This window comes from Juglans regia, chromosome 12, assembly GCF_001411555.2.
Source record: "Juglans regia cultivar Chandler chromosome 12, Walnut 2.0, whole genome shotgun sequence".
Taxonomy (NCBI): Eukaryota; Viridiplantae; Streptophyta; class Magnoliopsida; order Fagales; family Juglandaceae; genus Juglans; species Juglans regia.
This window is the reverse complement of record NC_049912.1, coordinates 31285818-31429180: the sequence shown is the minus strand read 5'-3', so window position 1 is coordinate 31429180 and position 143363 is coordinate 31285818. Positions and strand designations below refer to the sequence as shown.

At 35.5% G+C, this 143363-nt stretch overlaps 12 protein-coding genes and 2 pseudogenes across 18 annotated transcripts in view; 5 read left to right on the top strand and 9 right to left on the bottom strand.

The window, feature by feature from the left end:
* The window catches only part of LOC109005280 (autophagy-related protein 18c-like), a 5915-nt gene extending 5603 nt beyond the window's left edge, over positions 1-312 (bottom strand). For 2 of the 5 annotated variants that reach the window (XM_018984126.2, XM_035683537.1), the window contains exon 1: positions 198-300. The gene's annotated coding sequence lies outside the window, so the exon portion shown is untranslated. Of the gene's footprint in view, positions 1-197 lie in introns of all 5 variants that reach the window. The other 3 variants (XM_018984127.2, XM_035683538.1, XM_018984128.2) reach the window with 3 other exon arrangements.
* A 2069-nt stretch (positions 313-2381) lies between these two features.
* On the top strand, positions 2382-5870 carry LOC109005283 (annotated as a pseudogene).
* A 6077-nt stretch (positions 5871-11947) lies between these two features.
* Positions 11948-16069, bottom strand: LOC109005284 (methylesterase 17). Its single transcript, XM_018984135.2, has 4 exons — positions 15686-16069; positions 15403-15543; positions 12688-12822; positions 11948-12544 (listed from the first exon to the last, which is right to left on the bottom strand). Exons 1-4 carry the CDS (start codon positions 15941-15943, stop codon positions 12272-12274), a joined length of 807 nt encoding a protein of 268 aa, XP_018839680.1. The 5' UTR covers positions 15944-16069; the 3' UTR covers positions 11948-12271.
* A 22879-nt stretch (positions 16070-38948) lies between these two features.
* LOC109007664 (transcription elongation factor TFIIS-like) lies at positions 38949-44045 on the bottom strand. The gene is made up of 3 exons (XM_018987431.2): positions 43633-44045; positions 43274-43447; positions 38949-40145 (listed from the first exon to the last, which is right to left on the bottom strand). The coding sequence occupies exons 2-3, from the start codon at positions 43427-43429 to the stop codon at positions 39201-39203; spliced, it is 1101 nt and encodes a 366-aa protein (XP_018842976.1). The 5' UTR covers positions 43430-43447; positions 43633-44045; the 3' UTR covers positions 38949-39200.
* Positions 44046-54245: 10200 nt separating this feature from the next.
* Positions 54246-56645, bottom strand: LOC109007663 (WRKY transcription factor 55-like). Its single transcript, XM_018987430.2, has 3 exons — positions 56090-56645; positions 55352-55483; positions 54246-54719 (listed from the first exon to the last, which is right to left on the bottom strand). The coding sequence occupies exons 1-3, from the start codon at positions 56632-56634 to the stop codon at positions 54248-54250; spliced, it is 1149 nt and encodes a 382-aa protein (XP_018842975.1). The 5' UTR covers positions 56635-56645; the 3' UTR covers positions 54246-54247.
* A 1144-nt stretch (positions 56646-57789) lies between these two features.
* LOC109007661 (U-box domain-containing protein 62-like) lies at positions 57790-73626 on the top strand. Of its 2 annotated transcripts, none has more exons than XM_035683555.1 (8): positions 57790-58316; positions 58410-58743; positions 66919-67000; positions 70831-70888; positions 71536-71624; positions 71783-71878; positions 71978-72048; positions 73190-73626. In XM_035683555.1, the coding sequence occupies exons 1-8, from the start codon at positions 57845-57847 to the stop codon at positions 73311-73313; spliced, it is 1326 nt and encodes a 441-aa protein (XP_035539448.1). In that variant the 5' UTR covers positions 57790-57844; the 3' UTR covers positions 73314-73626. The 2 variants fall into 2 exon arrangements, with proteins under 2 accessions (XP_035539448.1, XP_018842974.1); XM_018987429.2 differs by having other exon boundaries at positions 58389-58743.
* Positions 73627-76385: 2759 nt separating this feature from the next.
* On the top strand, positions 76386-78093 carry LOC109007666 (probable chalcone--flavonone isomerase 3). The gene is made up of 5 exons (XM_018987434.2): positions 76386-76510; positions 76717-76800; positions 76956-77111; positions 77330-77559; positions 77705-78093. Coding segments are annotated over exons 1-5 (633 nt in total). The 5' UTR covers positions 76386-76509; the 3' UTR covers positions 77867-78093.
* Positions 78094-84431: 6338 nt separating this feature from the next.
* Positions 84432-86929, bottom strand: LOC108983341 (40S ribosomal protein S26-1-like). The gene is made up of 5 exons (XM_035683637.1): positions 86765-86929; positions 86577-86669; positions 86034-86118; positions 85819-85952; positions 84432-84732 (listed from the first exon to the last, which is right to left on the bottom strand). The coding sequence occupies exons 1-5, from the start codon at positions 86765-86767 to the stop codon at positions 84658-84660; spliced, it is 390 nt and encodes a 129-aa protein (XP_035539530.1). The 5' UTR covers positions 86768-86929; the 3' UTR covers positions 84432-84657.
* A 4392-nt stretch (positions 86930-91321) lies between these two features.
* On the top strand, positions 91322-96912 carry LOC108985382 (annotated as a pseudogene).
* A 1323-nt stretch (positions 96913-98235) lies between these two features.
* Positions 98236-103246, bottom strand: LOC108985386 (macro domain-containing protein VPA0103). 2 transcript variants are annotated; one of them, XR_001995178.2, is made up of 8 exons: positions 102811-103246; positions 101922-101970; positions 101738-101840; positions 99383-99478; positions 99221-99295; positions 99042-99105; positions 98747-98816; positions 98579-98594 (listed from the first exon to the last, which is right to left on the bottom strand). XR_001995178.2 is itself a non-coding variant. In XM_018957666.2 (7 exons), exons 1-7 carry the CDS (start codon positions 103141-103143, stop codon positions 98520-98522), a joined length of 801 nt encoding a protein of 266 aa, XP_018813211.2. In that variant the 5' UTR covers positions 103144-103246; the 3' UTR covers positions 98236-98519. The 2 variants fall into 2 exon arrangements, 1 of the variants encoding a protein (XP_018813211.2); XM_018957666.2 differs by lacking the exon at positions 99042-99105 and having other exon boundaries at positions 98236-98594.
* A 14-nt stretch (positions 103247-103260) lies between these two features.
* LOC108985385 lies at positions 103261-110180 on the top strand. Its single transcript, XM_018957664.2, has 13 exons — positions 103261-103507; positions 103628-103792; positions 104288-104386; positions 104486-104620; positions 104731-104799; positions 104871-104967; positions 105073-105184; positions 105909-106107; positions 107237-107350; positions 108560-108691; positions 109083-109163; positions 109438-109554; positions 109834-110180. Exons 1-13 carry the CDS (start codon positions 103397-103399, stop codon positions 109918-109920), a joined length of 1518 nt encoding a protein of 505 aa, XP_018813209.1. The 5' UTR covers positions 103261-103396; the 3' UTR covers positions 109921-110180.
* A 128-nt stretch (positions 110181-110308) lies between these two features.
* LOC108985381 (phosphoglucan phosphatase LSF2, chloroplastic) lies at positions 110309-113352 on the bottom strand. Its single transcript, XM_018957662.2, has 4 exons — positions 112966-113352; positions 111742-111947; positions 111243-111413; positions 110309-110969 (listed from the first exon to the last, which is right to left on the bottom strand). The coding sequence occupies exons 1-4, from the start codon at positions 113255-113257 to the stop codon at positions 110766-110768; spliced, it is 873 nt and encodes a 290-aa protein (XP_018813207.2). The 5' UTR covers positions 113258-113352; the 3' UTR covers positions 110309-110765.
* A 2284-nt stretch (positions 113353-115636) lies between these two features.
* Positions 115637-120545, bottom strand: LOC109004766 (uroporphyrinogen decarboxylase-like). The gene is made up of 6 exons (XM_018983442.2): positions 120219-120545; positions 118937-119058; positions 118148-118258; positions 117808-117996; positions 117094-117219; positions 115637-116237 (listed from the first exon to the last, which is right to left on the bottom strand). The coding sequence occupies exons 1-6, from the start codon at positions 120328-120330 to the stop codon at positions 115722-115724; spliced, it is 1176 nt and encodes a 391-aa protein (XP_018838987.2). The 5' UTR covers positions 120331-120545; the 3' UTR covers positions 115637-115721.
* Positions 120546-123453: 2908 nt separating this feature from the next.
* Positions 123454-134523, bottom strand: LOC109004763 (phosphoglycolate phosphatase-like). The gene is made up of 11 exons (XM_018983439.2): positions 134090-134523; positions 133886-134005; positions 133286-133354; positions 133034-133138; positions 132684-132738; positions 132307-132380; positions 132019-132102; positions 131797-131937; positions 124868-124933; positions 124231-124340; positions 123454-123809 (listed from the first exon to the last, which is right to left on the bottom strand). The coding sequence occupies exons 1-11, from the start codon at positions 134195-134197 to the stop codon at positions 123641-123643; spliced, it is 1101 nt and encodes a 366-aa protein (XP_018838984.1). The 5' UTR covers positions 134198-134523; the 3' UTR covers positions 123454-123640.
* Positions 134524-143363: the final 8840 nt, after the last annotated feature.

Sequence of the window (143363 nt, the reverse complement as noted above, 5' to 3'; positions counted from 1 at the left end):
ATTGGATTATGCGCCCCGCAAATTGATAGGTTATGAGGAAGATAATCAATAATTGATCTAAATATTACCAACAGGACCAGGATGAGATGTACCAATAGACGAAAAAGAAAACGAGAAGAGGCGGATACGGGGTTGTGTTGCTGAATTAGGAATGTGGAAATTGGGGAATAAGAATTGCTGTTAGGATTAGGGAGTACCTACTTACTTTCCGACCACCGATCGAAGAGAACCGACAACACACCAAGAAGCTCCCCCCGAGCCCGACTGCCAATCCATATATGTATGCAATTTCTTTTTTTTACTCCCCTTAATATTCAGTTCTCTTTCACAAAACGAAAGATGTTAAAAACAAAATAAAAAACGAAAGATAATTATATAAACAAAAACTCTATACTAATTATTTTGAATATTTCATTAATTTAATTGATTGTGTCTTTTTTTTAATATAAAATAATTATTTTAATCAATCATATTAATAAAACATATACTTATTTTAATATAAAACCAAAGAATTATTTAATAATTCTTATAATTAATCAATACATTAACATCTTTTTATTAAAAAATTTTAATTTTATATCTTAATAATTTTTTATAATTATATTATAATTATTATAATTAATCAGTACAATACAATCATGCACTTTATTAAAAAGAAAATGTTAAATGTACTTAAAAAAATTTTAAAAAAAATTATTTATTTATATATCAATTATTAATACGTTAAAAATTATGAAATTTAGAATTTAAAAAAAATAATAAAATAAATCTTATAAGTAAAAATATAAATAAAATTATAAATACATATAGTACTATTTTTATTAAAAATAAATTTTAATTTATAAAATTAACTTTTAAATTTTTATTATTTTTAAATTTGAAGAACATAGTATTATTTGTTTTTATTATCATTGTCACGCTGTCACCTTATTGTTATCATGATTCCTACCGTATAGGTAATCCCAATAGACCTAATTTAAAGGAGTTTATTTATTTTTTTCAGATATCAAATAATATATATTAAGAACAGAATAGATAGCCTTCAAGAAAATGAGTCCAATTAAAAATTATTGCTCTTTTGGAAAACGAATATTTAAACCTCTCTCAATTAGGTGTATACTTTGTAATCACCTCCGAAGTATTAATTTTTACAACTTTTGAACCATCATTTTTTACAACTTTTAATTACCTGTAAAATTTTAAGAAAAATCTAATAAATTCAAAAGGTATGTTTTTTAAAAAAGATTTAAAATATAAATATATTTTTAAAATTTATTTAAAATACTTTTTTATTTTTTGTATAAACAAATAATAAAAATTATTCTTTTTTAACGAATTAATTATCAAATTTTTGTTTTTCAATGTTTTTCACTTTTCTGAATTATTTTTAATTTTTTGTAGTTTTCAATCCAATTTAACATCTATATAAAAAAAATATTTTTAATAATAAATTTCGTTATTATTATTATTATTATCTTTTATTGAAAGATCGTTATTTTTTAAAAAGAGTGAGAGATTAACGAGTCTGCATCGAATAATTTGCATTACTCATAAATATTTCACAAGTCTGCATCGAATTAATTTTCTGCATCGAATTAATTTGCATTACTCATAAATATTTCACAAGTCTGCATCGAATTAATTTGCATAGGATGCAAGAGTAGGGATGTAACTGGTCCGGTCCAGTCTGGTTTTGAATAAAATCTAAGACCGAACCGGTATGTACCGATTTTGTATTTTTTAAAACCGATTACGCATTGGTTACCCTCCTAAACCGGTACTTCCGATTTTATCGGTTTCCGGTCCGGTCCGGTCTGATTTTTCGATTTTTTTAAAATGTAAATTTCACAATTTGTCATTAAAAATTTGTTTATAAAAAAAAAATTGATTTAAAAAAAATTGTTTTATACTTTTATTAATATATTAGACTATATAATAATATTAATATTAGACTATTGGTATAGTTATAAGTTATATATTAGTATTAGTTATAAACTTTTAGTAATTTAATATTAACATTTTATGTAATAATTTATAAATTATAATAAAAAATTATTTCACATATGAATATATATGTTATATATAAAATTTTAAATAAAAATTTATAATTATACATTATATATAAAACTTATATATATTAATATTTAATATATATAAAATATTTTGTATAAAATTTATATATAAAAATATTATTTTTTATTTTTTTTAATCAACTGATCCGATCCGGTTCGGTTCGATTCAAAAAATTTCAAAATCGAAACCGATCAATTTTTACATTTTAAAAATCGATTCCAGACCTGACCGATTCAAAATCGATAAAATCGATCCGATTCGATTTTTCGATTTGAATTTACACCGCTATGCAAGAGTAAGGAATGAGAGAGCGTCGTCGTCAGAAAGACAAGAAGCTCATTTCCTCTTCTTCCTCTCTTCTATATTTGGGGACATTTCTGAATTAATTTGCTGGGAGTTGAGTTTGTACGTTACGCAGAGGTTAGTAACGTAGAATACTAGTAGAATAGCAATGTCCAAATCCTCGTTAAGAGTGATCCGAGGGGGTCTTGTTCTTCATTACAATCATCTGTCAATATCAAATTGCTCTCCTTCGTCTTCTTCAAATCCAAATATTGTCTTTGCCTCTGCTATTCGAGCTCACTCTTCTCTTTCGCCCTCCAATTCAAGAAGTTCCTTGATCTCGCAATCCCATTCAAAACCCACTTTCTTAAATGCCCTCGATTTTCACTCATTCTCTTTTTCCCCCAGTAGCTTGTCTCTCTCGAAAAAACCAGCTCATAGCCCTATTTCTAATGCTGGGGTTGGGATTAGGTTCATCTCTATGAATCCCAACCTGGGCAAAGGGGTCTTCTGGGATAAGCCCGCCACAGCCCTGACTTCCACTTTCTCCCGCTATCGCGAGGCTATTGGGTTGCAAATTTAGGCCTTCTGTAAGCGGAACTCCGTGATTCTCATTGGGTCTGGAGGACTTTTAGTTTGTGCTTTTCTATGGAGGATTATGTTTGGTATAGCAAACACCTTTGTTGGCCTCTCCGAGGGCATGGCCAAAGTATGGCTTTCTCGCCCTCTCTTCTGCTATTGTTGCCTTTGCTGTAAGTTCTTTGTAATTCACATCCCCTAGTAATTACTGCTATCAATTTCCTCAATAGTCTTGCGGTTATAATTTTTTTAAACTCTCATTCCTAAAAAATTGGTTGATAGATTGATTGATGCACCATGTGTTTTCTGAAGACATGGCCAAGTTCTCAAAGACAGATGTGAGTAAGGAACGATGATAATAATTTTTTTATTTTTTCCGATTCGGGAATTTAACTGAGAAAAACACACTTTATATTTGCAAGATCTCTGGATACCTCTTCATAAAAATAGAAAAGGACGCACGTGTCTTTTGCACAGGCATATTATCTCTGAAAAAGTAGTACCTTGCCTTTCTTGCTCCGAATGCTTTGCTTCTTCTGCTACCTAAGGTTCTTCTTCTCAGTTGGCAACCTAGCTCCCTTACGCTTCGTGCAACAACTTCTCATCTTTCAGTTTTTTCTCTCAAATTTGATTTTTTTAGTGACGTAAGAGGCATCAATATCACGAATTGTTCTTTGAACTCACATAGTACTTATTGCTTATTAGGGGATTTTTTGCACTGTGCTTACTCTTTTTCACTAATTGAGGCATTGCAGTCGGTAGAAATTGCCATGTCAAAGAAAAGAAAGAGCCCCCTTCCTTGAGGTGAATGCACTTGTCCAAGTAAATATTTGCAAACTTCCAACTTCCAAGTGGTGTTGAATTAATTTTAATTAAAAGCTTGAAAAGTTAGTTATGGGCTTTGGTAGGAATTTTTGGTTTAGGAACACGAGTATTTTACTGGAACAATCATATTCATATTACTTTCTGCCCTATGGGTCGCAATTGCCGACAGATTAAAGAAAATATCTAAGTATGATGCGAATGCTAGCTGTTGCATCTGAGCTCAGGATGGGACGCCATCTTACTGATCCCATGATTCTACACTCTAAATAATGGACTTTCTGTTTTGCAATAATCCTACTTCGAATCGAAAATCTGCAACCACATTATCAGTAGGTCGTATTAATTCCGTCATATAGGTGTAATCTGCAAGGGCACCTTGATAGTCTACATGCATGCGCTATATGCATGGATCTATAGGACCTAAAATTTTGGATTTTTCTATGCCAATGTATGGGGATCAACTGTTATCAATCATAAGAAAACATGTGAATCAACTGTTGTTGATGCTGTATTGTTCTGAAGAGCAATGCCTTAAAGTAAAGATCTTGTGTTGTGTGTTTGGCGTTTTTGTTACTTAAAGAGTCTTTATCTCTGCTCAAGATTCACAATCAATCCTGATAAAGTTTATCGAATGGCCATGAGGACGCTTAATACATCTGCTGGGATCCTCGAGGTTATGGGTGCCCCTCTTACTGGAACAGATTTGAGAGCGTATGTGATGTCAGGAGGTGGCCTTACAGTAAAGAACTTCAAGCCAAGTTTTAGGAGCAAGCGCTGTTTTCTCATCTTTCCTATACAAGGTTCTGAGAGAAAGGGGCTCGTCAGCGTTGAAGTCAAGAATAAAAAAGGCCAGGTTTACTTCTTTGCTAGTCACTCTCCCTTTATTTCTCATATGATATGAGGCCATGGAGCTTTTTGTAGTTGTATAAGTCACATATGCTACTGCTTGTTGTTCTGCCTCAATGTCTTTCTGTAACATCAAATGGCATTGTTTCTTGAAGTTCAATAATTCCTATGTCCACAGATTTTTTTAAGTCCATTTTGTCGGCAAAATGTAAGTGTAACTGTAAGAACAGTTCCATGTTCTTGTCCTCATTAGTTCCTTTTCTCAGTCAATTTGGGTTTCATTAACCCATATGGCAATTTTGACTAGATTTTACTAGAAGAACCGGTGGAACATAACTATGGAAAGTAATGGGAGATAGGCTTCCCCATTCCTTTTAGCCCCACAATCCTAGTGAATGCGGTATTTAGTTCCAACTTCCAACCGTTTCGTATAATGCCAAGAGATTTACTAGTTGAACCAAATGAAGTTGCCATTTGGCCCTTGCTAATTCTAGTTTTGGTTCCTCTCAAGTGTAAAAATTGAATGCCTTTTCTCTACCCATAACTTGTGTCGTACTATACATAGTTTATTAGCAGTTGGATATTTGACAGCTCACCAAATTAATAGCCAAGCTAAGGCATGCACGAGAGTGACTGAGAGATGAGAGTTCATTAGATTCCACTTTACTGAATATATTAGTTAGAGCTTTATCTAATCTCTCTCCAGTGACACACTAAAACAATTTGTTTTGAAGGAAGAAAAGGGAAAAATGTATGTAGGGAAGCACTTGAATGGTCTGCTTATACTTAGGGAAGTATTGGGTGCCATCTTTTTTGCAGTATGATTTGAAGCTAGTGGCAGTTGACATCCCCATGGCATCAGGACCTGATCAATGATTATTCCTGATCGGGGGATGAAGAAGAGTACAATGTTGGTGGTGGTCTAATATCTGATCTAAGAGATCCTGTAGTGAAAGCAATGGTAGCAACCAAGGAGTTTGATGATCTTGACAAAATTGAAGAAGAGGAAAATGCTGAAAGAGAACTCCAGGAGGCAGAAAGGAAGCACCTATAAGATATTGAGAAGCTTGAAAAAGGTGGCTCATATTGATTGTTTCTTAGAATTTGTTCCTGCCTGTCCAATCAAATCTGTTTTGTTTCACCTCATGAGCTTTTTGAGAATTCTTGAGGGTATAGACAATCTCGGGTAAAGGGAACTGATATCAGGTGCCTTGCATCTGAACTGGAATCGAGTTTTGCAAGGTTTACATCACCTTGTGCTTCTATTTTCATCTTCGGAAACTTCATAATTGTTTGAGTCAAAATTGAGATGGACCGAGTTAAATAAAGCTTATAGTTGAGGCAACATGCCTGACAAACTGACATTGAAATTTAGTTTTTGCAATTTCTGACAGTCTTTTTTTGGAAAATATTTTTTTGGAACTTCTATCGTATTATTTCGTCTATCTTTTTCTGACTTTCTACTCTCCAAACTTATAGAAATGAACTTTACATATACTGGTACCTTGGTCTTTCAAGTGGTTTCCTCAGCCCTCTCTGGACGTCTTTAGGGGAGAAGGCGAGGTAATAATGTTGAATAGCCTGAAATTAATCATCTTGCATGAGGATCCTTCTTCTCTCAAGATACAGGGGATACTTAGATTTAAGGCTATTATTTTTATTTTTATTTTTAATTTATTATTGTTATTATTATTATGTTTTGAGAAGTAAAATTTGAGACTAGTATGTATAGTCTGGACGCTTTTCAAAGATGTTAACAGAAGCTTCTGAGAGTAGGTAAAACATGTTGAACTACTTATAGGAAGTAGTGGTTTCAGGTTCTGAATTGGTCTATAGCGTGAGGTGAAACATGTTGAATATTATTACCAGTTTTGTGAGTACTAAATCCTTTTGGTCATAGATTTCTTATTTCTATTTTATCTCGACCGTAAGGATGTCTTTCAATTTCATTAGATGGAAATGGGGAGAGGTAGAAAAAGGGAGTATTTCGATTTTTAATGCTATCGTCCTCTCACCATTATTGACTTGTATTAAATGATTGAAAATTAGTTATAATATTTCACGTATTTTTCAATAATTTTATGCTACGTTAAAGAATGTTGAGAGATGATGGGTCCTAATCATTGCATTTGAAAGCAGCCTATAAGAGCTGTAAACAAGTGAGATACGCACGTAGTAAAGAAGGGCTGGACCCCCTGCTCATGGAACTATTTGCAACTGGAATTTTTTTATAGGAAAATATTTTAGTCACAAAAGAATTACATAAAAATAAATTTATAAATTGACGTGATTTGATTAATACGTCAGATTTAAAATTATTTTTATTATAAAATAGATTTAACAAATCTTATGAAATTATATTAATTTATAAATTTATTTTTATGTAATCTATTTATCTCTATAACAATTCTCTTTTTCTTAATTTAAAATGGAAAACTCAAAACTTTGGGTTGGAAACTATTAAAGTAGGCAAAAACACAAGGATAATGCTTGTTTTCTCTTATCGTATTTTGTGCTTTTCTTTTAGATAAAATCTTCTCAATGGACAATTTTAAATTTTGGATAATGTTATTATACCTCTAATTTATATCACTCATTTTGTTTCTTTAATGTGATATCACAATATAGTGTCACGTGAATTATTAAAAAAATATAGAGTAATACTAGGTACAAGTAATTTTTTAAAATGTGGACTCCACTTTGAAAAAGTGAGTTTTTCAAACTTTTTCACGGTGGGGTTTACTTTTTTATGAAGTGCTTGCACGAGACTTATGCATTTGGAGAATATATATCATTTTTTAAAAATATATATTCAAAATAAAATGGCTCTAAAAAATAAAAAAGAGGATTAAAATTTTAGATTCTATCTACCATTTTATGTTTGTGTTTTAATTTTTTTAAAATTTTTTAATATGTCACATCAATGAAGTATAGTGAGTGGTTTAAATTAAGGAGTAAAGTAGCATTTTCCTTATATTTTGCTTGGTTTGCCAGCTATGCCTATCTTTTTCCCAATTAGACTTTAATCGAATCTCAACTTCAATCCTTTTACGTAGAAGTAAACACGGAATAGATTCCACAATTGGGATTCCATGTACTAGAATGTTAGTACAAGGAACAGCAAGAGATGCAAATTAGGAGTGCCCTGCATGCACAATTAGAGATTGCGGGGGCACTGCATGCACAAGTAGAGATGCACAATTAGCCACAATTGAAAGGTTGTCTTTTCCTCTTCTTTAGACTTTTCCTCTTGCCTTCGTTCTTTATTTCCTCCTTGAAGCACGAGGGATTTGGAGTTGTGGGTAGAGAGGCTATTGTTTGGTTACACAAATCATCTCAACTCATTTTATCTCATCTCATCTAACTATTATAAATTTCTCAAACTCTCATACAAAATACAATAAACAATTCATTTTTTTCAAATCTAAAAACAAAAAGAATATTAAAAAATTAAATTCTAACAAGATTTTATTCAGCTTTCATCTCATCTTATCTTTATAACTAAACGAGACCTTAGCTATCTCCAATAATTCTCATCTTATTACCCCTCTCTCTCTCTCTCTCATAGTTCATAAATCTAAGAGTAAGCATTATTTCAAAACTTATCAATAAGAAGGCTTGCGAATAGATTTTTTCGTTTTTCAGTTTATCAAAATTTATTTCAACCTAATTTTCATAAATTGCATCCTTTCGCTAATCCGAATGGAATATAAAGTATTGAAAATTTGAAATGAGATCACAGTATTGATCTAATGGACCTATTTTACGTTTATTTTTCTCTTATTGAATGTTTTCTTCCTTGAATCCTCTGAAACCTTGGCGTCATCCATGCATATTGTAGTCCTTTGGAATGAAGTATACAATTTAGCATTCGATACTTACAATTAGATCCTCAATCGGGAAATTTGTCAATTTAAGGGAGAAAAAAAGAAACAAGAGATAAGTTTTGTTCCTCAATCATAATCCGAAATTGTTACAATCCCACATTGACTAAGTATGAGATTGGTTGGGGGTTTATAAACTCCTAGACACATTTCCCTTGTAAGCCGGTTTTCAAAAGTGAGTTCTACCTAGTGGGTTCATGCAAGTGGTATCTAGAGACAGACTTTCCTTTGCAGCTGTTTCATCAATCCATGGAACTGAAAAAAATTCTCTCATCATTGCTCAAAATCAAGGAGCAGCTTGAACAATCACATCAACGTTTTGAAATTGTCCTACAGACATTCAAGGATGTCAAGAACGACTTTGAAGATTTCAGTAGCAACTTCGATACAAATTTAACCCACCTGGAACATCAACTTTGTGCATTGCAGGAAGATGAACTCGCAGAGACGATGAAAGAAAATGAGGAATTCAGTCTCAACAAGATTTTTTTTTCCTTTGTTCCAAAAAAGTCCTTGGTTCCTCCCCTTCCAACGATTGTACCGGGCCATAATCAAGCCATAGTAAAAAACAGAGTGGAACCAGCTATGGGAACCATTCTCGGCATCAATGGTAAGGATTTTGGCACCCTTATTTTCCTATGCACCAGACGAGAGTTTGACCCAGGTGGTGTTTCTTTTCCCTGTCTCTTCTCCTCATCTTCTTAAGCAATTCTTGGGCAAATGAGAAAGGAGATCCCTCAGATTTATTTCTTTTCCTGCACTTTCTCGAGAAACAAACACATATTTTCAAGGCCCTTAATTTCCTCCCTCATGGCATGTACATCGGTTTCCTCACATTTCTTCTTCTCTAACCTTTGTTCTGTCGATGTCACTTTAAATCCAAAAAGCCAACAACTCTTCTTCCACTCCTTGCTATATTTTTCTCGTTTATTTCCTCTATTTTCCATGTCTTTCTTCATTTCCATTTGATGTCAAGCAAACTTGATTGCTGAAAGATCATCAGTATGAGAGCTGCATGTAATGTGTTTGATAAAAGCTAAGGCACAACTCACAAGAGCTACGGAAGCGGGAATGAGATCTGGAATGGGTACCCTTATGATTTTCAAGATCAGAGGGAAACAACCAGACTGCATGATTTTCATGATGCATGAACCTAGCTTGCAGCGACCTCGTCAGTCTCAACGCCATAGCCTCTATTTCTCAACCTCCTTACTACTCACAAAAGCTCAAAACGTTCGACGGCCATGGCAATTTAGCTCCATATGCTACTTGGACCTGCAACGCAATTCTGGAAGGCAGTTTTGGAAGCTCATGTTCAGAGATCGTCTCGCTTGCCAATTCAGTGCTCATGTTCCTGTGCTACGAGTTTTCACTTCTCAGAATGAATAGCTTCATCGAGAGTATTGTGGACAAGTTCTTGAAGTACTATGAAAGCCTTGAATCCAGACCAGTTTTTTAGACTGTGGATGGGACGCTAAAGTGGACGGATTTGATCACGAAGTTTTTTTTTTATCAGGTTTTTGGAGAAAAAGCTTTTGAGAAATTTGGAAAACATTTCATCTCGATGCATTTCTCTGATCAACACCTAGGCACACACAAGAGGATGCTTTTGTTCAAGTTTGCCCTCCCATATGCGAATAATATGGCTGATATGACTTGGGTGGTGGCTCTTGTACCTTATTATATTGACTTGATCAGGCATTACAAACTTAGTTCTCAAGCTCGATCTAAAACAAAAGCAGCTAGATTAAAGGCTGCTCAAGAGGCATCTCACTTTGCGCCTCAATTGTTTGTGAAAATGACAATTAGGAGTGTCGTGGGTTTGATCTTTAGGTGTTTGTTGTTGGGTGTGTGGTGCTTTCGAAATCTAGCTCGTCAAGAGAAATTAGGAGAGATTATTGATGAACCAGTAAAGTTGGTTTTGATTGGAGATGAAATGAAGACTGCAATTAATATTGGCTTTGCCTATAGTTTGCTTAGACAGGGAATGAAGCAAATTGTTGGTGGAAGCTTAATAACTATCCCTGGACTTTTAGATATGAGTGATTCTACCGTGAATTCAATTGTCACAAACATGCTCCAGTGGCCCCACAGGATTGTTGTTCTAATTGGTGGTATACTTGTCGATACAAGTGAATTAGAGCTTAAACCACTAGAAAAGATTGTCTTGACAGTCGTGAAGGCAAATGATTTGAAGAACATGGAAATGATTGGAAAATCTGATCCTTATGTTGCTGTGTATATTCGGCCACTCTTCAAGGTCAAAACAAAAGTTTTTGAGAACAACCTCAATCCTGTTTGGAATCAGACATTTGAGTTGATTGCAGAAGACAAGGAGACACGGACCCCTGTACTCGAGGTCTTTAATATGGACATTGGGCAAGACAAGAGATTGGGGTTGGTAGAGCTACCCTTGATTGAGCTTGAAGCTGACATTAAGAGTTTGACTTGAGACTGCTATCATCACTTAACATGTTGAAAATAAAAGATAAGAAGGATAGAGGTACAATTACAATCAAGGTCTTGTATCATGAGTTGAACAAGGAAGAGTAGTTGATTGACGGAGCGACATCATTGGTTGGGTTTGGTGTTGGAATGGTGGGTACCGGTCTTGGTGCTTGGGTTGGACTTGTGGTAAATACAAAGAAAATTTTCATTTTTTACTCGGGTGGTAGTTCAATTGTGGGCAAGGATGCCGCACCTTGTGGACAAGGTGCTTCTATGGGGATAGTTTGTCACAGTTCCCGAATGAAGGACATAGGCTATGGGCCTTGGATCAGTTTAATTTCATTTACAATTTCAAATTCAACATGTATTTGGACTACAATATAGTTAGTGGGCCTTAGGCCTTAGTTTTATTTTTCTTATATGCTTTTAGTGTGTTAGCCTGGGCCTACGTAAGGATCATCTCCTTTATGTGCGAGCCAAGGGCTTTAGGGTTCATCTATCCAAAAAGTTAATTAAAATTTTTATTTCCTTTCCCTTATCTTCTTCTTCATTTCTTCTATACAGGTGCTCCCCTCGAAGTGAGCAATTTCAATATATTTTTCTTTAAGTAACTAGAGGTGTGGTACAAGTTGTTATGAACCCATTAGATAAAACTCATCCTTGAAAACCGGCTTGCAAGGGAATGGTGCTTAGAGGCTTATAAACCACCAACAAATCTTATACTTAGTCGATGTGGAATCGTAACAACCATCATGCTCCGCAGCCGACGTCCACGGCGGTCCCGCCGCTCACACGGGTTGGCTGTGAGCTAGGTCTTTCCTAGCCCCAGAAGAACACTGTCATGCCGGCATCACCCCCCGTGCCGTACAATTGCAACCGTGCCAACACGGACTGCAAACGTGGGGTGGCTCTGATACCACTTATAACACACCTCTAGTTACTTAAAGAAAAATATATTGAAATTGCTCACTTCTAGAGGAGCATCTCCATAGAAGAAATGAAGAAGAAGATAAGGGAAAGGAAATAGGAATTTTCATTAACTTTCTGGATAGATGAACCCTAGATACATTGGCTCATACATAAAGGAGATGACCCTTACATGGGCCCAGGCTAACACACTAAAAGCATACGAGAAAATAAAACTAAGGCCCACTAACTATATTATAGTCCAAATACATGTTGAATTTAAAATTGTAAATGAAATTAAACTGGACCAAGACCCATAGCCCATGTCCTTCATTCGAGGACTGAGACAGAAATTGTGTGGAGATAAATAGTAAGAGACCTAGGGCGATAAATAGAGAATATATATATATATATGTCGAACACTGAAATTAACCAAAAGAAGCTAAAGCCTTGAGAAGGAAGCCGAAGAGCAGAAATGGTGTGGAGAAGAAGGGGCTGTGATCGCTATCCAAAACATACACATGGGATGGTGGCCACTTTTTTATCATTGCATCTTGTTGTTCCGGTTTCACCACCCGATCGTGCGCAGTCTTGATGTAGATCCGCGGCACCATATCTATGTTATGATCTCCTGGAAAACGAGCAGTGTGTAATGCTTTGAATGGTCCTGGCTTCAAAAGCATCCCAGCTAGGGTTGAATCCTGAGGAAGATCCACATGGCATTTCGGTCATTAATATTTCCTGACTTTAAAATATGTGCGTCTCTATATATGCATGTGTATCTAGTATCTACTACGCACACGCACAAACACATTATTGAAGCAAGCAACTATGAAAAAATTACCTCTCGGGGGCTCAAATGGTAGATGATTTTTCGTTGAAATTCCTGCTTGACAAGGGCGCTTGTTGGATGTTGATTCGGACCCAATCCAAATCCTAATTCGTAAACATCCCCAAATTCAGATAGATCGGGTACTCCCTGTTACAGATAAAATTGAGGATTATTTACCTTACTTCTCATGTAAACAGACTAAACTGATCCCACATACATCATTAATCGCGGACTAAATATTCCAACCAATTTCTTACTCCTATATTTTTAAAAGACACATTGCATTAGCTTTTTTAATTTTATTGCCCTTTTTTGTTGATTAGTAATTAAGTTGCCTACTTGTCAGGGCCAAATGTGCAATTAGTTAGTTAGGGAAAAAAAGAAACTAGTGATCTTAATTTCGAGGCATCATGGAGATTGTCTCCCAGCAACGTTACTCTCATTTTTCATGCCATTGAAATGATATTCTTTATAACCTCTAGTTCTTTCCCACAAGTACTTCCCACCCCTCAACTCTATTTCTTACGTCTTCTATGGCTTTCATTTTCCTTTTTAAGCTTTTGGCATATGCAACTTTTCCATTTCTTCTCCTTAACCGATAAACATCAATTCTTTACCCTCCAGCCCAGGGTGAAGGTTCCATTTTCGTCGCCTCATGCACTAGTGATCTGGGGAAGGGAGGCAGTCCTCTGGCCATCTCCTCCACCCGCCACCCTTCCTTCCCCCTCTCCCCTCTTACTTCCTCATGTTATCTTTGTTTGTTTTTTCTCTCATTTTTTCAAATCTATGTTGTTCCGTCCACTTTAAACCCCGTGTCATCCCAAAAACATTGTCGCATCCAGCTCCTCTGCTACCTTTATTTTCTTGACCATCAAACCAAGCGCATGAGGCATCACCCTTCTCGATTACATTCCATGCTTAGACATGTTTCTTTTGCATTCTTGCAAACGCCTAGCTTTAACCTACAATTGGAACACTTGGATGATTATGGATTCCAGTTTCAGCATCGCATTACGCGGTCTCTACCTTTTGTCTTATTGTCAACTCTAGAGTATGGATATACTTATTTTGAGCCTTCGACTCTTGGTAGAAAAAAATGGTATTCGGCAATCAGCAACGAGGACAACTGAATTGTATTTGATTGTTCTTTATATCCTAGGAATCATTCTTATGCAGCTTAATTACTTCTTTTTCTGCTTACTAACATATATTGAATATTGTTGAGAAAGATAAATATTCTTTCGTACGAGTAGTATTTGACAACTTATGGCTACAAGGCACAAAGAAATTCTATAAAAATAAACTTATAAATTGATATCGTTTCATATGATATATTAGATCTACATTATAATAAAAATAGTTTTATAACCTAACATACCATATCAAGACACGTTAGTTTGTGAGCTTATTTTTATAAAATTTATTAGTAATTAAAATATTTCTCAAATTAAAAAGAAAAATTCATTGCATTAATTTTCTTATGGGGGAGGTGTAAACAGCGCAACGCTTCTAAAGTAGTAGAAAGAGTACTTGCTAGGCACCGAGGAGGATGAGTCAAAGTAATCATAAAGAGAAATGATATTTATAGTAGTATGTAGGGGTGATAAACAGTCCGGTCGGACCGACCGAACGGTCTGACCGGACCGGACCGAGATTTAAATGGTCAATCTCAGTTCACGTTTGAGAGGACCGAAAAGTTTCGGTCCGGTCCACGGTCCAGGATTTTTCGGGTCGGATCAGACAGAATGAAAAATAAAAATAAAAAAATATTTTATATATATTATTTATATAATAATTATACAATTAACAATATAAAATTTTAAATATGTTATTAATATACTTGTTAATATTCTATAAATTAACAATATTTTATATATATCTTCATCTAACCTATCACTATTAACAATATAAAATTTTAAATATGTTATTAACACTTGTTAATATTCTATGAATTAACTAATATATAAATATCAATTAGTTAATTATATAGTAATTATATAAATTAATAATATAATTTTCATCTAATTTATTATCATTGACCATATAAAATATTTTTTTTATTGAGTTTGTTACATAATCCACATTAATAATTCACTTAATTTAATTTAGTATTTTAAATAATTTTTTTATTAATTATTTAAAAAAATAAAAATAAAAAGGCCGGACCGAATAGACCGACCGGACCGATAGCTATCGGTTCCGATCCGGTCCGTATGGGTGTTCGGTCCAAAAAATGATGAAAAATATTCGGTACATCGCCGAACCGGACCAGACCGGACCATTTGCACCCCTAGTAATATGTGTGCAAGTCTTGCACATTTTTTTTTAAAATAGATAAATATGAGACCTAAATGAAAAAACTTATTTTTTTAATGATAGATCTCACTTTTTTTATATATAAAATATAAAATATTTATATACTCTAAAACTGTATCTAATATTAGACAGACAACAATTACCTCACAGTCATTTGACTTTAAAGACAGTTGGCAGCAATCTCTTCCCCCTCCCACGCCCTGCGAGCTACTCTCACCAGAGCGGGCCGGGATTCGGGAAGGCCGAGTTCATACGACCCCATACGATCGCTCAGACTAGTTTTTCTCACGCTAATGATTACATGATCTCCTATATTTATTGTTATAATATAATAAAGCTCAACCAGTTAATTAATTTAAGCAAGTGAGAGCCAAAAGTGAGGAACACAGGGTTAGGATAAAAGAGCTTTACAATTTTGACGTCTTCATCTGTAAGGAAGCCCGATTTGAGCATGGTTGCTGCCACATACACCGCTAGGAAGATTTTCTTTGCAAACTTATGTGTAGCCTGAGTTACACTCAGTCCTCCGGCACTATGTCCCACTAAGATAACCTGCGTGAAGGAAAAAGAAAATATCATTAATCTACCTAAAACACACACAAACATACACACGATATTATATACATGATCCGATTAGATTTTAATAACCATATCCAAATATGAAAAGGACAAACTAAGACCATATATATGCAACCTGTTCATCATCGGGCAAACTAGACATGAAGTCCATGAGTGGCTTATTGTAATCATCGAAAGAAAGAAGGGAATCAGGATCGGTTTGATCTATTCCGGCACTTTTAAGGTCAATACACGAAACCCTGAAACCGGAATGCTCCATGAGGGACCTGATTTTGTACCAGCACCAACCTCCCCCACTTATACCATGCACCAGCACAAAGTGTGGCTTCAAGGGTGGTGCTGCCTTCTCTGTCTTACGAAGCTCATCTCCCATGGCGTTCTTGGTCGATCTTTGGTTTTGTGCTCCCAGCAGGCCTCCAATCTTACTCCTGTATGGCTTCTTTCTCTTTTCCCCCGTTGGGGATGCTTTATCATGTGAAATTGGGAATAGTCATGGGGTATCATCATATGCGCTTTAAATTATAATTTAATCATATTGTTCCAATATTTTTCCATGAGTTTTCATTACATGCGCTCCGGTCCATTGTAAGAAAATTTGATTCTTTTACCGAGTGAACCTGCTTTTGCATTGATGTTATCTAAGTCATTGCTCACAAGTCACATGGCACCAAAATTGCAACAGTACCGAATGAATCATGATATACTCATGTTTGTGGAAAAAATAGAGGAATGAGATGATATAATAATTTTATAAATAGTAGTAAAATGGTTTGTGAATAGTAATAAGATATATAATTTGAGTTAAATATTTATAAAGTTAAAATATTGTTATAATATAATAATTTTTTAATACTATTTTTATTTTGAAATTTAAAAAAGTTGAATTATTTTTTATTTTATTTAGAAGTTTCAAAAAGTTGTAATGATTAATTTGAAAAAATTATAATGATTAGTTTGAAAGTGTTTATATTTAAATAATATTTAAGAAGAAAATAAAATAGGATGAGATGAATATTATTTCCAAACAAATACATGTTGTGAATAATTTAGGGGACATTTTTAGCAAAGACTACGGACGCATATTTGGAAATGGAGATTTGCCCTTCAATAGTACAGCGGCAAGAATTAATTTTGTATAAATACTTTTTTTTTTTTTTCTCTTGAAACAAAATTTGATTTTTACTCATGAAATGCATTGTGTGTAGTTATTCCCTTATTTTAATTGATTTTATTTATTTGCTCAATCGCATACTGGGGGCCAGCCATATATATCCTTTTTCCTTTTGTTGCTTACTGCGTGTTATTGGAATATATCAAGTCCAAGAAATTTTAAATAATGGTTTCCCTTATCTCTTCTCTGTGCGCGTTGGACACAAAATGTCGTAATCTCCATCAAACCTATGAGGAGTGGTCAAGAAACAAAAATATTGACTTCTGACCAAGTTATATATATATATATATATATGTATTAACAACTTGTAATTAAGCATGCAACTGGACAAATTAAATATCTGACCGGCCCGGTTAAATTTTTAATCAACTACGTACATACGAAATTTTATGGGCAAATTAAATATTTGCACGCCAATTAATTTGTGTATAGTGCCGCCCTTCAATTTATTGTTATCTCAATTCCAATCTTATGATGTTTAACATGTTGGATGGCAGGAAAATAGGATAGCACACAAATTGGCTAGGCATGCACGGGTGGTGGAGAGCACTCTTCAATGGTGGCACTACTCTCCAGATTTTATTAAAGCCAGTTTGAATGTTGATGCTGAACTTATCCTACAGGATTGATGTATTTATTTGTTAAGTCTGATTGTTAGTTTTGTGCTTTGTATTGCATTTACATTTTCTTCATAATAAATGAAGTTCTTCGGTTCTCAAAAAAAAAAAAATTTGCTATCTTGAACTCGTTATCCTCACGTGACGTCGTAGAGTTTCCATGCGAGGAAATTAGTGAAGCCTCCAGGAACATGGGATCGTGATTGAGATAAAATCATAAAAGAACCTCACCCCCCAACATCTCTAACAGTAAAAGGTTTTGTAATCTCGGATAATTTCGGTCATGAAAGTACGGAAGTAGTATTATTTTTATAATAGAAAAGGCTACAAGCAGCTTGCATTGGGAAATGAACCTACTTTTGATGACGCTAGCATCTGTAAAGATGAGTAACTTGTAGGGGACCCAAGTCAGTCTTGTCCTTGCAGTAGTTTTTTCCTTATCATTAACAGGCCAGCATCGAGTTTTATCACACATTCAACCTTTTTACTGCCTACTTCACCCAAAGAATCTTTTTCTTCCTCTCTCCCGACTACAGTGATTTCTTGATGGCACGGCTGATTGTCGATCTTTATCGGTCTGTACCTAAAACTGAGGGAAGGAAGGAGGTGGTTGATCTTCGTCACATTACATGACTGGGGGGAGAGGTGATGTGTTCAAAGATGTTCTATAATCTATTAGAGATATTTCCCATAACAGACAAGATTCTTAATTTGCTGTTCTATAATCTATTGACGTTGCGTCGAGAGTTCGAGATGAACCATTCTTTCTTTCTTTCTTTCTATAGTACAGTTAATGGAAGACTTTTAAGCTTTTGAAGCTTTTGAAGTCATCCCCTTCAAGAAAAGTAATGCTTGCAAATCGGTACGCATGATGCACCTCTATAATAATTGTTAATATGACAAGATTCCATTTAAAATTCTCTAACTTTATGGCAAATTAAACTGTGTTTACACACTCGGGACTGTACTCTCATCTCCCCAGCAAAGAAAGCCTTTTTCTCCCTCAAATTTATGTCTTTTTCATGTATTCTCACTATATGCAACCATTTCTTTCTTCCATTGTCGTTTATTTCGGTTCCTCCTCTCTATGAGTCACGTTCGTTTATAAAGAAGCTTCTTACAGCGATTCTAAGAAAATGATATCAATTAATAACTCATCCAAGCTTCCCCGGCCCTTTCCAACCATTTAGGTCTTATTTAGATTCATAACTCAATTCATTTTAATTCATTTCATCTCATATAATTATTATAATTTTTTTAAATTTTAAAATAAAATATAATAAATAATTTAACTTTTTGACAATGATTTAGCCTGGACACGCAGCAGCCACCAGCCTTCATCGTGCTTAATTTGATCCCTCACCAGTTCCCTTGTTGTTTTGTTATTTATTTATTATTTTTTTTTTTTGCAATATATCCGTTCCTCGTGGTAGATTTTCAACTATGAATGCAAGTAAATTCATGGTGATTTCCTAGTTAGCATGCATACCCTAATGTCTCGAATTGTATGAGTTTCAGCATCAATACTTCACCTCATTTTTTATGTAGACAATATTACCCCATGTTGCGTCACTCTTATCAAATCGGAAGAGTTAAGTGCATTTGAATAGTGAGTTGAGATGAGATAAATTAAAATAAAAGTTAAAAATTAAATAAAATATTGTTAGAATATTATTATTTTAAATATTCATATTGTTTTAAAATTTGAAAAAGTTGAATTGTTATTATATTTTATGTGAAAATTTTAAAAAAATTGTAATAATATGATGAGATGAGATGAAACACTTTCACTATCAAACTAGCCTTATAGTATTTACAAACTTGTTGGGTAATAAACTACTTACTGAAATCCATTATATTCATAAATAAATTAAAGTTCAACACGCTACAAGATACAGAGCCTTTTCTTGCATCAAAAATCATTGGGAATAACCCCTAAAATTGATGTAAATACTTATTCTCAGCGATTTTTACTGCGTCAGATGTTCGTCGTAATTGTATACTCAATTATAAGTTAATCCAATGAGTTCTGCCGAAAATCGTTGGGAAAAACTATTTGCAACGATTTTATGTCGTCGAAAATAAACAAAATAGCGCCGCAAATAGTATCTTTTTTTCCCAACGTGTTCAAAAGTCGTCGTAGTTAATACTTTTCCCGATGATTAAAATCGCCACAAATATATTTTCGGCGGTTTTAGTTCGCCAATAATAATATAGAATCCCTTATTAGTTATTTTGCGGTGATAATAGTTCACTGCAAAAGAATATAACTAGCGATTATATAATCACTGCAAAAAACATAAGGGCATACAAATTTTTCTCATCCAACTATATTTGTCGCAAAAAATTTTTTCTTTTATCCAACGCTTATTCTCGACGAACCATAAATCGCCGCAAAATGAACTTTTTAATTCCAACGCTAATTCTCGACGAACTATAAAGCGCCGCAAATGGCCTATTATTCTTGCTACCAGGCCAGCATACAAAATGCATCATTTTTTTGGGTACCTAATTTCCTGCTCCAACTCACTTACAATATTACCAAATACTACTATACATTGTATGATAAACCAAATAATACTTTAATCCAATACTTGTAACCATAATAGCATATATATATATATATATAAATTCAATCATCCATCCAATACAGCAGTAAATCAGCCCCTTTAAGGTTACTATACACTAGTGTACTAGCATCTGGTGCATTAATGGAAGGCAATTAAGTACTACAAATCAGAGCAGCTATATAATGTCTCTTACAAGCATAAACATCCACAATTAATGCTTGGAAACCCAGTTAATATTGCCATGAAACATTGGTGGGTGGAACATCCGCAACTTCACTGCAACCATGCGCACATCGTACAAGTGGATAACTTGGTGATCGAGTGGCAAAGATCCAGCTGCCCGGAGTTGGAAATCCAAGTATACATTCACTGGGCAAAAGAAAAATCCAAGTTGGAAATCTCCAAAGTGACAATTTTTCATAACATAAATTGCACACGAACAATAGTAAAAATTTTCATGGCAAATATTATTTAAAATATTTTTTTACATTAATCTTCCAGAATCTCAGCCCAAACCAAACTTGTGATTAAAAAATCATGGGTTTTCCTTACGCGAGTAAAGACGGCAATTTCGTGGGTTTTGCTTACACGAACGACAGCTTAGGGTGTCTAAAAAATCACACTTTGAACTGGTATAACCTTAGCTTATACAAGTGAAGACGATGATTTTGTGGGTTTTGCTTACGCGAAAATCTACTGGCTGGGGTGGAGTAGCTCCGTTGTCAGTGGTGGATTTCGGTGGAAGGGATAGTCATGTAGCAAATAAATTTTGAGTGGGTTTTGCTTAATGTACAGGTAGATAGAAATGGAGAAAAACAAGTTGGGGAAAAAGGTGACATCGGGATTTGGGAGTGTACAAGAGAAATGTTAACAGGTGATGGGGGAAAATTTGATTAATTTTCTTGCATTTTGGCGCCCTTGACATTAAAAAAGTAATTGCAGCGAAATTATCTGTCGCAACTCGGTTTTCACCTTTTGCAACGGTTTTTAATGCCACAATTGTGATTAAAAGCACAACAAAAGCTAAAACATTATTTTGGGCGATTTTTGTATGCCGCAAGTGTAGTTAAAATCGTTGCAAAAAGTAAAATTAAAAATATGCGATTTGAAAGCTGGGTCGACCAAGAAATCGTTGAGAATAATGATTTAATGCGGCGAAATTATTTCTAACAAACAGTAAATTGCCGCAATAGCCTGTATTTCTTGTAGTGACACTGGCTCGTTTGTTTTCGCATATAAGATGAGATGAGTTGATATTAAAGTTAAAAAATTAAATAAAATATTGTTAGAATATATTTTTTAATATTATTTTTGTTTTAAGGTTTGAAAATTTTGAATTGTTTATTTTATTTTATATTGGAAGTTGAAAAAATTATAATAATAAGATGAGATGAAATGAAATGAGATAATATGTTTTTTAAAAACAAACGAGACTTTAATTTATATATAAACTGACGTGTGGTAGGCTTGCACGCCAGGCATGTATTTGAGATGTCAATGAAGAACCTTACAAATATTATATATATATATATATATATATATATATATATATTTAGAACCAATCTCACCCAGTATAATATTTTCTTTTATTAATAAAAATTAACATTTGTGGAGAAAAGAAAAATTGACTAATCAAGGCTGGCATTCGATTAATTCCATGAAGGAGAGGAAATAATTGGTTTTAGGTGAGACGTAGCTTTCCGACTAGCTAGTAGCCAATTAGTCACGCAAAACCAACCCATTTGGACCGATATAGTCGTCAATCTTTATAATGAAGTTGTCAACCATTTAACCGGTGGAATAAAATATCGAGTTGTAACCCTTGATTAGTCATGACATCCGCAACACACTCAAAAAATTAAATTTTAAACAGAGGTTATTATAGCGTATATATAGATATATATATATATGTTGAATTTGTATCAAAATCTTGCGTTAGAAATGCCTGTTCTAATTGAGAAACTGACAACCACTACGTGCCATTTAATCATGTAAACTTTAATCACGGATTCAACTTGCATTTCTCGATCTCGCCCTTCACACCGGTATTGAAGATCAGGCCGATCTTTCCAGATCTGCCATCCTAGATTTTTTTTATTGTTTATGTAGAAAGTTTGAGAATATCTATATAATAACGGGGATTGCTAGGACATCCAGAGGTGGTTTCGAAAGTTTTTACAGAGTGAAAAATGTACTTTTTATTTTATGCGTTTTTAAAATATTTTTAAAAAAAATTAAAAATTCAATTAAAAGTACTTTTTTTATATTTAAATACGGTTTGGATAGTGAGTTAAGATGAGATAGTTTTAAGTTGTGTTTGGATGTTGAAGTGAGTTGAGTTGAGTTGAGTTGAGATGATAAAATATTGTTAGAATATTATTTTTTAATATTATTATTATTTTGAAATTTGAAAAAATTGAATTGTTTATTATATTTTATGTTGGGATTTGAAAAAATTGAATTGTTTATTAAATTATTTATTATATTTTATATAAAAAATTATAATAATAAAATAAAATAAGATGAATTGAGATTTTTTTTAATCTAAATTATATCTTGAAAAAAAAAAAAAAAAACAACAACGAGACGAGGAGGAGTAGTCGGAATGCATTTCGGTAGATATGCATCATTTTCCTGTTGCGTAGATTTTTTCTTTCTCTATAATAAATTCGTCCAGAATCACTGAACAGTTAACACATGTCATGTCAAAATTTTTGGAAGTCCAACTCCACCGTCGTGGCCAACTAGATCTCACTTTTGCCCGACGCACGGACAATATGCGCAGCCCCGCGCGCCTCGTCTTCAAATTCTTACTATTAACCTCCTGTGTTTATTGATTTGATTAAATACATTTTTAAAATTTAATTAATATTATATTTTTTATATTTGTATATTCTGTTTAAATTCAATTTATTTATTAAATTAGTTATTCACTCTCTATATAATAATAAAATATTATTAAATTAATAATTTTTTATTTAATTTATTTATATCACATTTTATAATTCTACTAATTTAATATTAATAATTATTATATTATAATTAAATTAATCTTAAAAAAATCATATTTTCAAAATTCATTTAATACTAATAACAAAAAATATTTGATTAAACTCATATAAAATTCTATCTAAATTCTTTAATTACAAACCAAATAGTATTTAATATTTAATATTTTAATGTTTGCTTGGAGTGAGAAATTAATATTTTAATGTTTGGTGATCAATTGTGATTCTCCATCTTTAGACAACTACTGTAACAGAAGTCCATCTTATTTTAGATTTAATCAATCAAATGTGGAGTGTTTTTCACATCAATTATGTAAATTCTAGCTAATTTTTCCATTTGGCCAAGCCAATGTGAATGCTCTAAGAGCATTCTCATTGAATTGGTCAAATGCATCTTCAAATTTTAGCTAATATCACATGAATTTACATTTGTCTATTCCATTTAAATTCAATCTCCACATTGGATTATTCATTTACTCTCTATATAATAATAAAATATTATTATTTTATTAATTAATTCATTTAATTTAATTTTATCACATTTTATAGTTCTACCAATTCAATGTTAATAATAATTATACTCTAATTAAATTAATATTAAAAAAGTATTATTAAATTTTAATAATAATTATACTCTAATTAAATTATTATTAAAAAAAGTATTATTAAATGTTAATAATAATTATATTCTAAATGTTAAATTAATTATATTCTAATTAATTTAATTTGTTTACTTGGAATGAGAAACTAATATTTTAATGTTTGATGAAGCAATTATAGTTAGCTATATTTGGTGAAACACTATAGTTGAAATCCAATTTGTTTTAAAGATACCTGATTCAATGTAGAGTCTTTTTGACACAGATTATCTAAATTTTACCCATCCTTCAACTTTGACCAAGCCAACGAGGATGCTCTAAGGGTTTTTCACTTTTCTTAAAAGTGAATAATTAAGAGAATAAGAAATGAAGATCTAATCTAAAATAAATAGATTCTTCGGCTTGGTTTATGAGTAGACTCTTTTGGAACGCAATCTCATGTAAAAGTATATTGCAGGGGATGTGATTCACTATCTTAGAGATCTCTCGAGCAGCTTCTAGCCCTTGAGTATTTGTCCACGCAAACAAGCGGGAAGTAAGGGGATCCTCGATCTTCTAACAAGGTGACATCGACAAACCACCAAGAATATCGGCAGAGTAAGGCAAATTGGAGAACCACGTCGCTTTAATGACACTATTACCCGAACTACTCAAGAAGCATGTTGCATTAAAGAACTTTGACGAAAGGAACAGTACAGAGAACATGTACTCCACGAGACAGGCACGATCTGTCCCCAAGCTTCCGGTATAAATAGTAATTTACAAATACGAGAAAATTCTTTGATTTCTAAACTCTCTCATTATTTATAAATTTTCAAAATACTCTATTAATTTTGATATCCAAAAGAGTACTCTACGGATCCCGAATTCGGGACCCAAAAAAATCCAGAATAGTATATTTTTTTTTATTTTTTATTTTTATATTTTTTTAATCATCATAAACATTTAAAAAAAATAAAAAATTCACAATATCATTAAAAAATATTTTCTTAATCATTCTATAAAAAAAATAAAAATCTCATTCAAAACATTTTTTAGGTCCCGAAATTTCTCTATCCAAAACTCTCAAGCCCAAAACCACCCTCTTCTAGTATCCTTTTCCTCAATTTTTACGAGTCCAATTCTGAAAACGTAAATCGGTGAAACCTGACCAAAAAAGGGACATGACGTTAAGTTGTTAACATCCAGTTTTGGGAGTTTCACCCTCCTTCAATTTGCAATGCGGCAAGAGTAGTTCAATAACAATCACATCGACACAATTTATTACAAAACGTCATTCTACGTGAACAAGCTACCACCGAATTGGCTTTAAAAATCTGTGGTAGTTGGGAATATAATTATTTTTAAATATTTTTTTTATAAATATTATTTAAATATAAAATATTTGTTAATTTTAAGATTTTAATTTTTTCATCTAATTAATATCTAATCATTATAATTTTTTCAAATTATCAAATAAAATGCAAAACCCTATGCAACTTTTCTAAAATTCCAAACAAAAATAATATTAAAAATTTATATTCAAATAATTTTTTAATTTATAATATTTTTATTCAATTTTTTCTTTCTCATTTTTCAAAATCTAATAAACCATCTTAACTAAAATTATTTTATTATTATTTATAAACTATTTAAGTATATTTATATATATTCTGAAATATTCTTATTTTTATTTTAGATACATATTTAGGTACTACTTATAAATATTCTGAAATTTAAGTATCCTGAAATTTAAGTACTATTTATAAATATTCTGAAATAAGTGTCCAAACGGCACTAATTTTTACTTTAGATAAAATACTTGAGATCAGATCAACTTAGAGCACTCCTAATAGATTCTTTATCTTATCTTTTAAAATACATCACTAAAATTTACTTTTTTTATTTTACATACTGACTTTTACAATATGTCATCCATCAACTTATCTATTTTTTGTCCATATCATTTAAGTATTTTTTTTATTCTTTTTAAATATGTCATTTCTACCAATAAATTTATAGTATCCATATATTTTTTTTATATTTACAATTTATTTTTATGTACAATGTAAAATAATTTCGTCCTATACACGTAAAACAAAAATATATAAGCCAAATAAAAATTAAAAATAAAATCAAATATGAAAAAATTGGTTTAAAAATAATTCCAAGATATTTTTAGAAGAAAATGAAATATATGTGTCTTAAATGATGAACAATAAAAATAATTTGCATATATGATAAAAATCAAAGTAAATAAAAATTAGGAGTAAATGAAATATTAACAATATAAAAATTTTTACAGGATGAACAGTATCCGCTACATGTAGCGGGGTATTGTAGTTAATTATATTTTACAATTCATTTTACATAATCAGATGGAGCTTCTTTTTAAAACAATTCTTCAAATTATTTATATTTTTTGTATAATACAAAAGTCATTAGGAGTGCTTTTATTAGTGTATTTTCTAATGAAAAAGGCTACTTTGCCTCTTTATTTTGTCCACTCCATTTGATCGCTGATCAAAATATATTTTTTTTTTACTTAGTGATTAAGAAAATGATTTTAAATGTATTGATATATTTTTTTATTTTTTAAAAATATTTAAATATATTAAAAAAATATGAAAAAAAATGATGGACGGTACGTCCAGTGATAAGAATAAGGCGATAGAGTAGCTCTATTCTTTTCTAATTTATGTTTTATCCCATGTCTTGTTCCCTAATGATTGAATTGGAGTTGTTGGACTCTATCCGTATTTATGACTTTTGATATATTTAATATATTATATATTATTTTCTGAAAAAAAAAAGATAAAAAAAAAAAAAGAGGTGGTTGATGACGAGACGGGTTGGCTGGGCATGTTAAATGGAAGCTAACGATTAGATAAGAGTTGGATGGACGCCCCCACTCACCACACGTTAAAAATTACACACTGATTAGATAATCACTTTAACGTAGCAACTTTGCATTTGTATGCTATCAGGAGCTTCAGAAAAAATTCTTCATAAAAAAACAAAAAAGGAGCTTCAGAAAAAAGTGCAGTTGTTTATGTTGGTGAGATTACCTGAGATTAAATGCGAATAGTATTGAGATAATTTATAAATAATAGTAAAATAATTTAAATTAAGACATTTATAAAGTTTTGAAATATGAGAAGAAAAAAATTAGTAAAAAAATTATAAAATTACTATATTCTTAGAATATAATTTTTATTTTAAAATTTGTAAAAGTTAAATTATTTTTTATATTTTATTAATAAGTTTTAAAAAATTATAATAATTAGATAAAAAGTTAAAATTAAAAAATATTTATAATTGAATGTTGAGATAAAATAATTGATCTTAAAAATCTATTTTTTTTCTTTTTTATTCACCATTTTATTTTGTTGTTATTATTTTGAAGTGTTTGTTAGGAACCCTATTCCTCTTTTTGTATCATTTTTTTCTAAATAAATATACTTGTTTAGGGGAAAAAAAAAAAAAAAACTTGTAAAACTATAAACGTGGCCCGAGTTACTGCACGAGGGCAGGGGCAGGGATGCTTGCTTCACAGCTCTCTGTGTGGGGCTCTGTCAACTGCGGGCCGTGGGAGACAATTTTGCTGAATTGAAGCGTCTTTCAAAGAAGTGAGAGAGTGGGAAGTCCACGTTTGATTGTCTCCATGAGTGCGTGACAGCAGCTTTTCTTTCTCTTTCTTTTTCCTCTAACGAGTGATGCGTGCCAGTACACTGCAGTTTGCACCCCATTCCACGCTTCCCCAAGTTCTACTAGTAACGCGTGACGACGTATGAAAAGCTGCTCTCTGCCGTGGAGGATGGTACGCTGTGAAATTATATTCGAATTTTTTATTATTAAGTTATAGTTTATATATCTATCAACAATTTTTGTAAATACATTAAATTATTTATATTATATCTCGTGACTTTATCAACAATTGTTTACAGATAAACTCGTAAACTTAAGAATTTTATATGCATCTTTATCTAGTTTATGCAATATGTACTAATAATTATATTGATAAAGATTCGAGTAACACGAATAATACTAAAAGTATAATTTTCTCTGACTTAGTAAATAGTAAATAACGACTTCTACCTTATTTAAATAATAAGATAATATGAGATTATTTTAAATAAAAATTAAATAAAATATTGTTAAAATATTATTTTTTAATATTATTATTATTTTGAGATTTGAAAATTTTGAATTCTTTATTATATTTTATACAGAAATTTGAAAATGTTGTAATAATAAAAGAGTTCTGCTATATACAATCAATTTTCCATACTCCTTGCACACTCCACTGATTCGATTGGTCAAAATAATTATTTTATATTAAAAAAAAGTGACGCAGCCAATCATATTAGTAGAGTATGCAAGGAGTACGTAAAAATGACTGTACATAGAGTTTTTAATAATAAAATGAGTTAAGATGAGATAAAACATTTTCACTATCCAAACAGAGCCTTATTCGACTGTGCTAATTAATATATAGTAGCTTGTCAAATACTTTTGTTTATTTACATACCTACAAATGGTCACTATATTTTGGATAAGAACATAAACGAATCAAATTCGAACAAAAAATAAGTGGTCAGGTTCTATTTATTTAATTTTAATCTGAGTATAAGTCAAGTTCCAGTTTATCACCAAGTTTTATTTTTTACTCAAGAAACAACTCGTTGGTTGTAGCCTGTCCTTCTGGTGGGACTTTAGAAAATGATTTTAGAAAACAAGACTGAAATTATTGAACTTTTAAAACTTTTTCATTTCCTTCCCAAGATATAAAAGATTTTACAGTTAAAATTTAAAACTTACATTTACAAATCTAGGAGAGAGAGTTTTGCAGCGGAAACCATTAAACTAAAATATAAGTTCTTTTACAAAATAAGATTTCATATATTACACACGAAAGGTCTAGGCTTCCGTCACTTTTTTCTTAGGCCATGTATGTCTTGATGCTCCGTCCTCATTTCATTTCTGGGTGGGGCACACATAAAAACAAAATGAGCCGAATGCTCAGTAAGCATTACTTCATATTTGTAAAAATATATTAACACAAGTTTCATTCATGCATTCTCACTCATATACATACTTTACATAAAACGTTTTCTTTTTTTTTTAAAACATTACAAGGTGTGGTTTTTCTTTTTAAAAAGATTTTCATTCCTCAAAACACTTCCCACCTTGTACTTTCCTTTGTAAAACTAAAACCTTTCATGCATACAATTAATTTTATCGCTTTTCATTTGGCCGGTACACACTGTTACACCCTGTGTGTTGGGGTTAACGATCTTTCGAACTCGATTCCGCTTGTGGCAGGTTGAGAATCCCTCAATCAAAGGGCAACACTAGGTGCACTACCAGTACTACTTACTCAGTATTGCAATCTGCTCAGTCCTTTGGTACCATCATTTATTCATCAGTCATGGTGTTTCATATATTAAAACATTCATTTATTTTCAGTAATTTTCTTTCATTTCATAAAACATCTTTTCATAATCATATAACATAAAACCTCAGCATTCATTTCATGGAACATACATACAATTTATACTACATATAACATCTATTCACATGCATACAACTATTATTGAGTGCTTAAAAATGGGCTGTCAAATAAGGTCATTACATACATATACTTAAACCTTAATACCTTAGCATAGATTCATAAAGCATTTTCATTCTAAGAAAACATTTAATTTTCTTTTCATTTCATAAAAGAACATTTTCTCATAAAAACATTTTATAAGACCTTCATTTTCATTTTCATATCTTTAAAAAATTTTAGAAGAGTATGACAGTAATACTTACCTGTACTCCATACTATGCACATTTCATCCAGTCTGTTCATGTCCATGTCATATGACAACCTACATGCATTCACAACATTTCGTCATTTCCTTTTCATTTACAAGAACACCAAACGTAGAACTTGCATAATTAAACTATCCCTAACTCTTAGTTCATTCTCTCCCTCATGGCTTTAACCTCCAATTGGTTTTTTACTTAGACTAGCCATTATCCAAATAACCTTCATTATTTATTTACTTGCATACTCATCCATAAGATTCCTAACTGTACAAACTTACACCCCTAGGTATTCAAAATATACATCTCATTTCACTTACACATGTCATCATTCAATCCTTGAAGTATAACCCTTGCCATACATCTTAAGCCTAACTACGAATCTAAAATATCGACTTCATTTTCAAACTAATAAGGTGAGCTCCCATACTTCTCTTCAATTTCCAACCATTATTCACGAGCCTACAACTTAATCCCACTTTATCATAAAGCCCAACTGCAGTCACAATACCAGTTCTTAAACAATACCCTTCCCCCGTACCTAATCTAATCCACATTAACCCAAATCCCAATTCATTTCTTCACATCCAAATGCATAATACAAGCAAACTAAGCATATCAATACAATCCACCAAATACACACTTGTGATCCACCAAACATAGTGTGTCATACTCCCTTTATGTTACGAGCACGAGCAAGCGAGCGAGTAACTGGAGGGTCTACTGGAAAAGACGCTGGATCCAACCAGCGTGCCTTACCTATGGTGAATAAGTAGAAGATAAATGTTGGTTTGTTTTGTGAGGGAACCCACCTCTGCAACTAATTGCTGTAATAATCCTTACCTTATTCCAATAATTCTTCCCAACTTATAGCAGTAACTTACAAGGAAATAAATTAACATTACTTATTCGAACGCAAGTACGTGAACAACGCACGCGAACGGCGCCAACTTAACAAATTTAAACTAACAAAATAAGGCAAGTCAATGCCTTAGTTCCCTTATTCGGAAAGCAGTAAAAGGAAAACTAAAATAAAGGAAAACTAAAATCTAGGAGCTGAATTTCCGTAACACTTTATCACCTAAGATCAACATATAATCTAATTAAAATTGACAATTGTCATCCATATGAAATACATTTGAGATATACAAATTTGTCCATTTAGAAACCAACATCATCACCATGCCTTTCAACTCACTACAACTCCATCGTTAAATTTTAACACTCCAAACAATCCATCTCAATACAAATGAAATTCAAGATTAACATTAAAATCTTACCAATTCTTCAACCTCATGGTCCCCATGTAATTCAAATCCATAAGACATTGCATTCAAGTAAAATCAAGCCAACTTTTCAACTAAACTAATATACACACATCACTTAAACTCATTATCCATTTAAACCCAATAAATAATAAACAACACAATCACATGGCTCCCTAATATCCCAACCTTCACAAACATTATTCTCAATCAATAAGCTTATTAACCATGAATACAACACATATCCAATCCATCTTCCATTTAAACTCAATATGCAACACACTCAAATAGCCATATAGGTTCACAAATTCTCAAACACATACAATTGACATGTTTTTCACAATTTTTCAACCTAAACCATCATCACACTACACTATACAATTATATAGCATCTCCCCACACCATTCACACACCAACCAAACACGACACAATCACAAAACTTTATAAGCTTTATATGCATTGATAACAATCCCAACACTTCATAAACCACACAACCAACATCTTCAACACAAACACACACTTGCTTCTAGCATTTCACACAATTCACAACTTCACAAACCATATCCCGCTTCTCCTCAGTCTACCACATCCAACTCATTCGATACATAATTTAAATATAAATTTTTCCGAGTACTCAACACAACACCAACATTCATACAAACTACATAAACATAATACTCCTCAAGACATAGGGATAGAATTTATATCACGAGGTAAGGGGCTGAACAACGACTTCAATGGTCTGAGGTGGGCTGAATAGTGGTGACACTGGGGTTTGGGCGCAAGAAGGAATTTGTAGTGGTTGCTGCTCATGGCGGTTGCGAGTAGTGGTGCTGCTTACGCTTATGGAGTAACAGTGGTGGTGTAGGCGACGAATGTACGGATGGACAGGGTGTGCAGCCTCCCTTGGTTACGGTGGTGGTACGACGGCAAATGTAAGGTATCAATATAAGATACCAGTACGTAGCTTGCTAGAAAAACCCAACACACACAAAACAAAGATAAAATCAAGAATCAACTTTTATTGATTCTTGAATAAGGTTTTCGAGGAACCTTGAACGTCCTTACAAGAAATGAAACAATCTTTAACTTAGACGATGAATGAATGAATCTGATGAATTACACTGTATTTATACACGGAAGAAGATGAACAAAACGACACCGTATTGAAATATAATTGTTGCCTTCAATCCGTTATTTCCGTTACACGTTCCCGCCTTCAGACTTCCTTAAATTGCTGCACACCATTTTATTAACGCCTTCTTCCTTTACTTGTTGCGCACCATTTCATTAATGTTCCCAATGCACCATTTTGATATTAAGTTCCTTATGACACCAACTTCTCAATTCCCACACTTAACTAATTTTTGCTGCTGCACATACATTCCTTTCAACACACACATTGCACTACTACACATCCTCATGAACCTTACAACAAAAGAGCTCGACGATGGCGTGGTAGTGCACGGTGGCATGAGGTTAGAGACATGGCAAAGTAGAGGCCAAGAAAACGATGTGGGGTTTGTTTTTCTGGACGGTGAGGGGTGGTGCTCGACATAAGAGGCTTGGTTGTGGTGTCGTGTGGTGGTGGTCTAGGTGTGGATGGCGTGCTCGTGGTGGACGATGGCGAGAGAGAGAGAGAGAGAGAGATCCTAGGGTAAGGAAAGGCTAAGAGGGGAAAGGGGTTCATCGCCTGCGAGACTCAACGACATCATGGATGGTGGGGTCGACGGCGGCGGCAGCGGCTTGCAGAGGCGAGGGAGAGGAGAGTCACGGGGAAGGGGGTGACTGCTAAAGGGAAGAGAGAAAGGGGAGGGAAAAAAATGAGGGAATTAGGGTTTTCTTGGGGGATTTAATCCTAACCCTTCATCTAGGGGTCCCTAATCTTAATATGAGGGTGTAGATTTAAACACTTAGAAGGGATGAAAATAAACTAAGTAAAATAGGTAGAAATATTAAATATGACTATGTTTAAAATCAAACTTTGTTTTACTACTCCCAAAATAATATTTTTCATCATAAAATAAAATAATGAAGTTTACTAAATATTTTTAAGACAAATAAATATAATTTTTTAACATAAAATAAAATAATGAATACTCAATAATACTCTTAAAGAACTAAAACCATTTAAATAAAATGATTTGCTAAAACTATATATTATTTTTAGGGCTCTAAAAATATAACGAGGCTTACTTTCAAAATTGGGCTTGGTTCAATAACACTAAAATACCCCATTTAAAATAATTTTAGATATTTAAAATATTTCAAAAACTTAAAAACATTGGGCTCTATTTAAAAATCATCTGCCAATTTTAAACATAATTTCAAGATTTAAAAAGTAAAAGCAAGACTCGTAACTAATCGAGAGAAAATGAGATGTTGGTCACATTAGTTTAAGTTTATTCTCGAGCTACTTAATTTGACAAAACATGTTCTTGGTATTACATTTTATAATCTCGACAAAAACTTTTTGTTTTTGTAAATATTTTTTTATGGTATGTATATTCATATATAAACTATTATATTCATAATTACTCAAACAACACGTATAGCTAGTAGCTGTTTGAGTACTCTATGTACTTGTAGTTATTATCTTATTAACTACGTAGAGTATTCTCATTATTAAATTAAGAGAAATAATACAATAAAGATAATAATTGCAAAGTTATTAGAATCTTGAGTTTATATGTAATTCAACTTAAATATATAAGCTGAGTTGAGTTTTTATATTAGTTATATGGTTTAATCATTGGTTATATATCTTTGTGTTTAGAAGAATCCTGCGAGAATAACAAGTACTCAATTTGAAAAAAAGTGGAGACAATTATTAAAACAATAATTTTTTCATGTAAAATTTAGATTTATCCACTTTTTTTAAGTGAATAATATATAGGAATTGCACACTTCAAGATTGTAAATATCATTTTTCTTTTTTAATAGTAGACCTTATTTTTGTTTAAATGAGTGCATAAGACTTGTATATTATATTTTAAGATTGTATTTAGCATTATTGATTTCTCAATGAGCATGGAATATGGAAAACCATATTTGGACTAGCTAGAGCCCTTATTAGGTTTAGAGTCATAATAGAAATGCACGCAAGGTTCATATAAAAAAATAAATAAAAATGCACGTAAGGTAGGTTGCATATATAGTATATATTGAAAATTGTTTTACGAGAGATTCACATTGGTAAAAATAAGTATTGTAGGATTTATCTTAGCGTTTCTCTTCAACTATAAACTCTAGAATTCAGACAAGAAAATTAGGAGATGTGATCAACGTATGTACTTAATATGAAAAAAAAATTTCATCAATTATTATTTACTATTTTACATGATCTTACACCTTTTAAAAAATATCTACACATTTTATGAAAAAAAATTATAAATATAAAATATAAAAATAAATAATGTGTACTGATGAATAGAATTCCTTAACCTAACAGCTGGCTAAGCAGTGGACGAAGTGTCATGTTTGAGTAGTTGGAGGCAACGACCCTTCGTAGCACGTGCCCATGTACGAGAACGAGAGCATGCATGGAATTTCAAACACTTTCCTCTGTTTCCATGTGGCCCTCCCTCACATTACTAATTAATGTGAGTATTATCCATTGATATCCACCACCAACTAAAGTTTTGCAATTCATATTGTAAGTCGAATTGAGTTTGTAGATGAACCAAATATTTTTTTTATTATTACTTTTGAAACACTCTCTCTCTCCTCTCAACATTTTCTATCACAAAACGAAAAGCCCCTTTATAGAAATTTGATTTGTAATATAGTTAATGAGAAATATAAAAATTTGATTTGTAATTAAGACGTTTATATTGAATTGTAAATGAATTTAATTAGACGTTTGTGATTATTAGCATTAAATGATCATTGAAAATATGATTTTTTAAACAATAATTTAATTTGAATATGATTAGTAATTAACATATAATTAGTAGATTGGTAAAATATAATAAAAATAAATTATTTAAAATATTATTTTATTATTATATAATGAATAAATGAATAATTCAATATGAAGATTGGATATGAATAGATTATAGAATAAGAAGGCACATTCATGTCATATTAGCTAAAACTTGACTTTGACTTTGACTATTTTAATAAGAGTGCTCTTACGTTGGTTAATTTTAACTCAAGTCATTTCACTTGATCTATTAATTTTGTTATGAATGTTTCGAGTTCATAGATTGTTCCAAAAATTGCTAATTCTACCACCAACGCCCCTCACCCCCCAAAGAAATTGTGTTCCTTCCACAGGCGAATATGAAAGTTTTTCACAATTTTTTCACCACACCAAAACACCCAACCTCTTCTCTTCTTCCCCAGTCTTCAAAAGTAAAATCAAACGCCTTTATCTGATTCAATGTGCAAGACCTATTGAACTTCCCTTGAAGACTGGCAAACAGGTATAGAATCGTGGTTTGGGTTTGGCAGCGAGGTGTGCAAGTTGGGTCTCAGCTCGATGATTGATTGGAAGCAGAGATAAACCAAGATAATAAAGAAGAGCTATGGCATATTGGCATCAATGGACTGGTTGATCCGCAATTGTGAAGAGAAGATAGTAGCAGAGCTGTTAGGAGTGTGAAGGAAAAGAATCGATTAACTACAACCAATGGGCTCAGATCTTTGACATTGACAACGTCACCAATAGATCCGAACTTAACATGTTTACTCGTCCGAACTCAAATAAAACCTAAATATCCACACTCGAACTTGGCTCGCTAACCATTACTATTGTTCAAACTCAACTAGAACTCAAGCCAAAATAAACAAACCAATCGAGATTGAATTCTTTTTTCTTTTATTTTTTATAGAAAAGTTTATTCATTTCTTTTGATTAACCTAAAAATTTTTAAATTTTACAATAAATTCTAAAAATTTAACTATTCAACCAAATAATTTTGATAATTATGATACAACATTTTACAATATAAATTAACTTACAGTTGTAAATTAAAAAACTAATATAAATGTGATAAGTTCAACCCTTTAATATACATATATAGATAACATAATAAGTCAAAAGTTCTAGTTCTATAATATATTATTATTAAATATAAATTATGAATATATTATAGCATGCATTGTTAGATATTATATTTAAAAGTGTATTACAAACATATGATATAATTATGTAGTTATAGTGTATAAGTTATTGTACATATATTACAATATAATAATATAATAATATACAACTATAAGTCATAAGTGATAGTTCTAAATTATAATATATATTATTATTTTTCTAATTTCATGAAAATCATACTGTGTGCAAAGTTAATGATATGATTCCTTAATTAAAGAAAAATACTATCAACTTACTTTATGCTATTTTTTATTTATAAAAAGTATAGTTAATTAGTTAAAGTTAATTTAGTAATTGTTTCAAACAAATGTGCAATCACTCCTTCATTTATAATTACATCAATAGGCTATAATCTATACATCAATTGGAAAATTAATTTGTAAACTGATCTAATGTTATATTATATAATACATAATTAACTAAATTTATAAAATAGCTTATATTACAAGCATAAAATAGCTTGGTATATTATACAACTTGTAATAAAATACACAACTAAATATAGATAACTAATTAAATAAAACATACGAAGCAAAGTGACTCGCCCTCTGGTCGAATTATATAAATAACGTCAGCAAAGTGTTCACTTCTTTTTGTTAGGCTTGATTTGATTTGTTGTGGATTGGATGATGGAAAAACCATCTATAAAAAAAACTATATAAAATATTTAATACACATTTTTGGAATGTAAATAAATATATTAAATAAGGTAAACCATAAATGAATTAATAGCAGATAATTAAATATATAAAATACAACTAATATGTAATAAATATAAAGCATACATATATAATGCGTATTATGAGCATCAAAATGAGCTCGAATGAGGCAAGTCAAGCTTATGCGAGCTTTGCTCACAAACTTTGAACTGAGTATATACAAGTTTTACTCATTTAATATTTAGACCATTACATCGTATTTATTAAAAGAAACAAAATTAAATTGGGTATATACAAGCCGAGTTTGAAACGCTCTGTTCATTTGCAATCATATTCATAATGTAATGGTAGGGGTGCTACCTGCATGGTGTGGGTCGGGGTGAACCCACACCCCGCCTCGGTTCACCCTGCCTCGCACCATACGGGGTGAGGGTTTCCAACCCTGCCCTGGTATCGGGGGGTGGGGTTGAAACTACACCCTACCCCGCCTCCTGCTCAAACCAAAGATCCATTGGGTTTATAAATTCTTTTTGGGTCTAAAATTTTTTTAAAACCCAAATTATAATATAATTAAAATTATAAATTAAAATTTATACATTCAAAAAGAATATAAACTCATTAGAGTTGTATTTTAGATTGCCTTGGTCTCCCAGTGTTGGGGTGCATGTAGAGACTGGTTTGTGAGCAGAAAATTGAGAAACGAAGAGTCACTCGATGTCGCTCGACATGGCGCTCGAGCAAAACTCAACCCGTGAGTTCGCTCGATTTGCTCTCGACATTGGGCTAGAGCGAAGATCAACCCGTGAGTTCGCTTGAGATGCGCTCGATAGTGGGCTAGAGCGAAGATCAACCCGTGAGTTTGCTTGAGATGCGCTCAACAGAGGGCTCGAGCGAGACACAAACTCTAGTGTTCGCTTAAACCAAGCTCAACACCCCGCTCGAGTCAATGTTCATATGACATGTCACTTGAGCGAATAACATAATTTTTGTCAGATTAGGGTTTCCAGTACGTTTACTATAAATATGTTATATTTAACTTATTTTGTACGACTTTCAGTACATTTTGAGAGAGAGCGAAAAAATCATAGAGAGTATGAGTTGAGATTGAGTGATTGTAATCTCCTCTGCTTAATAAGATTTCTCCAACTCTATGGACGTAGAAAATTTGTTGAACCACATATATTGTATGTCATATGCTTGATCGTGTTTGCTTTTACTTTAGTTTGTCATCGTTGGTGTGAGTGTTTTTGCACAACAACTGGTATCAAGAGCCAAGGTCGGATCTAAAGAGCCAAGCCTGGGAAAGTTCGCTGAGGTTGCCAAGATCGGTTCAAGACCGAATACTCCTAGTGCAATGGAAGTTGTGAGTTGTCCAGTAAATGTACTAACTAAGTCGAGCTTGACTTCAATGCATCTTCTAGCTTGAAGCGGGAGCTGTGAGCTGTGAGCTGTGAGCTGCAAAGATTATAGGATTTGGCTGGAAACGGTGGCTGGCATGTGGAGACCCAGTCTCCAAGTGGGAGATTGTTGGGGTGCATGTAAAGACTGGTCTGTGAGCAGAAAATTGAGAAACAGATAATTCACTCGACATGGCGCTCGAGCAAAGCTCAACCCGTGAGTTTGCTTGATATTCGTTTGACAGTGGGCTCGAGCGAGACCCAAACCTTAATGTTCGTTCGAGCCACGCTCGACATCCCACTTGAACCAATATTCATTGTCTGTTCGCTCGAGCGGCATGTCGCTCGAGGCGCCTCGACATGCCGCTCGAGCGAAGAACGTAATTTTTGCTAGATTAGGGTTTCATCACGTTTACTATAATTATGTTATATTTGACTTGTTTTGTATGAATTTCAGCATATTTTGAGAGAAAACAATTTTCAAATGAGTGCATATAGTGTAAGAGAGTAAAAAAGTCCTAAACAGTGTGAGTTGAAATTGAGTGATTGAAATCTCTTCTGATTAATAAGATTTCTACAGGTAGGCAATTTACCGAACCACGTATAGTGTGCCGTGTGCTTGATCGTGTTTGCTTTTACTTTAATTTGTCATCATTGGTGTGAATGTTTTTGCACAACACCTAGGTCAACCTTTATATAGGAGATCGATGTAATATAATAGTCATATTTAAGCAATGTGAAACTTACTGGCCTGGGAAGCCAAAGTAATCTATTAACTTGAATTCAACTTCAAGTTTTTAACAATATATACAATATATTTATATATCTATATACAATATATTTATATAAATTTTTTATATAAATATTAAAAATATAATTTTTTATATTAAATATAGGAGAGGTGCGAAATTATGAGTGGGGGGCAGGGCCCCACTGGGGTTAGCATGCCCCCCACCCTCACTAGGGGTCTTCCTTGCGGGGAGGGGGGACAGGGTAGTGGGCCCTTGCTGCCCACTCCTAAGTAATGGCAATCATGTGCGAAGGCTACATGCTTAACTTAGAAATGGAGAAATGGAGAGCAACTTGAAAAAATTACCTTAAAATCTTTACTCCGAATCACTAATAAAAGCTTCGACGAAAAGAGACAAGAAACCGCAGAGTTCTAGCATACAATTTTGTATCAACACATTGATTGACGTCCAAAGAAATAGCAAAACATGAAATAACGACCAAAATAAATATGTTGATCCAATAGTCCCATCAAATTAAACCCAAAAGTCCTACAAAGATATCGTTAAAATCTAATATTAAAGAGTTCCTACTCTGAAATTTCAGAATCTTGACTGCACTAGCGCTGAAGCACACGATCACACGAGCAGCTTCCTAATTCATCTCCCGACGGCAATAAATAAAAAATGGCTACATCTTGTAAGAGACACTAATACTAACAGAATTTCCAATGGTTATTGCAGTTTACACATGTTACATACGTTGTCATAGGCTCATCAGCACTTCGTGTCTGCATTTGGTAGTAGGTGCATTTGCGTTGCCCGCATCGACTGCACTTGAATTGATCAGTTGTCGCTTTGGGTTGCGCTCCACGCTCACAATCAAATAACGCTTTCTCTTCAATCTTCCTATTCTCATTTCGCCTCTTATCACTTGCCATTTCTGCTGTGCTCATGTTGACAAGCCATTCTGGTTCGACATGTCCAAGAAGTACCCTTCTCCGAAAATCTGGGTTGTTAGCATCCTTGAGGTTAAACATTACTGATCTATACTTGGCCTTTTGGGCCCCTTGAGAACTGCCCCAATTCTCAAACAGAACGGACTCTACAGAAACAGCAACTCGAATCGGATCACATGCATTCACTTCATCCTGAATATCCTCATCAGCCTCACCAGAAACTTTAGACAAAGCTTCGTGAAGAATTTCTCGCACTTTGTCCCGCATGGCATCATTAGATTTAATCATTGACATAAGCTTCGGTGGTGCACCAGGACCTACTGATGGTTTCTTCACTCCAGAACTCTGCTTCTTCTCTTTGGTTATCTTTTCAACTTCAGCATTTTCAGCTAAATCATTTTTCTCAGTCTTACCAACAACATTAACATTTTGAACTTTTCTCCCTGCCTTGACAGCATCTGACCTTGAGACTTTGTCAACCTCGACGCTTTCGACCTTTGGAACCTTCTGAACTTTCACAGAAGATGTCTTCACATTGTTATTAGTCTTGACAGAACCCTTATCATCATCCAAGCTTTCATTTTGTTTGTTTTTGTTTGTTTCCTTTATAACTATATCTTTCCAGATCCCAATCAGATCAGAAGCCAATGATTGGATTTTCTTCCTAGGGTGCTTTGTGAGATGTCGAAGACGCTTCCCGACCTGAATTTCATATTAACACAAAAAATCGTCAAGTTCAATTTTTCAAGCAAACAAATCGAAGGTGATAAAGCGCAGCAGCGTTAACAATCATAGACCAGGAAAAAATATTCTTCTCTAACAATCATTCAAATCTGAACATAAACCATGAATAAAATTTCCATCATCCATAGTGGGATCAAATGCAAGAATTGACAATAGCTTTAACGGGCAAGAAACAGGTTGATATGATGTTTGCTCAAGGATAACTGCAGCGATTTAAAAGAGTTCTAGGAAAATAAGTAGAAGCAAGAAACTGTTCAGTAAGGACATCGAGTATTTTTTCATCAGTGAAAATACTCAAAAGTAATAAGATTCCGAATCACTTCTTCATAATTTTTCCACGACAAATAAAAAAAAAAAAAGGAGAAGAAGAATAAGAAGAGAGAGAGAAAGAGAGAGAGAGAGAGATAATCCAAAATGAAGGTACTCAGCAATTGTTTGTTTTCCATCTTCTATTATTAGATGAAACTATTTTTATTTTTATTTTTTTTTAAGATAATCAAGAAATTTTATTCATAGGAAAAGGAGGCATAGCCCAAGTACAAGGGATGTATACATGAGAAGTACCTAACTAGGGTTTACAACCGAAAGTAGAAAATCATGGACATTAAATTAAGTCCATTAAAATCAATGACTCCCCGCCCATGTGAACAAGGCTTTAAAGAAGAAAACTTTCAGCTCATTCATTGTCCTCTCGTGATCCTCAAAGCTCCTATCATTTCTCTCCCAATGCACCAACATATACATATAGGGGTCATCTTCCATATTGCTACCACTTGTGGATTGCCTTGGAGTCCTTTCCAGCTCCCTAGAAAATCCACTAGCCTACAAGGCATGACCCATATAAACCTATTCCTGCAAAAAAACCATCCCACAAGGTCCTGGCCACCTCACAATGTAGAAGCAAGTGATCTATAGATTTCCCATTGTTCTTACACATACAACACCAGTCCAACACCATTACACAACGTTTCCTCAGATTGTTTGTAGTAAGAATCTTGTCTAAAGAAGCAGTCTAAACCACTGATTTAAATTTCGTACTGTACCGGCCGGTACGGCCAAAATTTTCCGTACCGACCACTGGGCCAATACAGGTACCCCATACGTTTCGTACTGGCTCAAAGTACCGGCCTCAATTTCGGCCTTCCATTTTTATTTTTTTTTTCATTTTTTCAAACTACAAGCTTATTTTTTGACCCTCAATTCAGACTAGGCTATTTATAATTTATATATATATATATGTATTTATATATAATTTATTCATATATAGGCTATTATTTTAGAATATAATTTATATATATATTTATATATATAATTTATTCATATATCTACTATCCCGAAACGGTACACGAAACGGTACTGGTACCGAAATATTTTGTTCCAGTGCCTTGACCGGTACGACTTCCTGTACGGTATTCAAAACATTGGTCTAAACAAAGAAAGTTGCTTTCGGAGGAGCTTTAGTCTTCCATATATTCCTCCATGGAAAAGTGGTCATGCCCTAACTTGTTAGAACTTGGTAAAACAATCTAACTGTGAATCTACCTTTCATAAAGGGGCTCCAACTGATCTTATCCATGGTGCCCTCAGTTACCCTGATGGAATATAGATCAACTACTGAAACATCTTTCGCCCATACAAACTCAGAAATGTCAGGAAATGTTTCTTTGAGGCTTTGTTCACAGCACCATTTGTCGTGCCAATATTTGACTTGAGAAAAATCACCTACCTCAAAACGTGCATAGCTTAGGAAAGTCTCCCATCCTCGTCCTTAAAAGGGTGCAAACTACAATTTTAGATGGTCTAAATGTTTTTTTTTTTTTTTTGTTGTATTAGTGTCTCTATGTTATTTTAATGATAGATTATTCTTGGCACATGATATATATTTTTTTATAGGTAATCATAGAAGTTTTATTAATAGAAAAAGGCAAAGCCCAGGTACACAGGTAGTATACATGAGACAACACCTAGCTAGGGTTTACAATCGAACAAAGAAAGTCATGAACATTAAGACCGTTGCAAGCAATGGTTCCCGCCGATAAAAGCAATGTCTTAAAGAAGAAAAGTTTTAGTTCCTCTGTTGTTCTCTCACAGTCTTCAAAGTTTCTTGCATTTCTTTCCCTCCAAATACACCAACACATACAAATAGGAATCATACGCCAAATGGCCACCACCTGCGAGTTACCCTGAATGCCTCGCCAACTTGCAAGGAAGTCCACCAATCTAAGAGGCATGACCCATGACAAACCGACTCTCGTGAAAAAATCATCCCACATTACTCTGGCCACCTCACAATGTACAAGCAAATGATCTACCGATTCTCCATACTTCTTACACATACAACACCAATCAAGCACAATTACCCGGCACTTCTTCAGATTATCTGTAGTCAGGATCTTGTCCAATGATGCTGTCCAAACAAAAAAAAAAGTCGCTTTTGAAGGAGTTTTCGTCTGCCATATACTCTTCTACAGGAACATGGTCAATCCAAGACTCGTTAGAGCTTGGTAAAATGATCTAACAGTGAAGTTACCTTTCTTAAAATGACTCCAATGCATCTTATCCCCGGAATCCCCTGACATTCTTACTGAATACAATGTCGCAAAGAACTCTAAGATAATCTCCACCTCTCAATCTTGTGCTGCCCTAATGAAGTCAATTTTCCATTGAGGGGGGCCATTTGAAAGGACGATCGGCAATCGCTGCATTCTTTTCTCTTGCGAGCTCAAAAATAGGTGTCTTTAAGGTCACCACACCATTTATCATACCAAAATCTGAAGTGAGAACCATTATATTAGACGTATTTCAGGTCTATTTTGAATTTTTCTATCGTATTTTTCTATATGGTAAAGTTTCCAGAAATAGAATACAAGAATTATCTTGTTACATTTTTAGCACGGTGCTCGGCCCCAGAAATAAATTTCTGGTTCCCCCACTGATTCCATTGCTTTTCTTAAAATTTTTTTGAAACAACCTGAGGATTATGGCGAGTAGGGTCGCGTATCCATGTTGCCCTGCCTTCAGGATCCATATAAAGAAAAAAAATTCAAACAATGCAACCAAAATATTTGAGGGGAAAAAAACAGCACCTGGGTGGAGACAAGAACATGATAAGTGACAGGGAAATTCTTGAGCTGGTGTAAGGCATCAAGGCATCGACTTTCCTCGACTCCACTGTCAGCGGAGGCCGCAGCGTCCGCAGCTTTCTTCGCTGCTTCAAACAATGCAACCAGCTCTCTCTCCATAACCCCCAAGATTTTTCGCTTATAATTGAAAAATAATAACTAAATAGTGAATAGAGTGAATATAAATCCAATAAAATGATACGAAGAATTGACCAAACTTAAAAAAAAAAAAAAAAAAAAAAAAAAAACCCTCGTTCGCAAACAAGAAGATTAACAAGAATACACCTAAAAAAGTGGGGTTGAGATACGTAGTAAAAATTCACCTAGATCAGCCGTCGGAAAGGCTAAGAATTTAGCCAAATGTTATTCTTTCTTGTTCACCGGTGATTCAAGAAACCAGAATCCTAGCCTCCGTGCGTGCCCCTGCCCGTGTCTCTGTGGATTTCAATTATAACGCACTCACCGAACAAGAGAGTTTTTTAAGGGCTTCCTGTCTCGTATACAAATGGAGGCGCAATCAAGAGAGCTGAGAGATCGACAGCTTTTGTAGACGCGGGACGCGGGCGTAAGAACGGATGCTTGCAGATTAGGGATTAAGATAGGCACGATAAAAAGTGTTGAGAGATCGACGGCCTCTGTTGACGCACGCGTAAGCACGGATACTTGCAGATTTGGGATCAAGATCTGTCTTCCAGATTCCACTTCTGGAACTGGTGATAGTGTCATACTCATCCTAGTCCCGCGTAGGATTTTGGGTTAGTCAGAATGATCCAGCAATTCAACGGCTGATTTCTACAGGCACATGCCTATTTTGATTTTAAATTTGGATAATTATATGCATCAGCCTACACACTTTACACACTATATATTTAATTTTTTTTTTTTTTAAACCTCAATATACTAAGTGTGTTGAGTGTGTGATGAATAGTAGGCTGATGTAAATATTTTTCTTTTAAATTTTATCTTTTTTAATCAAGATTTAGGTCCCGTGTAATTCTAAAATTATTTTATTTTATTTTATTTTATTATTATAATTTTTTTTAATTTTTATATAAAATAAAATAAATAATTTAATTTTTTTTAAATATCAATTTAATTTTTTTAAATTCTAAAATAATAATAATATTAAAAAATAATATTCTAATAATATATTTTAGATTTTATCTTTTATTTAAAATCATCTCATCTCATCTCAAAATTCAAACCAGCTTTCAATACTTAATAAATGATTTTATATATTTTTTTACTTAATAATGAATCATATCATTTCTATTTTCATTTACACTTTCTTTTATGTCACTTGCTTTTGTTACAATTTTACACGATCACGTGCAGTATGTTATTGAAAAATAAAATTTAATTATATATTAATATTTTTATAATTTGAGATACTAATTTATATGAGTAATGCCAAGTACATGTAACATACGATCCTAATTGAGAGTATGTATAAATAAATTTAAATCGTTTAATTATTATTATTATATTTATTTTATAATATTGAGTATTTATTTATTAAATATTATTATAAATGTTTAATCTAAAATCTGTATTAATTTTTTATCTTTAAACATTACTAACCGAGTCTCTAGTGAATTATCAAATCATTCCTAAAGTGCGGTTTAAATAATGAGATGATATAAGATGGTTTTAGATAAAAGTTGAAAATTGAATAAAATATTGTTATACTATTATTTTTTAATACTATTGTTATTTTGAGATTTTAAAAAGTTAAATTGTTTATTATATTTTGTGTATGAATTTAGAAAAATTGTAATGAGGAGATGAGATAAAATACTTTCACTATCCAAATGGGGTCTAAATGTGAAAAACTACATCAAATTTTACTACAAATAAACTACTTTTCACTTCACCCCACCCCCTTCGTTATCCCTCTATTTTCGGTGTGATGACCGAGTCTTTCTTCTGTAAATTTTCTGAAACACTTTGAATTAAACACATACAAGACGATTTCCACCTATTTATCCCTTCCCCATATGTGATTTCAATCACAGAAAATCCTCACGTAACAACACAATTACTTCCACAATTTGATCTGTCATCTATCTTACTCAGAACCAACATTCATCCATTTACCTTTGTACCTCATCCTGCTCGAAGCTACTGCCATTGTCAGCCTAGCCACTTAGAACTACCGTGCAAAACATTCTTTAGGTAAGCCACGATTGCCACATTCACCTTCCCCCTTCGCTCATTTGTTTTTCGGTGAGCACCATAGAAATTAATTCTCTCTCTCTTTTTTTTTTTTCTTCTCTCTCTTTATAATTCACCATGAATAGAGGCCTATGATAGTGCTCCGCCACCGTAGATCTTCACCCAAACCCACCATCCATCGCACATCCTCTCGACAAGCCTCCGTCACGAGATAACCCTTCCCTCCTCTGTTCCTTTCTCTATCTAACAACACCGAACACCCTATCTCACTTCACAGCTCCGTCATCACTCATAGAAGCTTCCGCCGCCGTCTATCTTCACCAGACCCACCATCGCACATTCCTTCTCTCGATGAGTGAATCCTTTCGCTCTCTCTCTATTTCTCTTTTGCTTCTTAGACTAACAACACCGACCTCCCTCTTACAGTACTCTGCTACCACATTTGCCACCATTGATCTCAACTTAGCCACCCACGTTGTCCCTGCCTTCTCCCACTGTGCGTCCTCTGCTTTTGTTGGGTAAGCCATGTCTTGTAGCCCTTTGGTTCTAGAATCAATGTTGCTGCTTAAGTTTGCTTTTAGGTCTTTCAGTTCTCAAAAAATACATACATATGTTATTGTAATTAAAATATTGCCACTAAAGCCTCTTGTTGCGTAGCCATCCATCTGGTAAGGGTTTTGAACCCTTTTAAGTGTTTTGACCAAAGTAATCCTGACCTTTCAAGATGGGCTTGATTGTGCTGGGTTTAATTTTATGATGGGCTTAGTTATTAAAGAAAATTGTATGTTACTTTTAGGGGTGCAAATTGGTTGGTCCGGTCCGGCGATGAATCGAACATTTTCGGTTCATCATTTTTTCGGACCGGATCGGACTGAACACCTATAGGGACCGGACCGGTAACTATCGGTCCGGTCGGTCCATTCGGTTAGGCCTAATTTTTTTTTTCTTTTTTTAAATCAATTAATAAAAAAAATTTATTTAAAATACTAGATTAAACTAAGTGACTTATTAATGTGGATTATCTAACAAATTCAATAAAAAAAATATTTTATATGGTCAACGATAATAAATTAGATGAAAATTATATTATTAATTTATATAATTACTATATAATTAACTAATTGATATTATATATTAGTTAATTCATAGAATATTAACAAGTGTTAATAACATATTTAAAATTTTATATTGTTAATAGTGATAGGTTAGATGAAGATATATATAGAATATTGTTAATTTATAAAATATTAACAAGTATTAATAACATATTTAAAATTTTATATTGTTAATTGTACAATTATTATATAAATAATATATATAAAATATTTATTTATTTATTTTTTCATTCGATATGATCCTGTCAGGTCCGGAAAAATCCTGGACCGTGGACTGGACCGAAGCTTTTTGGTCTTCTAAAACGTGGACCGAGACCGACCGGTCTTAATTTTGGTCTGGTCCCGATCCAGACCGAAACGGTCGGTCCGACCGTTTATCACCCCTAGTTACTTTAAGTTGGACTGGATTTAATATTTTAAGTTGGGCTTAGTTTTAATTAAATAATTATGTTAACCCATAAATCTATATTTTACAAAAAATATTAGGAAGTTAATTATAGTATTAAATATTAATTTTTATAATTAGATTTCATTAGTAAATAATAAATGGGTTAATTATATAATGAGTATATTTTATGAAATAAGTTTTCATTGTTATTTAATACATTTAAATACAATATGATGTCCTAACTAAATTATAAAATGATATTAGTATTAAATTATTGCTAGATTATAATAGTAGTTTAACCTAGATTTGAATTTTAAATATGTAAGTTTAATTAAAATAAATTTTGTTGTTATTTTGTCAGATTTGATAAATTATCATATTACAGTTATAACTAAAAAATAAAGAAATATGCTAAGAATATTTAAATTATATTAGTATTTATTAAATTTATTGTAAGATTGAATAATTATGTTAGTTATAAGAAAGTAAACCTATTTTAAGAATTGAGGTTTTCACGACTTATTTTAATAGAATTAGATATTGCCTAAGTATTATATTAAGTTAAAATCTGAAAGTGAAAATATGTATTTAGTATTTAAATAATCTAAGTTATGAGCACTCATTGATTTTATATTAAATAGAATATTTATTGATTATTTTCTACGGTATGAGTTTAATGAAATGGGATATTAGGAAATGGTTTCCTAGACAGAGTTAGTGACATTTAATACTTCTATAAGATTTACAATGAAATCTTGATCATTCCGGGGTTATTCTTGTGTCATTCTTTCCATGCATTCTTGTTAGTATCTGGATGGTGTTCTAGCTTGTGATTGCATAAGAGTAGCAGGTTCTTTACAGAGGTAATTAAAACCGGTTTTCTAACCCATGTTTTGAAATGATTAATTTGGGATATAGTTTAGGAGAAATGATAGTTGCAATCGTGAGTGTGTAAGTATCATACAATTACTTTGAAAAAAATTAAATAAATACAGAATCTATATAAAAAGAAAATTAATTTTTTAATAGGAGATTCTATTCTTTTTTAAAATAATTACACGATATTTATACACTTTACGATTATACATAACATTACTCATACTTTAGGAACAACATAGAAGAAAAAAGAGTAGGATTTGAGAGAGAGAACAAGATACCAAGACAACCATATCTAGTTTTGTTTTAAGAAGTGATTGGAGACTTGAGCCATTGTGCGACTGTGCCACTATTTTAAAATACAGTGGGAGGCTCCCATGTGTCAAACAACCTTTAACACTATTTGAAGTTTTTTGTTTGTTTATTTGTTTTTTTTTTTTAATAATCATATTTTAAATTGAATGGATTTTATAAAATAATGGCATTATTATAATTAATTATAAGTTATATTTTAAAAAAATATCATTAATTAAAAACATAATTATAAAAAGGAGTTGTATATTTATGATTTTTTGCTATTATTTTTCTTCAATCTTGTACACAAGGCAACCATTTGCGTCGTTCTCGAAATTAACCCCACGAGGTATGAGGAACAGCTCAATATAATTTGATGCCTAAGGTAAAATTTAAATGAGACACTTTTAAAATATTTAAATAAAAGCTTTTGAGTTTATATTTAATGCAATAACTTAAAATGAGGCTTTGTTGTAAATTTTGTGCCTCAATTGAGCAAGATTTTAGAAAAATTATTTAAAAATATAAATTATTCATTGTGTTAAATATTAAATTTAGTATCATAGTTCTTGCACACATTGAAAAATATAAGAATTATTTAAATTTTTATTTAATAAAATAATTTTATGTTTTTTTAAATAATTAAAATACCAAACATCTTCACTTTGGGAGCCTTGCATACGGTGAGGCCTTAAGCAATGGCCTTACTCTTGAGCCGACTCTAGGTGCCCCCACGAGTGGCTCTGTTTTTATAGTGTTATTAAAAAAATACTTATTAATAGTTGTTTTCAAAATCATGTTTAGTTTTAGTTTTTTAGTTTTTATATTTTCTATGTGAATTGGTTCAATAACTAAAAGCATCCTCTTTAGATGTATCTTGAGTTGTGGGCTCACATAGTTGTTTCTATTTTGAATTTTTATTCCTTTTGAGATAGTTCACACTTTGGTTCCTCTTCAAACAAGACCGGTGTAAAAGTGAAAATTTACACCAACCAACAAGACATTAACAAATCAACATCTCATTATTTCTCTTGTAATCTATTTCAGTGATTTTTTTCGTTCGTTAGTTCAATGTTTCTTACTTCTAATCTTTTCATACCATCTAAACAAATCTCTACCTTTAAACCCTTGAGATTTCTAGAAAACCCTAACAACTCAAGATTTCACTTTTCATTGAAATCTCATTTGATATTGCTCGATACCGACTATTCTTCCATACTCTAACTTTCCAGCCAAAAACTGAATGAATTTAGGAGACGTTTGGATTCGAAGATGACTTGAGATGACTTGAGATGAGTTGAGATAGATTGGGAATAGTAATGAGATGAGTTGTGAATAGTAGTGAGATTTGTGAGTTAAAATTGCTGAATAGTAATGAATAGTAGTGAGATGAGTTGAGATGAGCTGAGGTGAGTTGCGAATCCAAACGGCTCCTTAATGTAAACAAAAGCTACCAAAACTTTGAATGGATCTAGTATTGATACTATTATTAGTATTCTAGTAAGGATGGTGAGTTTGGTCCCTCTTTTATCATTCAAGACAATAGCACCAATACACATACATATTCAAATGGTTGCTCACAAGAGGAAAAAGGCTTTTATTACTTCCCTTACTCTCCCCGATGGTTCTCCCTCTGAGCATAAGATTATTCACTCAGTTGCTGTGGATTTCTTCAACAATCACTTAGTTGTTTCTCCGACTCACTCTTCCATCTCTTTGTCTGATTTAATTCCTAACTTGGTTGTTGATGATGATAATACTTTGATGCTCAAACCTCCTTCATTGGAAGAAGTAAAGTAAGCTGTCTATAGCATCTCTTTAGACTCATCTTCTGGTCCGGATGGCTTCTCTTCTTCTTTTTACACCTCTTGTTGGTCTATTATCCATCTAGACCTCTTTGAGGCAATTACATATCTTTTCAGAGGTGAGCCTTGCCTCCTTCCTTGAAACACACTTTCATTTCTTTAATCCCTAAGAAAGATGACCCTTCCACTTTCTTTGATTTTAGACCCATCAGTCTTATAAGATTTTTTTTTTTTTTTCTAAAATTCTGGCTTTTCGTCTTGCCACCTTCTTACCCAAGCTTATTTCGGCCCACCAAGGTGCTTTTGTCAAATGTAGAGTCATTACTGATAGTATTTCTTTAGCTCAAGAACTTACTCATAGTTTTTCTAGAAACATCAGAGGCAATAATGTTATGCTCAAAGTTGACATGGCTAAAGCCTTTGACAGGGTCAACTGGATTTACCTCTCCCATATACTTCTTTCCTTTGAATATAATGAATGCACTGTCTCTTTATTTCAGAAATATTTTTCTTACCCTACCTTCTCTATTTGCTTAAATGGTATTCACTCGGGTTATTTCACTTCTAGTAGAGGTATTAGACAAGGGGATCGATTATCCCCTCTCATTTTTATTCTTAGTGAAGAACCCCTAAGTAGAGGTCTTCACCATCTTATGACTGAAGGTCATGTCACCCCTTATGTTGTCCCTAGGGGTTGCACTCTCATTTCTCATATCTTTTTTGCAAATGACCTTTTGATTTTCACCAATGGTTCTAAAAACAGTCTTTCCACTCTCATGAAATTCCTTACTATTTACGAAGACTCTTCTGGTGAAAAGATCAACCATTCCAAAAGTGTCTTCCTAGTTCATAACAAAGTCACCATGTCCAGAAGACACATTATTGCTTCTATTACCAGTTTTAATGATAGAAACTTCCCTATCGCTTACCTTGCTGCTCTCCTTTCCTATGAGAAAATTCCTTCCTTTGGTTATGATTATACCCTTCTCAAGATTCGAAAAAAGATAGCTGGCTAGAAGGGTCGCTTACTTTCTACTCTATTCCTATTCATATCCTTTCAGTTCTCAACCCTCCCCAAAAAGTCATTGATTCCATTCACAAAGCCTTTGCTAATTTCTTCTAGGGTGACATTAATGGTAACAATAAGAAATATTGGATTCTTGGAATTAGATCTACCGTCCTTCATCGGAAGATGGTCTTGGTATTATAAATTTACATGACATTGTTAATGTTGTTCACTGTAAATTGGCTTGGAGATTCGTTAACTCGAACTCTCATTGGGCTACCTTTCTTTACCAAAAATATATGAATGATGGTCCATCCTTAGATCTTAATCACTCTTGCTCCTGGAAAGCCATTTGCAAATTTCTTCCCATCATTCACAATAAGAGTCAATGGAATATTCGTCATGGCTCTATTAATTTCTAGCATGACATTTGGGCAGACAATGGTTCCCTTATCCAAAAAGGTTTCATTATTTCTAACCCCTATTTACAAATCAAAGATGTTTATTCTCAAAATGGTTTGAACCTTAATTTGATCCACAACCTTAGTGGCCAGCCCCTTGCCAATGAGATCAATCTCTTCCCTATCAAAATTAAAAAAGGCATCGATATCCGTATTTGGAAGCACAACAAAGATGGCATATTCTCTTCCAAATCTGCCTAGAATTTTCTTAGGGAGCACTATGCTACATTTTCTTTAGCCCCTTCATTTGGAATAAAGCCCTCCCTATTAAGAGTTATGTTTTTCTTTGGAAGTTATGGTTTAATGGCATTCCTTTTGATGATATGATCCAAAATTGTGGGATCCATATAGCTTCTAAATGCAATAATTGCACGGATGAGTACGATGATACCTCTGATAATGTCTTCCTCAATTGTAAGCTTTCCAAAGACATTGGCAACATTTCTCAACTATCTTTGACTACAAAAACACAATCTATCATAGTTGAAAACTTAATGCCACTCATTGGTGGTTCTCCTTTAAAAGTTCATATCAACTCCATTTACTCGCTCACCTTCTTCTTCCCCTTATCTTTTGGGAACTTTGGCTTGCAAGAAATAAATCTCGTTTTGATGACTCTTATACCCATGACTATCATTCATAAAATCAATAAGTGGTTAAGAGACCTTAATTCTCTTATTAAGCATCATTCTCTTGTACCCTCTGCTAATATTTATGTCCTTCATCGTCTACACATTCCCCCAACCATCATCCCGATAAAAAAATCCATCCTTTTTCGTTGGTTATCCCCTCATTGAGGACCTCTCAAGCTCAACATTAATGGTGTCTTAAAAGGTGACCCAAGTTCTGCTGGTTTGGGGGGTTCTTCGGTCCCATGATTGCTCTTTTGTTGCTATTTTTTCTTGCTATCTTGATATGGGTACTAACACTTTTGTAGAGTTTTCTGCTTTAAAAACTGGGCTTACTTTGTGCTATCAATTGAGTGTTCATCACCTTCTTGTGGAAACTGATTCTCTACTTGTCGTGAATTGGCTTAATAAGAATTCTCATCCCCCTTGGAAATATGTTGATATTTGGGATGATATCTTACATTTCATTATTTATTTTCTTTTAGCATTATTCGTGTTTATAGAGAAGGGAACACTTCAGCAGCTAGTCTCTAATCATGGAGCTTTGGGCAACAATATAATTTTCTCTTCTATTTTTGAACTTTCCAAACATATGGTTGGACTTTTTGCTTTGGACCGCACAGTTATTCCAACTTCTGGCATTAATTCTGACATTCTTAGCTTATTCTTGTATCTTCATTTTTGTTTCGTTCTTTGTAATGGTTTTCTTTTTTCTTAGGAGTCTGGTTTTGGATTTTCAGATGTCGTAATTGCCTTGCTATTTTTGTATAAAATATTCATTCGCCATAAGTGAGGATTTATTAATAAAATCAGAGTCTCATCCTCTTCTTTAAAAAAAAAAAAAAAGAGTTCAAGCATTTGCAAGAACAGTACTAGTGGTTTTTTTGGGTATTGGAACTCGTCCTTTGTGTTAATATTTTGCTTTTTTTTTGCCTTCTTTACACCATTCTTTGATTTCTTAATTATTTTGGTTTTGGACATGCTAACCTCAATCTTACTAGCCACTAAAAATGAGAGAGAGAGAGAGAATGGAAGGGAAGCATCTTGACTCCAAATTCAAACAACATTGACCCGAACTTCATTGGGACTTGGAAAATCTTAAATCTTAAAACTCCCAAATGATAATGCAGGCAAGGATCGATGAGGTGGTTCTTTGACGGAAATGTTTTGTTAACACGTGTAGAAGTGTTGATCTTATAATACTTCTCGGTATAAGATTAAGATTTTCTCTTCACACTTGTGTGGATAGTGAAAGGGGGTGGCTGATGCTCTAACAAATATAGATGTTGCTAGCTAGGTATGATGGTTCATTCACTTAAAAAAGACAAAAGGAAGTTAGTTGGCTACGATGATTACATGATATATCCCTGAAATTTGGACATTGCAAGAAGTTAGTTGGTGTAGCCCGTACGTGTGCAGTAGGCTTGCATACAAAGCTTATTGTCTGCACCTTATCTCCTATATAATTAATATAAATTATGCCATCCGATATAGCACAATTGAAATTGGGAATTATTATTAATGGGTAATTCACAGTAATTATATTAATTTTCTTCCTCCTTTTTTTTTTTCTTTTCTATAAGAGCATTCTCATTGGATTAGCTAAAAGCTAAATCCAATGATAATTTAGCTATTAGGTCATAAAATCCCTCACATTGAATTAGCTATATTCAGTTACAGTAAAGTCTAAACTAATTTCTAAATTTGGAACACACTATTCATTCATCAAATCCTTTTTATATTATTTCTTTCTCTCTCCTTTTAATATCAATTATTTCTCTCTCCATTTTAAATGATAATTGAAAAAATATAATTAGAATACAATTACTAATTAATATATAATATTATGAATAATAAAATATGATAAAATAAAATAAATTCATAATTAAATTTTTTTTTAAAATTTTCAAAATTATTAATTACTCATTACTATATAATGAATAAAGAGATAATCCAATTTGGAGATTTGATGTGAATAGTTAAAGTTAAATTCATCTTATATTATTTTATTGTCATATAATGAAAAAATAGCTATTCCAATGTAGAAATTTATGTGAATGTAATAGTTAAATGCTAAATTCATCTTGTATTCATCAAAAATATACTTTAATTTAACTAATCCAATGAGAGTGCTCTAAGGTACAGTGAAAAAGAAAAATAAAAATCACCTAAGAACCAGTCCCGCCAGTCTATTTACCTTCTTTGTCTTCTGACTCCCATTTGTCACCTAACAACCAGTCCATGCTATTGCTACTACTGCTGCCAGAGTTAAACATTGCATCGGCCATATCTGCAACCGGGCATTCAACTTCTTTGCCACTTCGCGAGGTGGATGGACCCGCACCACCACCGACAACCATGCCACTGGTGCTGCTCACTGCTCCGGTTCTTAGGCTGAAGTGCTCCATTGAGAGCCATTTGCTTAGAGGAACTGAATTAGATTGAGGAGGTTGGGTGGTTATAGTTTGGGCCATCTCATGGGTAATTTCAGTTGCTGTAAGGGGTAATGGTGGAATTAATGATGGTGCGGTGGACGACATGTGGCATGTGTGATCAGCTCGGTAAGTCACTTCAAACGTGCTGGGATCATCATCGAGCCTCTGGACTTGCTTCTTGGCTGGACATTGGTATAACTTTTGGTGGGTGCACCTATAGTAACTCCTGATAAAGATGGTCTAAGAAATAAGATAATGGCATCGATGGCACATGCACTAATTAAATCGTGTGAAAATTACTCAAATACTCGAATTTCTACTCGGACCACAATATAATTAGAATACACAAATAAATTTTGTATCCCTTTTGTTGACACGCCACATATTAAATGATAGCTATTTAACATATCATGCATATATGTATAGTCAGCAAAACATCACCAGATTTTGAATTTTGAATTTTACTCATCATCTTCATATCACATACCATACATAATTTTTTATTTTATTTTTTATCTTTTTTTCTTATCAAATATGTGGTGGATAGATGCAGATCAGTAGAAAAACTTAATTAATTTAGAAAGAATAAAACTAAAAATAAATATAATGTGTAGTACTATATAAGGATGATGAGTAGTAAAGTTACAATATATATATATATATATAACCAGTAAATCTCAACAGTTTTCATCAGTACTCTACAGACCTTGTCAAACCTTTTGCCGCACTCGCTACGTACTATATATATATATATATATATATATATAGATTTAGGCATATGTATTCCTGAATCCGATTAAACCAGCTATTGCATGCAGCCAGTCGTGAAATTACGGTAGGCATGCATTTTAGACATACCTTGGGAATCTTGAGCCGAGAATCTCTTTCTGCCCGTATTTTCTCCAAGTGTATCCATCCTCGGGTGGAATCTCAGTATTTCCAATTCGAGGTGCAGCCATCTTCACTGTCCGTCTCTCCCCATCATCCTTCCTGCTTATTTAAAAAATAAAAATAAACATGATGTCTTATATATATATTGCTTCAAGTCATTACAACAAATTAATTTATAAACATGTCATGAAGTCTTAACCACTTGTTTTTTTTTTTTGTTTTTCCGAAGTACTAGGAAATCCTATAACCTCTTATTAGCCGTTCCAAAAATGATTCAATATCATTAGCTCGAACGTCGACCATAATTAGGATATTTGGCTGCTAGTCAGAATGTAATTACAAGTTCCACACTTTGGATGCACAGCTAGCAAATGCATGTAGATGATCAAGTACTACCGCTACTCTTCAAAGGCAAAAAAAAAAAACTTGTAAATATTATACTTTTTAAATTAATTCTTGACGTTTCCGAGATCCTTTGGGCAGTAATTTGCGCGTTTCTTAAAGCTCGTGAATCCACGTACGTATGATTTCTTAATTAAAACAGGTTTGGAGGAATGTTTCTGAGTAAAACAGGAGTCTCTCACTGATCACAAAGGTCAAAAGAAGATTATAACAGTGATCGATGACCTAAGTTAATCTCATCATGTTGTGTGAAACAAAAAAAATCGGTCAAATGCGTAGATTATCTAAGTGAGAATTTCTCACCTCCTTCGCTGTCTTTGCGAGGATGAACCGATGCCAGAATCTGAAGCGTCGAGGGGCCGAAGCTGATCTCCTCCCATGCTCCAAGATCGAGCAGAGCCTTCGACCTCTCCTCCACCCAATCCAGCAGCAAGGACGGCATTGGAACCCGACTCCTGCATATCGAAGGGGGGTCTCCTTTCAGCTTGAAGTTGCATTTGAAACATGTCGTCCATTGTTTGGGTGTAACTAGACCTTAGCCATCCCTGCAAACTTGCTTCAATCTTAGGTTGCTGTGATTCCTGCGGTTCACGGAGTAAGTACATGTGCCTGGGATCATGTGCCGTAGGGTCTTGAGTGTATAGCCGTTCCTTCGCGGTTCCGAAAGCCTTTATGATCTCGTCACAGGACTTGGAGAGCATGTTTGGGTTGTCGGCCAATTTTGGTAGGTTTGATTCAAGTTCTCTAGCTACCTTACACCCATGACGGATTAGAGATTCTATCTGGCCCTCCATGGTTTCTGATGAGGTTGTTCTCTGCTTTGTTTGGCTCGTTTTAGATCTGAACATAGCTAGCTAGCCTTAGGAAATCATCTCATTAATTGGGTTGATGTACGTAGTTTTTAATTGGTGGGCTTCGCCTTCTAATGGCTGGTCCTAGCTTCCAACATCAAATCAAATGTTCTTTTAACACGGTAGAAAGGGATTAGCTTTAGAAAAGATGACTTAGTCATGGTCGGGACTCGGCAGAGGTATTCAAATTTCAAACTTTTCCCCTCAAGTACTCCAAGAGGAAGACCTCGCCCCCTAGTATTGAATCCAAATAACTTTTTTGAAGCATGGGAGAACTTTCTGTGGTTGAAGCGATGACCATAATTAATTAAAAAAATAACCCATATGACGACTTCTACGTTCATTTGGTCTCCTCTCGACGACAGATACAACAAATATATGGTCAAGATTCCATGGGTCCTACGGCATGTAAAACGTCTTGCACACTTTAATTTGTAGCAGTTGCATATCGTGACTTTCGGAGAAATTAATGCATGCTAATGATAACTTGTTCCTTAATTGCTAGGTTTTTCTACAGATCGATCATGTAATTAAATTAATTGCATGTGAGTCAGCCATTTATTTGATACATTAATTAATTCTCTTTCAAAAATTTACTGATCTTTTGTTAATTTGGTAAAAACCAGCTTCAAATTAAAATCTTAATGGTCAATAAATAAATTTTTAGCAAGTCATGTTTTATCCTAATTAACTATTAATGAAATAACACAAGTATAATAATGTGGCATGTACGTGCATCATTTATATATGATAATTGAGTACTGAGTTTAAAAAATTCACAATTAAATTAATTAATGTTAAAAAGTGAAAATCTTTGAATTAATTGTGCTTTATAAGCTTTAATTTCATCGTACGTACGTTGTCTTGCAATAATGATCAGTATTTAACGGAATGTCCTCAGAATTAGTCAAAAAAATCCCAAAGATCAAAATTCCGAACCGAAAGATGTGATTAATTTCCTCTAATCCAACTAATAGATTTGGAGTTGGGGTGTGCGTACGTGGTGGGCTGCCGCAAATTCTCTTTAAGCTTTAGCTGATTGTGTTATTATTGGGCCGCAACTCCAGGACAAGAAAAGGCCAAGCCCAACTCAAATAAAAAAAAGAAAAAAACAAGAAAAGAAAACATATATATCAATCCATCCCAAAATCTTCACCTCTCAAAATCAAATCCCCAGTTTGCAATTCCAATTCCCCAACACCCAAAAATGTCCTCCGAAGAGGTAGGAATAGGTCACTCCCACTCCCACTCCCATCCCCACTCCAACCTGCTGTTCTTCCAAGACGAAGCTTTGCCCTTGCGCTTCAATTGCTCCGCCACCCAGCCCCGCGTCCCCGACCCAGGACCGCGGACTCGAGAGCTCACCGGCTTTATTGACGAGAAGCTCTTCTTTTCTCCCCCCCAAGGGCCCCACTTCCGCCGCAGCGACTGGAACGCCAATGACACCACTACCACGCCCAGCGCGGGTGAATCCGACGACGATGACGACGAAGACGAGGTCGAAGACGGTGACGGTGAAGTTGAAAGACTTGTTGGTCTTGATGAAAGCGGCACCAACAACACTGGCAATAAGATCGATAGACATATCAATGCCAATACTACCAATGGCTGTGGCAGTCTGCATGGTGGTACGGATAAATTGGGAAATGGGAAAGCCAAGCACCATCTTTCCACTTTTGGTAAGTATGTTTTGGTATATTATCGATCTTTTACTTTCCAAACTTGAAACTTTTTGTTTTTTGTTTTTTCAGATTGTAATTTGGGTTTCGTAGGAGGGCCGACTAGCCGTGGAGAGCAGTTGCTGAAGAATGGAAACGTGGGTCAGTCCGCGAATGACTCCACGAGCGAGAATCGTCAGCAGCAGGGAAGCCTCAGGCTTGGGGTTTACCACGATGCGGTAACGATTGCGGAACCTGATGGGGAGTTGTATTACTCTCAGTATTTGCAGGGCACGGAGGGGAATTCTGGTGTCGCTGCCTCCGCTTCTGGGCACAAGGACGCGGTAGTAGTTGTGGACAACAATTGCGGGTTTAGTGGGAGAAAGGATGTTTCCATTTCAAGCGAGTCAGGAGAGTCTCTGAGGGCGATACTCTCCGATCCCATAACGTAAGTTCGTTTGATTGACCGACCATGGTCTGCCTTTTAGGAGTGCTCTATGTTTTTTTTTATAGGTAATAAGAAATTTTATTCGAAGTAAACAGGCATAGCCAAGTACATTGGAAGTATACAAGTAATTATACCTAAATACAAGCTAAAGTAAAACTAAACTAAAACAAAACATTACCAGTATTCCCATCCCTTGCAAGGTTCTTCACCCAAAAACTTAAAGAGCTAAAGAAAAGATTCCTAAATTCCCCCATGGTACTTTCGCTATCATCGAAACACCTCCCGTTTCTCTCTAACCATAAACACCAAAACAAACGCAAGGGGATCATCCTCCGAAATTCTGCTCTGCCTCTACAACCCTTTGAACCATGCCAACTAGCCAAAAAATCCACCACTCGCAATGGCATAACCCAAACAATGCCAACTTGCATTGTTATACTATATTGCTTATATTCTTGAAGTTTAGTTTTAGCTGAGATGGGATTAGTTGTTATGAATGTGGTACTCCGATGGTATTCATGATACTTCAGTTAATGTATTATAATCTTAACAATAAGCTTTACACAGGAGAGAGGTTTGGGGGTGGGGTATGAGGCTCATGCATAAAGATGTTGGCTTTCCTTATGATCTGACTGTCAAGCTAGATTGTTTTCGTGTCGAAAAATATTTTTGTAAATATTATTGTGTTCATCCCCAGCCCCCAGCCTATAAGAAATTGCTTTATGCCTGATTTTAAACGAGTGGAGCTTGTTTGATGGTAGCTGGTGTATCAGTCATGTTCTATTGGGCACTTGAAACCAATCCCATGGATTAAATTACGGTATTTATCTACTATAGAAGTTGTTTTGTGAGCTCTTCTATAAGAGTATGTATGATTATCTCTTCAAGCATGTTTATAACGCACTTATCAAAAAGCATGTTTATAACGCTCCAAAACCAAAACAGACAGAACCCTGGCTAAAAACTAGCCTTTTCCCTTATTTACAAGTGCTTAAAGTCAATATCTCAATTTAACAAAATAAAACAAGCTTGTGAGAAGTTCAACCCAGTACTGTGTCAGAAGACTGCACAACTAATTCAAAAGATCCCAATACCAATGCCACTTGATGAAGGAATATAAAACGTTCTCGTTCCTAGAATGTATTTAGGTGCTCTTTTATATACTTCCTGTGTACACGGGCTATGCCTATTTCATTCGTATCAATGAAATTTACCTCTTACTTATCAAAAGGAAGAAAGGAATATAAAATGAAACTAGTTGATCAACAAACATAATTACAAAAAACTCCCATACTTGTACATCTCTAACAAACTCCAGCCGAATGCCTTCCACGTCACTAGCTGCAACGTTCAACTGTAGCAGATCCTTCTCTAATTCTAAAATGGAAGAAATTAAAAGAGTAAGCTCCAACTCATTTAGTAAGTAGTACAGTTGATGGGTTGGGGGAAATGACAATTGTAATAATAGATAAATAATCCAACACAAAACACTGTGAGCAATGAACATTCTTCAGCCAATATAAATATAAACACAAGACATCATCCAGGACTGCATGCTAAGGGAAATTGTCAATGGTCATATATGTCAAGATAGGTCGAAATATTGTGTGAAAATAGCCAAAAAGTATCCGGCCTTGTGGTTTCTCTCCAATATATAAACTGTACATCGGATTCTATACATGGAAATGATTCTATACATGGAAATAACGTTGTATATGCTAATTCTATCCCTATACAATTTGTCAATTATTAAGCTAATGATTCTAAAGAGTAAATCAAGGAAACAAATATGGACAGCAAAGCTGTCCATTGACATCCCCCCTCAAATTGATGCGGGTTGATCAACCAACATCAATTTGCTACTTAGGAAGCAATGTCGATGACGAGTAAGAGCCTTGGTAAAGATATCTGCAATTTGTAGCTCAGTGGAAATGTGCGGAAGAGTGATAACACGAGCTTCAAAGGCTTCACGGATAGAGTGACAATCTACTTCAATATGCTTGGTGCGCTCATGGTAGACAAGATTAGCCGTGATCTGAATAGCACTTGTATTATCAGCGTGTAAAGGTGTAGGATCAATCTCAGAGAAGTCTAACTCAGCAAGCAAACCTCGAAGCCAAATAATCTCGGAACAAGCAAGAGACATTGCTCGGTATTCAGACTCTGTAGATGACTTAGAAACTCTGTCTTGCTTCTTACTCTTCTAAGAGATCAACGCATCACCTAAGAACACACACCAACCAGTGATGGAACGACGTGTATCAGCACAACCAGCCCAATCAGCATCGCTATAAGCAGCAAGATGAGGAGAATTGCCTGCAGGAAAGAATAACCCACGGGCAGAAGTGCCCGGAACATAGCGTATAATCCTACGAACAGCAGCCAAATGAAGATGATGGGGAGTTTGAAGAAACTGGCTGACTTGCTGTACAGCAAAGGAAATATCTGGTTTAGTGATAGTGAGATAGACAAGGCTACCCACCAACTTCCGATATAAACTGGGATCGGTAAGTAAGTCACCCTCCTCTTTGCGAAGCTTGACATTTAATTCCATGGGAATATCGACAGAGGGAGCTTCCTGTAGTCCAGCTGTAGCCACCAAATCACTAGCATACTTATGCTGATTGAGGGAAATACCAGAGGAACTACGATGTACCTCAAGACCAAGAAAATATGTGAGAGACCCAAGATCTTTCATATGAAAAGATTCTGAGAGATGAGTCTTGAGCTGGACAAGTAAAGCAGAATCGGAACCAGTGATCACAATATCATCAACATAAACCAAAAGGACAACAATACCCATGTCTGATTTTCGAAGAAACAATGAAGTGTCATACTTGCTCTGCTTGAAGGAAAATTGTAATAAAGGGGTTCGAAACTTATCAAACCAGGCCCTTGGAGCTTGTTTGAGACCATAAAGAGAGCGACGAAGTTTACATACATTGGAGGTCGGAGAGGGAAACAATCCCGGGGGCGGCTTCATATAAATACACTCTTTAAGGTCCCCATGAAGAAAAGCATTCTTGACATCCATCTGATGTAGTGGCCAATCATGGGAAGCAGCAAGAGCTAGGATCGTATGAACAGTAGTCATCTTAGCCACAGGAGCAAAGGTCTCTTCATAATTGACACCATATTCTTGATTATTCCCAAGGGCAACAAGCCGAGCTTTATAACGATCCAAACTTCCATCAGAGCGAACCTTGACTGAGTAAACCCATTTGCAACCCAGAGGAACTATAATGGAAGGACAAGGTTCAATGTCCCAAGTATGATTGGCCTCTAGAGCGGCAATCTCTTCCTGCATAGCTTGTCGCCAACAGTCATGCTTGACAGCATGTGAGTAGCATGTGGGAATATCAAAATTGGACAATACAGCAGTAAGAGCGGAAATAGAATTGCCAGAAGAGAACCCGTACCTATCTGGGGGTATAGACACTCGAGGAGAGCGACGTACCAAAGGCTCTGGAGGCGCTGCAACTAACTGATTCTGATGCATGTGAGGATCAGATAGCGGGTGAGCCATCGGAAGAGACTGTGGGCTGGAGCGTCTCGTATACACCATACCTGGTTTAAAGCGAGAACTGACTTGATGAAGATCTGAGAGCTGCTGCTCAAAAGAGGGGAGGACCACAGTGGAAGAAGAGGGCATAGAAGACACAGGAAAGAAATGTTGATGTTCAAAGAAAATAACATTCCTAGAAATGCGTGTGCGATGTAAAGTAGGATCATAGCAAACAAATCCATTATGACACATTATATCCCAAGAATGCACATCTAACAGATTGAGCAGATAATTTATGTCGCTCATGAGGAGGTAAATGAACAAAACAGACACAACCAAAGATACGGAGATTATCGTAACTAGGTTGCTTAGCAAACAAACGAAAATAGGGAGATTCCATGTGTAAGACTTGGGAAGGTAAACGATTAATCAAGTGAGTAGCAGTTTTCAGAGCCTCGACCCAAAACATGGAGGGAACAGATGATTCTAACAAGAGAGTACGTACCACATCAAGAAGATGACGATTTTTGCGTTCAGCTACTCCATTTTGTTGGGGAGTAGCGGGACATGAACGTTGATGGATAATACCTTTAGAAGCCAAGAATGCCTGAAACTCAGTAGACAAATATTCACCACCAGAATCTGTGCGTAACGTCTTAATAGTCGCAGAAAATTGATTATCGACATACGCTAAAAACTCAGTGAAAGTACGAAAAACCTCAGATTTAGAGCGAAGAAAATAAACCCAAGTGAATCTGCTATGATCATCAATAAAAGTCACATAGTATTTAAATTTTTCATGTGAACTAACTGGGGAAGGTCCCCAAACATCACTATGGATAAGATCAAAGCAATGAGACGCTCTACTAGCATGCAAAGGAAAGGGAAGTGTTTTGCTTTTACCAAGTTTACAAGAATCACACTCAAAAGATAAAGAAGAAGAACGTTCTTTATTACCAAGAAAACCAGAGTGCAATACATGAGATAAGATCTGAGTATTGGGATGGCCTAAACGACGATGCCATACCATACTCAAATCAGGAACATTATTACAAGCAAAAGATTTAATAGAAGACACTGAAGAAAGTGTGGGAATAGGTAAAAATAGTGGAAACAAGCGCCCCACTTTAGGTCCCTTCGCGATCGGCTCCCCCGTGACCTGGTCCTGCACAACACAACCATCACCAGAAAAATTAACAGCACAATTGTTATCAACTAATTGACCAACAGAAATAAGATTCGTGGAAAGCTGAGGAGCAAGAAACACATCAGTAAATGTGGAAGAGGCATCTCCAACAGCATCTATAGGCAAAGAACTGCCATTAGCAGTCTGAATGGCAGATTGACCAGCATAGGGCCGAACATGACACAGGGTTGTGGAAGTATTCGTCATGTGATTAGAAGCGCCCGAGTCTACGTACTAGAGTTTAGTATTATTTTTACCTTGAAATCCCATCGCAGATAATGCCGAAATGAGCATTTGTTGCACCATTTCTGGTGTGCAGTAATTTGCGGCAGGAGGTGCAAAATCAGAGGAAGCACCTGAGGAGGAGCCATGTGCTACAGGAGTTGCTGCAGGAGGAACAATAACAGAAGTCTGGAATGCTTGAGCTTGACGATTCTGTGGACGGATGCGACATTCTTTGATAATATGACCCTTTTTCTTGCAATAAGAACAATATTTCTTGGGACAATTGGCAGCAATATGCCCATATTCCTTGCAACATAAACATTGCAAATTTTTAGAAGTCATAGGTGATCCTCGTCCTTGGGCAGCATAAGCCACAGTTGCCATCCCAGAATTACTATGAGATTGCTCCAGAATAGCTTGAGTACTGAGACGTTGTTCTTCACGAAGTAACTCACCAAAACAAATATCAAGAGAAGGAACAGGTGATCTATTCAGCAGAGAGGAGCGAATAGATTCATATTACGGGCGGAGTTTCATAAGAAACTGATCACGGCGGCTAGTCTCATGAAGAGTCTGAATAGTCGAAAGAGCGGCAACAGGAACATCCGCTGTAACCAAATCAGTATATTCATGCCAAAGAGTTAGAAATGCTGAGTAGTAATCTTGGATGGAAAGACTACCATGTTGAAACATGGCAATCGCATGTTCTAACTGAAAGCGACGAGCATCATTAGCTTGATGATAAACTTTCTTCAAGTAATTCCACATGGATTGAGCAGAACGATGAGCCCGTAAGTTGGTAACAATATGTGGTTCCACCGAACCAAGAAGCCAAGACATAATCCGAGCATCAAGCACAGCCCATGAAGGAGAAGCCTTGAGATCATGGGATGTGTCAGGATTAGATGTTTGGGCGATATTCGTGCCATCAATATGACCCCAAAGATCTTTTCCCTTGAGGAAAAGCTCAAACTGAAATGCCCAAGTAGAGTAATTTGTGCCCGTAAACTTGACACATACAGGTGCAGAGTCCATCGCAAATAAATGAAGCCAAGACAAAGCAAAAGAAACAGAAACAGCAAGGGAAACAGCAAGGGAAATCAACCGAGACCCAAAAAAAATATAGACCGAAAGTTCTCTAGGAAACAAAATCAAGACAGAAGCCGAAAGCCACAGAACATAAAAAGAAAACTGACCAAGCCGAGAGAAAGAAAATCCCACGTGAGAAGCTGCACCCAGACGAAGTTGAGAACCCAAACGGGAATAACCAGAACAAGCCACAGCCACCCAGACAAAGCCGAAAGTCACAACAACAAGAATCCCAGAGCCGAAAATTGCCAGAGAGTTGCGATGGCAACTACGAAGACACAGAGACACCGGAAACACTACCAGAGTGCTGTGCCGACAAGCAACTAACCACAGAAAGGGCCGAAAGGCTTAGAGAAGACTGCGTCGACAGCCACCCAACAACAGAAAGTGCCGAAACCACCAGACCCGAAACGGGATTGCCGAGAAATCGAAAAAAAATTGTCGAGGACAAGAAACTAGGAGACGGCTCTTGATACCATGTCAAGATAGGTCGAAATATTGTGTGAAAATAGCCAAAAAGTATCCGGCCTTGTGGTTTCTCTCCAATATATAAACTGTACATCGGATTCTATACATGGAAAGGATTCTATACATGGAAATAACGTTGTATATGCTAATTCTATCCATATACAATCTGTCAATTATTAAGCTAATGATTCTGAAGAGTAAATCAAGGAAACAAATATGGAAACAAATATAGACAGCAAAGCTGTCCATTGACAAGATAAACATTAATATACCACGAGTGGGATCAAGTTGTTCCACAGGCATTTAAGGGTCACACATAACTCAACATACTACGAAGGGTATCCACTGGCACAAAGGCATTGTTGATCATGCATGTCCCAACATATCTCATTTTTAAATTTCAAAGTTCCCCACAAGTAGTTCCAAAATAGCATTGAGAAGGTCAATGCAATTGGCAAGGTGTTATTTGCCGATAAAAAAATAGCATCGAGAAGGTGTACACTAGAAACTATCAAAAGTCATGCCATGTACAAAATTTGAGACAATTTTGTGTGCTCTGATCCAAACAGTTCATAATCAGGATATATGACTTTTATAGAATCTCATTAAAGAATGCTTGGCTTGTTTGCTAAACCAAAAGCAAAACTTCTCTTGAAATTATCAAACCCACTCCCAACCTAAATAAAGAATGAGCACAATGCATTAACATCTCGACTAAAATAGAGTTCCCATTAATTCTTTAAAACGCCACCACCCTTAACAGGAGAACCTTTATCCCTTACTAAGCCCTTAACAAGGTTTGCACTTATTTTGCCCCTTAAGAAAAATCTGGATGGCCTCTCAAGTAAGTTGAAATTTTTTCCCTAAGAACTGAGAAACTCAAATTTCCTGGTTTAGCAAAACAACATGCTGGACATTGCATAAGAAAGGGTTTAGTTTCCTAGTACTCCACATGACAAGGTTTAAGACTAGCCATTGAAAAGGCAATTGACATCTATGATCTGTCTACTTTGAACATGTGAACAATAGGCTCAGTTTGTCCTCGAATCAGATTAAGTTTTGATAAGATCACTTTAAAGGGTACAGTATGAGTTACTTCACTTGTGCTATTTAAATCTGGAATCTTTTTGGAAACAATGGAAATGTCATTCTCAAAACCTTGTTTGGTAATCTATGTTTTGATTACCAAAACCTTCTATAAGGCCAAAATTCAGTATAATTAGCTATATGCAACATGCAAGATGGTATCAATCAGACCTAAAAACAAATTAAAAGGAAATTGAAAGAAAGGGAGAAAAAATTGCTGGAGATGATGGAAATTTGGTTTGGTGGTGGCAGCATTAGGCCTGTACCAGCAGAATTTTATTGGCTAGGGTTCCAGGGAGGGAGGGAGGGAGGGAGGGAGGGAGGGAGCGGGTGGCATTTGTTCTCATACACAGGGTTGTGTTATTATGATGTTCAATTGGGCATTAAAAACCAATCATGGGGATTAAATTATAGTCTTTACGTGGTTTGAAAAAACAATTTTAGAGCTCCTGCATGACAATATGATGTGATTTTGTGTACATTAGGATTTAGTGGGGTGTGGGTGTGTGGGTTCACATGCTCCTTTTTTTCAATGTGTCTTCTGGCCGCTTTTGAATTGGCTTCTAAATGATTGTCATCATAGCTAATGCTTCCAACCAACTTTTTTCGTAATCAGGGGAGCTCTTATGGATGATGCAATGATATTGCCTTGCGGGCATTCCTTTGGTAGTGGTGGTATACAGCATGTTACTACAATGGTGAGTTCTTGGGAAATTCTTTGTTGGAATTGATCATTAATACAGCATTATTGGAAGTCATACATAACTACTGGTGTTGTTTCACCCCCGGAACAAACTTCTTGTTGAGTAAAATTCACCAGAATGGTTATTTTGGCTTAGAAATTTGCCACTAATGAGTGTGACTGCACACCATAAAGACATTTTATTATTCTGTTGATAATCATTATTTTCTTGCATAATCATTGAGTTGAGAGATTTACACTTGAACAAATGTATTGAAAAGACCTTACTTCCTCCTAATATACTATGTCAGTATTGAGACATTGGGAGTTCAGGATACCCAAATCGAGGCTGGCACTTTGGTAATATACACTCGAGTCTCTGAACACAATAACAAGGAGTTGGCGGTAGTAGATGGTATAAATATTGAATTCAAGGAATGGGACGAGCCTACCCCTTTGAGTTCAATCAACCTGCTGAAAGACCAGACGTTAGCTTGAGATTGGGTTCTACTTAAAGCCAAGGAGATTCAAATGTGCGTAGGACTCACATGCATTGGTTTTGAAGATCAGTTTTTGGCTCTACTTGCTGCGATCGAAGCTGGACGGTCCAATTTGGCCATGAAATGCCACTCAGACAAGAAGAGGGAAAGGGAATTGAAGCGACTCACTTGTTCGGTGAATTACGAAGGAAGTGCAAGTCTTGGTGGGACGAAGGGTAGGGAAAAATCAGAGGTTTTATGAAGCTCAATATAGTCTCGTGGAGTGTAAGGGGTTGAACGAGATAGAGAAGCGCACCAAAGTCAAAAACCAGCTTCGTGGCTGGAAAGCTGATGTGGTATGTTTGCAAGAGATAAAAATGAAACTCATCTCCCTTACCATAATACAGAGTTTGTGGAATTGTTGTCATGTGGGGTGGTCATATTTGCCGTCTAAGGGGGCTTCGAGAGGTATTTTGGTAATGTGGGATAAAAGGGTGGTGGAGGGAAAAGACGGATGAGTGTGTGGAAAAATATATGGTGGCTATTTCTTTCAAGAATGTCGAAGATGGTTATCAATGGTCTTTCGCTGGTGTTTATGGTCCTAATTCTAATACTGAGAGAAGAGGCTTGTGGGATGAATTGGTTGGACTTACTGGACTTTGTAGCCTATGGAGCTTTCCTTGTTGTATTGGGGGAGATTTTAGTATCACACGCTTCCCAAGCAAACAAGTAGGAGGTCCTAGCTCTAGTTCAGCAATGGCAGATTTTTCTGACTTTATCTATGAGTAAGGCCTTCTAGACATCCCCCTAGTTGGTGGCAATTTCACATGGTCCATCAATAGAGAATATTCAGCTTGGTCAAGACTTGATAGATTCCTCATTTCGCCCAAATGGGAAGCATATTTTCTGAAGCTAATTCAGAAATGGCTCCCAAGGTTGTGTTCGGATCACTTTCTGATTCTCATTGATTGTGGAGGCATTCAAGGAGGTAAAAGATATTTTAAGTTTGAAAACATGTGGCTGAAATCAGAAGGTTTTGTTGAGAGAGTTAGACAATGGTGGTCATCCGGCAACCCTAGTTATGTGCTGGCTTGCAAGCTAAAAGCTCTCAAGGAGGACTTGAAAAAGTGAAATGAACAGATTTTTGGAAATGTGGAACACTGGAAAAAGTTCCTCTTCGACGAATTACAAATTTTGGAGGACATGGAGGAGGAGAGGGGTCTCACAGAAGAAGAGAAGACTCACAAACAGCAGGTGACATCGGATATTGAAAGGATGACTTTAATGGAAGAGACTTCATGGCGACAAAAATCGAGAACTTTATCGCTAAAAGAAGGGCATAAATGCACCAAGTTCTCCCATCGCATAGCTAACTTGCATAGAAGGTACAATGTCATTGAGTCATTATTAGTAGATGGGAGGATTCCATCAAATCCGTCTGAGATGGCAGATCATATTACCAACTTCTATGAAGAACTACTTTCAGAACAATTCTCTTGGAGACCTTGTTTGGATGGTCTTATTTTTGAGTCGATCGATCACCATGAAGCAAGTGAGCTAGAGAGACCATTTGAAGAGGCGGAGGATTGCAAGGTAGTGTGAAGTATGGCAGGTGATAAAGCTCTAGGTCCGGATGGGTTCACTATGGCTTTCTTTAAGGCATGTTGGGAAGTAGTTAAAGAAGACATCATGAGCTTCTTCCTTGAGTTTCATGAATACTTTCCTTTTAGCTTGGTGAGTGGAATGTACAAAATTCTTTGGAAGTTTTTGGCTAATAGATTGAGTATGGTATTGGAGAAGATCATTTCCAAGCCTCATAATGCCTTCATACGAGGTCGGCAAATCCTTGAGTCTGTCCTCATTGCCAATGAATGTTTGGAGAGTCGCATCAAGTCTAGTGTTCCATGGTTATTATGCAAACTTGACATGGAGAAGGCGTATAATCGAGTAAACTGGAACTTTTTGTTACACATGCTTGAGAGGTGTCGACTTGGCATGAACTTTAATGGCATGAACTTTCCTTGTATCTTTAGACACTCATGCATAGGTGTTGTTCTTGTATACGTCTCGTGTATTTGGTTTCGCCTATTTTAATAAAATTCTTATTTACTGATAAAAAAAAGTGCGCAAGATTGGCTCATTTTATTATCCAATACAAGTCGGGCTGGGCTTCGACTCTGACGGAGTCGGAATTGTGAACTCCGACCTTCGACTTGGGTCAGAGGTCATTTTGAGTCTCGACTTTGAATAGGAGCAGATTTCGACTCCAATCTAAGTTGCCAGAGTTGGAGCCACAAAGACACATAACACAAACATAACATAATGTTAGGAAAACACATAGAAAACAAACAACTTGTCCTGTTTGGTCCCCAAGAAATCGCAAGAGCAAATAGAAACCAATCAGGAAATCATAAGAATTTTCTGAGAGAGAGAGAGAGAGAGAGGAACCCATGACTAGCGTCATCACCTGAGACCTGAGTGTGGATCACTTGGATTTCGAACCCACGGCGTGTGATTGGGGCTAGGACTTTCTCAAGAAAGCGAGAGGGAGAATGGAAGGCATGAATCAAGACATGCCAAGCCGAAAAAACCAGATGGGAAATTCAGCAGTAAATGGACTGGAACCAGCCAAACAGGGGAGAAGCATCATTTCGATTGATTAGGAGCAGTGGGTTTCATGGGCTCTAGAGGGAGAGGAATATAGTGGTTTTATACTGGTGAGAAACCCAGGACAGAAATGAACATGACAGAGGACTGAAGCCATTTGAAACACTCTAGTTTCGGGAATCAGTCATCCCGGCAAAGGAGACACCAAGTGCCGTGTGAGGCAGAGAATGGAAGGCATGATATGGAAGGATAGTTAGGGTTTGAACAAAAGCTTTTCTCGCGAAGATGTATTGGGACTGACAGGACTTTACCAACTTGCAACTTGGACTTTTGAACAAAAGATTATAAAAAGTAAAATATAAGTGAGTGGAGAATATAAAATCTCTTATTTTGTCCCACCTTGCAGAGCTAGTCTCATTCCTATTTTGACCTATTTTGCCCACCCCTAAATACAGGCACTTCATTTACCAAATTTGTGGCATCTTGATCATTTTGAGCCATGTTTTCTGGGTACTTTTTCTCAGTGTTACAATATCAAGTAACAAATTGCTTCATCATCATTAATTATCAAAAATAAATAAATTGCTTCGTGCTCAAGCATCTGTGTTTGCTTTCTGTTTCATATTTAAAGTTTGTGGTTAATTAATCTTGGGCGTCTAGTTTCCTGATTTGGAATGTTTTTTTCAGCATAGTACTAGCCATCTCTTCTAATTATGGTTTTCAAATAGTATTTTGATTAGACCTTATGCTGCATCTTCAGAAAGCTTGCTACATTTGCTCTCTGTCAATTTCAGAAGACTCAATCGCTCCAAATCTCTGTAAGTCTAAAGCCTGTCTTAGAAGATTAGCATAATGTACTTCTTACAGTTTTTAGTGATCTTTAGCTATTTTTTCTTTTGCCATAAATTGAATCAATGTTACAAACCCTCAAACACCCATATTATGTCTGACTTAATTGCAAGGGAAATACCTGTTTCATGCTCCCAAGGTTGCCTGCCGGACACCTTTTATCGGACCAACAACTATCTGTCGTGGTACGACATGAAAAGTTTCTTGTCAGTCACTTTATATGTCTGGATATGCTGGTAGAAGCTCCAGAGGAGGTACTTGATGTTCCTGGAGGAATTTATAATACAATATAATATATGAAGATGATATGTGATGAATTAGAAAGGAAGGAAAAGAGGAGCCCATGCTCTAGAAGCGAGCATTGAAGTCTCTTTTTTCCTTTTTTCTCGGGGAGCCATGATTATTATCATTTTTTGAACAGTAGGTCGCTATTTCCTAATGATTACGATGGCCTTACAGTGTCATTGGGTTACAAGATTTGGGATTTGGATCAGTAACAGTGACAGCTCAAACCAAGGATATAAAAAGAAGTATATTTAAGTCGAGTTTAGAGTGTTGGTATCTTTCTTCTTCTGATCATTTTATTCTTTTGTTTCTGTTGGCTTTACATGTTCAGCTCTGCGAGCTGCTGTGCAGGCATTCCGTCGGGAAGAAGAATTACAGTTTTATCGCTCATCCAAGAGAAGAAGAGAAAGGTTTGACCAGGTTAGTATTTTTATGCCTCAAACTTCGTAACATACTAAATTTTTTAAAGACATTAGAGATAGTGCGCCTGTGATTATGTGAGAGAGAGAGAGAGAGACTATTGCCTGATCACTCGCAATTTGACATTTCCTTTCAAGTGTCTTTTTTATTTCATGTAGGACAAGGGTGGTTATGGTGATTCAACTCTCATGGATTCTCCTAGGGGTAGAGGTGTTCAGTTTCCATTTGCAGTGACAGACAGGGTCATCATAAAGGTTATTTCTTATGAAAATAAAACGTTGAAGCTTTTTTTTTTAATATAATTCTTGTTCAGTATGTTATTGAAACTAATAATTGGAGGGAAAATGGATCAGGGGAACAAGAGGACACCGCAGCGGTTTGTTGGACGTGAAGCTATTGTAACTACTCAATGTTTGAATGGATGGTTAGACCTTTTTCTTCTTCTGTTTCCCTTCCCTTTGTTGCATACTCGTTTTGGGTGAGACCCTTTGTTGCATGTTCTAGGGCTTAAAGTATGTATTTTTCTAAATTTCAATGCTAAGGATTTTTCAGAGGGTACAGCTCTATACGAAGCTGAAGTGACCTAGGGGTGCTACCCGCACCATATGGTGCGGGATAGCCCCCTCCCCGCCCCCCACTCACTTCAATAATGGACTACATTCCACTAGGCCCAAAAATTATTCCTAGGTCCAAAAGTGATCAAAAACACATTTAGGGACTCAAATTGTAAATTTAAATTTGTAAATATGACTATAATTTAAAAATTATGTAGTTTTTAAATTTGCTAGTACATATCTTGTGTAAGTTGTAGTGTAATACAAGAGTATCAAATGTGAGACTTTTTTTTTCAAAGCAATCTATAAAAGGGTCATCCTACTACTCCACAACTTACATAAAGTATTAAGTAAAAGTTCTACTTAATACATATTATTAGATTTATATATAGTAAAAATAATAAATATTTATATATTTATATTAAAAGAAAAAAAAAGGTGCGGGGCGGTGTTGGGCCCTACCTGCCCCCGCTAGGGGGCCAGATACGGGGGCGGGGCAGCACGGTGCGGGGCCCCGCTGCCCACCCCTAAGCTGCTGAACTACAAGAAAGAAATATATTTCGACTCCAAGTAGTTGGGTTTGATACATTGAGTTGCGAGTGAGTCATCATTATGTACTTGATTGGTCACATTAGATGATAGCTACTTTAATATGACATTCTTGGTTATTACAGCAGTTCTAGTTAGAACTTGTGACCGTTGTGCTGGCATTTATTTTGATGTCGAAGATAATTTGGTTCAGATAAATGCTCTTCCTGATATGATATCTTTCATTACATTGGATATCCTTCTTTTTCATCTGTCAATAAAGTTAATACTCATCATCGAACGTTCGGTAGCTTAGTGACAAAGAAGAATTGTTTAAAGTCGGTTGATGGATACATTCCAAATTAAATGGTGACAAAAGCAGGACACAGTAATTACTATAATACTGCTTGTGTTGAATTCTGTCCCGAGTTTTTTATTTTTACTAGAGCTTGCTTTTATTGCTGACGCATTACTCATGCATAGGTATGTTGTGAAGACATTGGACAACGCAGAGAGCGTAAAATTGCAGTATCGTTCTCTGGCCAAGGTTTCAGATGACCCATCCTCGAAGTCAATGTCAAGCAAGATGCCACCGAACTGGCTCTAGAGTTGCAGCATACCAAATGGCCAAAACTTGGAGTGGGAAACATAAATACTTATATGCCACTTTTGGATTATTTTATATGATTCTATTGTGGAGTAGGGCTCTTGTTTGTACTTTTTGTGTTGTATTCCTTAAAAGAGCGACTCATGATATTCAGGGTATGGGAAATCCTGAAGAGAGTTGAGGTGGGAAAACAATATATTTTAGTCATCTTGGCTTTTAGTTTTGTGATGAGCTGTCGTTGTATTTAATATTTAAGTAAGGCCTGTGTATAGAAGGGAAATGAAGTTTATGCAATCAATTTTTGGTTTTATGATATCCAGGGACCAGTGCTGTTTCAGTTCCTTGGTCTGCAGACTTCAATAATATTTTTTTTATCTCTTTTTCATTCAGCTAATGCTGCTTTTTTACCCTGGTGGGGAGTTACTATTCGGTCCAAAGACCTTCCTGACGGGAGATGATAAGTTCGGCAGCAATAAATAAATAAATGATAAATTTACAAAGTATTAATAATGCGTTTGATGTAGCAATAAATAAATTTACAAACAGATAAACAATTGACGCATTCCTCTCAAGTTTCTCTACGGTTTCTTCGAGGAGGAAATTTCGTGCCTTTACTCTTGAGTGGGAGGCGTTTCTTCTTGTCTTTGGCAAGGCTGTTCTAGTGGATTGTTGTCGTCTTCCCTCTTTCTGGTTAATTGTTTTCATTGGTTAACGTTATGGCTGAAGAAATTACGAAGTTGTGGAACATATTGTGTCTTACTGATATAGTGAAGGATGGTGTAATAGTGGTTGAGAATGATGTTGAACCTACTCTCTCCAAAGGCAAGTTTTGCCTTGTGGGAAAGATCATGGCTGATAAAAAGATCAATAGAGAGGCATTTAAAGTAACTATAAAAAGATGGGTTCGATGTAAAGCTCTAGTTTCTAATCAAACACTGAAAGAGAAACTCACATAGCTAGAGGCTATTCAAACTAATTTGACAGCATCATCTGTTGAAGAAGTTAAGGAACTCTAAAGAGATATTAGCAGTATTTAGGAGGGCTAAAGTACATTGGCTACAAAATGGGGATAGGAATATAAAGTTCTTCCATCTGTGTGCAAGTCAAAGTCAAAAGAGAAATAAGATAATACAGGTGGCTGATAAACGTGGAGTCATGCACACTACTTCTACTAGGACAAGCATTGCTTTTACAGAGTTCTATCAGCCCTTATTTACCTCTACACAACCTTCTCAAATTAATGATTGTTTAAAACATCTGACTCTAAAGGTAATTATAGAAATGAATGAAGCTCTACTTCAAGAGTTTACTGAGGAAGAAGTCAAAGTTGCAGTTTCCAAATGGGACCCTACTAAGCACCTAGTCTAGATGGATATGGGGCTTGCTTCTATCAAGATCATTGGGCGTAGTTGGCAATGAGGTTTGTCATGTTGTTCTATCCTTTTTTAACTCCAATGCTAACATTGAAACCATCAACTTCACATATTTGGTTTTGATTCCAAAATCCAAAAATCCAAGATGTATATGAATATACACCAATTAGTTATATATTAATTATTTATAAATTTTTTAAAATTTTATAATTCAATAGAGGTTCTACTTGTTAGTTGTATAAATTCAATATGAGATCTTTTATTTATTTTTTATTTCATTTATTAATTATTGAATCTTATTCAAAAAATAAAAAAATAAACAATTCAAACTCTATTCAAACTCATTTGTGGGACGAGCTCGAGTTGAGAGTCTAGCTTTTCGAGGCGAGCTCAAACAAATAATTAAAAAAATCTCGAACTTGAGTATTTTGAGTCGAGCCGAGCTCGGCAAGTTAAAGACTTGCTCGGCTCGACTCGATTACAACCCTACGGGCTGCGATGGCTTGAGGAGAGAGGGCGAGAGGGAGAGAGATTATATGGGACTAGCTTAGGCCTGTTATGTTGGGTTTGGATAGACAATTCAGATGAGATGAGATGAATAGTAATTGAATAAAATACTATTAGAATATAATTTTTAAGTATTATTATAATAATAAAATATTATTAGAATTTTTTAATATTATTTTTATTTTATTTATTATATTTTTATATAAAAATTTAAAAAAATTATAATAATAAAATAAAATAAAATAAAAATAATTGTCTATCCAAATCACCGTTAATCTTTCTAGTTTTTACAATGGTGAGTCGGTGACTTATCATCCTGCCATTGCCTCTTGACACTACATTCTATAAGGAATTATGAAGTCATTCGAGGGAGGTAGGTAAACTTAAGTGGTGGTTATGCAAACTCGCCACGTGGGTACTGGGCAGCCATAAGGCCTCATATATAATCTTGAGCCCGGAAGAAATGTATTATGTACGGGGCCATACTTCAATATTAAATTATTAATCCCAGGAAATCCAACCCAAATAATGCGTTTTCTTACCTAATTTTTTTAAAATATATATATATTTAGAATTTTAAAGGTATAAGTCTCATTTCATTAAAAATAAATAAATAAATTTGAGATTTATATAAAAAAAAATTTAACAATAAATTTTATTTTATTTTTTAAATAAAATATACAAAATTTATGCACTCTAAAATTGTATTTAATATTATAAAATGTATTTAATATTATATTATTTTTTGGAATATCTATTTCAGTACAACAAAATGTATAAAAATTGTATCTAATATTATATTATTTTTTGGAATATCTATTTCAGTACAACAAAATGTATAAAAATTGTATCTAGTATTATATTATTTTTTGGAATATCTATTTCAGTACAACAAAATGATATCTTGGACCAAAGAGCGATTGGGATTGGGAAAGATGGGCCAAAGAGCGTGAAAGAAGTAATTGGGCGATGGTTGAAAAGTCAAAGTAAGGAGCAGGAAAATAAAATGAATCACGAGCTCAGCAACTTGATCAAACAAACCAACCCGCCCTCGATAGGCCGAAAGACTGGAAGACACAAATAAAATTGATCATGATGAGGGTGTTGTGTTAGATAAAGCTAAATACATGACATGTGATGCGTACGTACAGCTACCCCCGTCCCAATATTATAATTTATAGGTAAAGAGAGAGCTTTAAATATCAGCTTCACCCTCCTTCCTTGATGAACCTGCTTCTACCAAACAAAACTTCTCTCGAACTTTCTCGCTAGCTCTATTTTTCGATCTCTTCATCTCCTGACTGCGAGCGATTATAAGTAAGATCAGCTATATATTTCTCACCTCTTTCCTTTCACTTCTGCTTAATTTTTTAAATTACACACACGCGCGGCTTTACTAGTAACAAGTGATCAGAACAAATTGTTCTGAATGCTAAACAAAAGCAGCCAGCGCAAGCACTCGATCTCTTTCTTCTATTTCTCAACCTAGATTTTGTTCCTTATCATGTGTGCTGTACGTACAGTGGCTAATGAAGTGGTCATGGTTGATGAAATTCCATTTCCCAAGGAGATTGTCGCCACAAAGCCCTTGTCGCTCTTGGGTCATGGTAAACATGAACTTAATTGTCATGCTTGATTTATATCTTTTTGCTACCAATTAATTATAAAGATTGTTAGGTTTAGTTTAATTAGTATCATGTTATTTTATATTTTGTGGATTATGACCTATATATTTATATATTTTGTATTTTGGATGCGACAGGAATTACGGATATTGAAATACACTTTTTACAAATTAAGTTCACAGCAATTGGAGTTTATTTGGAACCCAAAATTGTGAACCATCTACAGCAATGGAAGGGGAAACCTGAAAAAGCCCTCGCTGAGGATGATGGCTTCTTTGATGCGCTTATATCTGGTACAGTAATTTCTGTTATTCAAGTCTATATATATATTTATATGGTTAATTTGCTGCTGCTGCTGCTGCTGCTGCAACCAATCTAAGATATAATATTATTCGAGATATATATATATATATATAGCATTAAGTCACTTGTCTAATTAATTAGAGGCTAATTAATTTTAAAATTCCCAATGCTAATTAATTATATAATTAAACCATATATATATATGCAGCTCCGGTAGAGAAATTTCTACGAATCGTGGTGATTAAGGAGATCAAGGGGTCCCAATATGGGGTACAGCTAGAGAGCGCAGTGAGGGATAGATTGGCTGCCGATGATAAGTATGAAGAGGAGGAGGAGGCAGCCTTGGAGACACTCGTTGAGTTTTTCCAGTCTAAATATTTGAAGAAAAATTCCATCATCACATTTCATTTTTCAGCAACTCCTGCCACTACTGCCGAGGTATATATATATATATATATATATGCCAGCTATAATTATTTAATTAGTTATATAGTTACGTCAGATAATTAAATATTATTAAATGCTGATACGTACCTACCAACCCGTGCATATATTATATATATGTGTGTGTCTATGGTTCTAGGTTGCTTTTTCGACTGAAGGAAAGGAGTCGTCGAAAATAAAGGTGGAGAACGCAAACGTGGTTGAGATGATCCAGAAATGGTACTTGGGAGGAAGTAGAGGGGTTTCTCAGACAACCATATCCTCCTTAGCTAATACCCTCTCTGCCGAGTTATCTATCTAAATGAAATGAACATTCTTCATTTTGTTCACCTCTACCTGCTACCTAATTTATAATTACGTCTTCTATGCATGGGTTGATTTTGGTGCTGCTACCTTAGCTTCATGTTAATTATATATATATGCTCCATCGATCGCTCGCCTGATCATTTGGAACTTTTGTCCCTCTACTACAAAAAGCCTAGCTGCTTCGTTTGCTTCTATATCAATAAGATGCTTTTTTTTTTTTTTTTAATGATGAGTCTTAATTTGCTGCCCATGATGCTGTGCCTCTTCTCCCTCTCTGCAACAATTATATTTTATTTCACAACAGAATCGTGGAATTAATTTATAATTTCTGTGGGTGCGTACGTAGAAATACAAATTAATGAAGTTTAAAAAGTAACAAGTGGTTTTTATAAAGTATAAACGTACAATTTATTTTTTTGGTAAATGTAACACTTTCTTTTATCTTTGCCACTTGGCCGCCAGGGTAATTATTTATTCTGTAACCAAAAAACTATATAGTTAGCCGACAGCCATGTCATGTGACCATCCCAAGTTTCCAACCCGCAGTTTCCTCCTCCTTTAGTTTAGTATAGACTTGGTTCTGAAAAATGCTGGGGAGGTTTGAAAGTTAGGTGAGGCCGTAAGAGAGTTGGAGACTTGGGAGTTGGTAGCTTCTAACCTATATTTGGTTGTAAGATTCAATTGAATTGAATTTAATTTTAAGTTAAATTTAATATCTAAATATTTAATTTTTAAATTATTAAATTCATTTCAATTCAAAATCAGACTCAGAATCTTTTTCAACTTAACACATCTTTATATGTGAGACTCACAATATTTTTTAATTTTTCATAAAAAGTATTAAATTTATCTTAACATTCAAACACACTTTAAACTCAATTTAAATGAGTACTATATAACTCCTTCACTACTTAACTCACTACTATTCATACAAAACTGAGATCAACTCAACATCAATCTAAACGCAACCTAAAACGAGTTTTCCACCGACCTATTCTAACCTTAAATAGGTTGTGTTTGGTTATTGAGTCAAACTTAACTAATTTCAATTCATGTCAAATAAATTATTAATGGAATCTACTATTTTTTTAATTTTTCATAAAAAAATTAAATTCGTCTCAACATACTTCATATATTTCAACCTAAAAAATTAAATTTATCTCAATCTAAAAATATTAAATCCATCTTAAAGAGATCTACAAAATACTACCATTCATAATTAAACTTAACTCAACTTAATTCATCTCAACATCTAATATAAATATTTCCTCTAGATTTTAATTAACATTGTTAAAAAATGAAATAAAATAAAATAAAAAGTTAATAATAAATTACGATAAAATTAATAAAGCAAAAGAAAAATAAATTAAAACTCATTAATCGCGTCACGTTACGGCAGGAGAAGGGAGAAAATTTACAAAATTGATGCACTTAATTATGTTTGATGAATACATGTGTGGTTACGTGATCCTAACAAAACCAAAAACTGTAGGAGGAATAAATACGACCTAACAAGACATATATACAATCCAAGAAAACAAGTAACCCCAAGTTAGGGGTGACAATATATGACATGACTCGTTAATCCAACAAGAATACTATACGATAATAACGGATTTAGATTTAGTCTTAATGGATTTGGGTCAAAACGGATTGACCCGTCAAGACACGATTGTTTAACGGGTTGATAACGAATCAACCCATTATGATCCATTAAGAAATTTAAAGTTACAATTATACCCTTATACCTAAAAGTAAAATTGTTAGGATTTTAATTTTCATATTTTTATTGTTTGAATTATAATTTTGGACTTGTAATTAGTTTTATATTTTTTTATAGATATTATAAGCTTAACATTTATATAAAATTATGCTAAACTTAATCAGATCAAACAAGTTAATTTCAAGTCGAAACGGGATGGGTCGGGTCGGGTTAACATATTTCATAATATTTACTAACGAGTCAAAACGGGTTGACACGACACATCTATTTATGTTAATGGATTGTGTTAGGATTTGAGATTTTGACACGATAAATTTAACGAATCGTATTTGGGTTAACCCATATAGTATAATATACATGTTTTGACATGACACAAACACGACCCGTTAATATGATTTGACATCCATACCCTAGACAAAAATCAAAATAAATAAGTCCATGTCGTACACCAATTCATGAATATCAAGGACCTTCCCTCCCTTTGTTAATATAAAAAATTGCACAACAAATCAGAATGGAGAAAAAAATTATCCACGGTCCACAATGATGGTTCTAACTTTGATACGGTGTAATACTTCACATTTATCCATAAAATAAATAATAAACAAACAAATAAAAATATGCTTCACAGCACGGCTCGAAGCCCAGCAGCCCTTCATGTCGGACACTGCACAGTGACAAGAAAATCGCAAGCCTCCACGCATGCCCAGCAAGCCACCATGTCTCCTCCACAGGCGAGCAACAAATGGCAAGATGCAACACCATTGACCCGTAGTCTTAATACCATATGTTTTGAACCCATCAAAATAGAGCACCGCCAGCAACAACAAAAAACACTGCGACTTTACAACGGAACCATCGTGGCGACTTCATTGCCTAGACCATGCATGACCGTGAAGGCCCTACAGTAACTATCACACATACACCACGTTGCGGCATCTTGCACCCGTGGACGAGACGCAGCCAGAGCCATTGTGTCCTTCATTGGAGTAAGCCTCGGCCACGTGTCCTCCATCTCATTTCGCCACTATAGGGGTTAATATATATATATATATATATATATATATATTTTGACGACATATAAACGATTCTAATATACAAGTGGTAGCTAGTGTTTTTTTATAAGCTATTATGTGGTGTCAATATTTGTAAGTTCACCATTTATTCCTAAACAAAAAATTGCAATCTGATTTTCCTGAATAAATCACTAGTTTTTTTTTATAAGCTATTCTATGGCGTCTTGTGCAAGAGGTTTGTAATAAGTGTTTTGTTATATATTAGCTACTATTTATCTCCACACTCTATATCTAACAAATTTTTTTTTCTTTTATAGGATGTGAGGTGTGAGATAGTGAGTAGTAACTGATAAAAATAATTATTATTGTAATAATAATAACAAACTCATGTGACTTAGGAAAAGCTAGGATATCGGCAGTGGTTGTACTACTCTTGTTACTATCAATGTAGAGCCATCGCGGAGAGTTCACACTTTTAAATATTTTAAAAAAAGATACAATATTATTAAAAAACACTTCTTTATAATCATGAAGTAAAAAAACAAAAAAAATCCCAATAGAAAGACTAGTATTACTGATCAATGTATGTATACTGTAAAACATTTTCCCTTTTTTCCCAATTGCTATTTGATTATATTTAATAACTTGTAGACTCAGCCGCCTGCCCTCACCAAAACTTATTTAATTGACATTAGACCCTCCCCTTAATATATAATATTGTCCTTATATATATACACATACATACCGTTTGATGGGGGCAACCCTCTGAAATTAGTTGGCAAGGAAACATAACCTAACCACTGTAATAATCTCCCACGATCGAAGTTAACTTTGAATATTTGACGGGAGAATAATTTAGTCAATCAATATTGCTAAAGTCTTGATCTTAATATATGTCTATGTCAAAAGCCTTTGACCCAATTGATTCACTCTCTCCATTGTCTAGGAAAAAGAATGCTAGATTTCTTTCTAGTAACATTCCAAAATAATTATATAGAGAACGCTTTTAATACAGGATTTCCTTATCCAGTCGACATTCAACCAGTCGGAGATAATGTCTTTGCTGACTGGAGATAATGTCTTTGCTAATCTGATTTCCGTGTCGTCTTAAGATCATGCTGCTAGACTTCAACAACGATTGTGCTTTGTACTGTTGTCTTTGTATTGAAAAGCTTGGGGTAAAAAAAAAAAATTTAAGTTTATTGGTATGAAATTAACAAACAAACTATACATATTATAGATGTGTTTCACAGCTTCTCACACACGATCATCTGCAACCAAAGAAGAGTGTGGCTTGAGGGTTCAAGGGAACACCTCAAATGCCTAAGTCAGTAAGAATAATGAAGATCTCTCTCTAGCCAATGAGTCAGACAATCTTCATTGTCACATGGATGGTATAAATAAAGCTCATGATGTTTCTGTTGCTATGCAATAACTATCTCATCCATTATTTAAAATTCCACCCACAAGATGTTGAGACTGCTTATTTCAGATAAGCTGATGGCCCTTCAACTGATGTCTTCAAACGGTTATTTTTTCAATGATGACTCTTATATACTTGAAATGGACTAGGCCCTTGATTGATTCGATTATTGGGCTAGGCTGGGTTGTACTATAGCCCAGGCCCACGATACGACCTGAGGATTAGGCCGCCTTCCAATACAGATTCTTGTATATTGCCAACATTTCGGAGAACAAAAATTACCAAGAGGTTTATATCCTCCTATCCAGTTTTTTATAACTCAACAAAACTCAAATCTAAAATGCCCTGGATGAGGATTTGGTGTAAAATAAATATTAAACATAATATCAAATTTCTAAAATATTAACTTAATTTATTTGTATTATTGTAAACTAAAAATGACGCTTCACATCCTCAATCTTGAGTAGTGCTTGTGCCCATTCCTGACACCTTTATATCAAGCTAATGTCCTCAGTACCCTATGACAGGGATTTCAGGGGTGTGTGTGTGTGTTTTTTTTTCCTTCAACAAACTTGCATTAAATTAAAAAAGAGAATTCAAGAGGAGAGAGTGGGGGGACCCTGACAAAAACCCCTTTATAGAAATTACAGTGCAAAGAATAGAAAATAAAAATAAACGGGCAATTAGACCAATAAATTACATTTAGGCCCTTGTTCCTTGGCTTGAAGGGACCTTTGCAATAGCATTATAAAATCCAACTTGTAGATTTGTCGAATGCGGTTGTGATCCGCATTCATGAAAGTGCTACAATCATTTGTTCTGGAGTCATTAACGAAGATCTTCACATTTTTTTTCTCTAAATTCTCGATTAGAGAAAGCTGTAACATAACTAGAATCAGGCAGTTCAGGTTGTGTTTGGATGTTGAAGTGAGTTGAGTTGAGATGATAAAATATTGTTAAAATATTATTTTTTAATATTATTATTATTTTAAAATTTAAAAAAATTGAATTATTTATTATATTTTATATTAGAATTTGAAAAAATTGTAATGATGAGTTGAGAGTAATTTTGGAACCAAACGAAGCCTAACTGGAGGCCTTTCAAAGAAAAGCTTAGTAGAGCTAGAGTATGTGTTGCATGTGCCGACAGGAACGAAATATAGGGGGAGTCCAAATGTGCCACGCGTGTGGTGGTAGGTGGCAGGAAAACGCGCTGGCACATCAAATATTTGTACGGCTTGGGTAGCGCGTGTGGATCAAGCGGCAGTCGCTTGGCAGCTCCTTCACCAAAGTTATGAAGATCGGCGACTAGTGAACAAAGTGGCAGAGCGTAGGTGACAATCCAACAGCCGAAAAGTGACAGATTAGACATTTCCAATCTAATGAAAAAAATAAAAAACCAACGAAAAAGCTACCATATAGCGATGAGGAGGGGGAGGCAAGCTCCTCCCGTCCGATAAAGGTTTACGGTTTGGGTAGCAAAGGTTCCACAGGGAGAGAGTCAGTATTCCAACTGAATTTCCTATATTGTTAGTCACTTCACCACTCTGCATTTCGGGTGTGCTTAGCTAAGAAACACATGCAGATTTGTATTTGCAGTGAGATACAATTCTTGCGTTTAGACCTGGATGGTCATATTGAGATGTCCTTGCAGGAGAGAGATGCAGCTAGCAGGTCACACATTGCTCCCAATGCGACCAACACAAACTCTGCCATGAGAATTGCCAGTTGCCAATACACTAGGCAGTCAGTCTCGCAGTGCGTGTTGATTTGGCACGGTTTGATTCCAGTGCTCAAACGTATTGGACATCAAAGCTGCACCTAGTTCTGTTGCATGCACTTTAAACTAAAATTGCAATGCTCAATGGAAGGAGAGTTGATTCCACATAGATCTGAAGTCAATTTCTTGTTGGACATTTCTCCGTTGAAAAGCGAACGAATGGATGAAAACGATATTAAAGTTCCAAGAGTATGACCAGAACTCAATCAACTCAATTTCCGCACGAGACTTGAAGCCCCCATAAAGGGGCAGAGAGACTGAAGCATCTTAAATTGTGATCTGCCTAGCAGCAATATAGAGAGGCATCTGCAGTCTCTCTCCACTTCCAGCCAAACAAATGCAATTCCTGAACCTAAATCTTCATCCCATATCCGGGTTATCATAACAAATCTAAATTTCATATGGTGACAACAAAGCGAAAAACCATATGGTGACATCTAAAGCTCTTTTCAGGCCCCAGTGTGCTCGTCGACAGAACTACATAAATGAGAAGGCATCTCCTCGAGGCCTATGATACAACATTGACTTGAAGAGCACGCATTCTTTCCAGTTTTTCATTCAGGGTCCAACTGGTTAAGCTATAAAACGCAGAGCCTGGGATGGGGAAAGGAGAAGGGAGAGAGAAGAAATGGTGATACATTTCAAATCAAGCTGATAAGATCCGATTTGATTAACCAACCCATCTTTCTAAAACAAAACTAAAGGATTTCCAGGTTGCATTCTCATCAAATCAAGTTATAAAGACATTTGTATTGTAAACCACAAAGACTTCCTACACAACTGAAAAGTTAAAAGACACTCCATAAAGGAACATGACCAAATACGAAACAAAATGATTTGCATTTTACGCACGAACAGGATTCCCAGCTCCAGCAGGACGAGGTGCTTGACCAGGCTGACCAGGCCTTGGCAGATCATCCTGAAAAGTCACAAAGTTGCAATGAACTATGTCTAGGAAATCATATAACTTATCAGTGCAGACAGCAATCTACCAGAATTAGTTCAATGAGGCAATAAAAACCCACATGGTTAGTTTTTAAAAAATAAACCCGTTCATGATCTCCAGGAAGGTACAAAGCAAATGGAGGAAACAAGTTAGACATCTTGTCCAAGTGCAAGCGATACCATTTCAAAGGGGATCACTACACTAGAACTCAATGTAGCAGAAACATCAGAAAACCTCATGAGAAACCTGACAGTTTAAGCAGTAGCAAATCCATTGTTTTGAGTCCCTAAGGATAAATTACGGTAAAACCATTAGATAAATTTTTTTTATAAGTAAACCCATTAGCTAAACATCAACACTATCAAAATCCCATAAGCCTTTTATCAGAGAAAATGCAACTAGTTTAGTTCAACAATAATGTCATAAAATCTATAGAAGAAGAGGTTGTAGATTACAGGCTATATAACAACATGAAGTCAGGCTTGACATAAGGGGACATTCTGCAATTGTGTTCCCTACTTTAGATGATACTTGACGAACTAACACTGACTGATTAAAGGTTGAATTTAGAGAACTTTCATACTAATTGTTCTTGTGGGCTTCTTTGTCCTCAATGAGGCTAGTTTACATGATTTTCTTGTATCCATCTCTAGCTTCTACTTGTAACTTGATGTTGTCTATGTATACTTCTTGTGTCCTTGGATTTCGCCTATTTACTTGATTTAATAAAATCTTACTTTACCGATAAAAAAAGATCTTCGAAGAAAAATTTCAGCATGTTCAGGAACTGTTTTGGGACTCAATTAAAAATCTCTGTTGGAAGGGAGAGATTTAGTAGAGTTTAAAGACTTTTTAGAAAATAACAATCAGTACAAGAACCTAATGTATGACAATTAAAAGATAGATGATAAATATAATAATGTCTATTTCTTCTCAAATCTCGAATTACATGAAATACAATCGAAGGCAAATGCAATTTATAATCAGAATCTCATCATCAGCAATGTAAAATCATCCATAAACAAGCAGAAAACTGAAGCATATTATCCAAAAGCATACCCTACGCCTGATGAAGCGCTGTGGCGGCTCGCGGTTCCTCCTATTAGTGCGAGAGCGAACCCGCACAACGTGCGAGTGAATCGCACATGAAACACAATACAGCATCTTTGCATACAGCTTGGGAAGAACATATTCTGCATAAAAGCATAGATTTAAGCGACCATATACATGCTAGAAAAAATTGTGAAGGGAGGATGCGAGGATAATGGTATTACGGTCATAGACGCAGGCTTCTTGGACATCCCTAACTGCAGCTTGCTCAACAATGTTCCTCACGAGGAACCTCTTGATTGCCTTGTCCTTTTTTTGTTTTTTACAACACAAAACCCAAATCACAAGTCAACACACACAGTTTTAAGTCATATACACCCAAACTTTCAGTCACTTATATAAGCTCACGTCTAATACACAACCACAGATGGAATAAGTATTCAGTAAACTTGGCGCAATTGAAGCAAAATCCAAAGACCATAGATGATGATAAACAGAAACAGTCGCAATTAACGTTCTCAATCATTGTGAAACATTCCCATTTATTGGAACGGAATTGTACAATTCATCTTTGTTTTTTACATATTATCCACACAAGCACCGTCACACAAATAAGCAATCTAAATCACTGATTCGCACAAGTCATAGAAACATATATTACTACGTGTTTCCCCAGCTGAAACCCATAAAAATGTCTGAACGAGGATTTTTATACATACGGAGATTTCTAATATAGATTGACACAATTACATAATATGCAGAAATACCTTGGGGCAGCATTTGCCGCAGTTGGAGCAGCGGATAAACTTAACATGGCCACGACCGTGCTTGTTGCGTCCTCCATTCCTGCGCTTGAAAGTCTGCAAATAGGAAAAAAAATATGGGAGAGAGATTATGAAATACGTAGAATAAAACAAAGAAGATTGGAGGGTTTATTTACGAAGATCTAACTGACCATGGTTGCGGGGATGGTGAGACGGAAGAGATCTGAGGCGTATGAGTCTCCGGCTCTGGCCTGCTAGGGTTTTACGCCGCTCTGGAGACTGATGTTGGCTGGTGCTACCGAAAGATGAGAGAATGCACTTTATATTGGAAACTCCCACGGCGCACCCTAGCGAACAAAGTGATAATAACGGATAACCCCCTTCTTTTTGTAATAGTTTTAATTTTCTCCCCATACTCTATTTTCTCCAATACTAGTATACTATTCAACTTCACACCAATCAATCGCAAATAATTCACTAGACATAGGACTTGTATTGTTATATAGATCATCTTATTTCATTTTATTTAATTATTATAAAATTTTTAAATTATTATATAAAATATAATAAATAATTTAATTTTTTAAATATTAAAATAAAATTAAAAATAAAAATAATATTATAATAATATTTTATTTAACTTTTAATTTTTATCTCATTTCTATGTGTAATCAAAGACTAAATATATTGTTTTGTTTTCGTTGGCATTTAACAAGAGATAACACCATCACATGGTTGGTTGTGTTTTTCTCTAAACACTAATAAATAAAGAAGATCAACGAAATTTTTTTTTATGGGTAAATATGAATTTTATTAAAAAAATGTGAAGCCAAGTATATAAGATATATACAAGAGCAATACCTATGCATAGGCGTCTAAAGATATAAGAAAATCGTGTATGTTCATATAGACCAATAGAATAAAAAAAATTATATTCATCATTCTTATAATACGCAATACACAAGATTTTTTATTTTTGTTATTTTTTTCTCTTAACAAATATTTGATGTAGGAATGATGAGTAAGAACAACTCAATTAGTTTAATAGGAATAAAATAAATAAATAATTTTACAAATAAAAATATATATAATGTATAATGTGAAATGATAAGTAATATAAACCATGACATAAAGTTTGAAGAAAAAAAATTCTAAGCTCTTCGTCCATTTTCCGTTCACGATCCTAAGAGCTGCGACCATTCCTCACCCTCCATACGCAGATCAACGATTTTGAATCCTAAAACCTTTATAATAACATCGGCAAAAGGTACACCAAAATAGACATTGAAAGATTTAAAAAAAAAAAGTTGCGTACGTACATTGTATATAATGAAAATTGCTTGTATCATAGTAATAGAACTTATACCCTTTAGTAACAACTTTACTCAATTTATTAAATAAAACTTATATCACGGCAGCGCTCAGTGTGTTTTTAATTCGGACCATGTAGATAATAGAGCCGAGGAAAAGGAGTCCTTCTTTACATGTTTGAACTCTGAGATTATGTTTAGATGTTGAGCTGAATTTAGCTGAACTGAGTTCTTTATAAATAATTGTGAGTTGAATAGTAGAGAGAGTTATGTGTAGTCCATCTAAATTGAGTTTAAAGTGTGTTTGGATATTAAGATAAGTTTAGTACTTTTTATAAGAAATTGAAAAAAGTTGTGGATCCCACGTATAAGAAAATTTTGAGTTGTGATGAATTTAATAATTTGAGAATTGAGTGTTTGGATGTTAAACTCAACTTAAAATTATATTGAACTTAGCTGAGTTTGAGAATCAAACGGAGCCTGAGTGTCTCTTAAAAGGTTTCTGCAAAAATGTTATTTAACCGAAAGAAACTTATGTTTTTTCTTTTATAGCATGGAAACTAAGCAAATTAGATTTGAAGATGATGTTAGTTATAGCTAGGTATATTTCGCTAAGAAGGAAGGAGTTGATTTTGTTAGCATTATTTAAATTAATGGAGCTGTATAAATTAGAAATTTTACATTGTATATTTACCTAATATAAAGTTTAGACAATGTTTGTAAGGCCCAATAAATGTGATCAATAAAGTGACATAACCGGGCCAACAAATCTGAAGCTCATAATTTTGATTAGGTCATGAGCATAAAGTGGTACGGGCTCAATTAATGTGTGAGACCCATTAAGGACTTATGTGATTTCATTGTTTTATGATCGGCAAAATTGAAATTTTTGGTGTTATATAAGGTCATTGTCCCTACTCCAGATTCACTTTTTACTCTATACACATCTCATCATTGTGAGTTTTTTTAGAAATTGAATATTGGACATGAAAGATCCTATGGTTGTGCTCTTCTATCCAATGGCTACTGGTATGCACTTTATATTATATTTCTACATGGGTCTGACAAGAGATCTTGGTCTTTTCAGATTTTATTTAAAATCCAACAAGTAGTATCAGAATAACTTGTCAGATCTGTGCGGAAATAAGGTTGTATTTGTGAAATACGTTTTTTCATATTTTGTAATTTTTTTCATCACTCCAATTCATATACTTTTGGTTTTGGAGTTCTTGGGTGACAATAACTTTTTATTTTTTTTGTTGTTTTGAGTTTTTGTGGCTGTCGCTGGTGTGTAGCCCATCGGAACTGTAAAAAACCGTTAGGTGGCCAAAAGTATTTATTTTATTTTTGTATTCTCGATTTTTTTTTACTGAAAGGACTACCGGATACATGGAAGGACGTCGAAAATGTCTTCATCGGCGTCCCCTCATCCAGATCTGTCGAAAAAATGGTTTGGTTGACCGGACTGGTGGCCAAAATATTGACGGCGCCAAAGTTCCTTTACTACTACAGTGACTCGAGTCAAAAAGATAAGAAATTCGGGTAGGGTTTTTGTTTTTAATTGAATCTGGTTTTTAATTCAAGTCTTGGACTTGGTTTAAGGTGAATTGAATTTAATGAAGGGTTGGATTTAGTGTGTTAGTCTGACCCATGTTTTGGACCCTTATCATAAGGCGTCACCTTTCTGGTCCAGTAGGGCCTCCAACTCCTCCATCTTTCGCTTTTTGGGTAAGCAATCCTCCGTTCGATGGCTATCGGTTTTATGGTAGGTGCAGTACTTAGTGTGGGTAGATCCTTGTCGTCGCTTACCCTGCATGCTCGGATCTCTATCGGGCTCCACTACTAGGCTGGAGTGGGTGCGGGGGCCGACCCGCTAGGGCGTGGGCTGTTCCTCCACGTGATTCGTCTCCACGTCTTCTTCTTATTACCTTCTCGGCCTACCCTGCTTTCCTGGCCAACTGCTTTCCTGTCCGTCTTCTCCAACTCAGTCTTTCAGGGAGTCGTTAGTGCCCGAAGAGTATCTTTGACGTTGATAAAATTGTCGGCTCGATCTATGAACTCCCTCAATGAAGTTGGGGTCTTCCGTGCTACCTCCGTCATGAAGGGGTTACAAGAACAGATCCCCCCAATAGTGCCGCCAGGGTATTTTTTCATCCTGGTCGACCGTCGTCATACGCTCCCTGTTGAACCTAGAGAGGTATGACTTCAGGCTTTCATCGTCTCTTTGTTTCACGGTCAGGAGGTAAGCTGCAGGTCGCCTACTTTTTCGGCTAGCCATGAACTGCGTTAGGAAAAGTCAGGCTAGCTCAACGAAGCTGTCGATGGTCCCGAGCGACAGGGACCCAAACCACACTTGTGCTGTTCCCTTTAGAGTGAGAAGGAATGCCCAGCATGCCACTTCTCCTGAGAACCCATGCAAGATCATGTGGGCCTTGAACGTCTCCAAATGCTCCAGGGGGTCCTTCGATCCGTCATATGTGTCAATTTGCGAAACTTTAAATCTTAAAAGGAGAGAGACTGCCATGACTTCAACACTATAGGGCAGCTCCATGCTAGTGGGCAGTTGATCCACCGAGGACATCGTGCCAACCCGTTTGGCCATTTCAGCATACTTGTCCTCGAGCTCATGGAGCTCGAGGCGCACTTTCCGTCACTCTTTTTCGGCTGCTGCCACCTCAGGTGCTCGATGAGACTTGGAGTGGTGGTTTTGCTTGTCTCCCTCCAATTCTCCATTGGTCCTCCGTAAGGAGATATGTTCCTGCTTGAGAACCACCACCTCTTCCATGAGCTTCCGTATCATTTTGGCTTGTTCGTTGGTTCTTCCATCTATTGCTCCGGGTTGTTCTTCTTCACATTGTAAGGCTTGAGAGTGCATTGTTGTCGGCATACAAAGGACACGCTATTATAGGAAAAGAGATCCCACAGACGGCGCCACTGTTGATGTTGTGTTTTGCTGCTTGGGCAAATCGACGCTATTGGGATTGGGCCTAGTACCTGCTAAGATAGAGATGGGGGGCTCGGGGGTCGTGATAACTCCGATGCCCAAGTTAGTTCAAGGTAAGAGATGAAGAGAAAAAGTAAGAGCTTAGGGAGAATGAGAGTATGAGTATTCAAGAGTGTATGTAACCCATTTCTCAGAGAGAGGGGGTATTTATACCTGGTTGGGGTGAGAGAGGCGATGGTGACTGGTGTGCAGCTCCGTACCGAGATCGGGTGTCCCTGCCAGCTTCCTGCTTCCCTGTAGACCTGCTAGGCCTGACCATGGTTGTTGCTGACAATCCAGGGGGGGATGTTGTAGCATATCAACCCCTAGGACGCATTGAATGCGGCGTGACCTTTGCCATGGTGTGTCCACTCTTGTTCTATTAAATGCAGCATGATCCTGGTCAGGCACGTCCGCCCTCCTACGCCGTCTAGACAGTTGTGTCAGGAACAGAAATGTCCCTAACGGTCGGCCAGTTATGGTGTCAGGCTATCTTGCTCACCTTCCGTCCTTTTGTTAGTGTACTCAGTCCCGTGTCCCTCCTCCTGGGCCTCCCTAGCCGACTCGACCCAGTCCAAGCAAGCCTTATCCTGGGCCCGGATTTCCCCTCACACTCTTTCAAACAAGAAAATATTGCTCAATTTCTAATACAATTTATCCATACGACTTGCATATCATCAACATCGTCTCGTAGCTCAGGAGGATCAGGGTATCGATTGTTCGGTCGCCAAGCCTCAGTCCACCAGTGCATGGGTGGAGGTAAAGGTAAGAATGATCTCACTTATTTCTTTCGTTTCTGAAGTTCAATTTGCTTCCTTTACAGTTGGATTTTTATTTCACGGACTACTCCTAATGAAGAACGTAATTGGGCATTATGTTCGGTCTCCTTTTGTTTGTGTAATCTTCTATATACCTGTAATGTCTTTCTTCAACATTTTTTTTTTCATGGTAAGGCATTTATTTTATTTGGGTTTAATAGCTTCCTTACATGTTCTCGGGCATCGCTGAGGTAGGATCGATACTAGTAGATTAACCCCTAGCTTCCCTTACATGGGGAACTTAAAAATTTGAATGGGGTTTTTAGCTGAAAAAAGAGCGGAGTTGGGTATTATGTTATCTGGACTCGGTAATATGTTCCACTTAATTTGTCTACGCAATCGTATGTCTTGTCTAGTTTGTCATTCAAGATAATGCAAGTTAATGACACCTCAGCAATGTCATGAGCCACTTTCATTTATAAACAATTGCACTTTGCTATAAACGTTTGTGATCAATATAGATTCACTTGTGGCAAACTTGCCATATCATTTCACCTTGTACATCCTCTTGCATATTTACATGTATGCTCTGGTTGATCTTGTTTTACTACACTTGATTCTCTTCTTCTCTCACATTTCTTCTAGCTGCTGATGTCCTATTGTGGAAGCGGCATAATGTTTCTTTTGGCATCATTGTTGTTGCTACAATTGCATGGCTTCTATTTGAGCAGTCTGGATTATCGTTCTTATCAATCTGTTCAGATGTCTTACTGATTTTAATTGTGCTTCTATTTCTTCATGCCAACTATGTTGTTTTCAGAGATAGGCAATGGGTAATATACCCATGTTCTACCTAGTGATTACATCTTTCTGTTATTGTAGCACCGAAATTATTTTCATCACAAATCTATTTTTGAGCAGCAATTGGAAACATTACCGGAGCTTGTACTGTCAGAGGAAATGGTTAATAATGATGCAGCATCATTTCGTGTTAAAATCAATAATATGTTGCTCATGGCTCATGACATTACTCTTGGCAAGGATTTTAGACTTTTTTTCATGGTCAGTCTATATTATTAGTATAGTAACTTAAGCTGAGGTGTTGCAGCTCTAGTGTTACTAATAGATTAATGGATAATAGTATGATTTTATGATGCCAAGAAAATTTGCCTAGAGCCTCAATTGAAGAATGAAAAACATGTTCTCTTTGGCAAAGTCTCTCCCTCTCAACTTTGCTTTATATACTCTTAGATAACAATCTGGTACACCAGGTTAGGTGTCGATATTTATTCTATTTGATTTTCAGGACAGGCAGTGCAAACCACTATCTGTGGTCCATCTACCCTTATGGAGATCTCTTGTAACATCCCGATCCTCTATCATTAGAGATAATTACACGGATATTTTATTAGATTTGATAATTACGTTATTATTATTATTATTTTGGATAATCATTTTATTGATGAAGTAGGATTAATTTTATTAAATTGAGATATATTTTAAGATAGGTTTTTAGATAGTGTGCATTTTTTTAAAAAAGTTCTTTATCCTTTTCCACGCATGCATGTATTCCTATATTGTTGGTTTCCTAGCTTGAATAAAATCTTTGTTCAAAGCCAACTCCCAACTCCAACTTATCCAATCTCCTTATCACTCACAATATCTCCCTCCGCCTCATCTATAAATCCTCTCTTCCTCACAATATTTCCATCAACACACCCATGATACCTCACGGCCAGAACTTTCCCATAGGAAATCAAATTTCTTCTACATGTCAAAACTGAGCACCCAAACTAGGCGCTACCGCATAGTTGCACCAAGAACCACATAGAGTAGCCCAGCTTCGAACCCACACGGTAGCAACTCCACGCTGCCTAGAACACGCCGACGCCACCACCAGCCACCTTAGAAGACACCGGACCATCCCCAGTTGCGAAAGCATGCCACAGCAACTACGAACTTCGCTCGAAGCCTCTGCTTCTCTCCTGCACGGTAGCCACCTCAGGATGCCGAAAAACCACTTGGGAAGCCATAGAAACTGCCTCATGGTTCACTTCCTTCGGCCTCGCACCGCCACGGTAAGCCCTCGATCGTTGCCCCTACTCTCTCTCTCGGTTGCTTTTCTGTGTGACAGAACTCTCTCTCTCTCTCTCTCTCTCTCTCTCTCTCTCTGTGCGTCGCACCTCCCTACCCAGAGGACCACCCAGTCGCGCTGCCGTGACCCCCGCCAGCAACCCAGAACTGCCGCACGTCAGCCTCTCTCTCGGTGAGCCCTTGCTTCGCGCGCCTCTCTCCTGAGCTCTCTGTGTTTCTGCAAAATATATATTAATTGCTTTAGGTTTTAGTTTACTAAGTGCAGTTGTGGTTGAGATTACAATTATGCCCTTTTTAATCTATTATTTTGAAGGATTATTGTAAGTATAATTACACTTATAACCTTACATTTAAGTATATGTTAATTATGAATTTTATTAAGTCATTTTATTTAAAGTTGAGTTGGACTTAATATTTTTAAAGATGACTTTTTACTTAAATAAATATATTAGTCATGGGCTCATTTTTATACGAAAGTGTTTAAAGAATTTGAAATGTATTTTAAAGTATACTATTGAGCCTATTATTTTAGTTAATATTTCATTTGTCTGTTTAGTAGGATTTTAATAAAATTATTATGTTATACTTTAAATAGAAAAATATGAGGAATATGTTAAGTATATTTAAATGATATTAATATTTATTAGATTTCTTATAAGATTGAATAATTTTGTTAAGAAATTAAACTTATTTTAAGAATTGGAATTTTTATGACTTATTTAAAATAGCTCAAGTATTCTACTATATTATAATATGCTATTAATATTGTAAATAATTTAAGATATCAGTATTTACTAATTTTTTTTATAAACAAAATATTTATTTGTTTATGTTCTACAATGTGAATTTAATTTAGTAGGATATTAATACTTATTTGTTCCCAAACAAATTTAGTGATAGTTATTACTGCATATAGGTGTCAAGTTACGAAGTGTTATTCAAGAAGAAGCGCATCGGTAAGTAATTTGATCGTAAATTAGGATCATCACAGTTTAGCTTATATATAAGTATTATTCAAGCCAGTTCATTGACATCCATTATTTATGTTCCATTCATGTCATATGCAAACATGTCATCCAGCATAGCATACGATCATGTCATTCCGCATCATGTTCAAATTCAGAAATTATGATTATGTATGTAATATGTCATGCATCTCATGTGTATAAGACACATAAACCATTTTAAATTCAAGTGCAAGATAATATATGATTAGTTAATTAGATGATCGTTCAGATGCATAGTACCAATGCAGTTCAGTTTCAGGGTGGATGTGCAAGCCACGAACTCAGTCGTGGTCCACCATAATATGCCAAAATACTATCAGTGGCTCCCCTTGCTGCAGTGGGACGTGGGGTCGGTGCACAACCTCGCACACAGGATTAAGTGTGTTGGTTAGTCAGATAAATTAGTTAAATCAGATCAGTCTGTAATTTCAGATAAATCAGTCATGCATAGCATAAGTATCAGTATGAACAGTTATGAATTTTAAGCTCTCAGCATGAAAACTGTTATGAAAACCTTATATTTATTACGTTTATGTTGTGATGAATTTCTTACTGAATCTTCGACTCATTTTAGTTTGTTTTCATATTTTTAATCACCCAGGTGAGGATGATGAATACGAGCAGGCAGGCTAGGAATAGAATGAGCAGTTAATTTTAGTTTCAGACTTTGTAAAATAAAGTATGTTTTTATGATATGAATTTATTCAATTTATTCATTTAATATTTTTGTAAGATATTTTATTAGAAGTTTTTTCTACAAAATAAATCTTATTTTTATTTATGAAATATGAGATTTCTTATCGAGTTTATTTTTATAAAAAACACGTGACATTCTTTGCCCGAGGGAAGATGGTGTTAGATCTCTGCTACTCGATTAAGCTCTTGGGATCTAGGATCTATTCCGCTGAAACCACATAACTTCTCTTTATTGTGCATTGTGTCTCTAACTGATTCATTTTAAGAAATTCTCTTACACGCTGTTGTGCTTTGACAGGTGGTTATCTGTCTGTCTCTTGTCTGTTATTGGTAGCTGTTTTTCTTCTTCACGCTCGCTTATATTGGCATGGATGTTGACATTCCTTGTCAATTTAGTGTGTAGTGTTGTCTCAGATTGTGAACTCTTTGTTCATGCATGAATGTTCTACTTCTTGTACTCTTTTTCTAACCTTTTCATTTCAACTTCGCTATACACTCTGTGCATTTCTATGCAAGTACATTCGTATGTTGTCACATACTCTATTAATGTGACCCGTCAATCATTGCTGCAACTGTTAAGAAATACTGTATCAAAGCCTTTTTAGACTAGATAGGAGGCAAAGGACAACTGTGAAATTATTTATATTTTTTCATTTTAGCTCCACAAGCATCCTTGCCTTAACTCAGTCGTTGCATTGGAAAACCAATTTTTCCTTTGCCTTTTCCTTTTGTTGTTTTCAGAAGAGGCAGCTCGGGCTTCGAGGCCTACCTTTTGTCGTAAGTGCAACAGTCTATTGGCTGAAGATCTTAAAACATATTTTTAACTTTTATTATAAGAAAAATTTTAAACATAAACTTTACATCTTGTACATCTACTTAAAAATATATCATTTTATATTTTTATTCATATAATAAAAATAATTTCAGATATATTTATAAGTAAAATAAGATAAAAAGATAAAATAAAATATTTTTAAATAGATATGTATAATGTGAAGTTTATGAGTAGCATTGCTATTATTGTAATAAACAATAAATCTGGCCTCTGATGAACCTGGAGGAATGTGTTGCATACTCCTGCTCGTGTGTGCTAGTGTGAACTGAATGTGATAAGCTGTCCATGTCTTGACCGTCCTGCTCGTATGATTTCCTGCCTTCTAATGCTTTACTTATTTGACGGTGACACGAACCATAATATCTATTACAGTCCCTGCCTTGTACAGCAAATATGAAGAGCATGTGGATAGGTGTTGTGGAATGATCCACCGACAGTTTTCAAAGCACTATAAAATAGTGGACGAAAGTGTTATTAGCAGACTCCCTCGGAATTTTTCAAAGAACAAGAATGTATAATTCTAATAGCCTTGTTTCAGTGAGATGACAATGCACATGCACAGAGGATTGTTTCGGAGTCTCATATGATGTTTTGAAGTCATCTATAATTTTGTTGTATTCTAGATGTTGGACCAGACTGAAATCCCTGGTTCTTAGTAATGTTTGGATTCTGCCCCATTATCTTTCACTATAGTATAGTAGGGGAAAATGTGAGGGGTTGATATAGGCACCTGGATCTGCAAGTTTTGAGTAGCCAACTGTTTTTCTGGTATTCGCTCTTGAAGAAGCTTAGTCGCAAGTACCGAAGTTGTGCACTCTGTAACCATACAAAACAAATATTTTGGCAAAGATGAAGATTCAGAGATGCACGACGGCGATCTTGTTTTAGGAGATAATAATTGTTGGCTGAAGTTCTGCTAAAAATGTTTACTGCTTAAGTTGAGACAGAACTCAGAAGCCAAAAACGTAACGCATGTTTATTCTATTTTTCTTTTTTCTCTCGCATTTTTCATCATTGTAATAAATTTGGTGTAATATGTTTCTTGATCTGTGATCTGGGCGTGAATGCAGCAAGATGATTCTGAACTTTATTTGAATTCCAGGTTGAACTACGGAGGGCTTTAGCCATGGGGCGTACAGTGGTATTAATTATTAGGCCATTGGTCGAAGATTGTCGACCTTATTCTACCTTTCAGTCTAATAACTCAGGCCTTGCCACGAAGAGCATGTCCACCCCCCCGCCGCGGCGTCCCTCTCTCTCTCTCTCTCTCTCTCTTTCATGCGACTGCAGTGGGCATCACCTGTAAGACACTATTATGTAAGCGCCGGAATGATGATTATTATTAAAGAAATATTTTAGCCACAAATGAATTGCACAAAAGTAATCCCACAAACTGATGTGACTTCACGTAGTTCGTCAGATTATAAAGTTATTTTTATTATAAAATAGATCTAACGAATTATATGAAATTACGTCAATTTGTATGATTATTTTTATATAATCGTTTTATATTATTATTATTATTGACCCTAGGTAGGTGACAGTTGAGTGAATGGGGAACAATACACAAAATCCAAATATTGAAGGAATTGCCCAGAATAGATGCATTGCTCTAGACTGACTGTTAATTGTGTCGTGGAAATTCAGGATTATCAACCCTTGATAGTTGAATTGAATAGGCAAAATCAGCTCATTCTGAAGCCAGAAAGATACAACCAGTGTTTCAACTTTCAAGTTCAGTCAAATGGAAACTTTTTAGCTTCTTGGGACTGTACGTTCATGATCAGGGAAAACATGTTTGACTGGATCTGAAGCTATGTGATTTTTTCAATGACTGTACGTAGTTGATGCTCATTTCTTCAAGATGATAAGGTCATTGTCTGCTTGGTTTCTAGATAAGATCATATGTGACGAACTGAATTCTCTATGTCCAATATAATGAATGTTTTAGAATTGAACCTGCAGTTGTCCCGTGGAACAAGGGTAATAATAGTCCATATATATAAGACCATAACAGGGGCATGATGGAGATACAGGTTCAAGATTTCAGAACTATATAGATACAGAACTAGATAGCAAGCAACGGATGAGCTCTTTCTACCCAAAGAAAGCTCACCTTCTCTAGATTAATAACCCTTTGTTTTTGTAATATAAGATATCGAAGTTTTATCTACAATAGTTCCACACAGACGCCATCATCAACTCCAAACGAGAACAGTTATATAAATGTCTGAGCTTCCCCATAGCTAGCTTGTAGAACAGACTAATGTTTCAGCAATTCACTTGCCTTGTTTAACCACACATTGCAAATATCTGGCGAGAACAGAACAAAGTGCACCTGCAAACAATGCATTGTGTCGATGCCAGTAAGTATCCAAGAAGATTCTATACATTGGTAATGACACATTTACCAGGACACCAACTTTGCCACATAAACCAAAATAAGTAAATAAATTCGAATCATGGAGGCAAAAAATAAACATGCAATACCTCTTTAAAGTCATTTGCAAAATGTTTAACCGTAGAAATAGCTATTGTCGCAGCTTCATCATAAGGATATCTGAAAGAAAATGATTGGAACGGTAACATGAAATTGTCATACACTTCTTATGGACTTCTAACGGAGGAGAAATTAGAATGTACAACCATACCTCAGCATTTATAAATTGAATAGCGCAAGTCATTGACATATATTTATGTTGTCAAAATAATGAACAACATGGGGTGTTTCCCTAATGTAGTTAATTATAAAAGAATTAAAAGTGCAATAAAATATTGAACTCACTTTGAAATGTCCAAATTTTACATGAGTCGGTCCATATCATGCAACTAACTGAATCCTCCATTCTCTTCATTAAGTCCAATAGATGTTGTGACTCAATACAAGCAACCAAGAATATAAGTTTATCATGTGTGTGCAATCCAGTGAAGGAAACACCATGTTAGTTTAGTTGTCCAACTTACCCATACACACCACAAGATATGGCCGGAAATGCTATATATTGTATGTTGTTGTCTTTGGCAACACTCAAGCTGTTTCTGTAATAGATTTAGCAAAAAGAAATCATATTTAGCAGCAAAAAACAAAACTAGTAACTAGAACAGCAGCAAAAAACATCATACTACCTATATGCATTTCTCAGGGATGCTTGAGGGTTACTATCAACATTGTAGATGGGTCCGACAGTGTGAATTACATGAGATGCAGGCAATCTAAAACCCCTGCATTGTTTCAAGAGGTTAGTATATTGACAGTGTGAAGGTCAAATTTGAGTTCTGAAAAGGCCTCAATAGTCAATATACCCTTATCCTACCTTATCGTATTTTTTGATAAGTAAGATAAGTTTTATTAAAAAGAAAGGGATATCATCCCAGTATACAGGAAGTATACTTTAACTCACTCAACCAATAAAGGAGAAAAGAGCTACAAAGTCCTGAAAATTAGAAATAGAAAAGATAGCACCGTAATGTGCTTTTAGTCCACCAATACAAAGGGGTTGTTTGGGAAACACATCCCATCTCATCTCATCTCAAAATTTCTCATAATTTCATTCCCAAACATCACTAAAGCACAAACACTATTCAATTTCAAATCTTCAACTTTTTCATCGAATCATTACCTAATCATTACAACTTTCTCAAACTTCCAAACAAAACACAAAAAATAATTCAACTTTTTCAAATCCCAAAACAAAAATTATATTAAAAAAATATTTCTAACAATATTTTTACTTTTTCTCTCTCCTCTAAAACATCTTAACTCAAACCATTTCACTACTATTCACTAACCATTTCACTACTATTTACAGATTTCTCATCTCATCTCATTTTCCAAGCATCTCCAAAGTGTATAAAACATACAACTTTAACTCTGATACTGATCTTTTGCTATTCTCAAAGCTACAACAGTTTCTTTCACTCCATATGCACCATAGCACGCACAATGAGACCATCTCACACAAAGAAACATAGAGATGGTGGCTAAACTGTCCATTCCAACAAGTTAACAACTGCACCACCTTTGAAGGCATCACCCACTTAATCCTGAACAGATCAAAGAACATGCTCCATAAAATGTAAGCAACCTGACAACGTAAAAGTAGGCGATGCCCGATCTCCTCATTTCTTCTACACATGCAAGACAGATCAACCACTAGCATGCCCCTCCCCTCAATGTTATCCAGGGTAAGGATTCCTTAGAGCGGCTGTCCACATGAAGAAAGCCACCCTTGTCAAAATCCTATTCTTCCAAATAAGCTTCTGCAGGGAAAGTTCCTTGGCTTGATTACAGCGCAATGACCGGACGTTTGAAGACATGGAGAGATCGCTGGAGGAGCTTAAAGATTTATTTTTTAGAACACTATGTACTTGGGCCATTGCTGTTGACTTCAATGGCATGGACCTACATGATTTTCTTGTCTATAATGTGCCTACTTAGCCTAGGGACTACCTTTGTTTTCTCTTTTAGAATTCTGTACATGGCTTTGCTTATTCTTTGATCGATAAAATTTGTTTACTTATCTAAAAAAAAAAAAAACGCCTCTCCTAGATGAGGTCCAAAGCAACTTAACAACACTATTTTGTTCCACCCTGCATGCATACAATTTGTTGTAGAATGATGAAAAAAGGTCAACATCCCAATCAGTAGCGTCCCTAGTGAAAATGACACCCCATTGATCTAAATCATGCCATGGATGATAGAGATCCACCACATATGCCCCTTCATGCTAGTGATTCTATAAAGGATTGGAAAAAAACTTCTCAAGGATTGAGCATCACGCCAAACATCATGCCAAACACGTATCTTTGAGCCATCCCCACCATAAATCCAGTATACCAAGAGAACTCACTCCACCTCTTGTAATGTTTTTCCAAAGACCTACCTCATAGGACCCATTGACCTCATGAGAACACCAACCTCCCCCTATACTCCCATATTTTGAGTCTATCAAAACCCTCCATAGGCTCTCCCGTTCATAGGCATGCTCCCAAAGCCATCCCATATTGCGTGAATTGCAATGATTGCTGCCATATATATTTTCTACAGACATCTCCTTTTAATACTCACACAACACATTATGTCATATGCTGCTCTCACAAATTTAAAATATATAAAAAAAATCTGTGAAAATAGTAACATAAACAAAAAACATTATAGTCCTTAACATTGTGCCATGTGCTTACTCATAAAAAAAAACATTGTGTAATGTGTCAACGTATATACCGAGTCTACTGATAAAAAACGTATATACTGATTCTATTATATAAATACAAAGCGTAATGTATCAGCATCAGTAATACAAAGTCCTGTGGAAAAGGCATTTGTCCCATTAACAATGGCCATTCGATAGTGATAGTAAATTATTTGTGTGACTTGAAATTTCCAGAATGAAACTCTTGTTAGACACATTATGTGGCACCAAAGTTGTATTTCAAGCATTGCATACACATTAGCAAAAGACAGATCTTAGATGAGCTCACAAGGTAATCCTTGCTTCTCCTGTGGGACAACGAACTCCAGGCCTGACTTCTGGAACATTATAACATGCTTGTAGGAGATCTGGCCCAGCAGCTCTATGTATAGCTGAAAAGAAAAAGGAAATAAAAGATAGAAGTTATGGCTACTAATATTACAAGAAACTCCACAGAAGATCCTGCCAATTACCCCCATCTGCACCACCTCCTCCAAGCATTAGCTCATTGGCTGGATTAACCTGCAGAGGACGCCCATCAAAACAATAAAAAATGCACTGGAAGTCAAAGTAGTTTATAATTCATTTCAAATAGGGAAGTAAAACAAAAAGTAATGATATGAAAATTAAGAATCCCCAATCATGCAATTGCAAACAACAGCAGCCAGTTGGGTACATTTGGATATTTGTGGAAATTAAATGGTTCTATCATTTTTATAGGTAACACAACCATTAACATCGAATAAATTTAAAGAAGGAAAAAAAAGTAGTTTCTATCCACAACTGGTAACATAGGATCACAGTTCAAAATCAATAAAGAACTAAGATGTTGTATATATCACAAATATATATGATATGAACCTGCAGTCATTAATGGCCTGTCTCGTAGCTCTTAACTTATATCATATATAACAAGTTAAGAGCTACGAGACAGGCCATTAGTCAATAACATAGCGTGGGTCATTGTGCATACATAATCTGAACCGTATCAAGAGCTTCGAAGACCGTAAGAGAACCATGGATGAGCTTAAAGTCTTCTTTTTTAAAACTTTGTTCTTATGGGCGGGGGGGCTATTGTTTGTAATGGTCTAAATGTCCATGATCTTTCTACTTTCTATTGTAAACTCTAATTAGGTTATCCTCATGTATATTCCTTGTGTACTTGGGCTTTGCCTACTTCTATGAATAAAATTTCTTGATTACCTATAAAAAACAAAAATCGGCTAACAACAATTTCAATCTAATAAGCATCCCCACCGAGGGTCATATACAGGAGAACAGGAATCCTAATTGCAAAACAACTAAAAGTCCTCAATAAGCTAGTCTTGAGACTCTTGAGGGCTTCGAGAGAGAGAGACTGACTATGGCATCGGTGGCGCCGTTGACGAACCACTGGGTGATGTCCCCCTTCTGAATAACGAGATCGTTAGACGGAGACAACGGAAAGCGAGTCAGGCCGCCTCCTCCATTAGAAACTGTGGAAACCCTGGAACTGGCACTAGCGGCTGCCATTGCTGGTGGTGAGGAAAGTTGGAGAAGGGTAGGAAGATGAAGATGGTAGTGGAGTCCTCTGTGTGTGGTTGTTGTAGTGACGGTGTTTATAATTGGGTTGGGTCTATTGGACCAAGCGAAAGCTGATGATGTTCTGAGGAATCGCACTACGACTCCGCACGACGTGCACGTGACACCACTCATCGTGATTCCTGACGACTGCCTCTCTCTCTCTCTCTCTCGTCTGAACGGCACAAAGACTGCTTCTCTGTCTAGAATAATTATTAAAAAGAAAGCAGCCAACCCAACCCAACCCAACCCAAGGAAACCAGGCCCTTCGACCTCTGGACCTGTGAGATATACAACTGTGAGTCTGTGACTGAGAGAGTCCTCTGTCCTGGCAGTCTTGCTAGTCGATTATTGTAGGCCAGAGCTAGCTACGCGACATTCAAACGCGATGCTCAACATAATAAGCAAACCTCGTTTGGATGCCATCATCTCCACCTTCGTAACGGTGCACCCTCACGAGACCTCCGCACTGCTCCACTCCTCCTCCTGCTTCTTCTTCGTAAAGCCCCTACACCACTCTAATACTCTCTCCTATTTCTTAGCTTCATTTTCACTCCTCTGGCTCTGGGTTGTCGGTTGTTTTCGGCTCAAGTTATTTTCTTTCTTTTTCAACCTCTAGATCTTGAGCGCTTACTTCGTGGTGCTTCCGTTGCGGGATGAGGCGGCCATCTCCTTGGGCTTATCGAACCTGCCAGGTCTCTTTTTGGGTTCCTTAGCGCTCACTTTGATTGCTGCGCCTCTTTCCACTCTGGTTTTCTCTCTGCCTCATCTTTCCAAAGGGAAGGTATGTCTCAATTCACTGTACATGAGATTCCCAGACTCGGTTTTTCGGGTGCTTGACTTTCTTGGGTTGGTTTTTCAATTAATCCATCAATGTTTTTGGCATAAATTCTGGGTGGAGTTACATAACAAACCTTAGAATGTTTGGCTTCAGTTTCAGTTTGGGATTAATTACATGGTTCTATATATATTTTTCTGCAATTCATACGATGTGGTTAACTTAGAAAAAAAATCTCAAATGATATGGGTGCATGCATGCGAGATGTGGATTGATTATCCCGAGATTGATGATGATGATGATGAAGGATATAATATTTGGTGTACTGTAATAGTTATAACTTCGAAATCTAAAATGATATTTCTTTCTGAATTAATGATTTTTACTCTTAATAGAAATGGAAACATATAATTTTAATGTCTCTAGATGGCCTTTTTTGTCTAATTTTTAGTTTTGCTCCTTTTATATGTCATCCAGTAATAGTGCTTCTTGAAATTCCAGGCTTTGGTTTTGATACACAGGTTTTTCTGTGTATCACTTGTTTTATTTTTCATTCTATGGTTTTTCTCGTCGACTGGATATGCATCGTCCATATTGAAGGTAAAATGAGAATCTCATGATTAGATAATTGTTTTTGATTCAGGCTACACATTCACTCCAAATTCATCTCACGCTAATTCTGCATTTTTTCATATATAGGGTTCAATAGCTACATCCTCCACTTCAAAAGAGGATCAGAAGGGTGATAAGAACCAATCCAGTTCTACATATTCTGCAGATTGGGAAAACCATGGATGGTTTTATATGTTAGTGAGAGTTGGATTTTTCCTTTGGGTATGAAATTGTCAGGACATTTTTTTTACTGTCAAATATTTTTTGACTACTATTTATGATTGAGAATTTCCAAAATTTGGGTTGTGATAGGAATTTTTGCTTCTTTGAAGGTTGCTCTGCTCAATCTAATTACAATTTCTTCAACTTGGGCAAGAGTAATTGATGTGATGGACAGTGAGGTCTGTTTGCTGCTCATGTCTCTGATAACAAGTATAGATTTTGGCACATGTATGACTTGTTTTGTTTTCAGTCAGGTTCAAGATTGTTTGGGTTCATTGGTGCTGGTGCCACACTTGGCCAGCTATTTGGATCATTATTTGCCACGGGAATGGCATGGTTGGGGCCATGTATGTTTTCTTGTTCAGTTGCTTGGAAATTGTCAATTGTGTTTTCGCTGGTGTTCTTTTATTTTTTTTTGGTTGGTTTCTAACCCATGGATTGATGTGTTGCAGTTCTACTCATATTTGCGGCTTTGTTAATGGAATTTGCTGCACAGTCGGCAAAAGGGATAAATCAGGATGCATCCCGTGACTCCCATCTTCCCAAGGAATTATCTCCCATCAGGTCAGCCATATTTCAAATTTTTATATGTACTAGTTGCTATAAAACTGCTTTAGGGGAACTTGGAGATAATGGTGAAACTCTCAAGGTCATATTCATTTTTTTCCCTTGGCCTGTTCATTGATTCCTTTCCTTTTTTTTTTTTTTGGGGTCAATTAGCTTTAATCTGTTATCGAACCTCAATGGTGTTCAGTACCGATCTTCAATGCACCGACTATTTTGATGTTGTGTGGTATAACTAAACAGTTTGGGAACTGCAAACAAGTCTCTGTATTCTGCTGTTGTGATAGATGGATATATTCATGGTAAAACCTTAAGGTCCTATGTTTTCATGTATTTTGATTGCATGTCATGTGTTTACCATGTACTGTTGTCAACTTGATATGTAGCAGATTTTATCATGAAGAAGTGAGCCAATAAGTAAAAAATTGCTGAGATTTTGAATTATAATATGAATATATCTCTGGTTTGGTTTGGTTCAAACTTTGAAAATCACCAAAGTGATCTTTATAGTTGTATGCTGATAGTAAGAAAATTTAACACTCCCCCCCACCCCCAACAAAAATAAATAAATAAACTCAGTAGCTGTATAGTGTATACTGTTATGTTTTGAAAAACTTGCTCAAGAGAGCTGAGGATTGATCTTATTATTGAAAGAACCATGAGTGAGATCAGGGATTAGGGGCTAAATCTGATACTTCTTAACCCAGTTTTGTTTGTTTTTTAGAGAAGCTGATCCCGATCAGCAAAGTGAGGCTGATGCTCATACTGCGCATGCCCTCAACTGTTGTTCTCATAAGTCGTCAAAGTCTCAGCTTTGGGCTGTTTTAGATGGACTCCAGCTTATAATGTCGTCAACATACTTACTGTACGTGTCTTTGTTTCTGTGGCTGAGTGCAGTTGTCTCCTCATTCTTTTATTTCCAAGTAAGATGATCCTTTTTCAAGAAATGTACTTTTAGTATATGTTGAATGATATGACTATAAAGCTTGAGTACAATAATCTTTTTATCATACCATCTTTTCCACCCTCCAGTTCTGAGGAAAAACTATGAAAGGCAAAGGAAACTGCTGCAGAAATATTCAGTAATTTCAAGCAAATACTAAAATTCTTATTCACTGATAGGAAAAATAAAATAAAATTCTTATTTACTGATAGAAAAAAAAATAACGATCGACAATTTGAGGAAATGATGAGCTTGGTTGTTATGGAGTGGTGCTTCTTGTGTAAGAAACATGGTGAATCAGTGGATCATTTACTTCTACATTGTGAGGTGGCTAAGGCATTGTGGGATGGCATTTTTTGTAGAGCTGGGCTGGCTTGGGTTATGCCTATGAAGGTAGTGGATTTACTTGCGTGTTGGAATGGGCTTCATGGTTGTACTCAGGTGGCTGCTGCATGGAAGATGGTTCCTTTGCTTCTTATGTGGTGTATTTGGTGGGAAAGGAATGAGTGGTGCTTTATAATGAGCGTAATGTAGAGGAAGTCTGGAATTTTTTGTGCGTTCCTTACTTCAGTGGTTTTCAGCTATTGTGCTTAATGGAGGTTCTGCTAATGAATTTTTGTTTTTGTTTTCTGATTCTAGAATGTAATTAGGTGTTTCTTTTGTAAACTTCTTGTATACACGGCTTCGCCTATTATCAACAAAAAAAAAAAAAAAAGTACTTTCAAGCAAACTCTGTTTCCACTCTTTCTTTCTGGGACTGAACAGATTAATTTATTCTCAATTCCATTTAGATAAATTGATAAAATTTTGTTGTATATATTCCTCATAATTGGTATTAACTCCCAAAAAATGTAAAAGCTATATCATTTGTTAGAAGAATTTCTACTTTTTCTGGATACACTTTAAAGACTTCATGCACAAGCAACCGACACCTTATATAAGCTCATCTGCCCGGGACTTCCTGCCACGTCCGGATTTCCAGTGCTTAATTACTACTTGGAATGGTTGAGTTGAGTTCTGTGCATGATATATTCTGTCATCGTTGTTCCTGTGGATTATCAATTAGACGTGTTCAGTATGCTCAGTTTCTCCCTTTTCCTGCACTGCAGAAAGTGAGTGTAATTGCTGCAACTGTTACTAGCTCCATTGGCAGAAGAAGATTGTTTGCTCAGATAAATAGCTTCATCGCGATTTTTATTCTTGCTGGACAACTTACCTTAACGGTATGCAATGTCTCTGTAGCCTATATGCTGATATTTCATGTTGTTACAACAAAGAAAATGCTGTTTAGGGAGTTTTCTTAAATCCTTGAGTGCATGCCTGAAAGTAAGTTTCATGCATGTAGATGATTGTAAGGTTATTGGCTTTAATCCTGAAACTAATAGCAATTTTTACCCTCAAAAGATTTAGCTCATTTTTATTCATCAAAAAGATTTAGCTCATTTAAAAAAAAAAAAACCCTTAAAAGATCTCATTTTGGCAGAGGTTGCATGATATATGCCTGAAATGGCCTCGTTTGTTTTCACAACTCCTCTCAACTCATCTCATCTAATCATTACAACTTTCCCAACTTTCAAATCCCAAAACAAAAATAATATTAAAAAATATATTATAACAATATTTTATTCAAATTTTAACTTTAATCTCAACTCATTTCATCTCATCTGCGAAAACAAACGAGGCCTATTGATGGCAGCTGGCAGAGATATATCAAGCAATATTTGCGGTAGCCTCCAAAAAGGCAATCTCTCTCTCTCTCTCTCTCTCTCTCTCTCTCTCTCTTATTTTGGCTGGTATTATGGAGCGGGATTGAGGGCATATGCTGAAATCTAGATGGTAACTATATCCTGCTGGAGTCAATTGCTTTGGAGTTTATACTCTGTTGAGTCCCTGCTCATAGTTTTGGATTTCCATTATTGACTTTAATCTGAAATCAAGACTTTTAACCATGGGAGGTGGACAGTGCACTTGGAAATTTAGCCAGTTTCATGCATCCACTTCCTTAGCAATTAACTGGAACGAACATAAGCATAATTAAGCATGAGCAAATTTTCCAGGGTTGTAGTTATTGCTGTTTATTCAAAACTCATTTTGTCTTGTTCAGATTAACTTACTAATAGGTATTAAATATATTAGTTAATGGTGCTTCTTAAACATATTTCCAGACTCTGATGAATAGATGTGCATTTTTGGGCATCTTGAAAAAAACCAGATAAGGAGGGTGTCGCCTGTTCAACAAAAATAATTGGAATACCTTTTTAAAGGCCAGAAAAGAGATTATTCTGAGTAATATGAGGACGATGTACTTATAAAAAATATTGGGTAACAATAAATATATCTATGCAGTGTATATATCCTGCAAGGTAATGGAATTGATGTTTTTCAGTTTTGTAACCTTCGTGTTTTGTCTTCCCTTTCCTTGTCAAGTACAGGGTCGCATTCTTACTACTGCCGGGGTTACCACAGCTATTTGTGCTGCTCCGTTTGTTGCCTTCTCAAATTTGATTGCTATTGCCATTTGGCCAGGTTGGGTAGCTGTTGCTGTCTCTGAGACCTTGCGAAAGGTTTGTTTCTATAAATGCCAGTGGCCCAGTTCTCTGTCATTCAAATTAGAACATGTTTTTCTATTCGTGCAGTCTCATTTTTTTTTTCTATAAATGATTAGATTCCTTCTCATTTGTAATTTTGCAAAGGAGAACTCAAAAAAGACGGCCGAAGTTGTGATACCTCATATAATAAAGATAAGAGTACGTGGTGTGTAGGACCCACATTATTTGGGAATGAGAAGTTCTTGCTCTTTATAAGGTTCCAATGTGGCTCCAATTGTATTATTGACTAGTCATTTTAGAGTATAGGCCATGTGGTTTGGGTCTTCCATTGGAGCGTTATAGAAGTTGAAGGTCAATATAAGATTGTGAAGTGGGTTTTACAAGTTGCAACTGGTTTACAATGCAGGTTGTTACTTATGTTGTGACCAGGCCTGGAAGAGAGCTTCTATTCACTGTTGTCTCACAGGATGAAAAATACAAAGCCAAGGCACGTCCACCTTTGCTTTTGGGATTTTGTTTTGATTTCCTGCTTACAAATTCACTTGCAGTTTGTTGTGAATGTTTGAATTTGAAAATATAGAATTTAAATTTGGAGTTTCCTGAAGTTAAGATGGGGCATTGATCTCAAGCAATATGTATACACTTGCTCACACATACTCATGTTTCCCTGGGTGTTTTCTACGTCATTAATTGGGTGACATACACTAATAAGTTTAATAATAGAACACATCAAAACACCCCCCGATTTCATGATCCTGCAGTTATGCATAGATGTGTTCATTCAAAGACTTGGAGATGCTACAGCAGCAGGGATGTACAAGCTATTTTTTGGCTCTCTCAGTGGGAGAACATCGAGTGTCTCAATCTACGCTCTGCCCGTACGTATATACCTAAATTTACTTTTTTTCCTCTATTTTATTCCTACTCTTGCTTTTTTGGTTCGGATGAAAGAAACTCTTATTGCTTGGTATTGATACAAGAGACCTGCACTTATTACTCTGCTTTGACCTTGTTTTTTGTTACTGAAGGGTGTCATTCCCTACTCTAGGCACTACTTGTCTGGCACTCTTCATCTATAATGCATATTTTTTTCCTTGAATATTTGTTTCCACCAAGAATAACGGCTGTATGATATTTTTTTTCCTTGACTACACCAGGTCTGTATATTGTGGATAGCTACGGCATTCCATTTAGGGCGCCGCCAAGCTCAGCTTTCAAAGCTCCATGCAGTTTCTACTACCTAAAATTTTGCTAGGATAAAAAAAATATGTATTTGTTGCAGAATATAGGATAAAGAGTCTTGGTACTTCATTGGTGTAGCCTTTTTCTTTTTCCGCAATAATAGTCATTGACGGTCGTTCATTCATCATGGATGAGGCACAAAAAGAGCGAGAGCTCCCAGACATGTGATATGCATTTACCTCATTGCTCATTTCAACTATCTAACGCACTTGTCATTTGATGAATAACTTGTGCTTTAATAGAATGGAAGTGTTTCTATCCATAAGCATTCAAGTGTTCATAATATTAATTTCCACTGACATAGAAACCTGCAAGCATGAACATGATATAAAAAAAAAATATCAACACTGCACATGACCAGTAGAAACATGTTTCATCTAACAAAATCAGTTGAGAGATTGAACAAAAGCCTTTATTTCACGTGTATGCAATTCCATACTGACAATACACATGCTATATATACTGTTCACGTGTATGTTGTTGCTGTGCTGGCATATACAAGTCCAGCAATAATGCACAATACCCCAAATGATTGTAAGACAAGATTAAGATTATCATAGTCCAGAATTGACATCCCGGGAATCTACAATATGATTGCCTTAACTTTGGCCTCCGACAACTGGGTCAATCAGGTCATTCGCAATTCAGATTCTAAAAAGATATCCCCATATGTAATATTATAATACGAACTTTCTCAATCATTCATTTCATTTAGGCCACACATTTGCACATCCATGAAGCACGTTCAATTTCCCAGGCTCCTAGGCCCAAGGCCCAGTAGCAACTTAACTGAATTTCGTATCACCCTGAAAGCAATTTGAATTTTGAAAGTATAAATACTCAGTGTTCAACTTCCCCGGAGGGCATGAACACGGTCTTGAATCAAGTTCCTTTCCCAGTCTGCTATGTCCTCGAAAGCATATTCTGGTAGGCTCTCAAAGGGCTCTTTCCATCCATCATTCTTAGCTAGATCGTAAGTAGCTCCTCGTATTGCTCTTCTATTGGGTCCACAGGGTCTCTTTGCAGTTAGCATATCATATGCTGTATTCAGCTGTCACAAAGCCACAAACCAATATATGTTTCAAATTTTGATTTGTTTATCTGGAAAACCAATCAAATATCTCAGTAATTCAGTTAAATAGCCGCGCTTCAAAATTCAAATAACTTTATGCAACAGTCTGAACTTCACCCAAGCATACACACTAAGTTGCTAAAAATGTAATAAATGCTGCAGTTTCCAAAACCCGACAGGGAGTGCATATAGAGATCATACATGAGTTTTCAAGGACAGGTACCATGACGAGCAAGAGAGTTAAGGACTCACATTCATACCACAAAACCAGAACATGTAAGAAATTGCAACAGCTGGGGCCCTTCCTAATCCAGCAGTACAGTGCACATAAACTTTCCCTTTCCCCTTGGAAATGGCCCATTCCAATGATGAAACAGCTTTAGGCAATCCACTTCGCAGAGAATCTGGATCAAAATCTCTTGCCTACAGTGCATAGAAAAATATATCAGGGCAAAAGTCCTGTGAGTAATTTATCAACTTACATTTCTTCCTGTGCATGAAAAACTGAACAGATAATTTGTCCTGAAGATTTTCAAGTTCCAACTTTTTTTCTCCAAATCTTACATACCCAAGTACATCAACTGCATGGAGATCATTGAGGGATGTAGGAACAATCATCATGCATCAATATCAGACCAGAAATAATAGGGTTTCGTGTCACCCGGCAATGAGGGGCCTTCTCCAAGTTATTTGAAAACGACTAGGATCTATTATATTTTAAACAGTGTTGCTAGAAGAACCTTTTACTTACAGGCCTCCTCATGTGACGGATTCCAAGTTCTTGACATCTTATTATTATTGACTGCAAATCAATTCCCCAATATTCAATGTCCTTGTCCTGCTGCAGGTTCAGAATATATGCCACATTCTGCTCCTGTTTTAGATGATCTATATCTTTGGGCTTCTGAGGCTGGGAGCCTACTATCAGATTATCAGTTATCAGAGTGTAGTTCATCCCTGCACAAAAGTCGGTTAAGAAACTTGAATAACTAAAATGGTCATTTCTTTCTCTGTTGGAAATGTTAAATTTCGAATTATTTATACATCTGGCCACTTATATCATGGGCAAAACCACAGATCCCATAATTCATACTTTTTTCCCTTTTGTTCTATTTATAGTCATGGTTATTCTGACAAAGATATTGCTATGATGCTATTCAAGTCTCTAATTAGCTATCCTACATTACTCTAATAAATAGATCCCCAAAAACTCTTCTATCAATGAAGTTAGGCACAATGGCTATGCTTGCTTCTGCGTGCACGCGCGCGCACACACATATATATGTGGTCACAGCATTAATTGTTCAAACAGTCAAAAACCTTTGCTAGAAAAAGTTAATATTTACTGATAAAAAACAAAAAGAAATCAATATTTGTAAGAAAAAAAAAGGGTGGTGTGCAACGCAGTACTTTTCATTAGTAACTATGCCAACTTCTTTTATAGGCGAATAAAGCCATATTATCCTGTAAAATTGGCGAGTACTTAAAAAGTTGCTGTTCTAGCACCCTTTTCTATTTTAACTTTTGGGGCGAAATCAATTATAACCTCCCTTACTCTCCTTCACTTCTATGAAAGGCATCCTTGTCTTGAAAATCAACCATATTACGCAATGCGATTCAAGTTAAGATCAAAGATTCAAAAGTATCCATAAGATTCATATGCACTGCAGTATTATAGGACAGAATATAAACTAAACTGTTGTCCTATAAACGAACACACCAAAAAAAGAAAAGTAAAGAATATCCGAAATGTAGATTCGAATTGGGTTACCGATGACATGAAGGAAAGTAATGCCAATTATAAAAAACCAACCCACAAGGCAACCACCCATGTAAAAATGTTTTCTTTCCTCAAAACGAGATTTACCACAAGCAGGTAAGCGCTCAAACGGTCAAACATATAGGCGAGCCAAAATCCTGAATGGCAATGGAAACGGAAATATTCAGAAGAAGTAGGTAATAGAAGAGAACTGACCAAGATCATGGTGATACTCATAAGGGCTCCTCATCATCCTCTTCATCGCAATGTTGTACTCTTCCATCTTGGACCTGGAAATCGAGGCCCCACGGTTTGTGGGATTCTGATCAATCCCACTACTCTGGGTGTCGGGTAGTTCTTTACAATAAACCTTGCTCGCTTTCAAGGCGTTCCGGTAAACGGGCAGTATGAAATTGCACGCAAAGTTCAACCTCTTGTTCGGAAGAGGATGAGTTGTGAGGGCTGAAGAAGAACAATACCAACAGTTACTGAGCCCGACACTTGCCATTTTAGTTTACACCTCTCTTCTGAGTGAGTTCTTCGATCTTCTTGACGTTGTTTCTTGGACCCTGGAGGTTGGGGTGTCCATTTGTCGGGTGAGATTTTCCGGAGAACATGTGATTTTACAACCATGTCCTTATCGTCTACCATTAATAACATGTTAAGGCCCGGTTTAAGGCTGCGTTTGGTTTCTAAACTACTCTCAACTCATCATTACAACTTTTTCAAATTTCAACATAAAATATAATAAACAATTCAACTTTTTCAAATCTCAAAATAATAATAATATTAAAAAATAATATTTTATCAATATTTTATCATCTCAACTCAACTCAACTCAACTCACTTCAACATCCAAACTCACACTATCTCTGAGCTGTAGAAAACAAAATCTTACCTCATCTTTGATTTTTCAACTATTACTACAGTATTTCTAGAGTTGATACACTATAAAGTTTCATCTACTTCTACAATACGGCTATACTAACACTAACTATCATATTTTTAATATATATAATTATCTATTAGAATTTTTTATTTTATTTTAATATATAATTAAAAAAATATATTTCGAATTTTATCAAATATATTATAATAAATAGGTCATAATATAATAATATAAAAATATATTTTAGAAAAGTTAAAATATTTATGAGTTTTTAAATTAATAATAGATATTACTTATTTTTAATATATTGATAATATTTTCCACCTAATAATTAAAAATACTTTTCAATAATTGATAGGACCCACCAATTTACCAAATTCTTAAAAAAGTTAAAATCATCTCATTCTATCTTCACTATCGAAATATATACTTTTTTATAAATCATTTCATCTCATTTTAACTCAAAAATTTTACTATTGTTCAAAATATATGATCTCATAACAAGTAAATTAGATAATTTGGTAATTTAAATTAGATAGTTCGGTGTTAATAAAAATGTATAGAAAACATATGTAATACAATTTAAGTATTTAAAATATTATATGAATTCAAATAATTTCAATAAGAATGTAATTAATGTATCTAATATATGTTAAATTATCTCAGTAATTTCATATGAAAACTCATACTTGAAAATTGAAACACAAAAAAAAATAAGTAATAGTTTTGAATCAGGTAAAGTCAGATTGAATCGGTATAATTTAATAAAAAAAAAAATTTAAAAACCCCACTTTGATTTGGTTGACTTGGGATTGAGTCGTGGAAAGTGAAAGTTCCAAATTAACAATGCCATTGATAATTGCTATTGTAGACAGTGAAGTGGGTGATGAAACTCTTACCACCTAAGTTTCTTTTTTTCCCAAAGTCGGTCAATTGGCTGGCATTAATTCAGTTATTGAAGCACGTATTAAAGTAGCGGTGTTCAGCACAAGGCAGACAAACATTTCAATGCGACTCGACTGATAAGCCACCGACGCAATCGTAAAAGACAGTGGGTTCCTAAGCAAAGCAATACAACAAAGTACGTAATCCGATCCGTCCGTAAGACCCAATCCGACCCGAAAAACGGTTTGAAATAGCTTGCCGGTCGAACCTGCTGAAACCGACTATATGCTTTCACAATTGATCTCAAACCCTAGCTGTCATTCCTCTCCATTTCTCTCTGTCGTCATAACCTCTTGCAGTCGATTTAAAGCACGAGTTGGAGCATGTTATACGGATTGTTGATCCATTGTTCAACCACAAGGAAAATCTTCAGTTTTATGCCAATTTGGAAAAACAAAAAGAACAAAACAAAACATTTCATGATGGAATAAAACCCAACCTTATAAATACACGAACGAACCAAATATTAAATTGAAGAAGAAAAGCAAGGCTTGCTTGCATCAACCGTGAGGAGCTCGGTCCAAGCACCATTCAAGAATCCCCATAAAACCCATATCGGATGCTCTGCAAAAAATGTCCATTTCACCGTCACCCGCGAGTGCCACGGCTAGAGTCAACAAGATCCCCGCAGCAATGTCGTCAAACGCAGCTGCAACCATGGCGAGCTCTCCCACTCTGTTACAGTTGAGGTTATCGCGAGCTCCAACTATGGCAACCCGTCCCTTCTTGTCAAACGTAGCGATGTCGTCGACTTCCCCTGTTACTTGTTAGATCCTCTCACTCTCGCTTTCTCTCTGCATTTTATGACTTCAAATTCACATCAATTTCGTTTGTATCTCGATCTCTTGAGATTGAAGGTCTTATTACTCATCAAACTCGGGTCGGGTCAGTCCTAAATACTAATCGGGTCAGTCGGTCCTAAACCGTTTGGGTTTTCATTCGAGCAGACATTATTACCTTCAGCAACTACATATCAGAGACCGGGCTTTATCTACATATATATCTGCTCCCATAATTTAGCCACTATCACATCCAATGAACGATAACGAGACGGAAAGAAAAACTAGTGTTACAAAATCTCCAATTTGCATAAAAAATTAATAATTAATTAACTAAAATAACCTCAGATTAGCTTTTTTTAGTATCTGAGTCCTTTAGCAACCTCAAAGAAATGAGCAACATTCTCTTCGGGTGTACCTACAACAATACCATGGCCAAGATTCAAAATATGTTTCCCTCTCCCTGCTTTCCTCACGGTATCATTGATACGGTTGGTGATGAACTCCTTTGAACCAAAAAGTACACCTGGATCCACATTACCTTGAACTGCTAATTCTTGTCCCAGGCGCCTCCTACCTTCAGCCATATCAACAGTCCAATCCAAGCTAACTACATCAACACCCGTCAAAGCTAGCCTCTCAAGCAAGCCTCCGGATCCACTTGCATAAAGGATTAGAGGAAGATTTGGATGGGTTCGTTTCACAGCATCCACAATCTGCTTCAAGTACGGCAGACTGAATTCTTCAAAATCTACTGGGCTAAGCTCTGTGGCCCAGGAGTCAAAGATCTGAACAGCTTGAGCCCCACTTTCAGCTTGGTATTGAATGTATTTTGCCATTGACGTTGCAAATTTCTGAAGTAAGGCATGAAGGACCTGTAGGAGTAATCAGACCTCGAATAAAAACCTGACATCAGTATGAAAAAAGAGAGTATAACTTTATCTAACCTGTCTCCTCCATAAGCAAAGATTGAATTGCCTAAATAGATAATCCCAGTGATCTTTTATCAACTGAATGTTTCCTAGTTGGTCCGAATATACTAGACACAATTTTCACACGGGTTCAACCACCTCTCGAAAATGGAATTGCTCCTAAAGTTGTGTCGCATGATAGAGGTAACTACAACAAATTAATTAGACATTTGCATTTACAAGGAGTCTATAGCCAAGAAAGAGAAAAATTATACTCTTACCTACTTTAACTATCATTCCTTTTGCAATATGACCACCAAACTACCAAAGGTATCACTTTACTCCCCAAACTACTGCTCTTTTTGCAATTTACGCTATTCTTTAAAATGCAACCATTAAGATCGTGTCACATCGCCTTTTTTTTAATCCATCTTGGAGATCAGATCTTTTTTTTCTTTTTAGGAAGAGGGATGGTACCCCCAATTTTATGGAGGTCAGATCTTGAAGAATGGGGTAAATTGCAAAAGAAATGGTACTTTAGAGGAGTAAAGTGTGATTTTCCCAAAAATAGAAGGTTAAATATTCTAATAAGTGTGATGACCTAAACCTATATTTTCTTTAGGACTTCTGCTGCATACTACTATAATTTTTCATTTCCTGCTAAATCTCAAGTAAGGACTTCAACTAGCAATACGATTGTTCCAGTCATTATGTCTTGCATGACTCCGTAGAAACTAAGCCCCATCGCAATTATCATGCTAACTCATATGCAATCATATGGATGTTGTTAGAAAGCTGGAGGAAACAAGTACAAAATCACCTTGGGCTCTGAGAAAGCTAATCCCTTTATTTTAGTGAAGTGCTTTGATGAACCACCTTCAACCACATATGAAGCCAGGGTAAAAGGAGCCCCAACAAAGCCTAGGACCGCTGCTTTATTATCTACCTGTAAATAAAGACATTGGTGAACATAAACTATAAAAGAAAAAGAAAGAATACTATGGTTAAGGTAAAGGAACATAGAAGATATTGCAATATTCACTAATATGGACAACTGAAACTACACTATGGTTTATCTGAAGTTCACAGACTAGACACGTAGAATCACCCTTACTTTAGTGCATAAATCGAAATGGACTGTTTGGTGTTATCTGCTTAAGAGGTCCAACTCAAATTGAACATGCTTATTCAGAATTGACACAAGCAAGGGATTCCAACATGGTTTTATAATTCTGTTCCCCGATGGTACCATATGAGGAAATAGTTCAATCATTTTCCCCAGAAAAATATAAAACCCATGCCCGTTAGATTGAACTGGTAATGATCCATGTAAGGTATATAAACAGGTGGGATACAATTCTATTGAAATGAAGTACACAAAGAATACCTTGTCTTATGGTACACAACTGAATTGGGAAGCATTACTCATAAACTGCTAAAATGATTCAAATGAATGAAGACGAGAAATGGTTCTAAAATGAATCACTGAAGGATTTATTGGTGGAAAAAGAAAAGGGAACATGCCAAGTTAGACCTCTTTGCGCAGGATTGTCAAGGCTTCTCCAACATATGGGACCGAATCTCCAGGAACAAATTCTGTCACTAGATCAACATCAGCAGCTGTGCATAGGGGATTGAATATGATAGGACCCTTACCTTTCACAATGTCAAAAGGTATATTCATCCCAGATAGGGGGGTAAGAATGTCTGAGAATAAGATTACCTATCACAATCAATGTGAGCAAGATCTAAGATATGATCACAAACAAGTAGAGGGGTAAATGAAATTGCCTGAATTAACAAAATATGTATTAAAAAAATCGATTACCAGCTACTTATCAAAAAAAAAATCGATTACCAGCTAGGTATCTTACCCCATCAGGCTTAAAAACTTTCCACGGTTGTAGTGAAATTTCCACAACAAGATCAACATTTTCTGATCTTTCGCGAAATGAAGGATACTTCTCACAGATAATTTGGTAACTCTGGAACAAGAATTGTTGATAAATGAGATCCAAGTTATGAAGGGAAATAACTGTGAGATAACTATGAGATACCTACATAGCTAGGAAAGATATAAAAGAAACAGGTACTACAAGGACATGTTATAATAAAACTGCACCAGTAAAGCAGAACATTGGACTTTTGGATGTTTATTTATCTATAAACCAGCACAACAGTTTACTTTCTCTGGGTATACTCACAAGAAAATATCAATGCCCAACTTTATGCAGACAAGAAGACTTAAAAAAGGTACGAGTCGTATGAGAAGAACAGACAACAAAAAAAGGAATGGTATATACAGCAAACAAAACCATACTGAGGAACTCAGGACTCTGATATATAAAGTACTTGGGGCACCTAAAAAACCTGGTGTCCGCCCATATCTAGTCTTCCAATTAGTAACATCCAGAGGCAAAAGAGAAGGCCAATTCTGGTACTTTATTGTAGTCATAAAAGGATAAGAAATATAAAAACTTAGTCCAAAACAGGATTTAACAATTAGAAAACATCGAGCACGAGAAACTCAGGCATTCTGAAGTTACAGATTTTGGTGTTATCCTACAGCAAATCCTAGAAAAGGCATGCATCCCACATAAATTATATAGTAGGCCGTGAATATAAGAAATGTTATCTTGAAAGTGGTAGCTGTATAAACCTGCCTTCATGTACCTCCCTGCTTGCCTCATGAGCCAAACCGGGGGTCTCTCAACATCTTCCCCACGAACTGCATTAAGCAACAGCGGCTCAGCAGCTGCGGTAACTTTTGGTTCAGCCACAGTCCCTGAATTAGATGACTTGGGAATTAAGAATATACGCATGGACTCCAAGCATACTCTTTTCACTCGGCGTTTTATGCAAAAACTTAACCAGCCAACATATGTCGTAGAGAACTGGAACATGGATGGCAAAGTGAAGGCTTTTGAAATATGAAGACAGTAATTTCCTCGATAAGCTCACAGATTTCCATTTTATGTGGGACCCACATGCACAAATAGTCCAAAATCACGCATTATCAAGCACTGGCATTTCAGAAGCCAATGCATCTTCAAAATTTGAAGAAATATAGATAAAATGATCTACATTGGCTTCTTCAAAAAGTAAAAGTTTGAACTATGAGCTACAGTAATTTTAAGTATATCTTCAAATTTGAAAATGTACTGTTCATCTTCAAAAGTAATATTTTATTGTAAAAATTATCCCAATTGCTTTGATTTTCAGTTTCCATTTCCCACGGCTTTCACTTCCCTCGAACCACCTTTCACTTTCATTAATTAAAAATATATTATTAATTAATAAATAGTTAGTTTTGAAATATGTGAAGGAAGAAATATTATAATTAATTAATATATAGTTAGTGTAATTGTAAAATATAAAAAAAAAATTAAAAATATTATTACTAAAAAAATAATATTATATTATTATTTTGACTAATTCAATGTGAGGTTATGGCTAGAGAGTTTTAGATTTATAAAAAATATGTATTTCTCATCAAATTTTAAATATTACTTTGACGAAACCAATGCTAATGCTACCTACTAAATACCAATGCTAATAAAGTGAGCTCTGCTGCATAGTAAATATAAATACTAAAAAATCTATAAGATGCCTGGGTAGTGGGTGCTAGGTTATCAACATCACCGACATTACAATTTCTTTTTTAAAGTAAATTCCCGACATTACAATTTTAATACATATCAAGTTCCATGTACAAGAACTGGTCTAAGAATTACAAGAGCATTCATCACATTTTGGTTGCCAAGAAAGTACGAGAAACGACAAAACCGAAAAGCGAGCAGCACACTCCATTAATATTACCAAAAACGAAAAGAAAATACTGAAGAAACTTAATCCCACAAATTTCTCAGGAAACCAAAAGAGACATTAATCACCAAATGGGTAATAATAAGAATAACAGACGGTATTCAAAGGGAGAGAAATAACCTCCAAGGGCACAGTGGATTCGGGGCCTTGAACTCGAAGAGAAAGCGAATCTTGAGCTTCTAGCGGAAGCCCAAGGGACAGAGAAAGAAGGCACGGAGCTACAGCAAGACATTGTTCGGAAATAGGCAAAGCATCCAGAAAGCTGAAGCTACTTTGGGGAAGATGTTGGCATATCTCCGAGTGAAAAGAAGTTTAGATTAGATTAGTAAAGAAGTCAGAGGTGTGGAAGATGACGGGAATAGATAAGAGCGTCTAGAGTCGGATCACCATTTCTCGATGCCTGATGCTATGCAATCTTTCGCCACGTCAGCGTTGGAAAGGTTATTTGGAAGTCTCGGAGAAGTGAGGCAAGAAAATTATATTTACCCAAATATTTTGTGATAATATATTATCACTGTATTCATATTTCAAAATTAATTAAAAGAAAAAGAGAAATTAATGATTTTGTGATAATAGTGCTATAACCACCAATGGCATAACTCTTAAACATTTTAAAAAAATTACAATATCATTAAAAAAAATACTTCTTTAATTATTTAAAAAAATTTATAGGGAGAATTCATCGGGACCAACTCTCGGTAACTTTAGCTTTTTGTGATAGGATGTATCATCCTACCAACACTGTATGTGTGAGATATTTCTTTCGAAGTTAAAACTACAAAAATAATTTCTTACGGGAATGTTTGGAGAATGATATAAGAATTTTGTAAATTGTAATAAGATGGTTTGTAAATAGTAATGAAATAATTTGAATTAAATATTTCTTAGTTTTGTAAAAAGAGAGAAAAAGTTGAATAAAAAGTATTATAAAATTAAAATATTATTAGAATATAATTTTTTAACATAATTTTTATTTTACGATTTGAAAAAGTTAGATTATTTTTTATTTTTTATTTGAAAGTTTTGTAAAGTTTAATGATTAGTTTGAAAGTAATTGTATTTGAGATATGTTTGGAAATGAAATGAGATAGGATGTGATCAAAATAATTTCTAAAAATCCCCTTTAAATGTTTGAATTGAGCTATCTTAATGCCAAACATATATATACATATAGACGTAGTAATACTATTCTTTGTAAATGATTCAACTTACTTTCGGCTTGTCTTATTTATTACGTTAAGGAAGCATGAATAACTCCCATGTGGTTAAGGGTAGGCTCCGACTCATCGGAGTCGGAGTTCTCACCTCCAACCTCCAACTCCGACTGGAATTGGAGGTTAAAACACCCTCTGACTCCTACTCCGACTCCAATTGGAGTCGGAGTTCAACTCCGATCGGAGTTCGGAGTTCAGAGTTCGGAGTTCAGAGCTCCGATCGAAGGGTGTTTTGCTTTAGAATTTTTACATGAAGCCCGAAAGTTTATGAGTAAAATGCATATGATCGAGATTTGATTTAAGACTTAATTATAAGTAAAGAAATATTGCATAAACAAATAGGCTTTGAGGAAAGTGGAGATTGAGAGTACTACTGAGAAAATAATATATTAACAACTCATCTCAACTCATCTCACTACTATTTATTACTATTCAGCAACTTTAACTCACAAATCTCACTACTATTCACAACCAATCTCACTACTATTCACAACTCATCTCAACTCATCTTCGAATCCAAACGAGGCCTAAGATTTGTTTCTGATTCATTAACAAAAATTGCACCTTCATTATCACCTAGAGTGACTAAACTCTAGAAAAATGTTTATTCAAATAACAATTATCAAACATAAAACAGGAGTACACATGATCGAGGATAGTCACCAAAATTCTAATGAACTACATAATAATTAAACATGTCTCATAACTCAGCAATATTTCACAATTTACATTTTCATTTTCACAAATACCTTCCTTGTATACACTGGTGTCATTTCACAGTGTTCCACTCCACTGTAATCAATTTCATTTTACATTTACAAGCAACCCAACAACCAATAACTAGACCCAAAACAACTGTTATAGTGTAAAGCATCAAATAATTCCAGGCAACCCAACATTATGGTAAAAAATAAAAATTGGGAAAATTAATTAATTTAGGGCTCAGAGTCTTGGACTACACTTACGAGTTACGGCATTGCAAAGGCTGAACGGTGCAAATGACGACAAGATCACAACGACAAACAGGAACTGAGCAATAGAGACTCAGAGAGGGAACATAGAAGATTTAGAGAATCAAAAGAAGGAAAAGAGAGTGAGGGAAAGAAGGAAGAAGGGAGGTCTTGCATTTTGGACTCCCATGTGAAGAAATGACGTCCGACCGTTTATTATTATTTTTTAATAATTCAGGGATGTTTTTTTTAAAAAAAAAAGTCAGAGTTTTGTGATGTTCTGAACCCCGACTCCGACAATCATTCTCAGAATCACTCAGACTCCGACTCCGAATTCTGACCACTCTGACTCCGTCAAAGTTGGAATCGAAGCATAAGTCTAACGGAGTCAGAGTGGGTTGGGTTTGCACAACCCTACAGGTGTAACTTCTTTTACATTTCAATTTTGATTTTAATCCTTAACCGATTGGCTTGGGAGGGGAAAGAAAGAAAATAAATAAAACTCACGGATTGGGAGAGAAAATCCCCCCAAAAAAATTGTGAGCAACACATAAAAAGATCGAGACCAGGATTTGAATATAATAATTACCCCATGTTTGAAGAAACAAAACAGGCACGGGCCGCCATTAGCCAGTACCTCCTGATCCACAACTAGAAGAACATTTCCATCCAACACTAGAATAAACATCTTCTAGCTATTTACCCTTTAGCCTCCCTCTTATTTTTCAATTTCAAATTTTTAAATTTTTTATCTAATCATTATAATTTTTTAAAACTTATAAATAAAACACACAAAAATTTCAACTTTTTAAAATCCCAAAATAAAAATCTTATTAAAAAATTACATTCTAACAATATTTTAACTTTACAATATTTTTATTCAACTTTAATGAAAACAATGACTTTTTTTTTTGATAAGTAATCGATATATATAAATAGAGATAGGCAAAATCCAAATACACAAGATGATATACAAGAGAAAAGATCTATCTAAGTCGAAGTAAGAAAAACTAAAAAATCATGAAAATTCATGTCATTAAAGTCTTGAGAAATGGCCCATAAGCATATAGTACAGAAAAATAGGGTTTTAAGTTCCTCCGAAGACCGCTCCTTATTTTCAAAAGTCCGATCCTTGTTTTCTAATGAAAACAATGCCCTTTCCACATATATGTCAACTAAAAACGCTTGAAATTGTAGCAAACCCCCAGATTATAAGAATTAACGTTTGAATTGGGAAACCACCGAACAAAATTTAATCATATCAAATAAGAATTCAAAAAACAAAAAACAAAAACAGAGAGCACTAAAACAACAATACAAAAGGAGGGTGACGACCAGCTGCTTAATTACAAGGAGAAACTTGGATGGAAAAAGGGAATCAAAAAATAGTATCTATGGTAAGCTTCCTTTTTGGAGGAGATTTCTCTACAATCTGCTTCTGCAGGTCCATGAATGTAGAACCCTTATTGGCAAATAATCTTCGCAGGTTGATTACTGAAAGCTCATTAAAGCCAGCCACCGCGAGATCTGCCTGCACCAGATTGTACCTGGCATGTTCCAAAAAATTCATCAGTCTCTGGCTACAATGCGAGTTTTTTACCTATTTTCAGGCTACGCTCCAAAGGCTAGAAAAGTGAAACAATAATCAGCATTCGTCTGCCTAAACTATGTCATGCTAAAATTGATATCAAATCGGAGATATTGCACTCGCATAGAAACAGAAAACTGAAATCAATTATTATTCTAAGTGATTAAAGAGGAAAACTTGATTGTGTAGTATCATTTTATCACTATAAACTCCTCTAAAATGTCACAAAGATTTGCACTGAAAGCCAGACTTCTATGTATCTTTACACGCATTAAAAAGATCGTACATGTTCGTGTGCTTATCCAATGAACAACATACTTAAATTATGCCAGTTTTATGAGATATCTTAAAACTCCATATACAGAAGTGTGAATACGCACGCTGGGTAAGCACCAATTAGTGCCACAGCCATCATTGTACAGTTGTGAGCAGCAGTTACACCCCTCGGGTCATCCTCAAACACTACGCACTTGGATGGTTTCCGGTCCAACTGCAAGGAGTACAAGCATGTCAAAAACGATAGTAGGGCTATAGAGCAGCAATTATGTCGTATATACCTAGGGGTAGAACCAGAAGATTTCATTTGGAGGGACAAAGCTATTAAAAATTGGGAGGGGGGAATAATTTGTACAGAATTTACCTTATGAAAAACCTTAACAATTAAATTTCAATTTAAGGATAAGTTAATTATAAATTAATTTACAATATAATTTATATAGACGGAAGGGAAGTTCTGCCCCAGTCTACCATATCTCAGGAAAACTACATGCTAAAATTTTACATTCATATGCTTTGCAATCTACCTTCAAATGTAATGAGTTCCAGATATGACAATATATGAGAGACCCAGCATCAAAATTCAAAATTTTAATTGAAGAAAATCAAAGTTGCCTAGTATCATCATTTATAGCTCAGTAGTAATTAAATGGCTCCAGATTAGCCATTTCAAAATATAGACATTGAACTTGAAACCTGACATTTGTAACATAGAGATCTTAATAATGTCTAGCAGACTACCTTCACAGCTGCAGAAAGAAACCTATGAGCTATTGATTCCATACCATCTTCTTCGGTCACAATTGCCTGCAACTCCAAAAAGATGACAATTAGCTGAGGATTCATCATGGTCCACCATTCACCCCAGTAAATTTAAGTGGGATTTACCATTGTGCAATCGAAAATATTTCCCAAGTATCTGGTCAAAATATATTTCAGATTTTTTTAAAGCAGAAATAGAAGTGAATGTATTCCACCTCTAAGGAAAAAACGATTTCTGTTGGAAGAATCTCTCTTTTCCCTCAGTGACCTCTCTTTGTAGAGAGGTATTCACTGGTAATGATGTCTAATCGTCCTGTTGTTTATCATCTTCTTTAGTTTGGTTGTATTCTGTTGTTTGTCAGTTGTTATTTTAGAGATGGATAGGAGTTTGCATATAGAATCCCAGGTATTTGAATTTAGGAGAAAAGGAGGTAATGTGTTCTGTATTACAGAAAAGGGAAGAAAACATACTATGTCTTTATATCTATCTGGCGGAATGGTGGTTTGGTTTGCTAAGGAGATAGAGGTTTGTTGGAAGAATCTGGGTAAGATGGTTGATTATCAGACTAGAAGGGAGGGAGACAAAGTTTTTATGTTGCAGGGGGGCCATAATCAGTCTGGTAGGTTTCTGAAGAAGTTAGAATATGGCACAGATTTGGGTAAAGGAATTTTAGTCATCCCTGAAGGGAGGAGTGGATGTGGATGGGCTGGTTTTGTGAAATTCTTACAAGAAATGGTTAGGTCCTCTTCCGCTGCGACATTTCATGCTGATAAGAGGTACGTCCAAGGTTGGGCAGGTTGTAAATCATCCAAGTAGTAATTTGAGGGCTGCCATTTCTTTACATGCTGGTGATGATAAGGCTGGAGGAGGTTCTTAAGTGGCAGCATTGATGAAACCTGTGCAATTTTCAGAGATTAGGAGGTGCCAAGAGTAGGAAGGAGGTTATCTCACTGGAAGATGGAAGGAGGAAGGAAGGGGTGACAGAACTCAGGCGTAATTATGGTGACGGTAGGAGTTATGAGGTGTTGGAAAACATAGGAGAAGTGGAAGGGACACTTTGGCATTTACATTCTGAATTAATGGGATGGAAGGATAAAATTATCTTTTTATTGAATAAGGTTGATGGAGGGCTGGGTTTATTGATGGGTTTGGGCCATAAGATGGAAGCCCAAGAAAATAAAGTGAGGCTGGTGAAGGGGATGAGTGGGTCAAGTGAGGTTGGCTGTGGTGGTGGGCTGGGTAGAGGCCTAGTCACGCGATCTGTTTGTTGGAGGCCTAAGGAAAGCACTGTGGCTCTTTCGGGCTTGAGAGGAAAAATGAAGCATCGGCCCAACCCATCGTTGAAGTCGATGGCTTGTTTGTCACCATAGAGGGGTGCGACGGAGGGAGGCGATCCTAATGGGAGTTTTTCGACGAGGAAGGGCTCGGAGGAGAGGGTGGTACCAAGATCTATCGGCCTGATAGAGGAAAAGGAAACTCAATCCAGCTGCTCGACGGCGCTGTTGGTGGATTTGTCTGCACAGAATGGAGCTGGGGATGAGGTAGTTGAGAATGACGGGTGGAGAATCACGTTTTTTATGTAGTTGGGATGCTGGAGAATGGAGCTATTTCTTCAGAAAATAATATTTTTGAGTTGCAAAGGGGTCCTATTTGCTGTACAGAGGAAGAAGATGGTGAAATTGGAGATTCATGTGAACCAGCAAAGGATTTTTCTCCTGTTCCTCCATGTTCTATTTTCCCTGGTATTGAGTGGAAATCTAAATCCTCTGATTGGGTGATGAGAAAGGTGGATGGGATAAAGGAGTGTGTGGGTGTGTCTTGTGATGGATTTGAGGAACAGTTTAGAACTCTTAAGTAAAAATATTATATATATCAAAAGGAGAAACCAAGTATACTGAATGTATACAAGAAAACACATTGTCCAAAAAGCCCCTAATGACTCAAAAAGCCCATAAAAAAAACCCAAAATACACCAGACCCAACCCCAACCCCTTGTTTCCCATAGAACTCAAACTCTACCCAAACACCAACCCTAACACCTTGATTCCCGTCTTCACAATGCTCTCCCTTTAGACTTCCCTCTAGTTGAGCTACCACCCTTGGCGTCGTAGTTGATTATTGAAAAAAGACGTTATACCTCCCTGTTTTTCTTGAAACTTGATTTGGTTTCAAGCGCGTGGCTTGCCTCGATCGCAGTAATTAGTTCTTTAATTTGGTCTTCACATCCTCCTTGTGAAATTTCCACGAACTGCTGAATCTCGTTAACTTTAAGCAGAATCCAATCCACTATTGGAGGAAGAGAGACCAGAGGAGCCACAATATCCAACTGCACTTCCGACTCTAGACATTCCTCTACACATGGCACCAACGCCAAACCCATTGGTTCTCCAGTAACTCCATTGCTTCTCTCCAATAGTATCGGGGTCCCAATTGGAGATTTTGAGGTGACAACAAGTTCCTTCACCTCTAGGGTGATAGCAGATCCTACATCTCCTTCAAACCTCAGCAGTACACCATTTTCCTTCAACTCTGACAAGGGAGCCATAGTTTCTTCGGGGACCAAGGGTGTAATACTGACTATCGGACTATCCTGTGTTACACGAGGCGAATGACATTCCATTACTAATGTCTCTACGCCAATACCCGATGTAGACCCAGCTTCAAATAATCCAGATTTCCTTTTGACCCGACATACTCTCCTGGATCTGGTTATAGGGACAGGGGCGAATCCGATCTTTTGTTTTCCTTTTTCTGAGTTTAAAGGATTCGGACCTATCTTGTTTCTTACCACCTTGTTGCCTCCAGCTGAAAGCCAGTCTATTTGCGTAGACAAGCTGCCTTCAACTCGACAAGTTGGATTTCCATCTCCTTTAAAGAATTGTGCATCTCGACAAGCTGGTCTTGTGGACCCCCCACACTCTGAATCCTCGAAGCATGACCCGTCTTTAGAGCTGCCGCTTAGGATCGCCTCGTCATCCCATCGAGGATGTACTTGGGTGTTTATGCACCTCCAAGTTCTCCCTCTCTGCACCACCTTGTCCTTCCAAGCCGTCACTCACTCTCTTGCCGAAGGAAAAATCACGCAACACCTCCCCCATCCTTTTCCAGCCACTGCCCCCCTCTTCAGGAATGAAAATAAAATTCCTCCTCCCACCACCACCATACTCCTCCACCGCCATATAACATCCTCGAGCATTCGAGCAACGATGCGCCGTGAAATTGCGTCTACCTTCCCAGATAGTGGAGAAAAAATCTTGTTTCACATCCTTAGTGCACGCTTCCATGGCCTTGGCCAGCCACTGTATTGTTGTTGAACCCAGAACCAACTTAGATATCACCCTTCGACTCCTTTCAGTAATGACCAACATGCTCCCCTCCTTCACCATTGTGAAGGATTTAGATTCTATGACCAACTCCACAGAAGAACCCATATTGACCCACTCCCCTTCTTCAACAACCATTCGTCATCTCAGAGAAACCAGATCAGAATCCGTTGGGCTTGTCTTGGACTCCAAGTCGTGCTCACTATAAGCACTGTAGAGTCGTGCTCACAGGAGACGCCGGAGCCTTCCGAGTTGACGGCACGACCAATGGAGCCTTCGGGAGGATCGCCAGAGTACTTTGAGAGACAATACAACAAGATCTAGGTTGCCGGAGGTTGGACCGACACCGAACGGCCCTCAGCGAAGTCGCCGAGGTCCGTCGGCTTTATCTGTGACGATGGTGCGGTGTCTCTCGCAAGCAAGGGTGGGTGGCGGCAGGTCTGGTTTCTAAGGGTTTCACGCTTCGTGGTGGTTTCTCTCTCCTCAGGACCGACGCTAGACGGCCCTTAGAGAAGTCATCGGGGCCCGTCAGCTTTGTCTGTGATGTCGGTGAGAGGTCACTCGCCGGCAAGGGTGGTGGCAGTTTCCTTAGGGTTTTACTACAGAGAGGAAAAAAGAGCTTTTGATTTCTTCTTCTACTAGAGCTCTTTTAATTGCTATTGAGGCTGGTCAACTTTCGTTGGCCAGATCTGTTTTAAAGAAGGAGAGAGAATTGAAGAGATTGTCATGCTCGGTAAACTATGATGGGAATGGAGGAATTGTAGTTAGAAATAAGGGAAAGGAAAGGGCTGTGATAGATTCCAGATGAAGCCAAAGATTATTTCTTGGAATGTAAGGTCTCTTAATGACCTTGGTGGAATTCTTATAATTTTTTAGGTACTCCTAGTTTTATTCTGGCTGGAAAATTGAAATCTCTTAAGAAAGATATAAAGAGATGGAATAAAGAGGAGTTTGGGAATTTGGACAGCAAGCGAAAGCTTCTTATGGAAGAGTTGAGAGGTTTGGATGAGAAGGAGGTGCAAGGGGTTATTCCGGGGGAGGATTGGAAAAGAAAAATAGGGGTGGCTTCTGAACTGGAAAATATAGCGTTAATGAAGGAGATTTCGTGGAGGCAAAAATCTAAGGTGCTATGGTTGAAAGAAGGGGATAGTTGCACTAAATCCTTTCATTAAATGACGAACTCTCGTAGAAGAAATAATGTGATTGAGGTTCTTCGAAATGGGGACAGACTTATTTCGGATCAAGAAGATATTAAGGCTCACATAGTGAATTTTTATGAGCAGTTTTTTTCAGAAGATTTTTCTTAGAGACCAAAACTGGACAGAAATTGTTTCGATTCTATAGATCAGGTCGAAGCGGATTGGCTAGAGAGAGAGTTTGAAGAAGATGAAGTACTTAATGTGGTTAAAGGTATGGATAGGAATAAGGCTCCGGGTCCGGATGGGTTCTCTTTGGCGTTTTATCAAGCATGCTGGGACATTGTTAGAGAAGATATTACGAAGGTATTCACTGAATTTCATTCGTACATGAGGTTTGAGAAGAGTTTTAATGTGACTTTCATTGCACTTATTCCGAAAAAGGTAGGGGCTGTGGAGATGAGAGCTTTTCGGCCTATAGTTTGGTGAATGGAGTGTATAAAATCATATCTAAGGTGCTGGCCAACCGTTTAAGCAGGGTGATGGAGAGGATTATTTTAAAATCGCAAAATGCCTTTGTGAGGGGAAGACATAGTTTAGACTCTGTTTTAATTGCTAATGAATTCTTGGAGAGTAGAATTAAAATGGAGAAAGCTGGTATTATAATCAAATTGGACATAAAAAAGGCCTATGACCATGTGTGCTATGATTTCCTTGTTTATATGCTGAGGAGATATGGTTTTGGAGATAAATAGTGTTCGTGGATAAAGCATTGTGTGTTGACTTCAAGATTTTCAATTTTGGAGAATGGAGAACCAATATGATTCTTTAGTAGCTCGTGTGGTTTGAGGCAAGGTGATCCCATCTCTCCCTTTCTTTTTGTTATGATCATAGATGCCTTGAGTAGAATGATTGAGAGGGCGGTGGATGGTAATTTTCTGTCCAGCTTTGTGGTGAGTGATGAGGACCGGAGTAATTTAAGTGTTTTACACTTATTGTTTGCTGATGATACATTGATTTTTAGTGAGCCCAATTCTGACAATCTTCGTGCTTTGAGAGCACTTTTGCTGTGTTTTGAAGCCGTATCGGGGTTAGGAGTTAATTTTTTTGATAAGTAAAAGTAAAGGGGTTAAGAGTTAATTTATCAAAATCTGAAGTTGTTCCTGTGGGTTCTGTTCAGAATATTTCAGACCTGGCAAATATTCTGGGGTGCAGAATTTCTTCACTCCCTTTTGAGGTACCTCGGGCTTCCTTTGGGGCAGGCTTCTTATAAATCTGTTAATATTTGGGATGGGGTGATTGAGAAAATTGAAAGGAGGTTAGTTGGTTGGAAGATGATCAACTTGTCTAAAGGGGGAAGATTAACTCTAATAAAAAGTACTTTGTCTAATCTTCCCACTTATTTCTTATCTCTTTTTTCGTTGCTGGCAAGGGTAGAAAGAAGAATTGAGAGTTTATTTCGGAATTTTTTATGGGGTGGTAAAGGAGAAGAAAAAAAGTTCCATTTGGTTAGTTGGAAGAAGTTATGTCAACGATTGTGGTGGGTTGGGGATAAAAAACTTAAGATTTTTTTTTTTTTTTTAATTTATGTCAGGGAACTTTTCCAAGGCAAGGCCATTTAGACCCACCCCTGCAGAGTAAACCCCAGTCCCATGCACTGCACCCTCGAAAGTTTCCCTACACAGAATTGGTTAAATCGCTAACTTTTCACTAGGAGGTGTGGCCCCAAAAGATTGTTTGCACCCATGAGGTGTTGAACCTTGGACCTTGAAGGGAGTGATACCCCAAGACCAAGGTCTTCACCACTTGGGCCAACCCCTTGGGGTTCTTGAGATTGTTTAATAGAGCATTACTTGAGAAATGGCTTTGGAGATACCACTTGGAAAGAAATGCCTTATGGAGAAATGTTATTGATGTAAAAAATGGTAGTTTGTGGGGAGGTTGGTGCTCAAAAGATACAAGAGGTGCATATGGGGTGAGTTTGTGGAAGTTCATTAGGAAAGGATGGGGGGAATTTTCTAATCATATTAGATTAAAGGTGGGGGAGATGGGAAGAGGATACTTTTCTGGCATGACTTGTGGTGTGGGGAATCTACACTTTTTTCCCTCTCTTTTCAGAATTGCAAGGGATCAAAATGCAGCTGTGGGTTATTCTTTCTTTTGCATTGACAATAATATTCAGTGGAGCTTCATTGGGGAAGGGAAGGTACTAGTTCGAGTCTCCAAAAGTGTCTTTCAATTAAATTGATTTTTCTTATAGAAAAAATAATATTCAGTGGAATGTTAACTTTTTTAGGATTTTTTTTTTTTTTATAACTTTTTTATGGATGTTAATGACTGGGAAGTGGATGATGTTGAAGTGTGCCTATCCTGCTGAAATGTGTATATAAAAGTGTGCCTACTCACTACTTTTCTCTACAGGAGAACTATCTGAAACAAGTAGCCAACCTGGAAGTACTTCTTGAGCCCCATTTGCTCTAGGGCCTCTACCATGTATCTCCGATCAAGACTTGAAACAACAGCACAGGGGATGCTAGCTGTAGACACTGCATCCAACCATTCTCTGAGCCCCTCCATGGGTTCTTTAAGCTGAAAACAAGTGAGCTAATATAAGTTGTTGCACTGGAGACAAACACAAGATCAATAGAATCAATTGAAGCATGCGCTCACTTCGAGGAGATTCCCATAATATAACTGCGAAAACCTAAGCTTCAATCTTTCCCGTTCACTTTCTGATTCGTCCCAGAGTAAAAACTGAAAGATTTTGGTAACTTGTCAGAGACATTAGATAAAACAAATAAGGAACTGACACTTTATAAGAAACAACAGCCTTCATCTCTGAAAACAAATTCCTTTCTAGTCTAATAAGAGATTCATTCCTGACAACACTCTATGTAATTATTGTGATAGATAGAACACTCAGTTCAATAATCCTAAGATGACCATAAATTTCCAAACCTTATGGAGTACATGATCAGCACCTGCATATACCATCAGTCTTTGCACATCACCATTTTCAGGCATTTTTTTTCCTGCATAAGAAGTCAAAATAACTAAATTTATGATCTTACACCAGAACTTTTGTGGTTCAATCTCGTCAATTCATCACAAAATAATCATAAAAACAATAGGTCTTCTACTTGCAAGTCAGTGTGGAGGACAGACTATCCATGCCACTGGCATGGCACAATTTGGTTTACAAGATTTAAATTTTTAAATTTCTCTTACAAATCAAATCATGCCATATTAGCAATGCGGAAGGTATGTTCTCCACACTAGCTTGCAAATAAAATTTTTCTAAAAATAAAAGAAACAGATGAAAATTTGTTACATACCCTCTTCATGGGCAAGCCGCTTCCATGCATTCAACTTTAAAGCTCGAGTATCTGCCTAAACATTACACATGCAATTACATGAGTGAAAACATTTCCACGGATTTTTGAGGAGTAACAATAATATGAAAAAGAAACAGCATGTTATAGTGCAAGTCTCATTGTAAGAATAAACTGCATTTCTAATCCAAATTTCTAATCATTTATCTTGTCAATCAATGATTTGCACCACATGGGTTTACAAATCTGAGTACACTTTCGGTTACGTACCACCCAACATATTAATAAAAAGTAAAAACTATCCAGCATCAACACATTATCCATGAAATACACTGCAAAGTACGGAAATTTACCACCACGTTGTCCCAGGAGAAGATAAGGCCATATGCTTCATCCGGCTTCATTGCATAGCGTATTCTTTGAAGAAAACCTTCTTGCAATCTGTCGTTCAAAAAATCCTATTTGAAATAAGGAGTGACAAATGTGAGTAATAGTCGATGCCTCTATCCACTCCCCTCTCCAACAAGCATAAAATGGCAACCAAATTCCACAAATATCAGAGGAAACAATTAAACTACGGAAACGAGATAAACCAAATTCCTTACCACATCAACCTTTAGAGGCCCATCTGGTCTAAAAGTCTCAAAACCTTCTCCATATTCAGCCCCAATTGCCTGAAACACAACCAAAGGTGTTTAACATCAAAGTTGAACACTATTAGCATATAACATTTTGTCACTTAATCATTTATTTATTTACTGTAAACAGGCTCAGAATACTCTAGAGTTAGGTTTTGTTTATTGTCGGCAATACCCCTGCCTTTTGTAACAGATTTGATTCTCTCTCGTATGTGTATAAATACACCATACCTCACCAATGAATATATGAAGGAATTCATGAAAATCTCCCAGGCTTACAAACACAAATTCCCAATTCATCAAAACTACTACCCCAACCATGAAAACTAGCAAATAAAAGCTAAAACCCAGAAGTTCTACTCCTTCAAACACAAATGTATTCACAACTGTGTTCGCCATCATATCTTCCATGCAGATTGCAAGTTAAGGCAAGCCCAGAAACGAAACAGTGAACATTTCATAGCTCCGGTACATTGAAAAGAAGAAATAAATGAAACAAGCAGATTGATAAATAATAATTAGGAATGCCAAACAATAAACATTAAAAGGGGCATGAGAAATCAGTACCTCTTGCATGAAAAGCTTGTTGGGTGTGATGGGAAACCCATTAAAGGAATCATTTTCATCGAACCCAAAAGCGTTCCTAGCCACCAGATTATGCCTAACCAGGTTCATGTGCCCTAGTTTCTGTATAATACAAGCAATTTATAATCGAATCAAACTGTAGAAACGCAAAAGAAAATTTCAGAAATAAAAGAAATAAAGGCAGACCGGTAATCTGAGCTTCGAAGGGAACGAAGAAAGTAAAATCTGAGAAGAGGGTCTCCATGGAAGTATAAGAGAAGAGGTTCGAAGATTGCTGCAAGTGGCACAGCCCATTAGGACAGGACCAGATGATTATAGTTGCACCCCGAGTCCCGTAGGTAGGGAGAAGCTGCTTTTAATTTTTGAGTTCAATCCCGACCTTTTGTATGTTTTTACAACCTCTATTGGCAGGCACCACGTTTATGACTCATGTGTATGGTACCTGACGCCTTTTTCTTCAGTACTGTGAGTCTGCGATCATTCACGTGACTTCTTTCGGACTGTTTGGATGGGAGGAATCGGAAAGAAATGGAATGGGAAGGGAAGAGAAGGGAATGCACTGTTGCTTTTGTTTGGAGAGATAAATGAAGAAAGGAGACGAAACAATGAAGCTCTAAATACTGCTTTACTCTCTAATCTCTATCGTGGATGAAATATAAAATTTTATGTTTCAGTTTATCCCCATTAATTTAAAACCACAAATAAGTGAGAATAATCCAATACTCCCCGAACTCCATTCCTTTTTTTTTTTTTTTTTTTTTCAGGACTATGTTTAGATAATAAAAATATTTTATTTTATTTCATTTTATTATTATAATTTTTTAAAATTTTTAAACAAAATATCATAAATAATTTAACTTTTTTAAATTTTAAAATAATAATAATATTAAAAAATAATATTTTATTTAACTTTCAACTTTTATCTAAAATCATTTCATCTCATCTCACTATTCAAACCACACAAATATCTTTTCGACTTATAAACTATGTCCTTTATATTATTATTTCATCTGAATGATGTTCTGAGTTCTCGAAGTTGCATGTTTGGTTATGGATATTTTATAGAAATGTTTGGATAGTGAGTTAATATGAGATGAGTTGAAATTAAAATTAAAAATTAAATGTTAAATAAATATTATTTTTTAATATTATTATTATTTAAAGATTTAAAAAAATTAAATTATTTATTATATTTTATAAAAAAAATTATAATAATAAGATGATATATTTTTTTATCCCAACCTAGCCAAGTTTTTGAGAATTCTTAAAATGAGTTTTGAGAAAAGTGATTTTTTATTGAGCATTGTGAAAATGTATAAGTAAAAAAAGAAGTTGCTTGGATAAATTTTTTTATATATGTTTTACGAAGAAGCTCGTAAAGGTGTAGAAGATAGTTTGAAAAGTTGCTGAGATAAAAATGTTGTAATTGTGTTTTTATGAATTTTTGTGAAAGTTGTTTTAGTTCTTTTTTTTTAAACTTTTCAAAAACCCAAAATTTCATAAAGTAGATGTGGCAATTCGTGTTTATCGATCATATTTGTGTCGTGTTAAATCATAAATATTTAATCATATGGGTCAATTTAAACCCAACCCGTCAAATTTAATAGGTCAAACCTTCAAACTTGAACCCGACTCATTTAAATAGCAGCACGTATCGTGTTGTGTTTGTGTCACCCGCTTAATAATTAATTAGAAATATATCAATATGACACAACTCATTCTAACATGTTTCATATAAATGGGTTAATTAACACGTATAACCCATTTGACTTGAAATTTCACATAAAAGTTTAAAATCTATATTTATTAATAGCTATAATATCTAAAATATTAATAGGATTATCTACTAACAAAAAATATTAATTTTTTAAATTTTAACCTATAGTAAAACTAATATTACTGACCCAATAATAAAAAATATGAACATAGGTCTAGAATTGCAATCTCAATAATAAAAATATAAGCTGAGAACTATCAATATTACAACCCAATTCTAATAAAATTATAATTTTAAAATAAAATTTAAACGGATTATTACGGATTGATTTTGGGTCAAACGGGTTTACCTGTTATTGACCCGTTTATTGATCGTGTTTTAATGAGTCAATCTGTTTTAACCTGCATCCATTATATCAAACACAAACCATTTAATTTTGTATCGTGTTTATATTGAATTTACGAATTGTGTCATATATTATCAGTCATGTTACAAAGTACTTTAAAAATAAGACAAACCAAACATATTTTTAAAAAATTAAAAATTCTAACTTCATCCTCCTAGAGAAGAATACTTTAATAAAATTGAAGGAGTCGTGACAAATGAGTTACCACCCCAGTAAATGTGTCCACTTGTTGTCTTATCCCACGAGTGAGTGTGACTTAAATAGTTAAATTCATATATTTAATTAAAGTGAAGCGAAAACAATGATATTTTTAATTATAGATCGATTGATTGGAGTTGTTGCACGAGTATGTTGTTCTTCCCATGATGTATTTTCCACTAATAGAGTGTATTAATAAGAACCAAAATATCACTCACATATTTCATAACCTAAATCTCAAACCTAATCTAATCTTGTTGTGCCCATTCTTTGCGAGAAGCAACAAAAAAAGGGAACGGTCAAGTCCTAGCCAGTGCCGGTGAGAGTGACAGTTTGAGTTTACAGCGTTCTAGTTCTAGTACCTGCTAAAGTGCTTTAGATTTTTGTCCATGCTTATTTTTTAATAGCATGTACACAAGTGAAGTTTTATGTGCAGGGCAGACAGAAAAACTTTTATCTAGGGGTGGGTAGTGGAGCCCTGCCCGTCACTGCCCCGCCTTGCTTACCCCGACCCCGACCAGGTAAGGCGTGGGATCCGAGCCTCAAATGTGGGGGGCGGGTGGCCCCGCCCGCATCTACAGCCCCCAGCGAAGGCAGGGGACAAAGGTGGCCCAGCCCCACTCCGGGTTTCACTAGCCCCGCATCCCATATATATAATTATATAAAATAAAATAAAAACTCTTATAGACAAAATGACGTTACTTTGTGTATTTTTTTTTTTTTTTAAAAGGCCATGGTCTGGGGTGTTATAATGACAAAACGACATCATTTGGTCCAGGGTGTTAAGCCCCCCCTCTTCCGGGACTCTCATCCCCCCTCCTCTTCTTGAATCACACTTCTCTCTCTCAGTTCTCTCTTCGTTACTCTCTGTCACTATGTTTGCTCATCTCTATCGCTCTCTGTGTTCATCGCAGTTGTCTGCATCATTGTCGCCGAAGGTAAGCCCCAAATTCGAAAGCCCTTTTAGTATTTTATACTTTTTTTTTTTTTTTTGTTGATTTATGGAGATTGTAAGAAGGTTGGGATTGAATGGAAATGGATGATGAGATTTGTGAACTGTGTGCTATGGATAATCGAGATTTGAATTTTGATTGTGCATGTGTTTGATGTTGTGATTTTATTTTTGTATGTATTTTAATTTTAATCCGAACCCTAAATTAATTTAGGGTTTCGGATTCTTTTTTGGGTGGAATCTTTTTTTTTTAACTTTTAGGTTAAATCAAAAGTTATCGTCTATTAATGTTTGTAAGTTTAAATATATACTATAATAGCTTAGCTTTGTGATGATATAAAGTTTACAACTTTTTTAATGAGTGATTGGTGTTGTGCAAGAGCCAACTAGCTTCATTCATTTTGAGAATGATGATGAGGGTGAAAAAAGAAAGAAAAAAAGAGAAGAGAAGAGGTTCTGCCTAGGTTATGTAATTAGTGTAAGTTACAGCTTTGCTGCTATTGGTAGGACTGAAGTTTATGTGAAAAATGAGTGTGTTGCTATATACATAGTTGCATTAATTCAAAATTGATTACTTATAACAAAAAATAACAAGAAGTTGGTTGAAGTCATGTTGGTGTGGGCCAAAGCCTCTCACAGAACCCCCAACTAGTCTGTCAATCTATAGAGGCAAAGTCAAAGGTAGACTGATATTTAGCAGGGGATCTTCTCCCGTATACAGAAGGGTTTGATATATTAGTTTGGTAGAAGACCAATGCCGTGAAGTATCTCTTTCTTGAAAAGATAACCCGCAATATTTTGACCATCTCTATTAGTACCGTAGCCTCAAAGTCGACCTTTAGTACCGGAGGATATATATTGGATACATTACGGAGTTCTTTGTCCCTTACCACTGTGGAGACATAGATTTGTACGCAGAATTGGATCAAATGGACTCAAATTCATGTTCCATATATTCTTGACTTTAATGAGGCCAAAGAGGAGAATGGTGGTGATCAGTCTGGATATGGTACTCGTTGATTTCATTTTATTATTTTGATTTATTTTATTTTATTTATATTCATTTCATTGGCATTAATTTCAAATTTAATTGTTGTAGCCATGCATGATACGACGTCTATCTCTGCTGCAGTATGACTTCACCATATTGGATCCCAATCCACCATTGCCATTTGCTATAGGTTTGTACAATTTGTATTGTCTCTTAATTTTTTTTCGTATTTATATAATTTTTAGTATCTAATTGTTTTTATAATCTTATTATCATACGCACACCTAAAGCCTCAATCTTAATTTCAAGCCAAAATTCAAATAATATAATCTCAACGTCACATCTTGATCCCCATCTCATATTAGTTAGTCAGATTTTAATTTGTAATTTTTTTTATTTCTAATGGTTTTTTGTAATTTTAACTTTTGTTTCTTGTTTATAATTCTAATTTATTTTCCTATTCAATTGTTAATGTTTTAGATTTTATGATCTCACGACTCACAGCAGGCAGCAGTAAATTCTAATTCCACCCTTGGCCACCCGCCCCAAATGTCAAAGTCAAAGTTCAAACAACTCACTTTTATCATTTATGTTCAATTGTATTTAGATTGTACATATTCAGTTCTTTCTAATGTTGATACAATGTTTCTTTTATGTTTGTAATTTTTGAATTATTTTCTCTTAATTTATATTATTATAATAGTTTAGTTATTATAGTTTTATTATAAATTGTATTATTGTAAATTATAATAGCTTATGATTTAGGACTTAGGAGTATTAGTAGTACTTTATTTTCTCTTAATTTGTATTTTTTTTTACTATAAATTCAATGCATTGTTTATTACTATTTAATTATTATACATTTTTTCTTGTTTATTGTTGGGCCCAAAATTGCCCAGAAACAACTTATGGGCCTATGACTCATTTGGGGGTGCCAGGGGGCAGACATATAGGGTATCCGCCCCCACACCCCGATACCTGGACGGGGCACCCCGCTCCTGCACCACGAGGGCAAAAATCCAACCCCCGTCCCATGCGAGGCGGGAAGGGGGTGGCCCCGCACTGTCTGGTGTAGGTAGCACTCATACTTTTATCCAAACAAAAAACATAGTAGTTGAACCAAGTCAAACATTATTACCATGAAACTGCTCTTTTTTGTTTTCTCATGCAAGTTGAGAAAACTTATGAAATTATAATTTAGTAACGTACTCCTTAGGCGGGATACTTAACACGTTAGCTACAATATTGCACGAATCGATATGCACACTGTCTAGTATCCATCGTTTATAGCTAGGACTACTAGGATATTCAATTCATTCGCTCTCCTAGCTTTTGTCTATCAGGGTCAGTGTTGGCCCAATGAAATAACTATTCAAAAAATTCGTCTATCTAATTAATGAGTCATAAAACAAGACGGTTATTATGACTAAGAAAGAATAATTGAATTGAGTTCATGAATTTGTCCCTATCAAGTTATGTACTAATAAATGATTTTTATATTCAAAACCCATTAGAAAGAAGGAAAGTGGCAGTATATAAGAAAAGAATCATATATAAATATAATGATATAAGCTTGGAATGCCTGAAAAATACTATGAGGTGTTTGAAAATGGTTGAAGTAGTTGAATAGGAGGATCACTATAATTATAGTCCTTGGTAAATTTACCAACGATAAAAATGATTTATTTGATATTATGAATGACTGGTTATGGAGGGACTGTTTCATTTATAGGTTGATCCGGTCTATTACTCTTTCTTTATGCCTGTTGCGCCTTAGGGGTTGGTTTATAGGTACAACCTTCGTAATTTCATGGTATACACACAATTGATGAGTTCCTAGGACTGTAAATAAATCATTTTGTTCAATAGCCCAATCGATAATCGCCCGATTAAACTCTAATCAAACTCGATTCGTGAAAAAAAAAAAAGCTTGCATGTGAAAGCAGATACTCGCTCAATTAGTAAATGACACATATCCGACTCGACTCATCTAAAACTCGTTAAAGACTGCTCGTTTATGTCCGACTCAACTCGTTAACTTGACTCGATTAAAAATTATTCATAAATTGATAAATATAAACATACACATACACATTTGTATATACATATGTGCATATATATATATATTAGTTAATAATATAAGCGTAACATCTTTTATAATTAAACGTATAGTATTTAACCTAATTACTTATGCCTAGTCACTTATGCCTATATATTAAACATATTTGTATGCAGGCCATTTATACCGACTATATTTGTTCGAAAAAAATATGATATTTTCATCCTTCTAATTATTATTATTATTATTATATCAAATAATTAATATATAAATAAAAGATTGATAATATTTTTTAACATTTCATAACACATTAGGATATTCTGAGCAGCAGTACTCCATTGATCTGAAGGAGAATGATAAGTTCTTCTCTAGGATTATGGCCAAGGAAACCTCGGCCCCCAACTCTTCTTGCAAGGTTCTTTACTATGGAAGAGCATCGAGTGCAGTTCCATTCACATGGGAGTCACAGCCAGGCACCCCTAAGCACGTGGCCATCTCTGAGTCCTCTTTCATCCCAACTCCCCAGATTACACCATCTCCTAATTCCTATTATTGCACTAATTCCAAATCCAAGTCCAACTCTGTGAAGATGATCAACTCAGAGCCAAAACCCATTTTATACCAATATTTTTTCCTAGTTGCTGACTACTACTTCGAGGAAGGCCCAGTTAATTCATCATGTGTCTCCATCCTTATCGCCAATTTCATGATCCATGTCATCATGGTCATCAGCATACTCATCGCCGCCATCTTCAACGAGACGAAAATACCGTGGTCGACGCTACTCTCTGCCCACCCCCTGCTCACTGACACCAAGATCATCGACTTCAACAATATTATTCTTCTTTGGCACAAGGTGTAGAACTAGTTCTAGTACTCCAAATTGGTTCAGATGCTGCTACCCATTGGGGAACGTGAATAATGTATTATTTTCTATTGTAGGTCGCCATGGATATTTTGGGTCAAGGTACCGCTTATAGCTAACTCAATTCGATCGACCTCATTTCTCCAAAATTTCCATGCTTGTGTCACCTCCTATCCATATTGTATGTCATTCAAGTAATACATATAAAATAGTTCTTGAGTACTTACAAAAGAAATAGGAAATGCGGATTGATTGCAAGAACACTGAAATGACGATCTTGACATATTGCGATCCTCCTTCCATCATATCTATTCCGATTAACCATAATTAATATATTTACTACACCATAGACAAAAAAATGTATTGCTTTTATTGCTGCTCATTTGCTCTTATACAGAATTGAAGCCAAAAATTATATCTTTTGGGATCAGTCGGACTATTAATTGGAATTGATACGTACTACTAGAAAATTAAAAAAAAAATAAAAATTCAAACATGCATTATACAAAATAAAAGTTACACACGATTATATTAATGTTTCCTTGTGACATAACTAAAAATATAATTCAAATTAAGAAGGGATCTGCATGCTGTTGGTTGTATGTCCAATAGAGTTATTTGGCCCTAGGGGGTGGGGAAGAGTCACTCAATCCAACCCGCTCACCTTGGGCACGAGTGCGGGTGGGTAGCTCAAGTTTATAATTAATTCTAAGCGGGCAAGTTCCGAGTAGGATACCCACCCATTCGATTTGTAACTTGCCCAGCTTTATGCCTACTATTTAAACAATAAAAAAATTAGTTTTTATAATCGTTCTGTTCCAACCGGAATGACCGAAACTTTTTGTGCTAGAACAGTAACTGGCACTATGGAGGTGTGTGTTCTGTACCGAGTCAAATTCCGGACGCTTCAGTGTGTTTTGGCCCATTTCGACTGGAATGGATATATCGGTCTAAAAACCAGGGGCATGGCATTTTTGTATTTAATATGAAACTCATGGCCTTTTCGTAATTTTCCCTTCATTTCTACTTATAATCTGGTTTTAATCCCCCTTCCCTACACGAACACAAAATCAAATCCCCAGTTATATACAAAGAGCCGTGCTATAGGGCGGCGTGATTTGGATTCGAAGATCACTTCAAAACATCTCAACTCTTCTCGTACGGTAAACTCTTCTCCAATTCAAATGGTGTTTTTTTATTTATTTTCATATACGACAAAATAGCTTACGTTGCTTTTTACTTTTCTATGCAACTAGTGTAATGAATGCAAACGAAGACCAAAGGCCCTCATCCATACCTTCACCCAGCCCCCTTCACACTGGTGTAAAATAAAAAATTATTTTATATATAATAGTCAAAATTATTATTTAACGATTTAGGAAACAATTTAAAAATCATTTTTAAAACAATTTTTATTAATAAAATTTTATTTGATATTTTACAGAAATATTCCGTTAGAAAAAAATATTGTAATCTAGAAAATATTATTATAAAAAATAAAAAATTGGGTAGGTAATTTATAAATTATTATTACTTAAGGAATAAATATATTTATAAATAAAAAAAAATTATTAAAAATACTATAATTTGTGGGACCCACATCTATCTCATCTCCAAAAAGTTAAAACCATCTCAACTTACCCTCAATCCAAACACACAACATTTACAAAAACCATCTTACCTCAACTCATCTCAATAATTTTATTACTATTCACAACCCAACTCAACTCATTTTCGAATCCAAATGACTCCTAGGCTCACAAAATGCAAGAAATCACACGTGGATAAGTGGAGTTAAAATTGTAAAACACAAAAGCTCTTTTTTCCTCTGCATTCCCATAGTCATTATCCTCCCAACGAAGCTTTCTAAATCTGCATTCCCACTGCCTTCCTCCCCAGCGAAAGTAGGAACAAGTGCCTCATTGAGAAAACACTAGTGATTTTTATAGCCATGGAATTAGAAGAAACAAGGCATTGAAAGAAAGAGAAAAAAACCGTTTAGGAAAACAGAGTACTGGGCATGCATGTGCTACTATGAGAGCTTGTTCCGAGTGAATGCAAGGGTGAAGGACAAAATTGGAGTGACAAATGGATGCTGGAGGATTTAATGCATGCAAAACAAGTTGTTGGGTGAGCTTTACAGATTCTCTAAGCTAAGTAAGTTCAAGAAACTAACATCGGAAGATACTTAGAAAACTGTAAAACATAAAACTTTTTGGAAGAACTCGAAGACAGACTATTTTGGGACTTTTATAAGGACTTTGAAACCCTC

What these genes read in the sequence shown, in the direction of transcription:
- LOC109005284 (XM_018984135.2), bottom strand. Translation starts at nt 15,943, where the DNA reads ATGGGAGATGAGCTTCGTAAGACAGAGAAGGCAGCACCACCCTTGAAG. An exon ending in GTTTGCCCGATGATGAACAG is followed by an intron (nt 15,544 to 15,685) that starts GTTGCATATATA and finishes TCCTTCACGCAG; the next exon opens with GTTATCTTAGTGGGACATAG. An exon ending in CAGATGAAGACGTCAAAATT is followed by an intron (nt 12,823 to 15,402) that starts GTAAAGCTCTTT and finishes TATCTGTAACAG; the next exon opens with GGAGTACCCGATCTATCTGA.
- LOC109007664 (XM_018987431.2), bottom strand. Translation starts at nt 43,429, where the DNA reads ATGGAGAGAGAGCTGGTTGCATTGTTTGAAGCAGCGAAGAAAGCTGCG. An exon ending in ATGTTCTTGTCTCCACCCAG is followed by an intron (nt 40,146 to 43,273) that starts GTGCTGTTTTTT and finishes TATGAAATTCAG; the next exon opens with GTCGGGAAGCGTCTTCGACA.
- LOC109007663 (XM_018987430.2), bottom strand. Translation starts at nt 56,634, where the DNA reads ATGTTCAGATCTAAAACGAGCCAAACAAAGCAGAGAACAACCTCATCA. An exon ending in TCGCAAAGACAGCGAAGGAG is followed by an intron (nt 55,484 to 56,089) that starts GTGAGAAATTCT and finishes TTAAATAAGCAG; the next exon opens with GAAGGATGATGGGGAGAGAC. An exon ending in CTCGGCTCAAGATTCCCAAG is followed by an intron (nt 54,720 to 55,351) that starts GTATGTCTAAAA and finishes CATCTTTATCAG; the next exon opens with GAGTTACTATAGGTGCACCC.
- LOC109007661 (XM_018987429.2), top strand. Translation starts at nt 57,845, where the DNA reads ATGTCCTCCGAAGAGGTAGGAATAGGTCACTCCCACTCCCACTCCCAT. An exon ending in ATACTCTCCGATCCCATAAC is followed by an intron (nt 58,744 to 66,918) that starts GTAAGTTCGTTT and finishes TTTCGTAATCAG; the next exon opens with GGGAGCTCTTATGGATGATG. An exon ending in CAGACAGGGTCATCATAAAG is followed by an intron (nt 71,879 to 71,977) that starts GTTATTTCTTAT and finishes AAAATGGATCAG; the next exon opens with GGGAACAAGAGGACACCGCA.
- LOC109007666 (XM_018987434.2), top strand. An exon ending in CTTTGATGCGCTTATATCTG is followed by an intron (nt 77,112 to 77,329) that starts GTACAGTAATTT and finishes ATATATATGCAG; the next exon opens with CTCCGGTAGAGAAATTTCTA. An exon ending in CTCCTGCCACTACTGCCGAG is followed by an intron (nt 77,560 to 77,704) that starts GTATATATATAT and finishes CTATGGTTCTAG; the next exon opens with GTTGCTTTTTCGACTGAAGG.
- LOC108983341 (XM_035683637.1), bottom strand. An exon ending in GCGGCAAATGCTGCCCCAAG is followed by an intron (nt 86,119 to 86,576) that starts GTATTTCTGCAT and finishes AAACAAAAAAAG; the next exon opens with GACAAGGCAATCAAGAGGTT. An exon ending in AGCGCTTCATCAGGCGTAGG is followed by an intron (nt 84,733 to 85,818) that starts GTATGCTTTTGG and finishes GTGACTTTTCAG; the next exon opens with GATGATCTGCCAAGGCCTGG.
- LOC108985386 (XM_018957666.2), bottom strand. Translation starts at nt 103,143, where the DNA reads ATGAGTGGTGTCACGTGCACGTCGTGCGGAGTCGTAGTGCGATTCCTC. An exon ending in TCCCTGAGAAATGCATATAG is followed by an intron (nt 99,296 to 99,382) that starts GTAGTATGATGT and finishes AATCTATTACAG; the next exon opens with AAACAGCTTGAGTGTTGCCA. An exon ending in TTGCAAATGACTTTAAAGAG is followed by an intron (nt 98,595 to 98,746) that starts GTATTGCATGTT and finishes CATTGTTTGCAG; the next exon opens with GTGCACTTTGTTCTGTTCTC.
- LOC108985385 (XM_018957664.2), top strand. Translation starts at nt 103,397, where the DNA reads ATGCTCAACATAATAAGCAAACCTCGTTTGGATGCCATCATCTCCACC. An exon ending in CCTCCTCCTGCTTCTTCTTC is followed by an intron (nt 103,508 to 103,627) that starts GTAAAGCCCCTA and finishes TTCAACCTCTAG; the next exon opens with ATCTTGAGCGCTTACTTCGT. An exon ending in CCTCATTCTTTTATTTCCAA is followed by an intron (nt 106,108 to 107,236) that starts GTAAGATGATCC and finishes CCTGCACTGCAG; the next exon opens with AAAGTGAGTGTAATTGCTGC.
- LOC108985381 (XM_018957662.2), bottom strand. Translation starts at nt 113,257, where the DNA reads ATGGCAAGTGTCGGGCTCAGTAACTGTTGGTATTGTTCTTCTTCAGCC. An exon ending in TGAGTATCACCATGATCTTG is followed by an intron (nt 111,948 to 112,965) that starts GTCAGTTCTCTT and finishes ACTTTTGTGCAG; the next exon opens with GGATGAACTACACTCTGATA. An exon ending in TCCGTCACATGAGGAGGCCT is followed by an intron (nt 111,414 to 111,741) that starts GTAAGTAAAAGG and finishes TATGCACTGTAG; the next exon opens with GCAAGAGATTTTGATCCAGA.
- LOC109004766 (XM_018983442.2), bottom strand. Translation starts at nt 120,330, where the DNA reads ATGTCTTGCTGTAGCTCCGTGCCTTCTTTCTCTGTCCCTTGGGCTTCC. An exon ending in AAGCAGGGAGGTACATGAAG is followed by an intron (nt 118,259 to 118,936) that starts GCAGGTTTATAC and finishes TTCTTGTTCCAG; the next exon opens with AGTTACCAAATTATCTGTGA. An exon ending in TGACAATCCTGCGCAAAGAG is followed by an intron (nt 117,220 to 117,807) that starts GTCTAACTTGGC and finishes CTTTATTTACAG; the next exon opens with GTAGATAATAAAGCAGCGGT.
- LOC109004763 (XM_018983439.2), bottom strand. Translation starts at nt 134,197, where the DNA reads ATGGGCTGTGCCACTTGCAGCAATCTTCGAACCTCTTCTCTTATACTT. An exon ending in GCGGCTTGCCCATGAAGAGG is followed by an intron (nt 132,381 to 132,683) that starts GTATGTAACAAA and finishes CTTCTTATGCAG; the next exon opens with GAAAAAAAATGCCTGAAAAT. An exon ending in GGCTCAAGAAGTACTTCCAG is followed by an intron (nt 124,934 to 131,796) that starts GTTGGCTACTTG and finishes TTGGAGTTGCAG; the next exon opens with GCAATTGTGACCGAAGAAGA.